The following is a 144,179-nucleotide window of genomic DNA, read 5'->3' as shown; positions in this document are numbered from 1 at the left end:
AGGTTTGAATGAGGAAAAAGGGGAAGATTTAAAAAAAATTTTATCAGAAGCTCTGGCTGAATTTATTGAACTTGATCCACAAGAGGTTGCTTATCAAATTGACAAAATTTATAGAGTTAATTCTTGGATTGCTAGGCAAAAGAAACTTCCTAGAGACATTGTGGTTTATTTTTTGAAAAGAACAGTGAGGAATCAAATTTTGCAAGTTGCTTTTCAGAAAAACTTGAAAATAGGGGAACAGGAGTTGAAGGTCTTGAAAGAGATTCCTCCCAAGATGTTAAGGGATAGAAAGAACTTTACATTTTTCACTCAAGAACTTAAGAAATACCAGATTCAATTTAGATGGGAGGTTCCAGTTGGCTTGACAGTGTATCATCAAGGAAGGAGACATCGTATTGACACAGTGCTTAAGGCCAAAGATTTTCTTTCTACAGTGTTGAAATTTGAAATAGAAATAATAGAAAAAAGAATTCAAGAGACCCAAATGGGTGTGGAAGCTGAGGTGATTCCAGTGATGTTACCATCAGAGGAACAACCACAAGAACAAAGACTGACGAGGGGAGCCCTTAAGCGTAAAGAAAAGGAGCAACAAACTCAAAGTAAAGTTCAGGACTCTGCTACAGAAGCGGTGGGAGGAGCACGGCCGAAGATACGGGAGGACGATCTTCAGTTGATTGCCCAAAGGCTTCAGCAGCCCAGTAATGGCAAATAAAATCTTGACTTGGAATGTCAATGGTTTGAACTCAGCTCAGAAGAGAAGAAAAATATTTCATTACTTGAAACAATTTAAAAATGATGTTATTTGCTTACAAGAAACGCATATTAATAATAATAATAATAATAATAATAATAATAATAATAATAATAATAATAATAATAATAATAATAATAATAATAATAATATTTTAATTTGTATACCACCCTTCTCCCGAAGGACTCAGGGCGGTGAACAGGCAGATAAAATATACATACATACAATAATTAAAAACATCCCTTAAAAAACTAATTTAAATGCCCAAAATATTAAAAAACGTACTTCCCCATAAAATCACAGAATTTTAAAAACCCATCCAATAAAAATAAGAATCAGGCTAGTCCAGCCATACGGAATAAATAAGTTTTAAGTTCATGCGAAAGGTCCTAAGGTCAGGTAATTGTCAAGTCCGAGGGGAAGTTCGTTCCACAGGGTCGAGCCCCACAGAGAAGGCCCTCCTGGGGCCGCCAGTCGACACTGTTTGGCTGACGGCACCCTGAGGAGTCTCTCTCTGTGGGAACGTACCGGACGATGGGAGATAGAAGCCGGCAGTAGACGGTCCCGTAGATAGCCCGGTCCTAAGCCATGGAGCGCTTTAAAGGTGGTAACCAATACCTTGAAGCGCACCCGGAAAACAACAGGTAGCCAGTGCAGTCTGCGCAGGATAGGTGTTATATGGGAGCTCCGAGACGCTCCCTCAATAACCCGCAGCCGCGTTCTGAACTAGCTGAAGTCTCCGGTGCTCTTCAAGGGGAGCCCCATGTAGAGAGCATTGCAGTAGTCCAGGCGAGAGGTAACGAGAGCATGAGTGACTGTGCATAAGGCATCCCGGTCCAGGAAGGGACGCAACTGGCGGATCAGGCGAACCTGGTAAAATGCTCTCCTGGAGACGGTTGCCAAATGGTCTTCAAAGGACAACCGACCATCCAGGAGCACGCCCAAGTTGCGTACCTTCTCCATCGGGCCCAATGATTCACCCCTGACAGACAGCCGCATCTGCAGCTGACTGTACCGAGGTGCCGGCATCCACAGCCACTCCGTCTTGGAGGATTAAGTTTGAGCCTGTTCCTCCCCATCCAGACCCGACGGCCTCCAGACACCGGGACAGCCGACAGCTTCACTGGGGTGGCCGGGGTGGAAAAGTACAGCTGGGTATCATCAGCGACAGTTGATATCTCACCCCAAAGCCACTGATGATCTCACCCAGCGGCTTCATATAGATGTTGAACAGGAGGGTGAGAGAATCGACCCCTGCACCCCACATGAGGCACCTTGAGCCGATCTCTGCCCCCTGTCAACACTGCCTGCGTCCGATCAGAGAGGTAGGAGGAGAACCACCGATAAACGGTGCCTCCCACTCCCAACCCTCCAACCGCGCAGCAGGATACCATGGTCGATGGTATCAAAAGCCGCTGAGAGATCTAATAGGACCAGGGCAGAGAATAACATCCCTGGCCCTCCAGAGATCATCCACCAGTGCGACCAAAGCTGTCTCCGATTGTATCCGGGCCGGAAGCCGGACTGAACGGGTCTAGATAGACAGCTTCATCCAGGTACTGGGGTAGCTGACATGCCACCACTCTCAACAACCTCCGTAGCAAGATTGAGACTGGCCGGTAGTTCCCTAAAACAGCTGGGTCCAGGAAGGCTTGAGGAGGGTCTCACCACTGCCTCTTTCAAGGCAGCGGAAAGACCCTCCGCAAAGAAGCATTTGTAATCCCTGAGCCAGCCTCGCCACCTCCTGAGTAGCCAGTACTAACCAGGAGGGACACGGATCCAGTAAACATGTGGTGGCGTTCAGCCTACCCAGCAACCTGTCCATGTCCTCGGGAGTCACAGGATCAAAGTCATCCCAAACCACCTCAACAAGACGGGCCTCAGAACCTCGCCTGGATCTACCCAATTTTGATCCAATTTAGCTGAACGATTTTGTCGTATAGATAAAGATCGGCACGCCTTGTAGTCCTCCGCCTCCTGTTGAAGGAGAGAGCGGTCAAAACAGGGCGGCCGGGCGGTTATCTGCCGACGCAATGAGGGAGGAAACGTAGGAACGCTTCGCAACCCTCATTGCCACTAGGTAGGTCCTACTATAGGACCTAACTAGTGTCCGGTCAGCCTCAGAGCGGCTGGATCTCCAGGCACTCTCTAGGCGTCTTCTCCCGCGCTTCATCTCCCTCAGCTCTGAGAACCAAGGAGCTGGTTGAGACCGACGCCGGGTCAGAGGCCGCAAAGGCACGACACGGTCCAAAGCTCCAGCCGCGGCCCGTTCCCAGGCCGCAACTAGCTCTTCAGTCGAGTCGTGGGCCAGGTGCTCGGGGAACGGCCCAAGCTCCGTCAGGAACCTCTCCGGGTCCATCAGGCGCCTGGGACGGAACCAGCGCATTGGTTCCGTCTCCCTGCGGTGGTGGGTAGCGGTCAGAAAGTCTAGACGAAGGAGAAAATGATCTGACCATGACAAAGGTTCAACAACTAAATCATTTAAAACCAGATCATTAGACCACTGGCCAGAGATAAAAATCAGATCTAGGGTACCTCCCCCGACGTATTTGATCTGATAATTAAATTATCAGATCAAAAGTACCTAATAAACTCAAAGTTAGGTAAACATTTTGTTGCTTCAGCTTTGGAGAAAAAACATGGTATAGTGGTTTATTTGAGAAAAGATATACCAGCCAAGTTAATAGAGGCAGATATTCATGGAAGATATATTGCTATTGAACTTACAATAGAAACAAAAAGGACTCTCTTGCTTGGTATATATGCACCCAACCAGCAACAAGAAAAATTTTATAGAATGTTATATGATAAGTTGATTCTATGGGATTATAAATCGTGTATTATATTGGGAGATTGGAATGGAGTAATAGATACACGAAAGGACAAGAGAATTTCTTCCAAGAAGATACCTGCACATGCAAAGCTGCCTAAATCCTTTTTTGATATGATAGAAGATTTTGAGTTAAGAGATGTATGGAGACTGCGGAATTTGGAGGAAAGAGACTATACTTTTTTCTCTGATAGGCATCAATCCTTCTCACGTATTGATTTTATTTTAATTTCTAATGATTTGCTTTTTAGGGTGAAGAAAACTAAGATATTTCCAAGATGTTTGTCTGATCATAGTCCTGTTTGGATGGAATTGCAATATGGAAAAGAGGGTAGAAGAACTTGGAGATTAAATGAAAATTTGTTTAGGACTGTATGATAAAGTGGGCACAAAATTTTCAGGAGCCAATATTATTGGAAACGTGGGAAAAAATTTGGGTTAGAAATGTTAAATTCACGCAGGCACAGAATTTGAGGGAAAATTTTTATAAAATGTTTTACAGATGGCATCTAGATCCTAAAAAATTATCGTGTATGTATCCAGAAATGCAAGCAAAATGTTGGAGATGTAATTGTGATGACGCTACATATTTTCACATTTGGTGGACTTGTAAGGACATAAAGGCCTTTTGGATAAAAATTTGGTGGATTTTACAAAATGTTCTGAAAAAGAAGATAAAGTTCCTGCCGCAATTTTTCTTGTTGGGAATTATTACGGATTGTACAGTAATTGAGACTAAATTGATTTTAAATCTAATAACTGCAGCAAGATTACTAATAGGACAATATTGGAAGAAAAAAGAAGTACCAACAATACAAGAATGGATATTGAAAGTTGCCAATTTGGCTGAGATGGCGAAGATATCAGCCTTTTGAAAGACAATACGCAAGAAAGATACTTAAAGGAATGGAAAAATGGATTGACTATATTCAACGTAGATATCAGACTAAGAGTTATCAGACTGTTTTGAATGATTATGATGTATTATGTTTGATTGCTTTGGGGAAGTTAGGAATTGATGATTGTAGGGTATAATTAAGTTGGGACGAAAATTTTTAGCATATGCTTGTTTTATTTTTAACTATACCTTGTGCTCGTTCCGGGAAGTCGGGGGTGGAGGGGTTGGAAGGAGGGGAGGAGGGGGGAAAGGGGGGGAAAAATGTTGTAAAACTTTTTGAATTAAAAAAAAAAAAATTCTTTCTGATCAAAACTTTCTGCCTTTTTGACCTGTTTTGAGTTTTGTTAAGATATATTAGTAGTAATATGCTTGCATTAAAATTAATATATAACTAATTGATGTGATTTTGCTTGGTTAAGATATATGGACATTACATTCATTCCTCCAGAAATAATTACCTTTCAAATATGAAGGATTTTCTTGGTGGCCTCTAGTTTTCATGATATGGTGTGATGGTGGTGCCATTAGTAGTGAAGAAAAATGTTATTGAAATATTAATTATATATTTAATATCAGTTATATATGTAATTTATAGAGCAACAAAACATTATTTAAGCTGCAATTACCTCAGGGACTGTCCTGCCTTAGATTTTCCATTTTCACATCTTGAGAAAGTCCTCTTCCTTGCAGAGGAAATTCAGTATCATGAAATAACTTTCCTTGCCAGTTCTTCAAACTGTCTTTCTAAATTGAGAAAGGCACACCCAGGCCACATCAGTCTGAGAGAGTCAACATCCTCATTGGTCATTTGACATATGAACCCAACCAGTTATGGTGCCAGAGTCTTCCAAGAAAAGCAATTGTATTGCTTTGTTCATTATCCCCTGAGGCCCCAAGTAATTTTCATGTGCCTAGCAAACAATAATAAGACTAATTAAAGGCATTTAAACTCCTGCCCTAGAGCACATCCTCAAAGGATCTTTTCTACGAAGGTTGGCTGGCAAAGTTTCCCTGCAGAAGCTTAATTTATTTTACTTAAAATGTCTCTTGCTGGATTACAGTGAGGGTTAAGGTACTAACAATTTGCTCTCATGCTCTAAAAATTTAGGAAATGAAAAGTAAAAACAAAAATACTGAAAGCTTTGTACAGTGTTATATATTACAATTATACATACACACACTAACAGTTATGCACATACACTAGATTTCACATACTCATATTTTCCCTTTGTCTTGCTGATGGTGGGAGTAATGTGACAACAAAAATTAATATTTTTAGAAAGTGACTTTTAATTCTTTTACTATATACATAGCCAGTAACTTTTTATCTGATATATAAACATGGAATATTGCTGTCCCAAAATGCTACTGCCACTATGTGGTGGCGCAGTGGTTAGAATGCAGTACTGCAGACTAATTCTGCTGATTGCCGACTGCCAGCAGTTCGGCAGTGCGATTCCCACCAGCTCAAGGTTGACTCAGCCTTCCATCCATCCGAAGTCTATTGTTGGGGGCAATATGGTGACTCTGTAAACCACTTAGAGAGAGCTGTAAATCACTGTGAAGTGGTATATAAGTCTAAGTGCTATTGCTACTTATTAGACTAATGCAGAAAGTATTTCGTGAAGATAGAAAATAAAATATACCATACATATACTACTGTAGACTTAACTACAATACATTCTTGTCCAGAATGGTTTTTTTAATTTCCACAAATCTGGCAGGCTCCAAAAGATGAAATTTCAGTTTTGCTTAAACTCCTCAAGAAGATAATTGAGACAAAAATGAATCTTTCAAATATGAAATTTAGTGGCGATGCTAATTTATCCAATGCATAATAGGAAGGCAGTTTTAAAGACAACAATTCACTATACTTCCAGGCAATGCTTTTGAAACTGAGCTGAGTTCAACATATCTAGACAATGTTTCACATTTGTTCTTGCTGTCATGGAACAGCATGGAGCTGTGTTTCTATATGTTCAGAGATCAATCTGAAATTGTAGACTAATAAAATTGAAAGGAACTTCAAACATAATCTAGCCTCACATCAGATGACACAGGAAATTAATTTCCACAGCATCTCTAAGAGGTTATTCTTTAGCTCTGCTTACAGTCATCTGAGGAAGGAGCATTCACCATCTTTTTTTTTTTTTAATAAAAAAAGTTTTATTTTTACAATCTTATCAAATAATTCATCCAATGTACAGTTATATACAATTAGTCGGGCCTGCCCAGTCACCACCCCCCTTTTTAACCTTCTTCCCTCTTCTACCTTCTTTTACTTTCCAAACCTTCCTCTCCTTCTCTTATCTTCCTCCTCCCTCCACCCTACACTCTTCTCCTCTTCACCCTCTTCCTTCCTCTCCTCTTCCTACCTCCTACTCTCTTTTCCCTCCAGAGGGGATAGTCATAGACAAACGGGCCCCAAATCTTATCTAGTGGAACTAGGCGATGGCAGAATCTGGGCGCCACATAGATCAATTAAGAAACAGATTGAGCGATAAGGCAGAATTAGGCGAGAACAGCCCTGACTATGATTTAATTAATCCCACAGCTGACCGGCGCCAAGAACAAACAGAAAGCGTAAGCAAAGAACCAAACAGAGACTTATCTGAGTCAGGCGAGGTCCAGCGACACCCTCCGGTCCCTCTAGAGGACAGCAGGTCCGAGCCGGCGAATAATCCAGGGCCGGATGGCCGGGAGGAGGAGCTCAGAGGAACGAAAAGTCCCTCCGGCAAGCTCGACTCAACTCCAGAAAGTGAACTGCGCAGGTCCGGGAGAGTCAGGAGACGCCCCACGTACCTGCAGGACTACGTAGAGAAGTAATATGCAAATATTGGCAAAGTGCCTTCTGGGAGGGAAGGAGTGTAATGTATTACTGTAAGTTTTGGCGGAGTTTTAGGCGGAAATATCTCGTTTCTGATTGGATGCAGCCTCAGGCTGAAGTGTATATAAGGAGAGGTTTTTCTCCAGAGTTTTGCTGGGTCACACTATATTAAAGAGCTGTTGTCACTAACCTGGTCTCCTGCCTCGTCAATACCCAAACCTAACAGTATTGCTTTGTTCATTATCCCCTGAGGCCCCAAGTAATTTTCATGTGCCTAGCAAACAATAATAAGACTAATTAAAGGCATTTAAACTCCTGCCCTAGAGCACATCCTCAAAGGATCTTTTCTACGAAGGTTGGCTGGCAAAGTTTCCCTGCAGAAGCTTAATTTATTTTACTTAAAATGTCTCTTGCTGGATTACAGTGAGGGTTAAGGTACTAACAATTTGCTCTCATGCTCTAAAAATTTAGGAAATGAAAAGTAAAAACAAAAATACTGAAAGCTTTGTACAGTGTTATATATTACAATTATACATACACACACTAACAGTTATGCACATACACTAGATTTCACATACTCATATTTTCCCTTTGTCTTGCTGATGGTGGGAGTAATGTGACAACAAAAATTAATATTTTTAGAAAGTGACTTTTAATTCTTTTACTATATACATAGCCAGTAACTTTTTATCTGATATATAAACATGGAATATTGCTGTCCCAAAATGCTACTGCCACTATGTGGTGGCGCAGTGGTTAGAATGCAGTACTGCAGACTAATTCTGCTGATTGCCGACTGCCAGCAGTTCGGCAGTGCGATTCCCACCAGCTCAAGGTTGACTCAGCCTTCCATCCATCCAAGTCTATTGTTGGGGCAATATGGTGACTCTGTAAACCACTTAGAGAGCTGTAAATCACTGTGAAGTGGTATATAAGTCTAAGTGCTATTGCTACTTATTAGACTAATGCAGAAAGTATTTCCTGAAGATAGAAAATAAAATATACCATACATATACTACTGTAGACTTAACTACAATACATTCTTGTCCAGAATGGTTTTTTTAATTTCCACAAATCTGGCAGGCTCCAAAAGATGAAATTTCAGTTTTGCTTAAACTCCTCAAGAAGATAATTGAGACAAAAATGAATCTTTCAAATATGAAATTTAGTGGCGATGCTAATTTATCCAATGCATAATAGGAAGGCAGTTTTAAAGACAACAATTCACTATACTTCCAGGCAATGCTTTTGAAACTGAGCTGAGTTCAACATATCTAGACAATGTTTCACATTTGTTCTTGCTGTCATGGAACAGCATGGAGCTGTGTTTCTATATGTTCAGAGATCAATCTGAAATTGTAGACTAATAAAATTGAAAGGAACTTCAAACATAATCTAGCCTCACATCAGATGACACAGGAAATTAATTTCCACAGCATCTCTAAGAGGTTATTCTTTAGCTCTGCTTACAGTCATCTGAGGAAGGAGCATTCACCATCTTTAGTACCAGTCTGCTCTATTGCTGAACAGCTTGCACAGGGAGGAAATGCTTCCTAACGTTTATCTGAAAAGTTTATCTGCATTCGGAATAATATCACTGGCTGACATTGACATTATCATGACATTAATTAGATAATGATACTGCAGCATGCTGGAATAAAGACAGATGCCCTTTGATGCTTCCACCCATATTATTGATGTGCTACTGCACTGCTTCTCTAAATTATTCTTTCACTGATGATAGAATAAAATGCCAGCAGAAGTCATCCTTGAAAAAGATACACTTTGGTTTAAAAGTGGTCAGCAACACTATCTATGCACCCATATACAGTACATTCTGAAGCACCTTTTAACCTTCTAACCTGTAAAAATGCATATACCTCAGGGCTAATTAGTTCAGCAAAGAGTAATGGAATAATTAAATCATGGTATGTATTGCCAAAAGATGTAGGTCACAGTCAGGTGCCCTAAAGTATTATTTGCCAGCTCTTGAGCTAGCAAAAAGGTATATGGGCATAAAATGTAGTCTCCTATTCTTGGGGTCTATTATACCTAATAATGAGGTAGCAAATGGTGTTTTAATGTGGAATTAATTTTTTAAAAAGCTGTTGATGGAGATTCCTCACTTAGTTTCCCTTCACCAAGGTCTTTCATCTCCTAAGGGGAAGCAGCCACTCATCACAGTACATGAGACTGAGTGAATGTAGATGGATGGCTGTAGTTACGTGGCCATTTGTCAAGTTACCTGGCTAATGGGTTGAGCAACAACACATTGTAACCTGTTGATGAAAGGTGGCATGGATTCTGTTTCAAAAGCTTTCGATTTTCCATGCTTTGACTTGTCCGTTGGATCATGTCTTTACACAAATCTACCAGCAATTGAATGGGGAGTGAGTGAGTTTGCAGAAGCCTAAACTAGCCAAAAGGAGGTGGAGAGATCAGAAACCTCTGACTGTACCATCAATCACCTTGTTGATCAAGCATACTAGATTGTCTTCACAAGAATTGTGTTGGGGGAAAATAGGAAGATCACTACTATGAAACTGGAATAGCTAGACTGTCACAACTGTGGACGGGTGATGGAGCAAAGCCAATGTCTTCAGGGCATGTTATAACAAAATGGCAACTGGGGTATGTTCTTGCTCTGCTTAGGGGGACCATGAGAATAAGAATAGCCATCTCTATTAATAATATGGAGAGCTGCCCTATGCTGAGTCAGTCCATCTGATTCCAAATCATCCCTGGTGAATGACAGCAAAGTCCCCAGGAGTTCAGCCTTTTTGGTCTATATACGAGGATACATTCAGTAGGCAGTGGTGGATATATTGACAGTTGCTACTGTCAATAAAGGAGATATAGAACTTTTAGTTTCACCCAGCAGTATTTGCTCTATACTCTAGTCCAGAGGTCTCCAACCTTGGCAACTTTAAGACTTGTGGACTTCAACTCCCAGAGTTCCTCAGCCAGCTTTGCTCTGGGAGTTGAAGTCCACAAGTCTTAAAGTTGCCAAGGTTGAAGACCCCTGCTCTAGTCCAATCTACCCTATTGGCTGCATAGTAGGGGGAGGGAGGAAAAAGAATAGGAAGCACTAATGAGTCCTTTGCCCACAAGCCTGGAACTCCCATTTTCCCCTCCCCTGCAAAAATTGCTCACACCTAAGCTTTCAATCTTGATGGACATTGATCTCAGCTTTATCAACCCTGTTTAAAAAGATATGTAAAAGTACTTTTTCAGAGCAGAATGATATTGTCAGCTTTGGACACCGTATTAGGCTGGAAGCTTCCATGCTGCCACCTTCTCATGTGTGGGAAAGTAGGAGGGGGGATTTAGTAGAAGGATTCTCTTTGGACATAATAGCATTCATCCTGTCGGTCAAGGGGATGGTTTGGGGTTTTTTGATTTACTGAGAGGAAACCCGGATCTCTCAGATTCGGGTTTTCCCAGATTTGCCAGTTTACCTATTCTAGTAAATAGAACTTTGAAAAATGATTGCTTCAGAGTTTTTACTTGGAGTTGGGGTTTTCTGGAATGCTGACAGATATTCTTACTCATCTTTCTTGACAGCACAGAGCCTTCCAGTGAGAAAACAGCTTTCCAATGTAATAAAAGAGGGACCAGGGAGGGTGCTTTAATCCATGAGAGGCCACAAGCCTATCCAGCCTGTATCCCTTCAGACAGCATTTACATTCTGAGCTACTGAGAGGAGGTGGGTGGGAAGGGGAGAACATGTTCTTAAGCAGCTGATAACCACTAGATGGTGAGACTAATCTTTTCCAAAAGCTTCAAGGAAGGATTTAAAGAGAGAGTTGGAAGTAGTACAAGTATGTTCTTCCCAGTGGAAAAGGACAGTGAAGATTCAAGTATCTGAGCTATGATTCTGTTTATGTCTGTCTCCAACCTTGGCAACTTTAAGACTTGTGGACTTCAACTCCCAGAGTTCCTCAGCCAGCTTTGCTCTGGGAGTTGAAGTCCGCAAGTCTTAAAGTTGCCAAGGTTGAGACCCTGCTCTAGTCCAATCTACCCTATTGGCTGCATAGTAGGGGGAGGGAGGAAAAAGAATAGGAAGCACTAATGAGTCCTTTGCCCACAAGCCTGGAACTCCCATTTTCCCCTCCCCTGCAAAAATTGCTCACACCTAAGCTTTCAATCTTGATGGACATTGATCTCAGCTTTATCAACCCTGTTTAAAAAGATATGTAAAAGTACTTTTTCAGAGCAGAATGATATTGTCAGCTTTGGACACCGTATTAGGCTGGAAGCTTCCATGCTGCCACCTTCTCATGTGTGGGAAAGTAGGAGGGGGGATTTAGTAGAAGGATTCTCTTTGGACATAATAGCATTCATCCTGTCGGTCAAGGGGATGGTTTGGGGTTTTTTGATTTACTGAGAGGAAACCCGGATCTCTCAGATTCGGGTTTTCCCAGATGTGCCAGTTTACCTATTCTAGTAAATAGAACTTTGAAAAATGATTGCTTCAGAGTTTTTAGTTGGAGTTGGGGTTTTCGGGAATGCTGACAGATATTCTTACTCGTCTTTCTTGACAGCACAGAGCCTTCCAGTGAGAAAACAGCTTTCCAATGTAATAAAAGAGGGACCAGGGAGGGTGCTTTAATCCATGAGAGGCCACAAGCCTATCCAGCCTGTATCCCTTCAGACAGCATTTACATTCTGAGCTACTGAGAGGAGGTGGGTGGGAAGGGGAGAACATGTTCTTAAGCAGCTGATAACCACTAGATGGTGAGACTAATCTTTTCCAAAAGCTTCAAGGAAGGATTTAAAGAGAGAGTTGGAAGTAGTACAAGTATGTTCTTCCCAGTGGAAAAGGACAGTGAAGATTCAAGTATCTGAGCTATGATTCTGTTTATGTCTGTCTCCAACCCTCCCAGCTGGAAATTTGCTTCTCTAGACAGAGAAAACAGTGCAGCAGAAGGATTCGGAAGTGGGACACTGGATCCAGTCACTCCTTTGGGGATTAGGCAGGGTGGGTCTCATTGCTTGGGTAAAAGAAAGAGACACTGAGTTCACTGAGCTCTTGAGTTCAAGAGTTTTCCAGATCCTTGTTGGCTGATGAGAGAGGTAGATCATGCTTCTTTTTTGGCCTACAAACTGCAAATCTGGCTAGACTTCCAAAGGCTGAGATAAATGGTTTCTGATAGCAGAATCATCTGAGCTGTATAGCATGTACATATAATTTCTTTATTTTTGGCAGCTCAGTTCCCCTCCTTGCTATTCCATTCTCAAGAATAGAGTGCTCTCTGGTGGCTACAGAAAGACCAAACAAACTTATATTTCACCATCTCCTGTTGAAAAGAAACTAAAGAAACATTTTCTTTAAAATGGTGTCTATGATAAAGGCACATACATATATTGCCTAAAAATCCCTGATTTCTTTTTCAAAACAATGATCATATCCTTCCTCATTCTTATAAAAAAGTGTGTAGTTTCCTGATTCAGTTGATTTAATTATTTAAATATATAATTATATACTTCCATCCAAACTCTTTTGAATACAATAGAAGTTACTTCTGAGGTACTATAGGATGGCACTGTAGTTAGGGTGCTGGAAGTATTCCAAATGAGAGTATTCAAAAGCAGATTGGAATGAAAGTGAGCAAAGCCCTTGCATAGATTGGCTATAAAGGTGATTGATCATCAAGAGGAGGAAATGTCGCATTCAAATAATGAGATAACATAGTTGTATATAAGTGTACAATAATTCACATGGAGTGGAAGACCAGCCTAAAAATAAGCACCTCTTCTTTTCTCTTTTCCAAATTCACTTAGTGCCTTTAAAATAAATAGGTATTTTTTGGCGTATAAGATGCACCCCTCCCCCTAAAAGAGGGTGAAAATTTGGGTGCACCTTTTACAACAAATGTAATCCCACCCACCCACCCACCCACTCCCCCCGGAAAATGGGGCGCGTGGCAATATAGAATATGGAAAATAGGCTATGGCAATCCCTGAAGCCTGAAACAGCTGATCTTTGGGAAGCTGATCCAACCGACAATCAGCTGCTTGTGCTAATCAGGCTGTGCTGTAGCTGAAGCTGAAGCTGAAATGGGCTGTTTGCTGCAAGGATGCAAATTGCTGGGAGGCAGAGGCAGATTTTTTTCCCTTGTTTTCCTCCGCAAAAAAGGCAGGGGTGTCTTATAGTTTGGAGTATCTTATACTCTGAAAAATACAGTTCTACATTACTAAGACTTAATCACAAACACTTAACACAATCATGTAACACTTAATCGTGAAAGTCATACTGATGTGCCAATGGCATCCATAGGAGGAATGCACTGCTTTTGTGAAAATGCTGAAATGAAATATATTGCAAAGTTGTGCTATACACTCTGCCTCTGTGATGACCCAGGACAAGGCACGAAGGTCACACAGCCAGTTGAGAGTTCAAACTCCCCTTTAATGCTCCAAATTTCCTCTCAAACACACACACACACACACAGAGCAGCCTCTGGCTGCGCCCAATCCAGCAAAACAAAGGAACAGGGAAAGGAGTCCATGAACCAAGGAACAAACAATGAGTCCACAAAGTTAGGAACAAGGTATTGAGTCCATGAAGTCAGGAAGAAGGCACTGAATCCACAAGTAAGAAAAAACAAGCAGTCCTGCAAGCTCCAACTGTCACACCTGCACACCAAACTCTACCAATTCAGCGTTTGTTCCTGACAAATGCTCCTCCCCACAGCGTCTCCTTAAATCTCAGTCCCCAGGTGTGCCTTGTGAAGAGAGGTGGGACGCTCTTCTCCTGAGTCATCATGTCAGCCTATGCTGTTCCCATCTTCTCTCCACTCTCCGTGCTTGGGGATCAGGAGGGGGAAGTCCTTACTCATCACCTGAGCTCTGTTGCTCCTCATGTCCACTGCTTGCCCTCTCTTGGTCATCCTGCCCCTATTCCTCCCTGCTAACAAGCCGTCCCAATCCTGAAGGGCCCTGGGCTGACTTGGCCTGCTCCTCTCCACATTCCTCCGAAGCCGATGAAGCCTCCCTCTTGATCTCCTTTGGCTCCAGCTCCGGCTCGTCTTCCTCCACAGATTCAGGCTCTGATGGGGGCATGACAGCCCCTTTGGGGCATGTGTGCAGTACTGAGAGATATAAAGAAAAGGGTTGGGGGCTTGGATCACGATGCCATGATACTGCTGACATCAGTTGGATCTCCCTTCTCCCCTTCTTCCTGCCAGTCACTCGAGTGTGCACAGGTAGCACTGACGGAAAATAATCTTGAACGGAAATCTGCCTTGTAATTTCTCAAGATCTTCTGTGAGAAAAGTTTTGATTCTAATATTTTACCAGAGAACCTGTGATCCGCAGGATCGTTATTTTAGAGATATTTTCTTACCAAATTCCTCAATGCATTCAACTGTGAGAGAGCTTTGAATGCAAATTAAGAAATTCTAATGTACTGCCTTCGCTGGAAAAGTTTGGATACCTTCAAGGTGTATCTGCCTTGAAAACAGCCAATGTTGAACTGTATAGCATGGTCAAACATCAGCATAAGAAACGTTTTATGACGTTTTGTGTTATGTCATAAATTTGCTTTATGATAATGTTGATGCCATAAAAATAATGTTGATGCCATAAAAATTTCAATTCCATGAGACTCATGGGTCCTGGATTTTGGACGCATTATATAAGCCCATTTGAGATACCTTGGTTCAAAAATTGTTGGCCTATGATGCCCTATTTCTCCCATTTAAAGGTCATGACAATTAGAATTTTCATAGTAGAGACAGAGAGACGACGAGACAAAAGGAAGGAAGGAAGGAGGGAGGGAGGGAAGGAAGAAAGGAAGGAAGGAAGGGAAGGGAAGGGAAGGGAAGGAAGGAAGGAAGGAAGGAAGGAAGGAAGGAAGGAAGGAAGGAAGGAAGGAAGGAAGGAAGGAAGGAAGATTATCAGGGTATTCAGCCATTTCTTTCAGACTTCTATTACTGGTGGAGAGATATTGTTTTTGCTGGTGTTTCTTCTTCCCGTTGTCGCATATTTCCATCACACTGAGGCCTTTCTGCTTCCCACAATTCACAATCTGAAAAAGCTCCCTGTGAGAGGAATTCCTTCAGAAGATCTTCTGCAATTTAATGGAAATGTGAGAAGCTGAGGAAACTGAAGACTATTGGAGATACAATAGTCTTTGTATTGTACAATACAATATAGACTTACACATTTTGGCTAAACAAGCACAAGCAAATCACACTCCACCCATAAAAACTTCATCCAAGCTTTATTTTTCTTTGAAAAAAATATTAAGAGCAAATCCTTTCATTAAATTGGATGATGGAGAAAAAAAAATTCAGGATGAGAAGCGAAACATCTTCAAAAGAAAAAATAAGAAAGTCCAGTTGCCTCCTGAAAAAGCACCTTTGGGACAACCATGACCTTGATGATTGAGAATCTCTACGGACATTCTGAAAAATATTTCACAGAAACCATAAACCAATGATAGGCTTTTCTTTCTTTCAGTACCAGAAGTTTACTTATGCTAACATTGCAGATTGCAAAAAGAAGTGTATAATTGCAAGACAGGGAGAAGTAAATTTGCCATAAATATAGTACGTATTCTTAGTAGGAATATCTAATGACTTGATCTCCTAAGCTATTGAGCACAACAATTGGGATGGGGCTGTGAACAAATGACTAAATCTTTGGTTTCAATGTCCAATTCATTTTTTGTTTAGAAAAGTTAAGAATCGGGGGAAACCATGCTATGATAATTGATATGCAGCAATGCTAACACCTGGAGGTACTATGGCCCCCTAAAATAACAAATGAATGTATGTGATTGCCACATGAATAGAACTATCAGACCATGCTCAGATACTACTGACCCAGAAAAATCAGAAGTGTGGTTCGTCGGACAGTGATTCAGCTGTCGAGATGCAAGCCAGGCTTGCACATTCAAAGCTGGGTCCATGCCCGATTGTCTGAATGCATTTCCAGAACCAAACCGATGGCCTTTGCGCTTGCAAGAATAGGTCTTGCAACAGCTTGCCTTGTTTCTGAATGCTATTTAAACCAATCCAGCCAGGATTGTGGTCTTCTTGCATGCTTACTCCCGGCAACCTGGCCACTTCCACACTTTCAGAACGATGATGCTTTCCAATGGGAGTCCAGTACACTCAGGATATTTGGAGTTGGCACACAGATTCACCACCAGAACTCATTTCTAGGGCCAGAGCAATCCTGGATAGTCATCGTGTTCACAGAAACAGTCCCTGATCACTCACCTAGGATTCAAATCAGAGGTGGGTTTCAGCTGGTTCTATCCGCTTCTGGAAAACCGGTAGCGGAAATTTTGAATAGTTCGGAGAACCGGTAGTAAAAATTCTGACTGGCCCCACCCCCATCTATTCTCTGCCTCCCAAGTCCCAGCTGATTGGGAGGAAATGGAGGTTTTGCAGCATCCTTTCCCTGGAGTGGGGAGGGAATGGAGATTTTACAGTATCCTTCTCCTGCCACATCCACTAAGCCACGCCCACCAAGCCATGCCACACCCACAGAACTGGTAGTAAAAAAAATTGAAACCCACCACTGATTCAAAGGCTTTCAAGACTGTCTCAGTTTTCCTCTTTGTTTCCTATTCAAAACAGATCCTGGCCCGGAGACCATGTCAGTGGTTCTCAACCTTTATAGTGCTGCGACCCCTTTAATACAATTCCCCACGTTGTGGGGACCCCAACTGTAAAATTATTTTTGTTTTGAATTTATCGTGCCTGAAGCTGTATTGACTAGCGATCTGAACTGCTTGCGATTGCCTTGAGGACGGAGGCATTAAAGCAGAGACTCCTCCCCTATTAAGTTTATCGCGCCTGAAGCCAGATTAGGCTAGCGATTGGGAGTGATTGCAGCTGGCTTGAGAGGGAAACATCAGAGCAAAGATTTCTCTCTTTTTTAATTCATTTATTTTATTTTATTTTATTTATTTTATTAAATTTTTATACCGCCCTTCTCCCGAAGGACTCAGGGTGGTGTACAGCCAGAATAAAAACAAAATATATACAATTTAAAACAACATTTAAAAAGAGCAAATTTTAAAGGCTGATTATTAAAATTTAGATTTAAAAATTTAAAAATATTAAGAATACCCAATTAAAATTCAACACTAATTATGCCAGTCCCGCTTTAATAAATAAATATGTTTTGAGCTCACGACGGAAGGTCCGAAGATCAGGCACTTGACGCAGGCCAGGGGGAAGTTCGTTCCAGAGCGTCACTGCCCCCACAGAGAAGGCCCTACTCCTGGGGGCCGCCAGCCGACTCTCTGTGCGAGCGTACGGGTTGGTGGGAGGCAAAGGGTAACAGCAGGCGGTCTCGTAAGTACCCGGGTCCTAAGCCATGGAGCGCTTTAAAGATAGTTACCAAAATCTTGAAGCGCACCCGAAAGACCACAGGAAGCCAGTGCAAGCTACGGAGCAGCGATGTCACGTGGGAGCCACGAGCGGCTCCCGTTACTACTCGCGCAGCCGCATTCTGGACTAACTGCAGCCTCCGGGTGCACCTCAAGGGCAGCCCCATGTAGAGAGCATTGCAATAATCCAGCCTAGGCGTAACCAGGCGTGGTGACCGTGCATAGGGCATCCCGGTCAAGGAGGGGCCGCAACTGGCAAACCAAGCGAACTTGGTAAAAGGCCCCCCGGGAGACGGCCGCGAGGTGTTCATCAAAAGACAGCCGTCCATCCAGGAGGACGCCCAAGTTGCGAACCACCTCCTTTGGGGCCACTAACTGCTTCAACAGTCAGCTGCAGCTGCAGCTGACTGTACCGGGATGACGGCATCCACAGCCACTCCGTCTTGGACGGATTGAGCTTGAGTCTGTTTATCCCCATCCAGACCCGTACAGCTTCCAGGCACGGGACAGCACTTGACCGCTTCGTTGGGGTGGTCCGGGTGGAAAAGTACAGCTGAGTATCATCAGCGTACAGATGATAACTCACCCGAAACCACTGATGACCTCACCCAGCGGCTTCATATAGATGTTGAACAGGGTAGGCGAGAGAATCGACCCTGAGGCACCCCACAAGTGAGGCGCCTCGAGGACAACCTCTGCCCCCTGTCAACACCGTCTGCGACCGGTCAGAGAGATAGGAGAACCACCGATAAACGGTGCCCCCCACTCCCAATCCCTCCAACCGGCGCAGCAGGATACCATGGTCGATGGTATCGAAGGCCGCTGAGAGATCTAATAGGACCAAGGCAGAGGAACAACCCCTGTCCCTGGCCCTCCAGAGGTCATCCACCAACGCGACCAAAGCCGTCTCCGTGCTATAACCGGGTCGGAAGCCGGACTGGAACGGGTCTAGATAGACAGTTTCCTCCAGGTGCCGGGGAGCTGCCATGCAACCACATTTCTACAACCTCCCCCACAAAGCGAAGGTTGGAGACTGGACGGTAATTACCCAAAATAGCTGGGTCCAGGGAAGGCTTCTTGAGGAGAGGTCTCACCACCGCCTCCTTCAAGGCGGCGGGGAAAACCCCTTCCATCAAAGAAGCATTTATAATTCCCTGCAGCCAGCCTCGTGTCACTTCCTGAGCAGCCAGCAGTAACCAGGAAGGGCACGGGTCCAGTAAACATGTAGTTGCATGTAACCTCCCCAGCAACCTGTCCATGTACTCGGGAGCCACAGAATCAAACTCATCCCAAATAACCTCAACAAGACGTGTCTCTGTCATCTCAGCTGGATCCTCGCAATCTTGGTCCAAACTATCCCGGAGCTGAACGATTTTATCGTATAGATAACCGTTAAACTCCTCAGCTCGTCCCTGTAAGGGGTCATCCCGTCCCTCTTGATGGAGGAGGGAACGGGTCACCCGAAACAGGGCGGCCGGGCGGTTATCTGCCGATGCAATAAGGGTGGAACGTAGAACGCCGCCTCCCTCATTGCCACCAGGTAGGTCCTAGTAAAGGACCTCACTAGTGTCCGATCAGCCTCGGAACAGCTAGACCTCCAAGTACTCTCTAGGCGTCTTCTCTGGCGTTTCATCTCTCTCAGCTCCTCGGAAAACCAGGGAGCCAATTGAGATCTACGCCGGGTCAGAGGCCGCAAAGGCACGACACGGTCCAAAGCCCCAGCCGCGGCCCGTTCCCAGGCCGCAACCAGTTCTTCAGTCGTGCCGTGGGTAAGATCCTCATCCTTCATCGTGCCTGAAGCCGAATTCGGCTAGCGATTTGAAGAGCCTGCAGCTGGCTTGTGGAGTCAACCATTGGACCGCGATTCTTCGACTCGCAAATATACTTCCCATATTTCCGATGGTCTTAGGTGACACCTGGCAAATAGTCATTCGACCCCCAACGGGGTTGCGACCCACAGGTTGAGAACCGCTGCCATATGTGCTCTCCAGGAGGCCCTGCCATGCTTGCTCCTCAGAGTGAGCTATCATCTTCCTGCAAGAAGGGGTCTAGGACTTGGGATTTCTGGAGTCCAGATTCAAGTTCAGTGCCAGGGCCCAGTATGACACCTTCTGAGATTAAGTCCAGGAAGAAACAATCCTTGGAAGAGGAACATCTGACTAGGAAATATTGCCTCAATCCCACTTGGCTTTCTGTGGGTGGTCCCCAGGAATGGTTTGCTGCTGCTGCTGCTGCTGCTGCTGCTGCTGCTGCTGCTGTTGCAGGAGCTGTTTTTCAAGACACAAAGATCAGTGGTGGGTTTCAAAAGTTTTTATTACTGGTTCTGTGGGTGTGGCTTAGTGGATGTGGCATGGCTTGGTGGGTGTAGCATGATGGGCATGGCAGGGGAAGGTTACTGCAAAATCTCCATTTCCTCCTGATCAGCTGGGACTTGGGAGGCAGAAAATAGATGCGGGTGGGACCAGTCAGAATTTTTTACTACCGGTTCTCCAAACTACTCAAAATTTCCGCTACCAGTTCTCCAGAACTGGTCAGAACCTGCTGAAACCCATCTCTGACAAAGATACTGAAGGAGACCCCTAACACCAGGATCATGCCAATGGCCTGATCATGGGTCAGTAGTTTAGTGAAGGCTAACTAGGAGCAAATGCAACACCTTTTAAATGTATTCATAGTCACTCAGGGTCATGATTCACTATTTAAGATTCCCTGTCCTAGTGAATATAAATCTATGTTCATAGGAAATGTAACATAACATAATAACAGAATTGGAAGGGACCTTGGAGGTCTTCTAGTCCAACCCCCTGCCCAGGCAGGAAACTCTACACCATTTCAGACAAATGGCTATCCAACATTTTCTTAAAAATTTTCAGTGTTGGAACATTCACAACTTCTGCAGGCAAGTTGTTCCAGTTATTGATTGTTCTGTCAGGAAATTTCTCCTTAGTTCTAAGTTGCTTCTCTCCTTGATTAGTTTCCACCCATTGCTTCTTGTTCTACCCTCAGGTGCTTTGGAGAACAGCCCGATTCCCTCTTCTTTGTGGCAACCCCTGAGATATTGGAACAGTGCTATCATGTCTCCCCTAGTCCTTCTTTTCCTCAAACTAGACATACCCAGTTCCTGCAACCTCTCTTCATATATTTTAGCTTCCAGTCCCCTAATTATCTTTGTTGCTCTTCTCTGCACTCTTTCTAGAGTCTCAACATCTTTTTTACATCGTGGCAACCAAAACTGAATGCAATATTCCAGGTGTGGCCTTACCAAGGCATTATAAAGTGGTATTAACACTTCACGTGATCTTGATTCTATCCCTCTGTTTATGCAGCCCAGAACTGTGTTGGCTTTTTTAACAGCTGCTGCACACTGCTGGCTCATATCTAAATGGTTGTCCACTAGGACTCCAAGATCCCTCTCATAGTTACTACTATTGAGCAAGGTACCACATATCCAGTACCTGTGCATTTTGTTTTTTGAAGCTACTGAGTTTGCAGTTTTTAAAGCTTGGGAAACACACAGTACATTTTTCAATAAATCGAAAATATTTTACAACATGGGAAACTGATTTGGCTAATAGAAATAAGACACAAAGAGCTGCAGTATGACAAATTCTACAACAAAGGATAAATTTAGTCAATTATAATGTATAACTACCATATATGAATAATGCTTACCCTCATCTGCATATCTCTTGTTTGGGGCAGAAATGTTGAATATAGATGTTTAGAATGTTTCTCCTCAAAATAACATACACAGAGAAAATCAATCTCTTGGTTTTGTTTTCAGTTACCGTATATACTCGAGTATAAGCCGATCCGAATATAAGCCGAGGCACCTATTTTTACCACAAAAACTGGGAAAAACTATTGACTCGAGTATAAGCCGAGGGTGGGAAATGAGGCAGCTACTGGTCAATGTAAAAAATAAAGATAGAGCCAAGTAAAATAACATGAATATTTATTTGAACGAAAAACAATAAAAGTGCAAAAGGGGGAAGGAGGATTCCCAGCTTTAGAAAATTTAGAACTACGCCGCCTTTGGTATGACCTGAGCATAGCTCATAAAATTATCTGCTACAATGTACTTCCTATCAATGACTACTTCAGCTTCAACCACAACAATACACGAGAACACAATAGATTCAAACTTAAAGTGAACCTCTCCAATCTAGATTGCAGAAAATGTGACTTCAGTAACAGAGTTGTTAATGCCTGAATGTGCTACCTGACTCTGTGGTCTCTTCCCAAAATCCCCAAAGCCTTAACCAAAGACTATCTAGTATTGACCTCACCCCATTCCTAAGAGGTCTGTAAGGGCGTGCATAAGAGCACCAGCGTGCTCACCGTCCCTGTCCTAATGTTCCCTTTAGTTGTATTCCTTTATGTATTCAATTCATGCTTATATTTATATAATTATTTAATATGTATTTGACAAAATAAAATGAATGAATGAATGAATGAATAGAATAGAATAGAATAGAATTTTTATTGGCTAAGTGTGATTGGACACACAAGGAATGAATGAATGAATGAATGAGTGAGTGAGTTACTTCAACAACATTGTCTCACAGAAATTGACAATACAACTGCAAGCATGAAAATGAGTCCTCCTTTAGCTTCCAAGGGACCAGGGTGCCTCTGAAGGTCAGTGCTCTAAGCACTAAGAACCCAGCACAAATCTAAGCCTGTATGCACACCAATAGTGAAAATACCCTGCACAGTGTCTCTTGGCAGAGAAGGTTAATTTTCATAGACGTTGGGGTGGCTTTTTTTTTTTTTTTGGCAGGGCAATAAGGGTCTCTAATATCATTAAACCCAAGTGTGAGGAAAAAGACAGCAGCTAAAATGTTAAGGCCAGTTGTGTGACCTTCTCCAATACAGTTGGCCTGGCAGTTTGCCAAAACTTAAAACACCCTCCCATCCCCTCCCTGCTAAAGCTTCTTTCTTAAAACAATTGTGGTCTTTGCCTTCATTGTGCCAATCGACTTTAGAAGTCTGTGTGTGTGTGTGTGTGTGTGTGTGTGTGTGAGAGAGAGAGAGAGAGAGAGAGAGGGAGGAGGAGTGCAAAGGGGAAGGAGGATTCCCAGCTCTAAACAAAGGGAAATCCCGGAATGCCAGCGAAAGGCGGTGCTCACGTTCCTCCTCCCTTGCTCAAAAGCCCCAACATGATATTGGAATTGGATGCCATTATATACCTGCTGAGGGGATAATTTGAATAACTTGAAAGATATAAAAGCTCTAAACATATTTGTTTAAAAATCTAAAATCTATACTTAAAATAAATGAATATAAAGTAATAAAGTTCTTTAAAGTTGTAATTCACTTTGCTGCTGAAAAAGAAAAGAAGCTTAACACCTTAAATGGTATTTATTAACTGAAATATCATCAAATCAAATATATAATGAGGTATATTATAATGACCTTTGTTTTCAGAAAGAAGCATGATGGAAGTTTTTCAATAAAGGGGGAAATATAGAAAAAACTTAGTGTCATGCTCATATATCATCTTTACAGATGTTGTTAACACTATACTATGGCAGCATATGATGGTACACTGTTTCAATCAATTTCAGGATGACAAACTCATCAATGAGGAGGAGGAGTATAATTTATTAACCTTGTATGATATCAGTTTCTCAAGGACTCTAGAAGGACCCGAGGAAGAAATCTCTGCCCCCTCCCCACTTTCCCTTTCCAACCCAGCCTTCCAAGGGGACCTTTGAGGGAGAAATCTCTGCCCCCTCCCCACTTTCCCTTTCCAAGGCAGCCTTCCAAGAGGACCTCTCGAAAAGAGCGAAAGCTTTCTCCTGGCCGTTTTACCACCACCACACCCTCCACGCCGGCCATGGCACGAGCTCAGATTGCCGGCTGGGGATGATGGGCGCTGCAGTGCGATCTCGGGAGAGACTAGGAGGGAAGAAAGAATGACTGTTTCCCCACACCCTAGGATTGGGGAAAACATTGACCCCCTTAGTTGCGGGAGAAGGGTTGCGCTCAAAGCGGTCGCCCATCCATCAATCCATCCTTCCTTCCTTACTTCCATCCATCCATCCATCCTTTTTTTTTCCCAGCGAGCGTGTGTGTGTGTGACATGCAAGCAAGACGCCTCACGAGGCGTGTGTGTGTGTGTTTGTGGTGGGGTCTCGTCCCAGCCACCCACCCACTCGCCTCCTTTCCTCTTCGGAGCGTGGGCTGTTCCGTCGCCTGGCCTCCGTCCTCCGATCTCCTGCGCTGGGAGCGAGCGAGTGAGCCAGCGAACGGCCGGGCACCGCGGACTTTGGCAAGGAGGAAGGTGGGAGGAAGCGGAGCTGCCGGCTGTGGGGGTTGAGGCGTGCAAGAGGAGTGAGCGTGGAAAGGCCTTTTTGTGTGTGTGTGCGTGTGTGTGCGCGCCTGTGTGCCCTAGGGAGGGAAGCGGGGCTGCCGGCTGTGTGGGGGTTGAGGCGTGCAAGAGGAGCGCCTCCTCCTCTTCCTCCACGCCGCTCCTCTTGCACGCCTCAACCCCACCATCCCCCACCCTCTCCGCGCGTGAAGGTCACCTCCTCCCTCTTCCAGGCGGCGGCGGCGGCGGCGGCTCCGGCGGCGGCTCCGAGCGGAGCGCCACAGCCGGCAGCTCCGCTTCCCTCCCACCGGTCCCAGTCCAGCCGAACGGTGAAAGCGACATGCCGAGCGCCGCCCGCCACCGCTCGCTGGATTGGGACCGGCTTGGTTGGGGGCCGGGCGGGGGGGCGGGGGAGCCGCCAGCCTTCTCGGCTGAGGGAGGGAGGGTTTCCCCTTGAAAGGGCTGCGGGTTGGAGGAGCTGCCGGGCCCCCAGCTGGCCCGTCCTGTCTCTCTTGCGAGCGAGTTCCTAAGAGCCGCAAGGATACCCAGTTCAAAGCAACCCGCGGGGCTCCTCCGTCCCGTGCTCGCCCCCGGGCTCGACGTGGGACGGCCGGGCTAACGCCTGGCTTTTGCCGGCTGGAAGCTTAACGCTGGGGATGATGAGCCCAAGAGCGGAGCGGCTTTGAATTGCAACCTTGGCTGGAGTTTCGCTTCACCTTCCTGCATCGGTTGGCCTGAGGGCTTCAAGCGAGCCGGGCTGCGTGGGGAAGGCTACCGGTCGACCCAACCAAACCCCTGGCTCTACACGGCTGGGCGGGCGGGAGAAAAGGGGTGGGTAGAAGGGGCTTGTAGGAAGGCTTCAGGCGCCCGAGCAGAGCTGGAGCTCCGCCAGGCGGCTTTTTGACGCGCTGAAGCTCCCCCACATCCCTTCCCGTGTGCCAGATGTGGAGCCCCTGGCAAGGGCCGCCTGTGGATGATGGGGCTTGGAACTCTGCGAGTCTGGAAGATCCAGCTTTCACCATTCGGGAAACCTCCTCCTCAGCCGAGAAGGCTGGCGGCTCCCCGCCCGCCGCCGCCAAGCCGGTCCCAATCCAGCCGAACGGTGAAAGCGAGCGCGCCGGCATGTCGCCACCGTTCGGCTGGATTGGGACCGGCTTGGCTTGGGTCCGCGCGGCGGGGCGGGGGAGCCGCCAGCCTTCTCGGCTGAGGGAGGGAGGGTTTCCCCTTGAAAGGGCTGCGGGTTGGAGGAGCTGCCGGGCCCCCAGCTGGCCCGTCCTGTCTCTCTTGCGAGCGAGTTCCTAAGAGCCGCAAGGATACCCAGTTCAAAGCAACCCGCGGGGCTCCTCCGTCCCGTGCTCGCCCCGGGTCTCGCACGTGGGGACGGCCGGGCTAACGCCTGGCGTTTTGCCGGCTGGAAGCTTAACGCTGGGATGATGAGCCCAAGAGCGGAGCGGCTTTGAATTGCAACCTTGGCTGGAGTTTCGGCTCCACCTTCCCTGCATCGGTTGGCCTGAGGGCTTCAAGCGTAGCCGGGCTGCGTGGGGAAGGCTACCGGGTCGACCCAACCAAACCCCTGGCTCTACACGGCTGGGCGGGCGGGGAGAAAAGGGGTGGGTAGAAGGGGGCTTGTAGGAAGGCTTCAGGCGCCCCCCGAGCAGAGCTGGAGCTCCGCCAGGCGGCTTTTTCGACGTGAAGCTCCCCCACATCCCTTCCCGTGTGCCAGATGTGGAGCCCCTGGCAAGGGCCGCCTGTGGATGATGGGGCTTGGAACTCTGCAGTCTGGAAGATCCAGCTTTCACCATTCGGGAAACCTCCTCCTCAGCCGAGAAGGCTGGCGGCTCCCGCCGCGGGACCTGCCAAGCCGGTCCCAATCCAGCCGAACGGTGAAAGCGGAGCGGCGCCGGCATGTCGCCACCGCTCGCTGGACTGGGACCGGTGGGAAGCGGAGCTGCCGGCTGTGGCGCCCGCTGAGCCGCCGCCGCCGCCGCCGCCGCCGCCGCCGCCTGGAAGAGGAGGAGGTGACCTTCACGCTGGAGAGGGTGGGGATGGTGGGGTTGAGGCGGCAAGAGGAGCGAGCGTGGAGGAAGAGGAGGAGGCGCGCTCCTCTTGCACGCCTCAACCCCCACACAGCCGGCAGCTCCGCCTCCCTAGGGCACACAGGCGCGCACACACACGCACACACACACAAAAGGCCTTTCCACGCCACTCCTCTTGCACGCCTCAACCCCCACAGCCGGCAGCTCCGCTTCCTCCCACCTTCCTCCTTGCCAAAGTCCGCGGTGCCCGGGTTGCCGCTGGCTCACTCGCCGCTCCCAGCGCAGGAGATCGGAGGACGGAGGCCAGGGCGAACGGGAACACTGCACCACCAGGGCTTCCCCGCGCCAATGCACAGCCCGCCAAGTTTGTGCCGTCCGCCCACCAGACACGGGAATAGGGGCCGGCCTGGGGGCGACAAATCCCGCGAGACCTCGGCGGGGCCGCTCCCCGCCCCTCCCATGGAGTCCGCTCGTACCCCTCCTGTGCGGGGTCCCCGAAGACGTAGACTCGAGTATAAGCCGAGGGGACGTTTTTCAGCACAAAAAACGTGCTGAAAAACTCGGCTTATACTCGAGTATATACGGTACTTTTTTCAACTGTGTATTAATGTTATTCCTATTAATATGGGTTTCCATAGACATTACTTTCAGAAAGTTTTTCCACATTTGTCTAAATTTTCCTTAACATACAAACTTATGGGAAAGTCTTAGGACAGTAGCCAGAAGACAAATGAGTCATCCCTAAGAGAAGACTTCTGATTTATTCACTATCAGAGATATTCATTAGAGCTTTGACCTTTTGTGCTGTCTTGTGAAGCACATTAGCATCAATAACTCAGCCCAAATACAGAGTAGTGCTGGAAAATATTCACGTTTGTCCTTGCAAACATTCTTTCTCTTTTAGTCCTTCAGTCTCTCAGAGGTTATGCTGATAAACTCAAGGTGCGATGTTCTATTTCAACAATGCCAAACATTTGTATGTTACTTGAATGCCGTATTGCCAGTGCTGTGATTGTTATGATAAGGGAATTGTCAGTTCACCTAGCATTGCCTACTGTATATCCGGAAAAGGCTGATGTCAATATTATCTGACTGTTAATTTTAAAAAGACTATTAGTATAATAGTCTTTTAAAATTCTGTGCCTCGGGAGGCTTTAAGTTGTTCATCAGTTTGATTGGCTTGAAATTTGTCATCTTTTTCTAATGAAGTAAGAAATTGAAATATTCTGGAATACTTTTATACAGGTCAAAAGAATGCTATAGGATTTGGAACTAGGGACGGGGGAGAACAATGCAATGCATAGATTTAGAATATGGGTCCATAAAAGAGGGGACCTTTGTCTATTACAGCTACAATTCAGCAAGTCTGATGCCTTGGGGAGCTGTAAAATTGAGTGAAAATGTCATATCATTTCAGTGGAAAATGCCCTCATTACAGGCAATGGAGCAGCTGAGCCTCCGCCCCCACCTCCGTAGTCTATTGGAAAATAACAGCAATAACAATGAGCAGGGTCATCAGTAAATCAAATGAATTGCTGGGGCTCCAAACTAGTTATGAAAAGGAATGAAAACGCAAAAGAGTGAATAATAAACTGAAATGAAATTTTAATGAAGACAATGAATGGAATAAATAAATAAATGTGGGGCGACTTTTAAAGCCTGGCTTGTCGTCTTTAGGGTTGGGGGGTTGTTTTTGCAAGAGTGGTTCCCCCTGTATGACATATGCAAGATGCATCTGTGGGAATACTGAAGTATGCAAGAGGCCCACGCTATCTGAAGATCAACACCTTAAATTTCACATATATGACATGACATTTCACACATGTATGTTCACAATGGTTCTGAACTTGGGCAACTTTAAGATGCCTGGACTTCTAGTAGTTGGTTGGAGAATTCGAGAAGTCCTAGTAGTTGGTTGGAGAATTCAAGAAATCCTAGTAGTTGGTTAGAGAATTCAAGAAGTCCGTGCATCTTGAAGCTGTCAAGATTGAGAAATGCTGCTTTAGAGTAAAATCAGAAGTAATGTGTTATTGTATATATTTTCTCCTCTTCCCTTCCCTCTAGGAGACAAGCAGCTGGAGAAAGAAGTGAGCTGGGAAAGTGTTCAGATAAAATAGGATCTATCTTCTCTTTTCTCTGTTTGAAGCTGGTTTATTGTAAGAAACAAGCAAAGCGTATTAAGGAAAAAGAATTGATACAGCTTGCATTAAACATAGCTGAAAGCTACCTTTTACAAGGAATAACTGGAAAATCTATTTTATTAATCTAAGTTATTAAGTGTCTATCTAAATTCTAAAACTAAGCAGAAAACGTAACAAAATAGGAGCACAATATCACAGAACTTGAAGGAGTCTCCAAGATTATATAGATCAAACTTCTGCTGATGCACGAAACTCACCTTTACAAAGATGGAAAAGATAGAAGACCTATTTTTGTTTTGGGAATAGGTCTTTTATCTTTACTGTAGAAGAAGAGGTCCTTTACTATAAGGTTCCTATCAGTTTCTGGTCTCCTAATATGTCAATTAAGAACTGGGTTGCTGCAGAAGGTATATTATGCATGCCGCTGTGATTTATTTGTTTGTTAGTTTTTGCCTTTGCTTGCAAACAACAAACCAGCTTGTCTCAAATTGATGTCCCTATGGCTTTTTTGATAGGTAGAGCAGCAGCTGTGGACCATCTAACCTTGGCTGACAAAAGGAGAATAAAGGAATAGAGGGAGGTGGGGGTCTAGTAATATAATTTCCAGAATTAAAGCAATGAGTTAGCCAAGATACTTTCAAATCAAACAAAATTAAGGGAATGAGGCATTACTTTCACGTTTATTTTATCTTCCCTGAGCTTGGGCCAATGAGATATTATGGGAGTCTTCTTAAGAATCTGCCACATCCCACTGCATTTAAATTTTAATCTCAGGAGACACAATGAGAATTTGCCAAACAATATATTCCATTGAAGAAAGACAGCTGTAGTTTCTTATTCAAAATTCCAAAATGTCTAAGATAGCATTTCCAGATGAGTAGCAAGCTGGAAAAGGTGCTCCCTTTTATATACAACTCTGTTGTCACTACCTACAGTACATGTGAAGAGAAAGCACTAAAGACACGATTTAGTTTTGCATGTATAAAGCTTTATAACAGATTCTTGGCATCTCTAGGGGAAGTTGGGAAAGACTCCTATCTGAAATCTTGGAAAGTTATGGTTAATCAGAACAACGATTAACAAGGAAAAACCCTTGAATATAATTCCACTGGCATGCTTTCCTAACAGAATTTGTTGCCATGCAACACGATCAGGGTTTGTTGGGAAAATATACTATCATAGGTTTTGCTCTGCAGCACTGTTCTGGCACTCTGGCAAAGAGAAACCACTTGAGGCTTCCAAGTACAGTTATTAATAGAATTTCAAAATCAATCTTTTTTTTCCCTCCTCATCATCCACATGACACCATCTCTCTCCTTCAGAAGGAATGTTTTGCAAGCTATCGGATAAATGTGTACAAACATGTGCGGACAAATGTATGGATTGTGTGGGAGGGGAGGGGAGGGGAAGGAAGAGGGGAATGCCAGAACTTCACTTGCTTCTCTTTTTGTGCTGGGAGGGAAGGATTATTTCTTAAGTACCCTGAAATTTCCAGGGGAAGAGTTCACAGAAATTGACCAATTTGAAATAGAAAAGATGAATGTTCATTGTTCAGGAATTACCAATTTGGAACACCCAACAGCTTTTGAAGTGGTTTTGAGAGGCCTTGCACTCACTTCCACTAAATGTTGAAAGCCTTTGCTAAGCTGCTGACATTGGATCAGACTATGTGTAGGATACAAATGTTGGGGCTCTCCATAGCAACAAATCCTGCAATAGTCCAAAGCAGGGGTCCAAAGCAGGGGTCCAAAGCAGGGGTTGTCAAGGTTGGAGACCCCTGGTCCAAAACACCACTGAGTGGCACTCCTGGCAATCTGATTCGGATCAAGGTACTCTGTTTCCAGTCCCCCAAGGGTGATTCTTGAAGTACCCTCGAGAAGGGACCCCATTGGGATCTAGTACTGAGTCTAACATTCAAGGCACCCTGAGTTCTATGCTGCTTTGACCTCTTGTAGGTGGATGTTATCTCATGATGGCCACATCTGTTACATTTCTTCACCTTATCTGTTTGAGTTTCTATCCAAGTAGATATAGAGTTACTTTCCAAGTAGATGTAGAGTTACTTTCCAGAATTAACAAGCCAATTGATGGCTAATACATAAATAAATGTTAACCCAACCATGAATTAAACACTGATGCCCCACAACTATCGTAACAAATCCACAGGCCTTTGGAACAAATGTGATCATTGCATGAATATAGCATAAACATTCAGATTATGTTACTCTAATTTTACATTTTAAAGCTTCCAATTTCTTCAGTGGAGCTGCACGAATGGACCTTATGCAAAAAGCCCAAATAAAATTTTGCTTTATGTACTATAAAGGTTGCTGGAGCACTGAAGCCGCTTTTTCTATAGATGAATCTATAGATCATTGCTGCCCTTCTCTGGGTATTCTCTATAGACCATGCCTTCAAGGATTATGTAATTTAGAAAGCCACTTTCAATTGTTTATATAATAATATTACTGGTTCCAGAAAAATGTTCATCCATTTGACAGATAGAGGGCTGTTTTTATTTTTGTTTTTTGCTTTATTTTAAAAATCAAAGAACTTTTCTTTTCTTTTTAAAGTTAGGGTTGGTTGTCCCAAAGGTGCTTTTTCAAGAGACAACTGGACTTTCTTGTTTTACTTTGAAGACATTTCACTTCTCATCCAAGAAGCTTCTTTAGCTCTTCTTCACAGCTGAAAAAGCTTCTTGGTTGAGAAGTGAAATGTCTTCAAAGAAAAAGAAAAAAAGTTTAGTTGCCTTTTGAAAAAGCACTTTTGGGAGAACCATGACCTGGATGACTCAGAATCTCCATAGATATTTAGGGTTGGCTACAAGAAAGGACAAGTTCCAGCAGAACTCTCCTCATTCTGACAAAAAATATTGGTAGCATACCTATGCCATCTGCCTGTAATAACACTCAGTGGGATTGTAAAGCAATATGAGCAATGAGGTTCAGATTAAAGATTCTTTAAAGCCAGTTATTTTCCAGAGAAATTAAATGGGAGGGGGGCATACACACACCTCTTTGTATTGGCAGGATCCTGACAAATGTTCCGGTATTACACTCCCTCAGATTGATGGGTGACACAATACATCTCATATAGTCACTGAGAAAGCAACTACCTATCAGGTGATGAGCATGAAGATACAAGTTTCTTCCAAATGTCCCTGGGAATGGTAATGAATTTAGATTGAAGAATTACAAAGATTATAATAAAGTGTGCCTCTGATAGACCTGGTATATCTACTGCCAAGGGGGTTGCAGTCAGGCATTAAGTTATTGTTTCTTGGATCGTCTAGAACAGAGGTCAGCAACCTGTGGCTCTGGAGCTGCATGTGGCTCCTTCATCCCTCTGCTGTGGCTCCCTGTTGCTAGTCAGCTCTACAATTGATAGGGCTTTTTGGTTAGGACAGGGTAGAGAAAAAAGGATGCTGCACTAGGAGGAGACTCTATGGTGGGGAAACTGACTTCCAGTCGCCAGAGGAAAAAGGATGCCATGCTAGGAGGAGATTCTATGGTGGGAAAACTGATTTCCAGTCAGCAGAGGAAAAAGGATGCCATGCTAGGAGGAGATTCTATGGTGAGGGAACCGGACTTCCGGTCAGCAGAGGAAAAAGGACGCCACGCTAGGAGAAGACTATGATGGGGGAACGAGACTCCCGGTCAGCTCCAGAATGGAACAGGGGCTTCTGATTAGGACCTTTATGGCTCTGAGTGTTTAAGGCAGTGGTGGGATTCAGCCAGTTCGCACCACTTCGGGAGAACCGGTTAACTTTCTGAGCAGTTTGGTGAACTGGTTGTTGGAAGAAATCATTAGGGCAGAGAACCAGTTGTTAAATTATTTGAATCCCACCACTGGTTTAAGGTTGCCGACCCCTGGTCTAGAATCCTGTCTGTTGGATACAGCACCCTTGCAGAAATCTAGGAAATTTCAATGAGGGTGTTTCTTATAAAGTTTGCTTAGGACATTCAGATTGTCCTGTAATTGACAGAATCAGCCCTCCCCCCCCCTTTGCTAAAAGACTATATTGATTGCACACCAATCTTGAGGTATATTTGTGTCAAAGAAAGCTGCACATATAGGATCCACCTTTGTATATTAGCTTCCAACAGTTCTGAGAGAATATAGTATCACCCTGGAGCTTTCCCTGGTTTTAGGAAAAATAAACCTAGCCTAAGTTCTTCTAAGCCTAGGGTCTTGATTCTAGAAATTAATTATAAAGAGGATTGATTCTAACATGAGCTAATGATTAGCAAGTGAAAAGACTGTTGGTGTAGCAATTTCAATGCTGAACTGCATAAACTAATTATTTGGCTCATTAAGATGCTGTTTTCTTTGTTATTATAACAGGAACAAATTCCTGGGCCTTACCCAAAATCAGATTTCATCTCTAGGCATCAGTGACCACTGAAAGTCATCATAATCGTAGCACTAGACTGTGATACTGATGACTTATTTGTAAGTAGCTGACTTTCCTGTGACACATTTCCTGTGATGGCTTTTCAATCAGATTCCTTCTTACTGCAGTATGAGAGCCAGGCCACATCTATTATTTGACATTATTCAGCCCAGTGATAAGATTAGCTTGTCTCATTCCAGTGACTGAATTAATGACCATTTCCATATGGTGAGCACATTGAAGGAATCCCCCCCACCAATATTTCACAAAAACATCAACCATTAACATCCAAGAATTACAGTAATGGATTCAATGTTTGATCCTTCTACCTTTTTATCGGATGTTATTTCAAAGAATGGAGCAATAAACATGCACTAAACAGATGATGGATAAACTGAGTCTTGCGTTCCAGATGTAGACACAATTGCAAACACATGGTCGTGCATTTGTACACAAACCAAACTAATTTCTCACACATACCAAGAATTTCTTGAAGCATTGGAGCTTTTTATCCTACCTCCCCCACCTCCCACCCCCATTTTCTCCCTCTGCCGAATCCATTTTGTAGGAATATGCCTGCAGCTTTGATTTCAATAACTAGCTATAAAATACTTTTTATGTAGATTGACATAGAACATTTTAATTTACTGGAGGGTACAGCAACAAGCAAGGAAGGCATTATAAGGAAATTGAGAGTGTGCTCGTGTTTGACCTATGATTTGATAAAGTGTAAGAAAGATTAATGAAAGCCGAGGTTATAAAGCTAAGGTGGTACTTGCCTGTTTATATGTGACTAGAAGCAGAAGGGAAAGGCACCAGGACTATGCACAGATTTGATCTGGAGTTTAAAATCGATAGTGATTTGACTGAATCTCTGAAAAAATTAAATTACTGAAGTGGATGTCTGAGTCAGTTTGGATGATTTAGTATTCCTGTGCATGCCCTAAATCTGTGATGGCGAACCTATGGCACATGTGCCAGAGGTAGCATGCAGTGCCCTCTCTGTGGGCACGCGAGTTGTCACTCCAGCTCAGCTGTGCTGGGTATGCGCATGCACCTCCCACCAGCCAGCTGGTCTTCGGGTCTCTGCCGCGCTTATGTGAGGAGATGCGAGGCGGGGCACATGGGGGGTGGGGCACACAGGGATGGGGCACATGCAGGGGGCATGCATCAGGGGTAGGTTCTACTTACCTTTACTACCGGTTCGTATCGTGCCCATGCGTGCTCTTCTGTGCATGCGCAGAAGAGTTTTGATGACGTTTGGGTCAGTGGGTGGAGCCTCCCGCTGGTTTTACTACCGGTTCTTATAGAACTGGTCTGAACCGGGGGCAACCCACCACTGGCATACATTTTATTTTGGGGGTTTGGGTGCGTGCACACGCATTCGCGCATATACACGTTTTGGGCAATCCATCCGAAAAAGGTTAGCCATCACTGCCCTAAATGGTCTTTTCCAAATTGATGAGGAAATCTATGCTGAATCAGCCTGATTCAGTGATTCTGTTCAAACCGTATCTCTGTTCAGCAAGCCCTACATCTTTAAAAATTACTCTGCATTTTCACAAATATCTTTCACCAAGTTTTTTTTTTTTTACAAGAATAGAAAGACTGCAGGATCCAGTCGGTCACCAGGATCAGAGCTTTTGTCTTCCAAGTTTTGGGACTCATGCCGGAGCCCAACTTTTTTTTTTTTTAATTTTGTCACAACAATATACACAAACAATTGTCATAGATAAAACAACATGTATTGAGGAAAATATATAAGTAAAAATATGCATCAATAATATTAATTTGATATAATGAAGGGAACAATAGGACAGGAACGGTAGGCACTATTGTGCTCTTATGCACGCCCCTTATAGTCCTCTTAGGAATGGGGTGAGGTCAATAGTAGACAGTTTTTGGTTGAAGATTTTGGGATTTTGAGTAGAGACTATGGAGTCAGGTAGTGAGTTTCAAGCATTAACAACTCTGTTACAGAAGTCATATTTTCTGCAATCAAGTTTGAAGTGGTTGACATTTAGCTTGAATCTATTTTTTGCTCTTGTAATATTGCGATTGAAGCTGAAGTAGTCTTTTATAGGAAGGATATTGCAATAGATGATTTTGTGTGTTAAACACAGGTCATGTTAGAGTCGACGGAGTTGTAAGTTTTCTAATCCCAGGATTTCAAGTCTGTTGGTATAAGGTATTTTGTTGTTTTCGGAGGAGTGAAGAACTCTTATAGTGAAATATTTCTGGACTCGTTCTATTGTATTTATGTCAGAGATGAGGTATGGGTTCCAGACGGATGAGCTGTATTCAAGAATAGGTCTGGCAAATGTTTTGTATGCTCTGGTTAGTAGTGTAGAGTTTTTAGAAAAGAAGCTGCGTAGAATTAGGTTTACAACTCTTAGGGCCTTTTTTGCTATGTAGTTGCAGTGGGCTTTGGCATTGAGGTCATTTGATATGAGAACTCCAAGATCTTTGACAGGGTGGGGGTCGTCAGTTAGGTAATGTCCATTAAGTTTGTACTTGATGTTAGGGTTCTTTTTTCCAATATGTAAGACTGAGCATTTGCTGGTTGAGATTTGGAGTTGCCAAGTTTTAGACCAATCTTCATAGAGATCCCTGCTCTATGTGGTAGCTGCACACACACTCTGCTAGACAGAGTGTGGCAGCACACACACTGCTAGAGACAAGTTCCCTGAAGATGGGAACTCCAGCACGACTCTGAAAACTCAAAAGACAAAACCTCTGGTCTTGGTGGCTGACCCAGATTGGATCCTACAGCATCATCCTGGGAGACATATATTCTCCTTCATTCATAATAGAAAGACTACTATAACTTAGCCAAGAAAAAAAAACAAAAAGTACGAGGTGCTTTTCATAAGTATTCAGAACAATTTCTAATTTGATCTATTAGACCTCAGAATTCACATGCATTTCTGAAGCCCATCCTGTCCACTCTGGCATGAAGATGTCCCACCAACCTTTCTAGAACAGGGGTCTCCAACCTTTCTAGAACAGGGGTCTCCAAGCAAAGCTGGCTGGGGGAATTCTGGGAGTTGAAGTCCACCAGGCTTAAAGTTGCCAAGGTTGGAGACCCCTGTTCTAGAAGACATAGCTTCATGATGTGGAACTTTGTTTATCCATAGCCCCCAAAAGAGGCAGTTTAACTTCATATTTAACTGCTTTCTTTTAAAGTAGTGTTTTCCCCCTATGGAGATTTGTCAGTGGCTTCAGAGCAGGATGTGGCTGATGACAAAGATCCAGGGCTGGGATCTGCTCCAACTGGATTCTCCAAATTGCTGCAGGTCGCAGGGCACAGCCCTCCAAGGCTATTTGGCTTGGCCACTATAGGAAACATTTGTGGATGCATCTGTCTGCAACTGTTTTCAGAAAACGCCAGTCAGGCATGACATGGGCTTCCTATATATATATATGCAGATTCTGTACTCTTCCTTAAAGAGTGCCAGACTTGTTTTAAACATGGGTTTACCATATGGAAGAGCCACTGAGAAAGTCCCCTCCCCCCCCAGCTTTCATCTCCATTTGGGGATAAATTCTGCTGCCTTTCATCTTCTTTCTTCATCTCCCACTCCCTTCCTTCTGTTGCTTTGGCAAAGCAACTTAAAAACTGTTCCTTCGCCGTGCTCTCTGTATGAATATATGCATTTCAAATTTCTCTGAAAACACCAACTGCGGGTGAAGAGGCAAGTTGCCCTCCGAGAAGTTTTTCTTCTTCCATCTGTGCAACTGGAGACTACATAAGTGCCATTCCTGTTTATGAGAACAACACAGAAAGCCACCTGACTCCTAATGTGCCCAGGAAGGAAGGGAGAACCTCTCCCCACAGCCCCATGTTGTAGTCATCCATGTTGTTTTGCTTACAGTTCATCATCTCTTTTCCACTTCACCAAATAAATACTTCCTTGAAATAAAAGGTATATCTTAACTACAGACTCTACCTCATATTCTCAATAACGTTTAGATCATGGGTGGGTTTCAGCAGGTTCTGACCAGTTCTGGAGAACCGGTAGTGGAAATTCTGACTAGTTCCGAGAACCGGTAGTAAAAATTCTGACTGGCCCTGCCCACATCTATTCTCTGCCTCCCAAGTCCCAGCTGATCAAGAGGAAATGGGGATTTTGCAGTAACCTTCCCCTGGATTGGGGAGGGCATGGAGATTTTACAGTATCCTTCCCCTGGAGTGGGATAGGAATGGAGATTTTACAGTATTCTTCCTCTGCCACGCCCACCAAGCCACACCCACAGAACCGGTAGTAAAAAAAATTGAAACTCTCCACTGGTTTGAATGGGTGATTTTTTTGTGTGCCTGGGTGGGAGGGTTTTTGTTTTTGTTTTGGAGTGCCTTCAAGTCACTGTTGACTTCTGTCAACTGGCTGGACAACTTCTTGACAGTTTTCTTAGTAAGATTTTGGAAGTGGTTTGCCATTGCCTTCTTCCAAGAGCCAAAAGAGGATGATTCCAGGATCTTTTGTTCCTGTGGCAAAAACTAAAACTGAGTCTCCAGTTTCTAACTTGGCACTTTAATCGCTACCCCAGCTTGGGTGGGTGACTGGCAGCTTCAAGTCTAGAATGGAATAAATACTCCTGCATCGGGCAGCAGGTTGGACTAAAACAGGTGTGTTGAAACTTGGCAACTTTAAGATTTGTGGACTTCAACTTCCAGAATTCCTCAGCCAGCACCCCAGACTAAAAGACCTCCAAGGTCACTTCCAGCTCTATGATTCTAGGATGATTCTATGGTTTTCAGAAGCTTAACTTACTTTTATTATGAAAGCAATTGCAATTCAAATGACAACATGCAGAGAGTGAAAGATGGACCAGCATACTATAATCAACTGTCCCCAGTAAGGAGAAGTTGTTTCAGTAGATTTTCACAGTAAATTATTTTTGGCTTTAGGGACAAATCTCTTTCTAGGAAGACAAGGTATGTAGAAGATAAACCAGATTTCTTTCAATCCTGGGGCTGCAGTGACATCTAGTGGTCATAACGCCAAACAGCTACTATTTTGAAAAATGCCAAATTTGTTTAAGAAGACCCTGAGGTACAAAGACTCCTCTGGATTTAAACAAAAAACATCCTTCAATTATTGTTAAAGATTGCAAATCCAGGTATTCCCCCTATTAAAATAGGTTATATCTCCCATTAATGTGGGCTCCCCCTCCCTTTCATAATCAGCATTGTGTGAAAGTAAGATAAATTAACAAACTTGTGCTAAAAGACTCAACTTAAATGGATTACAACGTAGCACAACAAGAAGCAGTGTAACTTCATATTTAGCTGTTTTCTTTTAAAGGAAGTATTTTTATCCAATGGAGATTTCTCAATGGCTTCAGAGCAGGATGTGGCAGCTCTACATTACTAGTATAGAACCTCTCTGCGTAATATAGTTATTCCCACCATGAGATCATTTGGCTGACTTTTCAGCTCTTGAATCTACCAACGTGCCGTGCATTTGTACAAAAGCTTAATTATACCTATGGTTTGAGTTATCTTGCACTGGATCCACCTTTCTTACAACTGCTACATATTTTGTGCAGGGATTTGCTAAGTTATTGATGCTTCCTGTAGGAAGCCACCCACCCCCTCGTAGAAGAATGAAATATTTGGGGGGGATATTAAAGAGGCAGAATATTATAAAGAAGAAATGGAGAAACATGTTCTTAGAGGCACAAAGCAGCCCTCAATCTTTCTTAATAGCCCACAGCAGATGCCAGCACTTAAGGAGATAAGGAGCTTATTGAAAGAGGAAGCCAGCTATCTAGATGGCTTCATTCATAAGCAAAGCAAACACTGCAGGCAGAAATCCATTCAAGACAGGATATTTCAAAACCCCTTACAGCAAAGTTTGACAGCTAACAACAGCCATGTCATAAGATTATAAGAAGCAGCCCCTCACCCAAAATCCAGCCAGGACATAAGCCATCAGCCACAATGGGAATTGCCCAACACCCTCTTTAGAAACACAAAGCTCATATTGCACAAATCCCAAACTTTAAAAACACAGAACCATATAAGAGCCCTTCCTCTCACTCAGCTAGTTGTTCGGCTGACCCAGAACTGCACATTGTCTTTGTGTGTGGTTCCCTTCATCAATAACCTTTCTCTCCAATCAGCCTCCATGTTGTTTCCAGCATCTTTCTCCCAGCTTGGAACTGAACCAGATGGATTTTTCTTCCAACATACCTTTTGTTATTTCTTCTTAATAAGTGTATGTTATGAGACTGAGTTCTGGTGATGACTTGCCTACTAGGAAACAGATGTAACATGAGCTTTATTTTTGGCTCCCTTTGGCTCCCTGGTGATGACTTGCCTACTAGGAAACAGATGTAACATGAGCTTTATTTTTGGCTCCCATTACTTTCATGTAATAGAAGGGAAACAGCTTGGAAATACTTAGCAGTTCTGCATGGTCACCCCATAAAACCCAAACTCTATGTCAGAAATTCACCTGGGCTACACAGCAGAAAAGGAGAGACTTCCTGGGATGAAGCAGTGAAATGGAAAATTCTTCATCTGTCATTGGAAAAATCTGTTCTCCTTTACTAAGAATCTGCCCCAAACTTAAAATAATTTTAAAAATGGTTTCATATTAGTTCAAGGGTTTTTCCCACATGGACTCTAATCACAACAAATCTTGGCTATGTGAATCATAATTAAGAACATAGGATAGTTTAGATTTCCTTGACTGCTTTTATTCTCCATCTGTTCAGCACTCCTCTTCATATGTTTATTCCAAAGTCCTCTCCATGGTGTGGCACTCTCTGAGCAATGGCTGGGTGTTTTGTCAAGAATCATTCTGGTTTAGCAGCTTTTTGAAAAGTATTGTTTATAATCTGACTCAATTCAACCCACACACTGATGGAGTCAAAACTTGCAGCGGCCAAATACAAAATGTCTTTTGAGCTGTTGGTATATCCCAGTTGGAGTTCTGGCATAAAATAGAGTTTAGGATTTATGTGGTTGGTCATGCAGGGCTGCTATCTGTTTCCAAGATACCCTTTCTATTATATGCAAAGGTGTCTTCTTGTTTTACAGGGAGCTGAATTGTTGTGTCTTGTCCGCTCTCACCGCAGCCGGGGTCTGCTTATCTGCTCCCGAACACGGAGGAATGTATGCCTCCCGGCCCCAGTTCTGGCTCCATGCCCAGACAAGCTGCAGAGGAGGGGGCACCTCCCGGTCCCAGCCCTGGCTCCATGCCCAAGCAGGCTGCAGAGGAGGGAGCATCCCCCGGCCCCAGCCCTGGCTCCATGCCCAGGCAAACGGAGCAGCTAGACCCCTCCCCCTCCTCCACAGCATGTGAGCCTGAGGAAAGTTTACTTCCAACAACAGCTGATTGGAGTGACCCTCGCATCAGAAGATTGGATAGGCGGAGGCAACAGAAGGAAGGGAGGGGCAGGCCTTAATGAGTGCTGAGTCATGGAGCCACACCCCATGGCCTATATAAAGGATCTGCTTTCTGGCAGTCTCTGAGTCAGGCAAAGTCGAACTTATCTTGCTGAAGTCACTTACTGGTCTCCTGCCTGCTCTGAGGACTTTGCTAGGACTTTGGGCAGAGCTGCAGAGGCAAGCCTGATTCGGATTTCCCTGACCCGGCCGTCAGCGGAGGAGTGGGACACAACATGAATATAAAACTCATATTTCATGCATTTTGTACTTTGCAAGTTATTATAAGAGCTAAGTTGCATAACATAATTAAAGTAAAGGTAAAGGTTCCCCTCGCACATACGTGCTAGTCGTTGCCGACTCTAGGGGGCCAGTGCTCATCTCCATTTCAAAGCCGAAGAGCCAGCGCTGTCCGAAGACGTCTCCGTGGTCATGTGGCTGGCATGACTCAACGCCAAAGGCGCACGGAACGCTGTTACCTTCCCACCAAAGGTGGTCCCTATTTTTTCTACTTGCATTTTTACGTGCTTTCAAAACTGCTAGGTTGGCAGAAGCTGGGACAAGTAACGGGAGCTCACCCCGTTACACGGCAGCACTAGGGATTCGAACCGCTGAGCTGCGGCCGACCTTTCGATTGACAAGCTCAACGTCCTAGCCCCTGAGCCACCGCGTCCCTTAATTAACATAATTAATTAACATAATTAGTTTAATAATTAATTAACATAATTAATTAACATAATTAGGAATGAATAATACAAGGTATTTCATGGTATAGTACAGTGATGGCTAACCTTTTCCAGACCGAGTGCCCAAAGTGCAAGCGTGCGCCCCAAAATGTAATGCGTGCATGGGCCCCCCAACCCCTCACATGTGCATGCGGGCTCCCGCAGGCGCCCTGCACATGCGTGTGCACCCCCTGCATGCACCCCACCCCTGCACATGCGCAGCAGCGACCCAATGACCAGCTGGCTGGCAGGAGGTGCGTGCACATGCGTGGCAAAGCTGAACTGGGGCGACGGCTCGCGCGCCCACAGAGAGGGTGCTGCGTGCCACCTCTGGCATGCGTGCCATAGGTTCCCCCTCACGGGTATAGTATTTCAGATCATTCCTACCTGCTCCTTCTGCAGTAAAAGCTTCATTATTTTAAATGGGATTTATTTCTAAGTTTTCATTCATAGGGATGAACATAGGGATGAACTTACAACACTAAGTTGTTCATTGAAACCTAGACTTTTTCCTTCTGTTCCGAGAAATATTTGTTTTGATTTCCAATACCACTTGAATTTATTTCTGTGGAAATCTATTTTTCACCTACGGTCCTCATTCATGTTGTTGGAATTGGTGTGCCACAAAGGAGGTTCTTATATTAAATGTGTAGCAAATTATAACATCACATCCCAACAGATGAATCACATCATTTTTCATTGAAGGAAGATTATACAAAGCTGCCTTGATACTGACCGTTCTTTCTAGGATGCACTTCAAATACCATATAGGTCTTTTGCTGGCAGAAATTCTTGGATTGAATTTTTCCACAGTGCTTCTAATAGAGTCCACATCTGACCAGCATGCTAAATTTCAAGCTGCTAGGTGAAGACTATTTTCCTTGTTATTATTTTGGTGTGTGTTCTGAAGTGACACTTGATTCCTGGGCCACCACTCGCACAAATGGAGCTTCACGTGTGCCTGCTGCCCCTTGTGAAAATGGTGCTGTGCATGTACACCCACTGCTTGCGTGACCCTGTTCTGAACATGCCACAGCCCAGTATCAGGCCACACCTGGGGGCTGGGGACCTTATATTAGACTGCATCTTGGGATTTTAGATTGAGGAAGGCTGGTTGATTTCCTATTGGAATCATTGGAATCAATGATTGGATTGGATCATTGGAATCAATGATCAAAATCATTGCAAATGCATTTAATGACAGTGATGGCCTCAGTGAATTCATTTTAAGGTTTAAGCCAAATATTTGTGCACACTAAAAAATATAATGCATTTTAAGCACGTCTACTACACTAGAATATTTTACAAGGTGTCTTGATTTTGCAGTATATTTTGTTAAATATACAAACCTATAGCTGAATAATATATGGAAAGATTCTGTCCAGAGGCTCTTAAACTTTCCTAAACAGCATGATCAGGATTATTCACTGGTCACAACTGCTAAAAAGCTCTATGTGTGGAGTGTACATAACACCAATAATATATATTTCTACCTCGGCTGTTTATTCCTATAAAGTAGTCCTTCCTTGACATTGGAGCCAATTGATGATGATACCAGCTTTCCATTCATCTCTAGCCAGTATGGCCTAAATTTCCAGGTGTTGAAATCTCAAGCAAGCATAGGATGTAACTTTGACAACAGTTGCCTAAATGTAACGTCAATACAGTCTGGAATCAGCTTATGCAGTCTACGCTGAGCATAAATCCAAAGGGAGAAACTTCACTGCAGAAAGCACATGCTTTAGATGGTAAATGAATAGCTATTCTAACAGAGGAGCACAATGAGGTCTGACATAGAAGAAAATGTAAGAGACCTGTCAATGTTTTGGCAAGAGATTTCCAACGGTAATTACATTACTTTGTCCGTTTCCCTTGATAACCAAAACCCAGAAGCTTTTGAAATTGAAAGAGGCACAGTATTCCCTTTCCATAAAAAAATGAATTATTGGCAATCAATCAATCATCATCAGTGCCATTTATTTCAGCAACCAGTTTTCTACCATGGCTTAACCAGCAATACTGGAAAACCTGTCTGCTTTGGTTTCTCACAGCAATTCAGTTAACAAACTAATATAAAATAAGAAAAAGAAAAGAAAAAGAAAGAAATCAAAGAGAAAGCTAAACATGGAAGAAAGCAATAAAAAAAGTATAAGAAAAATACAAAAGAAAGAAAAAAATACAGAGAAATGGCTTCTGATCTTTTTTGCAGCAGTTATAAGTACAATTATTCATTTACTTCTTAGTCTATGGTTATAACATGACTCTCGTCTTTCGATAATCGATCCTATCTAATCATCCAAACCATAAATCAAAAGTTTATTTGTTTTGTGATTTACCAGAAAGTCCATAAGAGGTTTCTAGTCAGCAATAATCATAGATATTAACCTTTCTCTGATGAAAGAAGTCAATTTTTCCATCTCAGCAAATTCCACCATCTTCACCATATTGCTAAAATGCTAGTAGCTTTTAATACACTATTGCTGCCAACGGCCAGTATCAAAATATACAGGAAGGCTTCTGTAAAATATCTAACTTTTTCTGAAAAATATGCTATGTTTTAGCCATGGTTATAATCTTACTATTAGAAACTATCCCTGATTTTAAAAAAAGCTCTTCTTTCTGTTTGAGGATCATGCCTTTATTTTCTTGAGATGATCTTTTTCCTCGGTTGGATCTAAGTTTCCCCACACTCTTTGCCTAATTATGTTTACATACAATGTAATTATTGGCTGCCATATGATTTTCTACCTAGGAATTATTAGGTCCATATCAGGGGTGAAATCCAGCAGGTTCTGACAGGTTCTGGAGAACCAGTAGCGGAAATTTTGAGCAGTTCGGAGAACCAGCAAATACCACCTCTGGCTGGCCCCAGGAGTGGGGAGGGAATGGGGATTTTGCAGTATCCTTCCCCTGCCAACCCACCAAGCCATGCCCACAAGCCAAACCACACCACGCCCACTAAGCCCACAGAACCGGTAGTAAAAAAAAATTGGATTTCACCACTGGTTCACACTATTATTGCATGCTATCTTGATGGAACCATAGAAGTATTTAGATAAGACAAATCGTTAGATAACTGAGACTATGAATTCATCTATTTAGATGATTTCTGTATATTATAACATTTGGAAAGCTTCAATGTATTTTACCGCTATATTTCATGGGTAGCTACAATAGTAAAACATTCTTTATCTCTCATTTGAGCTTAACTATTGCCTCACAATATTTTTTTCAAAAGAGAGCACAGCACTATACAAATGAAACAACCCTACCTCAATGTTTCATAGTAGGCTTTAAAAAGGTGTTCTGGGATACTAATTGTTGAATTAATCATATTTTCTTTCTGCCATTTTGCTTTAAAACCTGGCAAACCCAAACCTGATCGGATCATCATCTGGGAAAACCAAAAGATAATTCAATTGTCTGAAATAAGTACAAAAGATAGACCTTTTGGGCTTTCTTTGTACTTTGTAATCAGCCATTCTGCCAATGGAATAACAATTTATTCTGTAACAATGCAAACTTACTATGTAACCATGACAAAATATTTTCTGCTTCTACGTTGGAATTATTGTTAAGTTGACATGCTATTTTTGCTGTGTATTTTCCTAAACATATTTTCCTGTTATTGAAGTTGTTCGTCTTGTACTAAGTTCCTTGAAGAATCTTCATTCTCAACACACCATGTCTTGATAGCAAACAATATTAATGAAGAGGGGAAACAATGAAACTGAAAACAATATCCTGAAGCATAATTTGTAATTAAATACACATTAGCTTAGCATAACATGGAAATCCAGTAAATCTGTATTAAGAAAATTATGACTACCTAGTTTTCATATATGTACTCCTTCCTTCCTTCCTTCCTTCCTCCCTTCCTCCCTTCCTCCCTCCCTCCCTCTCTCCTTTTCATTATCCCCATTATATTCTTTAGACATTCTTCCAAGATTTAAATTATTCTAAACCTGGATCTCTACATAAAAGACATTTGGCTTCACAAAAATAGCAATTCAGTCTATTATTAAAATTCCTGATTCCAAGATATCCAAGATATCTCTTTTCTGTTAGACTCTTGACAACACAGCATAGGGATGTGCTTTTTTTTTCTTTTTTCTTTTTTGCAAAATTTCCTGAATTTTGCATTGTCCCTCATTTCCTTTTCAAGCATATTAGCCTTTGGCATTAATGAAGCAGTGAGAATGTCGAGAGATTTTTTCTGAGCTGCTTTGTGAAATCTGACAAACATCTCTACCCTATCCCTCCAGGCACTGCGCCAATGACAAGGCAGATAATTTGCTGTACAGAATATGAATTATTGAAGTAGGTAATTCTCATTATCAATCCACTAAAATTCACTCTTAAAAATAAGGCTTTGAAAGGCTAGTGCTGGGCCACCTGAAAACCATCACAGATCCATTAGACCCCTTGCAATTTGCCTACCGAGCATAGATCGATAGATGATGCTGTTAATATGACTCTGCACTACATCCTACAACATCTTGAATCTCCAAGGACCTATGCAAGGGTCCTGTAGATTTCAGCTCAACATTCAATACCATCATTCCAGATATTCTTCTAACTAAACTAAATCAGCTAGCTGTACCTAACCACATTTGTAAATGGATCATGAGCTTCCTAACAGACAGGAAGTAGCACGTGAAGCTAAACAAAATCACATCAGATACCTGTACAATTAGCACAGCCCCCCCACCCACCCACCCCTGGCCTGTGTGCTTTCTCCACTTCTCTTCTCTCTATACACCAATGACTGCATCTCAAAAGATCCCTCTGTTTAAGTATTGATGTTTGCAGATGATACAACAATGATTGGTCTCATTCGAGACAATGATGAATTTGCATACAGACAGGATTTTGAACAACTAGCCTTATAGTGCAACCAGAACAATCTTGAACTAAACACACTCAAAACAGTAGAAATAGTGGTAGATTTTAGGAGAAACCCTCCTATACTATCACATCTTACAATACTAGACAACACAGTATCAACAGTAAAGACCTTCAAGTTTCTAGGTTCTATCATATCTCAAGATTTAAAATGGACACCTAACATCAAAAAGGTGATCAAAAAAGCACAGCAAAGAATTCTCTTTCTGCATGCTATTCAGAAAGCTGAAACTGCCCAAGGAGCTGCTGATTCAGTTCTACAGAGGAATTATTGAGTCTGCCATCTGCACCTCTATAACTGTCTGGTTTGGCTCTGCAACCAAATAAGACAGACACAGACTTCAACGGATAATTAGAACTGCAGAAAAAACAACTGCTACCAAACTGCCTTCCATTGAGGACCTGTATATCTATATCTACAGATCCCTAACATCCTGGACATAAAAGGTTTCAACTTCTACCCTCAAAACAACACTATAGAGCACTGCACACCAGAACAACTAGACACAAGGACAGTTTTTCCCCGAACGCCATCACTCTGCTAAACAACTGATTCCCTCAACACTGTCAAATTATTTACTAAGACTGTATTACTACTACTACTATTATTATTATTTTCATCCTTCCTATTACCTATCTCCTCCCACCTATGACTATAACCTTGTTGCTACGATTTATATTGTTTTATTTGTTCCCTAGTATGATTTGATTGCTTATTAGTAACCGATGACTAACACTAAGTGTTGTATCTTATGGTTCTTGTATTATTCAAAGACAAATTCCTTGTGTGTCCAATCACACTTGACCAATAAAGAATTCTATTATTCTATTTCTGTAAAGGAATTCAGTGTCCTCCTTTATCGGTGTCTCCTGTGTCTCTAGTGTTCTCCAGCAATCTAGTGGGAGCCTAGCAAACTAATAATTTTTATTCCACCTCTCTCCCCCCCACCTTTTTTTTTTTTTGAAACATGATGGCAACATAAAATATTTGGCTGCTGTAGCATTTTCTGTATGCAAGTGTTTAGAAACCTAGGTACATAAGAAACAGTGCTTTTCTAGTTTGTCCCCATACGTAAGACATATCTATTGCTTTGAGCAACAATTCCTCTCCAGGATTCCCAAAGCACCTCTTTCCCATCACCTGGAAATTTCACAGAATTAACCTCTGGTTTGCATGCCAAGCATGTATCCTGCTCCTGAGTCACCCACCCTTGCTTTTAGTATCCACTTTGGTACTTCATTATTCAAGGTCAGAAATTCAGGAAGAGATTCCATTATTGCAAACTACAAACAACCTGTATTTTTCACTAAGAAAAAAAAATAGTATGCAAAAACCTAGGTAAATGAAGGTACCCCAATATTCCATCTTCCTGAATCCATTAGAACTAAGTGGAGGGCTGTGTGAGAAAGTATATATGTTCACATTTGGAGGAATGTTTGTGATGCTGTTCCCTATCTTTAATACCATAAACTTTATAATGTGAAACATCCTTCTCCTTGGTCCACAATATCCTCCTGGCAAGGCCATGTCTGGGCGTTACAGGAATTGAAACCCAACATATCTTAACTTCACCACTCTGAGAAAGAAAAGAAAAGTCTTTTTCCAGTAAAGTTCACCACCCGTTGACTTGATAGAGACATCCTTGTTATTTTCTTGGCAACAAAAAGGAATGGGGTGCCAAGGATTTTTCTACTTCTCAGTCGAGCCATGTTGGTCTCCCATCTAATTATTGCAGCTCTGAGCCTGCTTCACATTCTGAAATTAGATGAGATTGACTGGCATCTCTAGATGGGTTGGCCAACATTTTCTAAGACTTGACTACGGCCTGCTTCCGCCCTCTTGCCTTTGTGACTGCCCTTCACAAATACTATTCATTATATCTTCCTCTTGGATGTAAAGAAATCAGCTTCTATTACAATACATTTTATTGTCTAAACTTAAGGTCTGTGGATATTCAATTGCCTCTCCACCTCCAGCACTTATTATTCAACCCAAAGCACATTTCTTAGCTTCCTGCCAGCACTCATTTTTTTAGGACCATCTTTCAAGCAGCATCATTCTCCTCCTCCTCCTCTTCATCCTCATTTTCCTTGGGTTTCTTGACTGGCTCCTCAACTCTATAGTGACTAATTTGAAAATGAAGAAAAAAAACAGTAAGGTTAATAATAAATTAATTTTGCTGAACATTTCTCCCTTTTCTTTTACTTTTCCCAGTTCCATAGGATACTGAAAAGAACTAACTGTCCAGAACAGGGGTGAAATCTAAAAATTTTCCCTACCGGTTCTGTGGGCGTGGCTTAATTGGTGGGTGTGGCTTGGTGGTCAGCTGACTGGGTGGGTGTGACCAATAACAATAAATAATAAAAATAATAAACAAAGTATAAAAAACAATAAGAGGTATCAAAAACCAACTTTCACACTTTACACACACACAACACAATACAACACAACTGACTCACACACAATGTAAAAGCAGCTGCACTTCACACTTCACACAGCCACAAAAAGCTCAAAAACCAACTTTCACACTTTACACACACACAACTGACACACACACACACACACACACACACACACACACAAAATGCCACATACAGCTTTCTGAGGTTTTGTGTGTTTGTGTAGTTAGAGTGAAACACTACAGAAACACACCAAATTCAGAAAGCTGCACAAATATTTTATTTTATTATTTTATTTTATTTTATTTTATTTTATTGTGGACTTCAAATCCCAGAGTTCCTCAGCTAGCAAAGCAGGAAATAAAAGCAAGCTTTTCTTTTTCCTTCAGTAGCTGATAAAGCATGGCGTTGCCAGCCTGAAAGAGCAGTAATTATAGGTAAGTGAGGAGGGGGAATTGGCTGGGCATGGGTGGGGGCTCTTGTAAGTGGGGGGCTGTTAAAAAGTGAGTTTAAAAGCCTGTGAGGATCAGGAAACTCCTCTGGGACTGCCAGAGGAGGCTTTTTTTTTTTTTGAAAAAGTTTTACAAAAACAAATGAATTTTCTCCCCTCCCCCCTTCCCCCTCCCTCCCCCCCTCCAAAACCACCCCCCCCAGACTTCCCGGAGCAAACACAAGGTATAGTTCAATAAGCAAACATTCATACATTAAATTTTTGAAATCTAACACCAATATAATCCTTCTCTTTCGCATATCCTGACTTCCTCCATTACAATCAAGAATTACATCCATACATGCAGCAGACTGACACCCACCATGAAGATGTAGCACGACCACGAACACGAAGCCAAACAACAGCAATGCAGCTCACCAACTCAAATCCCCCTGCGGTTCAGACCGGCCAGAGACAACCAAGCCCCGCCCCCCAACACAACACACACCCAGCCAATCAAAGCACAGCCAACCCCACCATCCAATCAGAGCACAGCCAAAACCCCCAACCAACCTCCACCCAATCAGAACACAGCCAAGCTCCAACCAATCAGTTCAAACCCCCACTAGCAGTTAAATGGAAGAAACAGCTGCTATCACACATTTCTCCTAGAAGCACGAAGCAGTAAACACCCAGCCTGAAGATGACAAATAGGATTTTGTCAAAACGTTGCCAAGACACTTCTAATTTTACGTGGGAGAAAACCCGAATAACCAAAGACCTACACACACACACACACACACACACACACATATATGTTTAATGTAATAGCATATAGCAATCACCTGTAGTCCACGTATCCTGTTCTGTTGGGGTCCAATTTCCGTACCAGGTCTACAACTTGCAGCCGTTTCAGGGGGATCTTTGATTGCTTAAGACACAAGAATATAATTATTGCATAGATCATGGTTATCATTACAATGGGCAGCAGCCCTTGGATGACCTTGAGTGGTCTACAAACTGAAGCAGGATCAGATCTAGCTATGATGGGAACTATCATGAAAAACTACAATTGTAGGCTAGACTGGGAAGTTGAAAATACAACCTGGAAAAAAAACAACGATTAACTAATTCCATTTCACTGCTAAAATTTTGTAGCCATTAGGAACAGAGTTCCATTTGAGAGGTCTCAAAATGTGGAAACACCTAGCCAATTTTGGTTGACTTAAGTAAAATAAAGTGAAGGTTGAAGTAAATATGGCCAGATCTGAATAGATCTGCATTTCCTTACCAATATCCATAATTGAATTGGACATTCCATTTTAGCTCCCAATCTTACTAAGTAATACGTTAGCTGTTAGCACATTCCTCTTTGAGCTGTAGCTCTATTTCGATCAGACTTTTTAAAAGTTCTCATAAATCCACCATGTTTGTAATGAAATTGTTGGAACAGATTCATCTTTACAGACTTCTTTCCTCAATGCATTTTTTCTTTCCCATGTAAGCCACAAAGACTCCCTTAGCAAGCTGGGCAGCCATAGAAACTGAATGAATGAATGTTTTTCTGTGTCATCAGCATAAAGGAGAAAAGTCTATATCGATACTACATATTGTGAAGACAGTTTGAAAATCTTAAATGTACCATACATGTAGGAAGGTAAGGTTCACCGTACCATGTGAAGTTGAAAATGTTTGTTTATTGAAGGTATTTTGCTTTGAGACTTTTTGGTAAATACCAATATTTACTGAGTTTCACATTTATTTTGGCACACTGTAGTGAGTGAGGAAGGTTTTCTTGACAGAGATATGCAAATTTTGTTGTCAAGGCAACAAGAAGTAAAATATTTGTTGAGCCCAGGATGTCCTGACAACATCTGGACTTGCAAGAGTTTGTTATAATAGCTAAAGTAGTTTTAGCCTTTCGGTGGAGTTGATTTACTGGTCTAGTCTACCTAATGCAGCCGACACAAACTTTTTCTTTGAGACATATTTGGTCAACAGGGGCTACTCAATTAATGTACTGCTGAGAATCTTGGTATTCATATTCCCATCAAAGATGGGCAACACAAGGCAACTAAGTCCTATATTTCCTTGAGACTTTTGGGGTCCCTCAAAGTCTTTAAAATTCATGCCACCAATATCTCACCAGTATTAAATAAAAATGATGTAATTTTCCTCTTTCTCTTGGGGAAAAAAACATAGCTATGATAGAACTAAGGTAAGAGGCTTTTCTTAATTATTTTCCTTTTTTAAAAATCTTTTTTTAAAAAAACAACAACACCTTCCACATTCCTCTAATGGAGAAAAGGACCCTCATTCCAGCCCTCTCCACAGTCATGCCATCTGTGGCCTTTGGCTCTTGGCTGACAAAAAATTTGGAGACAGGGAAAGGAGTGCAGATTCCAACCACAAAACAATAAAACTGCCTTTTCTGATCATCAGTATAATTTTATGTCTATTTGTTTATTTATTTAACTTGTATCCCACCTTTATTATTATTTCTGCAATTGTGAGGTGGGTTGGGCTGAGAGAGAGTGACTGGCGCAAAATCACTCACCTGGCTTTCATGGATAAGGCAGGATTTGAACTCATCATAGTCTCTCACTTTCTAGCCTGGTGCCTTAACCACTAGACCAAGCTGGCTCTCTGCTTCGTGCTTTTTTACCTGTCTTGGTTTTCAGATGCAGATGCATTGGGAGTTGTAGTGGTAAAAAGCTGGAACACTCTAATGAATTTAAAATCTTCAGGGATCTTTTGTGGTAACCATAAAAGTTAAAAGAATTTTATGTTTTGAAACATTACCAGCATCATGGCTTTCCGAAACTCTGCCACAGGAATTTTCATGTCACCATATTTATCCATACTCTTAAAAAAGTCCCAAGGCTTTAGCTTGTTGGTATCTAAATAGATCTGGGATAAAAGAAAAAAAAGAAGTGAATGAGACCGCAAGTTCAGTATTTTAAACCACTTCCCTCAGGGTGGCATCAAATGTCTTTGGATAAATCTGTCACAACATCTGTTTCTGCAGTTTCTAACATAAAGGCAAAGTTTTCTCTTGCTGAAACTCAACCTGCATCCACTCTCTGATGAGACTGTTGTGAATTTTTCTGCTTTCTAACAATTAATGCTTAAGCGGTCATTAAACCTTGTGCACTTTTCATTTCAGAAGATATAACATTACTTTTGCCAAAACTATAATTTCCTCTTTACAATTGAATCACTTCCCTTAAGCCAAGGGTCAACAATCTTAAACACTCAAAGAGCCATGTGGACCCATTTCCCACAGAAAAGAAAATACCAGGAGCCACAAAACCCTTCCATGCCTGACTATTTCCTGAGCGGCCATAAAACTAGCATATGTACTTGAATTAAACGTTCTGTTTCCTTCTGAAACTTTTATTTTCTTGGATTTATCCATGGTTGGCCTACCGGGATCAAAAAGCTAAATAAATTGCGTGCTGGCGGGTGTCGCACATTGGCGGTTGTGATGCATATTTTGAGCGACAGGGAACCACAGCAGAGGGATAAAAGAGCCACATGTGGCTCCAGAGCCGCAGGTTCCTGACCCCTGCCTTAAGCCAAACCCATGGTTTCCAAGCTTTCTCTTAGTTTTAATGCTTCTTAGCTCTAATCCTGCCATTCTGGAACTGCCAGCTGCAGGCTCAGAAACCTCATTAGGCTGCTTAAGAAATGGTTCTCCTGAGGGACTCCTTCAAATGGATCTCTCTCTTTTTGGTAGCACATTCATCAAATTTCTACTTTCATTGCAAATCTCTTTCTTTATATCACAACGGGCAATAAGTGGCCAAGGATTACTGGACTGTAACTTCCACCGTCCATCAAAAGAAGCTATTTGGCTTGGATTAATGAGAACTGAAAGTCAACCACAGCTGGAGAGTCATGCTGGTAATCCTTGCTTAGCGACCATAATTTGGACAGCAGCTCAGTCATTTATCAAAGCTTTTGCTAAGCGAAACATCTCAACTTTACAATCTTACTTCAGCTTCCCTTTGCTTTACATACTTGTGAAGACTAAGTTCAAAGATCGGTTGCAATTTCTTTTTCATCATCGTTATAACCATAATTGATTGTATGAGGCAGACACTAAATGAGGAGCACCTGCACATCTATGTGCTATACAGTCGATTATTTACAGTACAAAGTGGATAACACGATGCTGTGTCATTGTGGTTTGGCAGAATACAATGGAAAGGCTTTCCTTCTACTATCTTCCTAGGTGCAAATGTAATTATTAGTTGATTGGAATAGTTATTTAAAGCTAAATAAGTTTAACCTTCATAGTGCTGGCACTATGGTACATAATGCTTTTTTCAGAGAATTCTATCTGGGAGGTCCCTGGTGTTCTCTGAGTTTGATTGTTTTCTTGCAAATGTTTCGTTACCCCAAACTAGTTAACATCATTGATGCACTGATGATGTTACCTAGTTTGGGTAATGAAATGTTTGCAAGAAAACAATCAAGCTCAGAGAACACCAGGGACCTCTCAATTCAACCCAGAGCTACAAATATTCCCCTTTATTGGTAATACTATCTGGCCCTTTCCTGTTTTACGTGTAGCTTTAAAATATGTTACTTCAGCAGGCAACTGGGGAGCACATCAGAGGGCAAATAATGAAAGCAGTGTTACAACATCATGACATAAGTTTTGCCTCTTTCACTTGTACATTGTGACATTCCACATCCTTGTGGAAAGGGCAGAGCCTGCATCATAACAGCAATGCTGCTTTTAAATAAATAAAAGATTCAGATCCTGCAGATACTTCTGGGGCATATCCTGGTTACTGCTCCGTCAGGGGCTGTTTCCAGCTGTTCCATTTAATATAATATGTTTTGATTTTAATACAATACGGTTTAGTTTGCTGACTTGGGTAATATAATTATGATGGGCTTTATTAATGCTGTAATGTCTATGGGTGAGGCTGGCAACCAGCCAACAAGACTATCTAGTCTCTATAGATTGGCTATCAAAGCAATAGGAAGAGGTTTCTCCAATCTGTAAAAAACATATTGGAATGGACCGCAAAAATTTAGAATAGGGTAGACCCTTTCATTTCAGCTATTGATCCATATGCCACAAAGGAATTAGGCCCAGACAAAAGCATTTGGCCTTCACTAATTTGGAGAGAGCTTCACTAATTTGGAGAAAGCTGAAGTACTTACGAAAAAGTGTTCAGAAAGTTTGAGATAAAGCTTAATATTCTCAGAAACCTGGCAAATTCTAATATAATTCTGAGGGCATATCTGTTTCTATGAATGTATCTGTGTGTGCATGGAAGTTAGTGTGGTATAATGATTAAGGTTCTTAATGGTGGTTAGGAGTGAGGAAATTCAGGTTCATGTCTTCCCTTAAGCATGGAAGACAGATGAGTGACTTTGGGCCAGTCACTCAACCTGGGAAATTGCAAGACAACTGTCTACCAACCCATACTGAACCCTCATGAATTATTACCATCCATAACCTTCAAGGAAGAGCCCTTATCCTGCGGTAGTTGATTCAGGTTGTACTCAAGCACAAAATATCCGCTGATTAATAAAGAGTAAACAGATTTTAAAAACTATGCATTTATTTTTAACACTTGATTTCAAACCTAGAGCAATTTGATTCAGTGGTACAAGATAAATTACTTCTAAAACTAAAGTCCTATGGCATTTCTGGACTCCTACATAAATGGGTAGCTGCCTTCCTGTCAAACAGACAAGTGGTCAAAATAGGAAGCGCTCTATCAAATCCTGTACCTGTTAATAGTGGTGCTCCCCAAGGCAGTGTTTTAGGTCCAATATCTTCATACATTACATAAATGACCTTGCGATCATATTAAAAGCAACTGCGTTCTCTTCACTGATGATGTAAAACTATTCAACACCACCGACAATGCAACTACCCTTCAAAAAGACCTTGACTAAGATTGGTCTAACAAGTGGCAACTTCAAATCTCAACCAACAAATGCTCTGTCTTGCACATTGCAAAAAAAATCAGAACACAAAATACAAATTAGATGGACATGACCTTTTAGATGACCCTCACTCTGTTAAGGACTTTGGAGTACTCATTTCTAAAGATCTACGTGCCAGAGACCATTGTAACAACATTGCCCAAAAGGCACTAAGAGTTGTTAACCTAATCTTGCGTAGCTTCTTCTCCGGTAATACTACACTACTAACTAGAGCATACAAAACATTTGCTAGACCAATTCTCAAATACAGCTCATCTGTCTGGAACCGGCACTGCATATCGAACATTAATACAATTGAGAAAGTCCAGAGATATTTCACGAGAAAAGTCCTCCATTCCTCTACCTGCAATAAAATACCTTATGCCACCAGACTTGAAATTTTGGGCTTAGACAACTTAGAACTATGCCAACTTTGGTCTGACCTAAGTGTAGTACATAAAATTATCTGCCACAATATCCTACGTGTCAATGACTACTTCAGCTTCAATCACAACAATACACAAGCAAACAATAGATACAAACTCTAGGTAAACCGCTCCAAACTCAATTGCTCAAAATATGACTTCAGCAACAGAGTAGTCAATGCCTGGAATGCAATACCTGATTCTGTTGTTACATCCTCAAACCCCTATAACTTTAACCTTCAACTGTCTACTGTTGACCTCACCCCATTCCTAAGAAGTCTGTAAGGGACGTGCATAAGCACACCAGTGTGCCTTCAGTTCCTGTTCTAATGTCCCTTTTTACTCATATCCTTTTCATGTATTCAAATTATGTTTATACTTTTTTTATCGGTAAGCTTATATATGCTTGACAATAAATAAATAATAAATAAATAAATAATTTACTACTCTGCCTTTCATTAATGCAAGTTTTGAATGATAAAGCATTAACCCAGACACATTGCAGGCAGAAAGGTGAATTGGCCATAGCATCTTCTAAGCTTTGCATTATTAGAAAGCATGAGAGCTCAACAAAGACCCAATATTGTGAGTAGAAGCCTAAAATATCTCAGGGGCTGACTATTACACTTACACTTACCTGAATCAGCTTCATAGCATCTGGCTGATGCTCAATCTTCTTCACAATGTGGCCTCCAATTCCTCCATAGACGATATCTAGTTCAGGCCGTATTTCACAGACATGATCTAACAACCTGATGAAGCCTTCATTTACAAGCACATTCTAAAATAGAGCCAAGAGCAGGATAACAGGGTTTTGGGGTTAGAAATAAAGGATCCCCTCCCCCACTTATAGGTCCATTTACTGAATTAGTTCCCATAAGGAATTAGCCCCTGAAACCATTTCAATGAGACATTCTAGGTACAGTTGGATGGCTTTGTCGCTATGCTGTCTCCAGTTTTTGAGTCAGAAGAAAAGTATTCTGGCCACACACATACACACACACTCAAATTCTGCCCAGGAATGAGGCCAGCAAATGGTGATATGCTTAAAGTAGCACTTGAACAAAACAAAACAAAACAAAAGATTCCCCAGTTTCATTTTTCCCCACCATTCTCTGTCAGGAAAAACAAGCAGCGACCACTTCCTTTAAGATGTGGCCAGACAGGGTCATATAAGCATAAGCAGGAACCTGCTGCTTTGGGGTAGCCACTTTTGAAGCTGCTCAAGAGACAGTTTGTATGTGCAGAAGAAATGCTCTGAACACCAGTCTAACACTCTTTTGGAAGAGCTCTAAATTTATATCTTAAAATAGTCTGACTCACCATCCACAAATATGGAATACAATAGGATTGAATGAGCTGGAAGGGTCCTTGGAGGTCTTCTAGTCCAGCCCTCTGTTCAAGCAGGAGAACCTGTACCATTTTAGATAGTAACTGTCTAGACTCTTCTTAAAAACAGTTTTGGAGTGCCCATGATTTCTGGAGGCAAGTTTTTCCACTGAAGAGAGGGCAGGAAGAGAACAAAAGGCACCCTCACCTCAACTTGTGTCCCTCTGCCATACCTCTGACCCACGGATTGGCTTCTTTTTGGACACAGGTTTTGGACACTAATAGGCAAAATGGCACTGCCTGCATCCCTTCATAATCAAAGCAATGAACATTAAAGGTAAAAGTTCCCCTCGCATATATGTGCTAATCATTCCCGACTCTAGGGGGCGGTGCTCATCTCCGTTTCAAGAGCCAGCGCTGTCTGAAGATGTCTCCGTGGTCATGACTAAATGCCAAAGGCACACGGAACGTGTTACCAAAGATGGTCCCTATTTTTCTACTTGCATTTTTTTACGTGCTTTCAAACTGCTAGGTTGGCAAAAGCTGGAACAAGTAACGGGAGCTCACCCCTTTATGTGGCACTAGGGATTCGAACGCTGAACTGCTGACCTTTTGACTGACAAGCTCAGAATCTTAGCCACTGAGCCACTGAGTCCCTAATGAATGTTAGGGCTACCCAAATCCCTTTGTTGGCATATACCAATGAAAACCTACAATGCCACATGGCCACGAGAACCAGCAGCACAGATAGTAGAACTGCCTTCTCTTCAGAGAATACTAATTCTGTTTTCTAAATAACAATATCTAATGCTCTTTCAAAAAAACATTCTACGCATGCACTCATGCAGCCTGGGTAAGATCTGACAGGTGTTTCAGAAAGAGGCAGTAGAAGCCAGTGGTCTGGTTGATCCTGCAGTGAAACCCAAAATGGCACCAATGGTCACAGGGGAAAAGAGCATGTCCACAACAGAGGCCAATACAGATAGTGAAGATCCTATTCCTAAGCATATTGTCAGTCAATAATCTATGAATCATCCTCAATCAAGTAGATGGCATAAACTCTTGTCAGAATAGGGCACGTCCTTCTTTAAAAGCAGAAGTCAATTTAGAGCTTAAAGATGCTTAGGGTAATATCAGAAGAATCAAGCTTATAAAAACAGTTACCAGAAAGGGTTCTTGGTACTGACAGGGAAACTTCAAGATGAGCTTCTGACAGAGCTCTAATTATTCTCTACTTTTCAAACTGTGCAGCCAAAACTCAAGAGTTTTGTAATTTGCACAAATCTACATATATACCATCACTTTTCATAATTGATTCAGCCTCTTTTTCCTGTTTTGCACAAAGTATACCGCTTTGCCAATCACTGGTAGCTTTGCTGGGTCTTTCATACAAATGTGCTCGCTAGCATATTCTTTGGAACAAAATGGCATGCATTTCCAAACAAATATGCCTGAGATCATTACTCTCAAAATAATGTTTTATGTCTCTCTTTTTGAAGTTCACTTGGTGTGTATGCAGTGAATTGCTCTTTTACCATACGATCCATTTCAAGGTGCGCTTCAGATTTCTTCATTTAACTCAGAAAGTTCAAAAGCCATCAAGCTAATATTCCTCTGGTTATTCATACATGGGCTGTATTGGAAACGGAGCTAAAATTGTTCATGAAAGGCTTTAAGAAGATTTCAATATTATTAAATGTTAGGGCTCTATTAGGGTGAAGGTGCAATTTGATTGGCATGCATGATGCTTTTCAACTATGTTCTTAATAATTGGGGGAGGGGGAGAGAAAGAAAACTTTTTGACAAAGTTTGTTAGCCCTATGGGTTCCCCTAAAAATCTAACAAGACAGAGGAATCTAATGAGATGCTAATGCTGTGAAGTATCCTACCTAATATTTAACTTGCACAGAGTATACAATATACTATAAATATGCTATAAGATATAATTCTGTAAATCTTTATTCCTGTTAGCAAAGTCCAGGGTATGTGGCAACCTTTCATTTTACTAATAATTGATTTTGTGCACATAGCAATATACATTTCTTAACTTTCCGTCTCTTAATTCGTTCTTACTGAGATGTTGATTTCTTCCATTCTGGATTTTGGATTCTTCCTGATTGACATGAGAAGAGCAATTGCGCCTTCTACTGTGAGCAGATTCTGGGACAACTGTGAGGAAAATAAACTATAATTTGGATCCTGAAATAATGCATAAGAAATTATTTTGGTCCTGGAGCTTAAAAAAAAAAGCCTGCACCTAGATCTAGAGACCCGATTCTGTACTAATTTTAATATAGATTTGTTGCATGATTTTATACAACGCATGAACTCATGAGCAACATTCTTGACCTGTAAAATGAAAATGACAGTGATCAGTAGCTTTTAAGGAAGTACAATGCATGTCTCGGACATTGCCATGGATTGATGATCCAATTAGAGAAATTGATTATTAGGAAGGATTGTCTGGGAGGCTAGAGAAGAAGGGACAGAGTACAGCTGCCTGGAAGAACTGTTGATTTTGTTCAGCACAGTCAAATAATATCATTGTTCATTGTTTGTAACTCTGAACAGATTTCTACGATGCTGCATCAAAAAATAGCAATGGTTTCCTCTGCACTCATTTCCTTTTTGATAACTTTTTATTGGCAGTAACCACTTCTTGATAACAATTTAGAATTAGGACAAGATATTGAAGCACTTTACATTTTTTAAATTAAATGTGCTAAATATATTACTATCTTATCGTATGGCAGCAGCTGATCAAATTTAGCTGGGCTAGGAAGGTGACACAGGTCAAGGGGGTGGTGGTAGTACAAGCACTGTAATACACCTTATGCCATAGTCTATGCCAGGGGTGTCAAACCCAATCGCATCAAAGGCCATGTCGTGATGCATTGGGATGTTTTTTGCTTTTGAGGAGCAAGGGTGGGCGTGGCCCATGCGGGCTGTATCTGGCCCACGAGCCATTAGTTTGATAGGCCTGGCCTATGCTTACTTATGGGGGGAAAACCCTATCCTCCAGACCAAAGGAAAATGTTGATGGTGGTAGATGGATGCAACTGTGTTTATTATATTTCTACTGCTTATATTGCTGACATAATTCTCAAACAAGGAATAGACAAATACTACAGACAGTCCTCATTTAGTGACCACAACTGGGACCAGCAACTTAGTCACTAAATGATACAGCTGTTAATTAGGAAATCATTGGACTGCTACTATGCTTACAATTTTACTTCGGCTTTTCTCTTCCCTTGCCACTCCCCTGCCCTTTGGAATGCTCACCCTGCCACTGCATAATAAGCAAGAGGGGTGTAATATTTGTATCTATATTCATAGGATAAGAAGGGATTACAAGAGAGTAAACACAATGGGGAATACAAATCGAAAGAAAGGCATGCATTCCTTTTGATGTGTATTCTCCATTGTATACTTGCTTACTCTCTTGTTATCCCTTTCTCTCCAATCTCTCTGCTCTGCAGGGGAAAAATTGGTTAGGCACAGGAGAGGTTGCTTAAAGTGATCACTTGTTGGAGTGAAGGAAAAAAGAGAGTAAAAAACAAGTCAGCATCACACACACAATGTGTACTAGTTCACTGTAATGGCAAATATGTGACAGAAAGAGATACTGCAATGATCGTAAATGCCCACCATGGTCACAAAGTTATTTTGTCAGCAGCATCATAACTTTGAATGGTTGCTGCACAAGGCAGTCAATAAGCAAGTCAGGGCTTTCTTTGTTTGTGTGATCAGTTGCAAACTAATCTCAAATAAAAGATGTAAGAATGACCACTTTCAGCCCCTAAATTTATCAGCAACATGGTATGGGAATGCCCTGGTCACTCAAACATTTTCCTCTGACAGATCTTTCTTGCAGCTCTCCATTTCTTATCCCCTTTGTTACTTCAACTGATTTGAAGTCAATCTCTGCAGCGCTGAAGTCTAGAAACAGGAAAACATAAGAACAAAACTTGGGAACTTTTCTCAGATTCTACAGTGAAGGGCATAATTTTATCAGCGCTGTAGACAGCTCACCCAGGGCCATAAAACTGGCAGCCCAAAAGGACATCTGACTGGTAGACCAGCTCAGAATATGGCACCCACCTTTAGGATTCTAAGGCTCCCATTCATTTCTAATCCTTTGCTTAGCTTTATTGCCCCGTCATTGCTGACATGGTTGTTGCTGATATCCAGTTCAGCAAGCATAGTGTTGACTTTGAGAGCTTCTCCAAGAGCAAAGGCTCCTTCATTCCCAAAGCCATTCCAGGAAAGGTTCAGTACCTTCAATGTTCCATTAGCCTTCAGGGAAAAAAAGAGACAATAGAACCAACTTTTATCTGCGACTATGTAAATCTTTAAAAACCATTTTAATCTTCAGCTCTGAAATCAGAAATGAAATCAGTTTGAAGAGAACTCTGACCATGTTTTACATCAATACATATACAACGTGAAGGCCTTACTTTCCCAACATTTTTTTCTTCCACACAGAGACCAACTAGATTACTTTGGGAATCACAGTTGGACTAAGATTTGTAGAATCTGCTGCTAGTATTCCAGCTGATATTGAGAAACTGCATGGTAACTGCAGCGATTCAAGGCTGATTCTGCCTCTTGAATTTTCCACAATGCTACTAAGTTCTTGAGACAGTTTTTTAATTCACAGCTAATGAAAATGTAACTTTAAAAATAGTGGCTTATAAAGCCAGTGATACAACATGGAAACCTGGAACTCTGAAGGCTCTGAAGATTTGGAGAATTTTAGGAAGGTGACACTGGCCACGTGGAAGTGCACTGTGAAAAAGCCAAAGGCACTCTCCAGGCAGGAGCTTTGTTTGAATTCCTTACCTTCCCATTATTTATTTTTTACATCAAGGAATTCTTTGAAATCAGATGGGGCAGACGGTCTGGCAGGTCACAGAGTTGGTACATTGATGCCACTGGCTCCATGCCAAAGACACCAGCATTTCCACCAGCTGGCAAGAAACAGCTGTGTTATCTGATCTACACAATCTGAAAGTATACTGAGGTATGGAAATTAAATTTAGAGTAGACATAATCATGTAGTTAGAGTGCTGCTTTACATTTAAAAAAAGGCCAATTCAGGGCTTTCTTTGTTTGTGTGATCAGTTGCAAACTAATCTCAAATAAAAGATGTAAGAATGACCACTTTCAGCCCCTAAATTTATAAGCAACATGGTATGGGAATGCCCTGGTCACTCAAACATTTTCCTCTGACAGATCTTTCTTGCAGCTCTCCATTTCTTATCCCCTTTGTTACTTCAACTGATTTGAAGTCAATCTCTGCAGCGCTGAAGTCTAGAAACAGGAAAACATAAGAACAAAACTTGGGAACTTTTCTCAGATTCTACAGTGAAGGGCATAATTTTATCAGTGCTGTAGACAGCTCACCCAGGGCCATAAAACTGGCAGCCCAAAAGGACATCTGACTGGTAGACCAGCTCAGAATATGGCACCCCACCTTTAGGATTCTAAGGCTCCCATTCATTTCTAATCCTTTGCTTAGCTTTATTGCCCCGTCATTGCTGACATGGTTGTTGCTGATATCCAGTTCAGCAAGCATAGTGTTGACTTTGAGAGCTTCTCCAAGAGCAAAGGCTCCTTCATTCCCAAAGCCATTCCAGGAAAGGTTCAGTACCTTCAATGTTCCATTAGCCTTCAGGAAAAAAAAGAGACAATAGAACCAACTTTTATCTGCGACTATGTAAATCTTTAAAAACCATTTTAATCTTCAGCTCTGAAATCAGAAATGAAATCAGTTTGAAGAGAACTCTGACCATGTTTTACATCAATACATATACAATGTGAAGGCCTTACTTTCCCAACATTTTTTTCTTCCACACAGAGACCAACTAGATTACTTTGGGAATCACAGTTGGACTAAGATTTGTAGAATCTGCTGCTAGTATTCCAGCTGATATTGAGAAACTGCATAGTAACTGCAGCGATTCAAGGCTGATTCTGCCTCTTGAATTTTCCACAATGCCACTAAGTTCTTGAGACAGTTTTTTAATTCACAGCTAATGAAAATGTAACTTTAAAAATAGTGGCTTATAAAGCCAGTGATACAACATGGAAACCTGGAACTCTGAAGGCTCTGAAGATTTGGAGAATTTTAGGAAGGTCACGTGGAAGTGCACTGTGAAAGAGCCAAAGGCATTCTCCAGGCAGGAGCTTTGTTTGAATTCCTTACCTTCCCATTATTTATTTTTTACATCAAGGAATTCTTTGAAATCAGATGGGGCAGAGGGTCTGGCAGGTCACAGAGTTGGTACATTGATGCCACTGGCTCCATGCCAAAGACACCAGCATTTCCACCAGCTGGCAAGAAACAGCTGTGTTATCTGATCTACACAATCTGAAAGTATACTGAGGTATGGAAATTAAATTTAGAGTAGACATAATCATGTAGTTAGAGTGCTGCTTTACATTTTAAAAAAGGCCAATTCAGAGTGAATAACTGTTTCACTGCTATCTTCCAAAACATCTCCTGCTTTGAAATATTTTGAAATGTTTAAGATTCTTTGTGAATAAGGGTCTCTGCTTGCTGCCATCTTGCCATAGGCTTTCATCCTTGTTGCTTTGGTATCATACTCAGCCTTGCCTTGCTCAAGGCCTTCAACTCAAGACATCTAAAGCAGATTGTCCAGCAGATTCTCACCTTGAGACCAGTACTCAGGGCCGTAGCACCCTTCAGCCGCAGATGATTCCAGCTCAGATTCAGAATCTCCAGTGATTCGTTGTTGGCTGAATAAAAGATGCACAAACACATATATGCCATATGGGCACTTTTGCAAGATGTATTTATTAAATGTATATGTTGCCCACGTCACTATCTAAAGTAACTGTGGGTTTTGGATTGTTTCTGGATGTGAAATATGAATACTACTCTGGAGTCCTTGATTGACTCAGTAATATTACTATCTGGCACATCTCCTCCCTTACGTTGGGAAACAAAACTTACCCAGTACCTGTCCAAATAGCTCTCCAGCTTTCTCAGAAAACTCATTGTAACTGAGGTCCAGCTCTATCACTCTGTAATTAGCCTGTAGAAAGATCAGTGCAGAGACCTATAGACTCAGTTGTTGTCTTCCATTAAGTACTTGCCTTAAAACAAGGGTTGCCTTGCTCGCAAATGTTTGTTTGTGATAGGTGACACTCTACTTTTTCAAAGTGTCAACAATAATGTTTCCAAGGTTGTATATGCATCCATCTACCTTAAAACATATATATGGAATACCATGGTGACCTAATACCATCTCAGATATGCTATTTTTGTATTTCCTCTGCATCTGTACTGGTGGAGGGCCAGCGTGTAACTAGTTATCCAATCTTGAGTTAGCATTTTAGTGTCTTGAAAATAAAAGCATTCTGGTTCATTTTTAGGAGACTTGATTGATAGGAAACTACAGTATGCTGAGAACTACATTCTAGGTTGTAGGCTATGGTTCAAACTGGCAGTCAATTTCAGTGAATACCGCATCCTTATTTCTGATTCTGATTATGGCTTCCCTCAGAGAAGGTAAAGAGATGTTCAAAGTTATTAAAGAATGATTAAAGAACATTAATGATTAATCAGTGGAACAACTTGCCTCCAGAAGTTGTAAATGCTCTAACACTGGAAGTTTTTAAGAAGACATTGGATAACCATTTATCTGAAATGGTATAGGGCAGGGGTCTGCAAACTTAGCTCTTTTAAGACTTGTGGGCTTCAACTCCCAGAGTTCCTCAGCCAGCAAAGCTCTGGGAGTTGAAGTCCACAAGTCTTAAAAGAGCCAAGTTTGCAGACCCCAGGTATAGGCTTTCCTGCCTAAGCAGGGGGTTGGACTAGAAGACCTTCAAGATCCCTTCTAACTCTGTTGTTCTATTTATTATTCAAAGAAGTTTTATTAAAGAGGCATGCATTCTTCTGTGGATATCTCAAATAGAGACTTTAAGAAACTACGGTCCTTCTACCGAAGAGGCCAAGTCTGATCACAATTTGAGAGAAAAAGATCTATTTATATGTTTCTTATTTTACAGTATTTAAAAGCTTCTTCAGTCCCAAGACTCTGAGTGTCATGTTTAAATGAAAATAAATATTAACCAAAATTATAATAATAAAAAAGTAAACCTGAACAATATCCAAAATGCATCACATCAAACCCCAGATTGTAATTTATAGTCATTCAGCTAGGACCAAAACCTTGATGAAATAAAAAGATTTAAATCTATTTCCAGCACCCAGCAGGGTGGAGGCTATGTGTATGTCTGGAGGAGCAGTAATCCATAAAGTGATGACAGTTACCAAGAAGGCTTGCCATCGCACCCATGCCTTAGGAATCTCACAAAGGGAGAAAACTTCCCTGGACTGGAAGTGAATTGGACAGACAGATTCAGTTCTACCAAAATATTGCCTGGTGTACTCAAATGCTGCACTGTTTAGAGCTTTAAAGTTAATAACCAGCACTTTAAGTTGTCTGCAATAATCAGTGCAGATGATTTTGTTCTCTTTAATGCTTACTATGAGCTCTTTATTGCCAGAAGTTATTCACTACAATGCTATTGCTTCAGAATTAGTCCTTCCTGTACTGAATGAGTAATTGAGGGTGTTGCATGCAAAAGTTATTGTACTTGTGGACAAGAGGTATTTTCCAAATATGGCCTTGTGCCATGATTGGGGATGACTGGAGTTGTAATTCACCACATCTAAAGCTTGAGAAGCTTGCTTTAAAAGTTCCAACTAGTTTGGGGATTTTTATTGTTTTCCTATTTTTACACTTAAATGCTTCCTTCTTTATTCCAAATGCCCAGTTGTCCCCTTTAGCAAGATACTCACAATTAAGGATTCAGAAAAATAAGGCGCTGCCTCATCTCTAAAATCATTTCCTAAAGACAAAGAAAAAGTTGCTAAAATGTTGGAGGGCTGTTTTACGTAAGACAATTGCTCAGTCAGTTTCTGCCATTTGCAAAGTCTACTTGTACAATTCATTCATTCATTTATTTATTTATTTAATCGCATTTTTATACCGCCCTATCTCCCAAGGGACTCAGGGCGGTTTACAGCCTAATCAAAATACATATAAATACAAAATAAAACACCAATTTAAAAAACTTATTAAATAAGGCCGAATATTAAAACTACAATAAGATAATAAAACCCCGTTAAAACCAAATTTAAAATTTGAAATTCTAGTCCAGTTCTGCGCAGATATAGATGTGTCTTAAGCTCGCGGCGAAAGGTTCGAAGGTCAGGAAGTTGGCGAAATCCTGGGGGAAGTTCGTTCCAGAGGGTGGGAGCCCCCACAGAAAAGGCCCTTCCCCTGGGCGTCGCCAGCCGGCACTGCCTGGCTGATGGCACCCTGAGGAGTCCCTCCCTGTGAGAGTGCACGGGTCGGTGGGAGGCAATCGGTGGCAGCAGATGGTCCCGTAAGTAACCCGGCCCTATGCCATGGAGCGCTTTGAAGATAGTTACCAAAACCTTGAAGCGCACCCGAAAGGCCACAGGTAGCCAGTGCAGTCTGTGCAGGAGAGGTGTCACATGGGAGCCACGAGGGGCTCCCTCTATCACCTGCGCAGCCGCATTCTGGATCAACTGGAGCCTCTGGGTGCTCTTCAAGGGGAGCCCCATGTAGAGAGCATTGCAGTAATCCAGATGAGATGTCACGAGAGCATGAGTGACCGTGCATAGGGCATCCCGGTCTAGAAAGGGGCGCAACTGGCAAACCAGGCGAACCTGGTAAAAAGCTCTCCTGGAGACGGCCATCAAATGGTCTTCAAAAGACAGCTGTCCATCCAGGAGAATGCCCAAATTGCGAACCCTCTCCATTGGGACCAATGACTCGCCCCCAACAGTCAGCCGCGGCTGCAGCTGACTGTACCAGGATGCCAGCATCCACAGCCACTCTGTCTTGGAGGGATTGAGCCTGAGCCTGTTTCTCCCCATCCAGACCCGTATGGCCTCCAGACACCGGGACAGCACTTCGATAGCTTCGTTGGGGTGGCCCGGTGTGGAAAAGTACAGCTGAGTGTCATCAGCGTACAGTTGGTACCTCACACCGAAACCACTGATGAACAACAAGAAAACAGGTTATCAATATCGGAATTTTGAGATACTATAAAATTTCAGGTAAGACTTTTTTCAACCTCTTGATAACATACAAAGTGACTCGTAGTTGGATTTGTATGCCCAGGGAGGGGATTATGATCCTAAACTACAGTTGGAGTTCAACTTGTATGCTCAGACAGGTGGTATGCAGCAACATCTGAAGCAACATATGAAGAATCACAAATTTCTCATCTGTGATTTACAGGCCCCAAAGGTACAGGTATAGGGTAAATCATTATTCTGTAGATTGTCCCATTCCTGCCAGCTAAAATCCTTGGAGTTATCAAAAGATCTTTCTGAGAGCAAATGCCATATTCTGTAAAGCCGATACCTGAATATTGCTCTGTTGCATCATTCTGCCTTTCTTGAATAAACCTACCTGCAAGTCGAATGGACCGGATGTTAGAAATATTGTGGTAAAACATTCTGCAGATAGCTTCAGCTCCATCTTTGTTGAGGTGATTATGGGAAATATTCTGAAAAGAAGAAAAACTTATAGAGAAGAGTTGAAAGATGAAATCGATGCACTTTGCACTGTTTGAGCAAATAGATATTCGTGAATTCCTAGAGTCCATGTTATCCAGACCGGTATGTCAGTCAGAATTTAACTAGCAAGACTTTACTCTTCTCCAAATGTTTTCATTTTCAAATGACTTTGTTTATGTTTATACACAGTTTGATGTACCTGCATTTAGCCAAATGCCATGTCATTGCTGTCTAAAACTTTGAGTGAAGGCTACCAAAAGACAGATTTAAAAAAAGAGGAATCAGCCACAAAAATGCAAGTTTCTCAAGTTTCCCCCATCAATATAGAACAAAAGGGTTGGAGAGACATCTTGATATTCATGTGTCAATGAACACTTTAAGAAGAATAAACCTTTCTGAAACCTAATCACCCAGGTTTCAACTAAATGGCTTCAAACTCAGTTGATCAAATTTCCATAACTTGCTCATATTTATAGCTCATGCTGGCTAGGGAATTCTGGGAGTTGAAGTCCACCACTCTTCAAGGGGCCAAGTTTGGACACCCCTGATGTAGACTTAATAGTTGATTGTACCCAAAGTAGCCTAGGCAGAGGTGGTATTCAGCAGGTTCTGACAAGTTCTGGAGAACCGGTAAGCAGAAATTTTGAGTAGTTCAGAGAATCGACAACTGCCCACTCCCCTCATCTATTCTCTGCCTCCCAAGTCCCAGCTGATCTGCTGGGTCTTCTTTTGTTGCCCTGCACAGAAGAATGGAGCTGGAAAGGAGGTTAGTGGGGTGGGGACGGAATGGAGATTTTACAGTATCCTTCCCCTGCCACACCCACCAAGTCATGCCCACCAAGTCATGCCACCCCCACCAAACTGGTAGTAAAAATGTTTGAATCCCATCACTGAGTCCAGGCAATTAAATTTACATTTACTTTGAACTATTTAAATCTTTTATGTAATGATATTTATTTATTTATTTATTTTAATAATTAAATTTCTATACCGCCCTTCTCCCGAAGGACTCAGGGCAGTGTACAGCCTTATTTAAAACACATAAAATACACAGTATAAATCCCAGATTTAAAATGCTTTTAAAACGAAATATTTAACAGGCCTAATTAACTAAAACGGTCATAGACCGATATAAAACCCTTAAAATTTAAAATTATAAATAAATTAATACGTTAATAAATTAAGTTAAAAACACTTAGGCTAGTCCCGCCCGATTGAATAATAGGGTCTTCAGTTCCCGCTTGAAGGTTCGGAGGTCGGGGAGTTGGCATAACCCCGGAGGTAACTCATTCCTTAGGGTCGGTGCTGCCACAGAGAAGGCTCTCCCCCTGGGGGCTACCAACCGACATTGTTTGGCTGATGGCACCCGGAGCAGGCCCATTCTGTGGGAGCACACAGGTCGTTGGGAGGCTATCGGTGGCAGAAGGCGGTCTCGTAGATAGCCCGGTCCTAAGCCATGGAGCGCTATGAAGGTGAGCACTAACACCTTGAATTGCACCCGGAAGACTGCCAGTGCAGGCCACGCAGGATAGGTGTTATATGGGAGCAACATGGTGCTCCCACTATTACCTGCGCAGCCGCATTCTGGACTAGCTGGAGCCTCCTGGTGCTCTTCAAGGGGAGCCCCATGTAGAGAGCATTTCAATAGTCCAAGTGAGAGGTAACGAGGGCGTGAGTGACCGTGTGTAAGGAGTCCCGGTCAAGAAAGGGGCGCAACTGGCGCATCAGGAGAACCTGATAAAATGCTCCCCTGGCGACGGTCATCAGGTGTTCTTCTAGGGACAGCCGATCGTCCAGGAGAACGCCCAAGTTGCGCACCCTTCCCCTGGGGGTCAGAACTTAATCCCCCACAGTCAGCGAAGGCGTAAGCTGACTGTACCAGGACGCCGGAACCCACAGCCACTCTGTCTTGGTGGGGTTGAGCTGGAGCCTGTTCCTCCTCATCCAGACCCGCACGGCCTCAAGACACTGGTCCATCACCTCGACAGCTTCGCTAGGGTGGTTTGGGGTGGAAATGTACAGCTGAGTATCATCAGCGTACAGATGATAATCCACCCCGAAACCACGGATAACCTCACCCAGCAGCTTCATATAGATGTTGAACAGGAGAGGCGAGAGAAACGACCCCTGAGGCACCCCACAAGTGAGGCACCTAGAGGCCGATCTCTGCCCCCCTGCCAACACTGTCTGCGAACGGTCAGAGAGATAGGATGAGAACCACCGATAAACGCTGCCTCCCACCCCCAATCCCTCCAACCGCCGCAGCAGGATACCATGGTCGATGGTATCAAAAGCCGCTGAGAGATCTAATAGGACCAGGACAGAGGAACATCCCCTGTCCCGAGCCCTCCAGAGGTCATCCACCAACGCGACCAAAGCCGTCTCGGTGCTGTAGCCAGGTCTGAAGCCGGACTGGAACGAGTCTAGAAAGACAGTTTCCTCCAGGTATTGGGGAAGCTGATATGCCACACACTCTCAACAACCTTCGCCAGAAAGTGAAGGTTGGAGACTGGACGATAGTTCGCCAATACAGCTGGGTCCAAGGATGGCTTCTTGAGGAGGGGCCTCACCACCGCCTCTTTCAAGGCAATGGGAAAAATGCCCTCCAACAAGGAAGCGTTGGTAATTCCCAGGAGCCAGCCTCGTGTCACCTCCCATGTGGCCAGTACCAACCAAGAGGGACATGGGTCCAATAAACATGTGTGGGATTCAGCCTAGCCAACAACCTGTCCATGTCATCAGGGGTCACAGGATCAAACTCAGCCCAGGTAATATCCACAAGACTCATCCCCGTCCTCTCGCCTGAATCTATCCAATCAATGTCCAGTCCATCCCAGATCCGAGCGATTTTATCGGACAGATACTGTACAAAATCCTCAGCATGCCCCTGCAAGGGGTCTTCCCAAGCCTCCTGCAAAAGCAGGGAGCGGGTCACCCTAAACAGGGTAACTGGGCGGTTATCTGCTGATGCAATAAGAGTGGAGAAATAGTTATGTTTCGCCATTCTTATCGCCACTAGATAGGTCTGAATATGAGACCTAACTAGTGTTCAGTCAGATTCGGTGTGGCTGGACCTCCAGGCACTCTCTAGGCGTCTTTTCCGGCGCTTCATCTCCCTCAGCTCCTCGTTATACCAAGGAGCTGGGCGAGTTCGGCGCCGGGTCAGAGGCCGCAAAAGCACGACGCGGTCCAAAGCCCCGGTGGCTGCCCCCTCCCAGGCGGCCACCAGTTCTTCGACCGAGTTGTGGGCTAATTCCCCAGGAAACGGCCCAAGCTCCGTCAGGAACCTCTCAGGGACCATCAGGCACCTGGGACGGAACCATTGAACTGGCTCCATCTCCCTGCGGTGGGGTGCGGCGGTTCGAAAGTCTAGCTGAAGGAGTAAATGATCTGACCATGACAAGGGTTTAACAATTAATTCCCCTTAATCTAGATCATTAAGCCACTGTCCCAAGATGAAAATCAAGTCCAGAGTGTTACCCCCAGTGTGGGTGGGACCATTAACTACCTGGGTCAGGTCCAAGGCCACCATGGAAGCCATGAACTCCTGAACTGCCGTTGATGATTCGCCCACCGACGGCAAGTTGAAATCCCCCATAACCATAAGTCTGGGGGTCTCAACCGCTGTCCCGGCTATCATCTCCGACAACTCGGGCAGGGCTGCTGCCACACAGCAAGGAGCCAGGTACGTAACCAGCATGCCCACCTGTACCCCACGGCCCCACTTTACCAGAAGGGTTTCACAACCGGCTATCTGCGGGACAGTGACCTCCCTCGGTTTTAGACCCTCGTGGATAACAACCGCTACCCCCCCACCCCTACCCTGGGCTCTCGGTTGATGAAATGCCTGGAAACCTGGTGGGCACATCTAGATAAGGGGAACCCCCCCTTCTGCGCCCAACCAGGTCTCCGAAATGCCCATCAGGTCCGCCCCCCCCCTCTTGAATAAGATCGGCTATGAGGGGGGCTTTATTCACGACGGACCTGGCATTGCATAGCATCAACCGAAGGTCCAGGTTCCTGGAGGCATAGCCACTCGGGGAACGAGGCAAGCTTGGAGGCCCGGAGCACGCAATCGCTCGCAAACAGTGAGAGCGTACTCCCCGCACATGATATGAGCCCCCGCTTCCACCACGTCTGCCCCTCCCTCTTACCGTGCCGATGGACATGCCCATGATACACAAATGGCAAAATGGCATGATTGCTGCAAGTGATGTCACTTGCAATTTAATAAATAATCAGGGATAAAAAAAAATTCCCAATTATACTGATGTTTCTTTGTGCATTCACAAACACATAGACACACTTAATTTTGGTAAATAATATATTCATTTGCAGATAAATATTCATATTTAGCAATGAATACTTTTTTCAGTTAATAGATTATTGGAATCTTTAATATATTTTAGAGTGAAATACAGTCGTTCAAGATTCCATTAGTTCCTACTGTCCCATTAAACATTCAAGTTGAATAGCAATTTTTGCATTTTCATGAGGACAACACTCAGGTTTTGGGAACTCCATGGGACACTAGGATGTGCACCTTTGATAAAGATATAGTAGGGTCAAATAAGTAAAGACTGTGAAACTCATATCACATCCAGAAAATCATGAAATAGCCTAGCACAGGGGTCTACAAACTTGACCCTTTTAAGACTTGTGGACTTCAACTCCCAGAGTTCTGGAACTCTGGGAGTTGAAGTCCACAAGTCTTAAAAGATCCAAGTTTGCAGACCCCTGGCCTAGCATATTAGCCAAGCATAATTCTACAGAGCAGTACAAGAGTTTCCTTTGTTGTCCTTTGAGGGAAATACAAAATACCATCTCTTGAATGTAGCAGTTCTCTCGCAACATCTGTACTAAGTATGTAGTTCCTTCAGCCAGAATCCAGTTATCCTCTAGCTCCAGGTGAGTGATGGTTGTGTTGGACTACAGAATGAAGAATTCAAAAAGGAAAAAAAATGCAGAGATTTAGTAACATTAATTTACATGATTGATAATGTACAAAACAAAAAGTGCTCATAACAATTCAAGCTGCTATATTCTGGAACCATAAGCAGTTTCTGGATAACCAGACGGGCAGTCTCATCACATTCGATATATTCATAGTGAGAGGCTGTAGCTAATAATGTTAATAATCTAAACCATTAAAACATTTCTTTAGCTCAGACTTTTTTTCATTGTCTATGTACCAGACATTAAGGCTAATATGTCAATTGTTTGCATCTCTTGCACATCGTCATCTCTATACCACCAGTTAGTGTTTTAATGGCTTCACGTAAAAAGGTCTGGTATTCTAGTTTGTCAATGTTAAACTCAATTACAGTTAAAAAGCTTAAAAGGTGGAAGGAAGGAAGGAAGGGAGAAGGTTCATGGAAATTGCCAGTTTTACTATGTATTTAAATTACTCTATCAGTATTATAGGGTGACCCTTTAATCCTTTTTCCCCAAACTGGGAAAAGTGTGTTGAAATGCAACAGCATCAGGTCAAAATACTTACAACCAGAGCGATAGCAATGGCTTTGGTTCCCTTTGGTCCAAGACCATGATGGTTGAGATTCATAACAGGCTCTTCCATATTCCGGATGAAGTATGAGACAGGAATCACTCCCACCAGCTTGCATGCTTCTCTATACAGGTCTGCACCCTTTACAGTTGAAAATGAGCGCTCAGCATCTGCAAAGGATACAGTATATAGATGATAATGCATACTTTAGTTCAATACAGAGAAAATAAATTAAGTCCTGTCAAAGGCCTCACAGAATAATTATCAAAGAGAAGTGAATTGGTGACCCTTGACATATCTGTACATGCAAATACATTAAAAACTCCTTGTACACACCTTCCACCTCCTATTTTCCCCACATCAACAATCCTGTGAGGTGAGGTGAGCTGGCCCAAGGTCACCCAGCTGGCTTTCATGGCTAAGGTAGGACTGGAACTCATAGTCTCCTGTTTTTTAGTCTACCACCTTAATTACTAGGACAAACTGGCTCTCTAATTATGTGTAATGAAGTGCTATTAGAGTTGCATTGTTTCAAATCAATTTCAGATTTATGAATTCTTTTTGATTAAAGGTAAAGTGCTAGTCATTCCCAACTCTAGGGGGCAGTTCTCATCTCCATTTCAAAGCCGAAGAGCCAGCGCTGTCCGAAGATGTCTCCGTGGTCATGTGACTACACACCAAAGGTTGGTGTGGAACGCTGTTATCTTCCCACCAAAGGTGTCCCTATTTTTCTATTTGCCTTTTTTACATGCTTTCGAACTGCTAGGTTGGCAAAAGCTGGGACAAGTAACGGGAGCTCACTCTGTTACGCGGCACTAGGGATTCGAACCGCTGAACTGCCGACCTTTTGATCAACAAGCTCAGCATTTTAGCCACTGAGCCACCCTGTCCCTCTTCATTTTGATTAGGTTGATCCTATCTAATGAAGTTGACAAGACTACTTTACAACCTATCTATATCTTCTTTTGGGCTGGGGAACTGCAATACAAACAATCTCTTTAAGTAAGCAACAGAGACCTTATGTTAAGGTGACTATGTTAAGGTGAGCATTTTGTAGAACTCTCACAAGATGGGAGGTGGGGAATATTCGTATGAAAGACAGAAGAAAATTATTCACCTTCAATCGAAAGGTCTGTGTCAGAACTGTCTTCCCTCTTCTCTTCTGCTGCCTCAGAGGCATTAGCAGCTGACAATGTCTCCTCATATGTGCTGTTTTCTGATATCACACTACCTGCAATCAGATTAATTACTTTCTGTATAAATGGAAGTTTCTTGAGATATTGAATATGCAGCATTTCTTTCCAGCAAGTCCACAATGTTCATCAGTGAATCTATTAATGAACTTCAGAGACCCTTCGACAATTGTTCCTTTTTTCCTTTTCCTTTTGAGTTTCTTTGCCCAGCTGTACATAACAATCATGAAAAGTATATTACAATGGGTGTTGTCTATGGTCAGAGTCAGAAGAGATAACCACAGATAGTCATTTGAAGTTTTCCCCCCACAATACCTGCAGTGCTAGTTCAAAAGGATACCATTCCTAGTTTCAAAGGACGCCATGCTAATGTAGGAAGTTAGTACCCATCCCTCTCCTAGAAGAATGAAATATTTTAGGAAATATTAAAAAGGCAGAATATTATGTTTCCCTGGATGAGAAATGGAGAAACATGTTTTTTAGGGAGGAAGCAGACTCACTCTTAATAGCTCCCACCCTCCTCAATAGCCCACAGCAGATGTCAGCACTTAAGAGATGAAGAGATAGCTTGGTCTATCCATAAGCAAATGCCCTAACCCAAGATCCAACAAATGTAGGATTAGCCCTCAGCCATAATAGAAATTGCCCAAAACCCTCTTTTTTTTTTTTATTCAAAAAGTTTTACAAAAAAATTTTTCCCCCTTTCCCCCCAACCCCCCTCCCTTCACTAATACCCTCCCCCCTCCCCCCTGGCTTCCTGGAAGAAGCACAAGGTATAGTTAAAAATAAAACAAACATATGCTAAGAAAATTTTCTCCCAAAACTATTATACCAATGTTCCCTCTATAACTCTGACTTCCTCCTAAGATAACCAAAATCCTTCAAAAAAATAAAAAATAAAAATAAAAATTAAGAATTAACAATAGTAAAATATATAAATCAATAGAACAAATTAATCCTAAAGTATTTAAAACCAGCTAAAGCATAAAAATCCAATCCAATTCAAAAAATATGTCCCTTATAACTTCTATAACCATATAATTTTCCCCCCATGTCTTTCTTACATAAGATCTTTTGAGAATATTCTATTTAAAATTTAGTGCAACACCTTCTATTCAACTTTAGTCCTTCCTCATCAAAATCCAGTATAGATCCAAATATCTAGTCTTTTATGATAGATATAAAACATATAATCAACCCATTTCTTCCAGATCTTCCTCACAAATTGTCTTTCCGGGACACTAATATTTTTGTCTGTTAATATTGTAAAAAAACCTTGTTTCAAAGATACTTTTGTCTCTTGCCATTTTTTTTGATGCATTAATCTCTGTCTTTCCTTCATTACTCCTTTTAAAAAGTCAATCACAATATTTCCTAGTAATTCCTTATGTCCAAGAATCCAAAAATTACTACCTTATATTCCATCAGTCCAAAAAGAGAACTCTTGGGAAACATTAAACTTGTGAGTCTTTTCCGTTCGAGGGACAATCTCCTGTAGCACAAATTCAGGCATTTCATCCAAACTATTTAAAGAAAACTTCTTTACATCAACTTGTTTCTTCACGATCAAATCTTCATATTTATCCACTTTTATTTGTATCTCCTCCATTCCATTTTCCGAATGATTGCACTGGTTAATTTGCTCCAAGCTCTCATCCAAAACGTCCCCATTTTTTATCAATTCGTATTTTTGAATAATTAAATACATACTTTCTGTGTAGTCCTGTATAAGTCATGAATCCATTCTTCTGAAAGAACCTCCATGACAAAGTTCCTGCTGAGAATCCCCTTGTAAAATACTTAAACAACGTAATATAATCCAACAGTCCACAGTCAAACACAATAAGATAAAATCTCCATTCAGTTCCGATTCAACAGCAAGGCTCCCTTTGATGTATCGCTCTGCTTTCAGTTTCTCTAAAACGAAACTGAAGGGGGGAATTTCTCTTTTAAAAAAGGTAGAAGTCAGAAAATCAAAAATACTTGCAAACCAATAATTGTTCACTCACGCTTCTTCCGTCTGCTTTTAGTAACCACAAAAAGAAATCAGTTGTTAGCAGAAGTGGACACCTTCCTCTTTTCCTGCTTTTTCAGGAGCGCAGTGAATACTGGAGGTTGGGGGAGGGTTCAAGGGGATTCGACCTTTCAGGACTTTGCATTACAAAAACAAAGCCCCTAGGGGAATCTACCACAATTTCCCCCCCCTTGCTCTTTCTCTCTCTTTCAACCAGAGAGAGAAATTAAGCCGGGATCAGCTGTTATCACCGGCTTTTACCATATTCAATGCGGAGTGCCATAAATTAGCACCCAGCGAGAAAGGTGGCGCCACCCAGAAGCCCCGCCCAAAACCCTCTTCATTACATCATGGCTCGGCGTTGCTTTGGGAGGAGCTCTGGAGCTCTCTCTCCCCAGTGGCAGTATCATCGGCGGCGGCGGCGGCCTGGCTTGACCGGTCTGGCATGGCTTGGCCTGATAGTGGGCGTCTGGGCCCAGCGAACTGGCTTGGTGGTTGGAGCCGGTAGCATGGTCCAGCAGGCCCAGCGGGCGAGTGGCCTATTCCAGCGGCCTCTTCCAGCGGCCTAGTGGCCTTGGCCGGTTGGGTGGCCTGGCTTAGAGGCCGCAAATTAGCCCGATGGACGCCCTTTTGTGTGATCTTGAAGGCTGTCCACGGGTCCAGTGGACGCTCCCCTCTTTATCATCTTTATCATCCAGAGGACGTCTATGGGCCACCTATGGGGGGACCTTTTTAAGACCTTTTAAGACCTTTTTGAGACCTTTGTTCCCCCCCCGGACTTTGGGAGAGAGATGGCTTGGCGGTTGAGCGGCTTGACCTAGTGGGTGCCCGTGGCCCAGCGGTGTGATGGCCTCCCCTTCCTCCTTAATCCACCCCTCGAGTCTGTATATGAGGGGCTGGTGAACTGACTGAATCATGGCGGTTTTATTCATCTACCGCCTAAGAACTATTCCTCACTGTGGCTCACCCGGATTAGCTGGCGTTGTCAGTTACCACCTTGACTGGTCCAGGATGGGCCTGTTTGGCGGACTCCTACTATGCGGACATTCACAGCGGCTGACCTTCTTGCCCTGCGAGATTCCCCTCTCTCGCGGGTTTGGCCCCCCACACTATCGAGGGCCCATCTTGAGGACGGGTTTTGGAACCCCGAGAGGTGGCATGCCAAAAATAGGAGACTCAGGGGATTTTTAATTAATTGTTTTAATCGTCTTTTTAAGGGGAATTTTAATGGGAATTTTAAGGGGAGGGTGGAAATTGACGGGTTTGGGTTGGGAGAGAGGGCGGGTGTTGGGGGAAACCCGTCGGGGAGGGTATGTCCAGTCCCAGCGCGCGCTCACGACACCATTTTAGTTGGTCCGAAGACGGGGGGGAAGGGATTGTACAGAGCAGAGAGTGTTATTCCATCTGTACGGTAAGTGGGAGGGGCAGATATGGCGGAGGCAGGGGGCCGTATCGTCCTTTGGGAGCATGTGTTTGATGTTTAAAAGCGATCACGTGCTCCGGCCCCTCAGTCCTCACTCGTTCCCCGGATGGTCAAGACCCTCAGAGCTTGGGTCTTCGGTTGATGCTTTGCAATGCCTGGTCCATGGTTAATAAAGCTCCCCTGATTTGTGACCTTATTCAGAGGGAGTCCGCTGACTTTATGGGCATTACGGAGACCTGGTTGGGCACAGAAGGGGGTGTACCCCTGGTTGAACTGTGCCCTCCGGGTTTCCATGCATTCCATCAGCCGAGGGCCCAAGGTAGGGGTGGGGGGGGGTGGCGGTCGTGATTAAAGAAAGTCTGGAGCCGAGGGAGTCCACTGTTCCTCAGATAGCTGGCTGTGAATCCCTCCTTGTGAAGTGGGGCCATTGGAATCAGATGGGGCTGTTGATCACGTACCTGGCTCCTTGCTGCGTGTCTACAGCCCTACCTGAGCTACTAGAGGTGCTTGCCGGCGTGGCGGTTGAGATTCCCAGACTTTTGGTCTTGGGGGATTTCAACCTGCCATCGGCCGGCTTGTCATCGACGGTGGTTCAGGAGTTCCAGGCCTCCATGACGGCCTTGGACCTGATTCAAGTAACTGATGGCCCTACACACATTGGGGGAGGCGTGCTAGACCTGATTTTTATCTCTGGTCAGTGGGTTAATGATCTGGATTTAGGAGATATAGTGAAAGAACCAGTGTCATGGTCAGATCATTTTCTTCTTCGCCTAGACTTTCGGACCGCTGCTCACCACCGCAGGGAGACAGAGCCAATGCGTTGGTTCCGTCCCAGGCGCCTGATGGACCCGGAGAGGTTCCAGACAGAGCTTGGGCCGTTCCCTGAGGATCTTACCCATGGCATGACTGAAGAACTGGTTGCGGCTTGGGAACGGGCCGCGACTGGCGCTTTGGACCATGTCGTGCCTTTGCGGCCTCTGACCCGGCGTAGATCTCAATTAGCTCCCTGGTTCTCTGAGGAGCTGAGGGGGATGAAACGCCGGAGAAGACGCCTAGAGAGTACCTGGAGGTCCAGCCGTTCCGAGGCTGATCGGACACTAGTGAGGTCTTTTACTAAGACCTACCTAGTGGCAATGAGGGAGGCGAAACGTTCCTACGTTTCCACCCTCATTGCATCGGCAGATAACCGCCCGGCCGCTCTGTTTCGGGTGACCCGTTCCCTCCTTCAACAGGAGGGACGGGATGACCCCCTGCAGGGTTGAGCTGAGGAGTTTAACGGTTATCTATACGATAAAATCGTTCAGCTTCGGGACGGTTTGGACCAAGATTGCGATGATCCAACCGAGATGGTGGAGACACGTCTTGTTGAGGTCATTTGGGATGAGTTTGATTCTGTGGCTCTCGAGGACGTGGACAGGTTGCTGGGGAGGTTGCATGCAACTACATGTTTACTGGACCCGTGTCCTTCCTGGCTAGTGCTGGCTGCTCAGGAAGTGACACGAGGCTGGCTCCAGGGGATTATAAATGCTTCTTTGGTTGAAGGGGTTTTCCCCGCCGCCTTGAAAGAGGCGGTGGTGAGACCTCTCCTGAAGAAGCCTTCCCTGGACCCAGCTATTTTGGGAAACTACCGTCCAGTCTCCAACCTTCGCTTTGTGGCGAAGGTTGTAGAGAGTGTGGTTGCGTGGCAGCTCCCCCGGCACCTGGAGGAAGCTGTCTATCTAGACCCGTTCCAGTCCGGCTTCCGACCCGGTTACAGCACGGAGACGGCTTTGGTCGCGTTGGTGGATGACCTCTGGAGGGCCAGGGACAGGGGTTGTTCCTCTGCCTTGGTCCTATTAGATCTCTCAGCGGCTTTTGATACCATCGACCATGGTATCTTGCTGCACCGGTTGGAGGATTGGGAGTGGGAGGCACCGTTTATCGGTGGTTCTCCTCCTATCTCTCTGACCGGTCGCAGACGGTGTTGACAGGGGGCAGAGGTCGTCCAGGCGCCTCACTTGTGGGGTGCCTCAGGGTCGATTCTCGCCTACCCTGTCCAACATCAATATGAAGCCGCTGGATGAGGTCATCAGTGGTTTCGGGGTGAGTTATCATCTGTACGCTGATGATACTCAGCTGTACTTTTCCACCCCGGACCACCCCAACGAAGCGGTCGAAGTGCTGTCCCGGTGCCTGGAAGCTGTACGGGTCTGGATGGGGAGAAACAGACTCAAGCTCAATCCCTCCAAGACGGAGTGGCTGTGGATGTTGGCACCCCGGTACAGTCAGCTGCATCCACAGCTGACTGTTGGGGGCGAGTTAGTGGCCCCAAAGGAGGTGGTTTGCAACTTGGGCGTCCTCCTGGATGGACGGCTGTCCTTTGATGAACATCTGGCGGCCATCTCCAGGAGGGCCTTTTACCAAGTTCGCTTGGTCTGCCAGTTGCGTCCCTTCCTTGACCGGGATGCCTTATGCACAGTCACTCATGCTCTGGTTACATCTCGGTTGGATTACTGCAATGCTCTCTACATGGGGCTGCCCTTGAGGTGTACCCGGAGGCTGCAGTTAGTCCAGAATGCGGCTGCGCGAGTAGTAATGGGAGCCGCGCGTGGCTCCCACGTAACACCACTGCTCCGTAGTCTGCACTGGCTTCCTGTGGTCTTTCGGGTGCGCTTCAAGATTTTGGTTACCATCTTTAAAGCGCTCCATGGCTTAGGACCCGGGTACTTACGATACCGCCTGCTGTTACCCTCTGCCTCCCACCGACCCGTACGCTCTCATAGAGAGGGTCTCCTCAGGGTGCCGTCCGCCAAACAATGTCGGCTGGTGGCCCCCAGGAGTAGGGCCTTCTCTGTGGGAGCATCGACGCTCTGGAATGAACTCCCCCCTGGCCTACGTCAAGTGCCTGATCTTCGGACCTTCCGTCGTGAGCTAAAAACATACTTATTTATTCAAGCGGGACTGGCATAATAGTTTGATTTTAAATTGGGGTTTTATTAATATTTTAAATATTTTAAATTTTAATTTTAATTATCAGCCATTTTCGTAATTTTGCTATGTTTTAATTCGTTTTTAACTGTACATATCTTGTATTTTATTTCTGGCTGTACACCGCCCTGAGTCCTTCGGGAGAAGGGCGGTATAAAAATTTAATCAATAATAAATAATAAATAAAATAATAATAATGTTATTAAATCTGATAATATCAAATTTAATCTGATATTTGTGTTCAACACTTATTGAGAACACTTAATATTTGTGTTCTGATTTTTCAGTTATTTTTGTGGGATGGGTATGCAGGAAATTTGTCTCTTCCTTCCACTCACTGGATTACTGATTTCCACCTTTGGGGCCTCTCTAAATGTTACTTAATATTCAAAATAGACATGACATCCCCGGCACCTGGAGGAAGCTGTCTATCTAGACCTGCTCCAGTCCGGCTTCCGACCTGGTTACAGCACAGAGACGGCTTTGGTCGCGTTGGTGGATGACCTCTGGAGGGCCAGGGACAGGGGTTGTTCCTCTGCCTTGGTCCTATTAGATCTCTCAGCGGCTTTTGATACCATCGATCATGGTATCTTGCTGCGCCGGTTGAAGGGATTGGGAGTGGGAGGCACCGTTTATCGGTGGTTCTCCTCCTATCTCTCCGACCGGTCGCAGACGGTGTTGACAGGGGGGCAGAGGTCGTCCACGAGCGCCTCACTTGTGGGGTACCTCAGGGGTCGATTCTCTCGCCCACCCTGTTCAACATCTATATGAAGCCGCTGGATGAGGTCATCAGTGGTTTCGGGGTGAGTTATCATCTGTACGCTGATGATACTCAGCTGTACTTTTCCACCCCGGACCACCCCAACGAAGCGGTCGAAATGCTGTCCCGGTGCCTGGAAGCTGTACGGGTCTGGATGGGGAGAAACAGACTCAAGCTCAATCCCTCCAAGACGGAGTGGCTGTGGATGCCGGCACCCTGGTACAGTCAGCTGCATCCGCAGCTGACTGTTGGGGGCGAGTTAGTGGCCCCAAAGGAGGTGGTTCGCAACTTGGGCGTCCTCCTGGATAGACGGCTGTCCTTTGATGAACATCTGGCGGCCATCTTCAGGAGGGCCTTTTACCAAGTTCGCTTGGTCTGCCAGTTGCGTCCCTTCCTTGACCGGGATGCCTTATGCACAGTCACTCATGCTCTGGTTACGTCTCGGTTGGATTACTGCAATGCTCTCTACATGGGGCTGCCCTTGAGGTGTACCCGGAGGCTGCAGTTAGTCCAGAATGCGGCTGCGCGAGTAGTAATGGGAGCTGCGCGTGGCTCTCACGTAACACCACTGCTCCGTAGTCTGCACTGGCTTCCTGTGGTCTTTCGGGTGCGCTTCAAGATTTTGGTTACCACCTTTAAAGCGCTCCATGGCTTAGGACCCGGGTACTTACGAGACCGCCTGCTGTTACCCTCTGCCTCCCACCGACCCGTACGCTCTCATAGAGAGGGTCTCCTCAGGGTGCCGTCCGCCAAACAATGTCGGCTGGCGGTCCCCAGGAGTAGGGCCTTCTCTGTGGGAGCATCGACGCTCTGGAATGAACTCCCCCCTGGCCTACGTCAAGTGCCTGATCTTCGGACCTTCCGTCGTGAGCTAAAAACATACTTATTTATTCAAGCAGGACTGGCATAATAGTTTGATTTTAAATTGGGGTTTTATTAATATTTTAAATATTTTAAATTTTAATTTTAATTATCAGCCATTTTTGTAATTTTGCTATGTTTTAATTCGTTTTTAACTGTACATATCTTGTATTTTATTTCTGGCTGTACACCGCCCTAAGTCCTTCGGGAGAAGGGTGGTATAAAAATTTAATAAATAATAAATAATAAATAAAATAATAATAATGTTATTAAATCTGATAATATCAAATTTAATCTGATATTTGTGTTCAACACTTATTGAGAACACTTAATATTTGTGTTCTGATTTTTTAGTTATTTTTGTGGGATGGGTATGCAGGAAATTTGTCTCTTCCTTCCACTCACTGGATTACTGATTTGCACCTTTGGGGCCTCTCTAAATGTTACTTAATATTCAAAATAGACATGACATCCACGCTCTAGATATATGTGAAAAAAAGAAAGCTGGCCATAGCCATTGACAGAACTCTCGTTTCCCTGGATGAGTTGTCAATGTTGAACAGGATGTCAGGGTTCAAAGTAATACCCTCAACCAATGAAGACTCCAAGGCCAGCAATTCCTCAATGTTCCAAAAAAAAACCCTCCCAGTTTTCCACAGACTAAGTATGGCAGCCCTGAAGATCCAAAAGGAAAGATGGCCTCCAGGGCTGACACAGGAAACCCTCCAACACCTCTTGTCTTTGCTTGTCATGGCATGACAATTTGTGAATAACTAACATTATTAGTACTATTCAAGCCATGGTCAAGATTTCCAATTGATACATAAAACTGCAACTCTTTCTTGATATCTAATGGTTATCCAGATTTTTGTAATGAAGATCTGAAAGGCTTTAGATCAGAGGTGGGTTTCAGCAGGTTCTGACCAGTTCTGGAGAACCGGTAGCGGAAATTTTGAGTAGTTCGGAGAACCCGTAGTAAAAATTCTGACTGGCCCCACCCCCATCTATTCTCTGCCTCCCAAGTCCCAGCTAATTGGGAGGAAATGGGGATTTTGCAGTAACCTTCCCATGGATTGGAGAGGGAATGGAGATTTTACAGTATCTGTCCCGTGCCACACCCACCAAGCCACGCCCATCAAGCCATGCCATGCCCACCAAGCCACACCCACAGAACCGGTAATAAAAAATTTGAAACTCACCACTGCTTTAAATCAGGGGTATCAAACTCATGTCGTCACAGTGGTGTCACGTGACATATCGGGACTTTTTTTTCCCCCTCGCTAAACTGGGCGTGGCCAGAGTTTGATGCATCTGGCTCACGGGCCGAGAGTTTGACAGCCCTGCTTTAGATCTTAGATAAACTTTGAAGACTTTGGCAATATTTGTTACACATGCTATTTCTTAAAGCCCCTGGATTCAGGATACACAAACCTTTTGTTAATTCAGGAAGAAGCTAATGTTTTGCAGCCAGAAACTACATTTTTCTTATAGGAGATAAAATTGCCGGGGAAGGAAAGGATTAAGTAAATACTGTAAGAAGGTTCACAGGAAGAATACTATATATATTTTGCTTATCAGTTAGTTTTTAAAACAAATACTAATTATTGTGTAGCTGAATTCCAGCAGTGCAACCTGTAAGGAGCTCACACGCAGTGAGTAAGCCTCTGATATCCCATTCCTGCAAAAGGTATCATTCCATTTATAATAAATATTGTTATATTCTTTGGGGCCTGGGGATAGGCTTTTTATTATCAGCTGCTCAATCAAGATGCAATTATTCACTTTTTTTAAAACTATAGTAAATGTAAACTAAATAAATAAATGTAAACTAAATAAATCTAAATGTAAAGTAAATGAAAACTCCGTCGACTTCGACATGACCTGTGTTTAACACACAAAATCATCTATTGCAATATCCTTCCTATAAAAGACTACTTCAGCTTCAATCGCAATATTACAAGAGCAAAAAATAGATTCAAGCTAAATGTCAACCGCTTCAAACTTGATTGCAGAAAACATGACTTCTGTAACAGAGTTGTTAATGCTTGGAACTCATTACCTGACTCCATAGTCTCTACTCAAAATCCCAAAATCTTCAGCCAACAACTGTCTACTATTGACCTCACCCCATTCCTAAGAGGACTATAAGGGGCATGCATAAGAGCACAAAAGTGCCTACCGTTCCTGTCCTATTGTTCCCTTTATCTTATCAATTTGATATAGTTGATGCATATTTTTTACATATATGTATATATTTTCTTCAAAATATGTTGTTCTATCTATGACAATTGTTTGTGCATACTGTTGTGACAAAAAGAAATAAAAAAAATTAATCTAATTAGTTTTCTCTTTCTTGCTAAAAATAAACACATTGGCAGTTTTCTTCATTTCTGCATTTATACAGATTGGCTACTGGCCCATTTTACACTCATACAAAGACATCAGTGTCCATCTCCCCCTTTTGAATCTCATTTATATACAGAGTCAACATTGCCTAATTACATTTGCTAAAAGTTGAATAGCATTCTTTGGGGCATGTTTTTTTGTTTAAAAAAAATTGAATACCACATTTACTACAATCTTACCTTCCCCCTCCTCCTCCTCCAAAAAATGTAAAAAGTCCATGTTGCTGAGAGCAGATAATCTGTTAATTCTTCTTTACTGTATTTTTGTTATAGTTTCCTTTCCTTCAGGCCCTTCTAAAGCAGAGCTTTACAGGACCCATCCAACAACTATTACGAATCACAGAAACGTTCATGTCTTAAAATGTCAGCTGGCAATGGAGAATCCCACGTTATATTATTTCTTATTATAATGAACACATTTCCATATCACTATGATTGCCTGTATGTTATGCATGTTTATTGCCTCAAGTTTAGGTCACTTTAATTTCAAGTCTTCCATGACCTCACCTAGACATTGTGACCTAGGATATATAGTATCTCTATAGTCACATAGCTGAGGCTTGAGTCAAGTCTTCTTTGGCGAGCCGGATCAAAATGGATCAGAATGCAGGTCAGAGATCTTGTTTCAGAAACTGGTGCTGTTGGTAATTTAAGGGGCAGTGATGGGAAGCCACATTAGATTGTGTACATTAATTTTTTCTAACATTCATGAAAATCTCCTGTTTTGTAGTTGTCACACAACCTGGCTAGGATATTCTTTCAATAGGCACGGCCAAATTACTAGCAGCATTAGGTTCAGACAACCTATTAACATCAAAATGTGGGTCTGATGTAAGCTGAATCACTGGCGACAACTGATGCACAGATATATTCATGCCCTATTTTCTTTGGTTATTTTCTACCCACAATCAATTCCCTGAACTGCCTCCCCATTTGATTTTTTTTAACAAGTAACCAAGATTGAAGATATTTTATTTGTATTTTTTATTATTATTATTTACACGAGGCTTCAAATATTTCAGAACCCTAGACCTGAGGCTACTGTATTTACGTAACAGCAAACAAGTTTTTATACTAGCCAGAGGTTGGATGAGCTAGTTTGGTGTAGTGGTTAAGGCACCAGGCTATAAAGCAGATCATGAGTTCTAGTCTTGAAGCACAAAGCCAGCTGAGTGACCTTGGGTCAGTCATTCTCTGACAGCCCTAGGAAGGAGGCAATAGCAAACCACTTCTGAAAATCTTTCCCAGAAAATTGCAGGGGTTTGTAGGCAGTGGCCAGAAGTAAAAAAATTACTCAAAGGCACTAAAAAGGAGGTAGTGTATATACATGTAAGAAAATAGCCCATTTTCCATGCTACACACAGATGAGAATTAAGCTGTATGCTGCTTCTATTATCCCCTTACAATCATAGTTATTTTAAAAATGGGTTATGTGAACCCTAAGCCTGGTCATCTCAAGATGAGTTGTTTGCCACATTATGTACTCCTGGTAGTTATTTTGAGTAACAGTAGAATATGAGCTGCCTATGATTCAAACTGGCTGAGGATATTCTGGCATTTACTAATAAAGGCCATACTGGATATAACCAGCAGGTAAGTGTTTCCAGTTTTTCATCTAATTTGATCTTTGATTTACATTAAAAGCATGTAAATCAACGCCATAGAGCCAATGATAGGCAGGAGCAATTATAGTATGTAAACAATTCAAAGAGTAATTCTGGAAGAAGCAATCACAGGGGTAAATTTAGTGAAACCATTCCCTGTAGATCAAGTGTATGTGTTTATGAATGTTCATATGTAAAAAATAAAACCAAAGGCGAACTGGACCAACATGTTAGGTTTTAAAGCTTAAGGCTAGATAGTTTACCGTATTAGTGCTAACAAAAAAGTACTGACTTATTCTGACTGATGGAAGAAGAAAAATAATAAACGGGTGACATTAATATATGTAACAGCAGCTAGTAGGGAAACAAAAATATCTTTATTTGGAAACAATGATATTCAGTGTTCAGGGCATCCATGCACTTCAGCGTTTAAGAAATCTTCTCGGGTATTAACTTAAAACCCTTATCAATGTATTGAGATGATGAAATAATGGGTAACATCCCCCCCCATTTGCACTGCTACAGCCAAACCGAGAAGCAAAGTGGCTCAGCTACCAGTGCTTAAGAGTGGGATTATCCTCCCACCTCAGGTTTTTTCCCCGCTATATGTAACAAATTAACAAGGGTGCCAGCTGCCGATGTAAACACTTTTTTAAAGAAGTATAAATTGCGAGTTGAATTGGTCCCTTGATTCTGTCACCCTATAACAGTGAAGCAGATACGTTTGCTGTCAATCTCTTCCATCAAACTTTGGGAAGTCCACCCATCTCGGGTTTTCTTCCCCCTTCAATCAACTCAAGGAGGGGAGGGGCGGCAGTCGGAGTTGACGTGTGTGTCCCCCCCCCCTCCATCTCCGTCGCCCGCGGGACAGTTCTGCGAGGCAGAATAAAACCCCGCAGCCCCCTTTTAAATCCAGGCGCTCTCCGCTCTTCTGCCAAAGTGACCCCCCAAGTCCAGCCCCGCAGGACGACTGTACCCAGCAGGCGCCGAATATCTGGGACTCCCAAGCACCGCGTAGGAAAGGGGTGCGGTTTGGGGGTTTGGCTTTCCGCAGGCTGCTTCTCGCTGCAAGTCGGCGTGAGAGCCGAAGAGAAAGGCGGCAGCGGGCGGGGGCTGCGCAAACTTCCACTCCGCTTAAGCTCCGGGGAAGGGCCTCCGATATAGCCTCGGGAGAGAAAGCGCGGAGCCAGCCAGCCGCCCTGTCGCAGCACCCCGTCGACCTCCGGGAGTTTGGGCGAGGCGGAGCCAAGTCTTCCGCGTGGCTGGCTAGCGGCCGGGAAGGGAGGGGAAGGAGGAGCGGGCTGGCGGGATGATCGGGACGGTCCTCTGTTACGTCCTGCTGCCCCTGTCGCGGCTCCTGCAGGCTTTCCAAGGTAACCGCCTCCCTTCTTCGGGCTAGTGTATCGTCGTCGCCCCCCCCCCCCACCTCGCCTCTTCTCCCCGCTCGGGTGAAGCAGGCTGGCTGTCAGCTCCCCTGTCAGGGCGGGATGATGGGACAGAGCGTCCAATCAGGCAAGGGCAGGGCTACTTGGTTGCCGCCGCCAGCGAGGCCTCTCGCTCTTAGATCTGCCAGACTCCTCCGGCCTAAGCCGGGCGGCTGGCCCAACGGTGGCAGGGCGCCCGCCGAGGGTATCCCGCTTGCGCCGCTCGTCTCCGCCCAGCTCTGGGAGCCGGGCTTTCATTGGGCCTTCCCGCCCTCCTCCCCGTCCCGCCTTCCGGCGTGCTGGTGAAGTTTCTCCTCTCGGAGGATCAAAACAGCGGCCGTGACGTTGCTTGTTAACTGAGATCTGCAACTGAAACGGGTGCTGGAAATCACACTGCGGTTTTAAAATCTATAAGAAAAAGCTAATAATGGTCGGAGCAAGAGGAGGATGGGCGCGTGTGAGGGGAAAAATTAATACGGCAGTTGGCCATGTGGGGGGGGGGAATCAAGTTTGTTTGGTTAATGATTAACTTTTACATGAGGCTTTACTTTATTATTTTCTTGCAACCTTGTGAGGTAGATCAGTTTTGTTTTCCCCTGCTACGCAATTGGAAGGGAGAGAATATAAGAGCAGGAGTAGCCAATGTTTTTATTTCACAATTGTTCATTCAGTTAGGTGTTTTTTTTTCTCCCTACCAAAAAGGATTATCAGAATGCCTTGGACTTCATGTGTCACATTTCAATTTTCTGGATGGCCCTAAAAAACATTTTCTTTTTGTGGCCTCATTGCCCTGTTTTGAGATGTAGAAATGGCCCATTGGTTTTAAAGTCACTTACTTTCTAATAATAATCAGGATGGTTTGAGACTGCGCTATATCACATTTCAGACCCTCAATCCTGGATAGCATGGCTTAAAAATTTTTGTGTATGTTTTTTCTGTCTCTTTTCTTTTAGTCATGTTTACAAAGTAAAATCTTAATTACTTTGTAATTTGGGTTTTTGGTACTACAGTACATGGTGCCCAGTCAACCAATTTTTGAAATTAATGTCAATTAATTTGCTTTTATTTGAATGGAACAGTTAGGTTTTTCAGTAAGCGCTTCTTGTTTGCTGACTGATTTCAAATTCAGCTAAATGATAAAATGTTGATGTTGCTACACCCAAATAGTCAAAGTCCTACGTGAGAGTTACATACTGTAGTGCAAAATTGTTTTTTTTAAAAAAATAATATTTATTGAATTTCCAAAAGTTAAAATACACAATACACAAAAAAAACACAATACACAAAAACAAAAAAAATATATAAACCACACAAAGACAAACACATCAAAATTACATTACTCATAACAGCTTTTGCTACATCGGTATCTCTTATCCTATTTAACCTCTATATACAGATTCTACTTCTAAGCATCTTTATAAACCAACATTCTTATTTACATTATCTTAACCTCTTCAGAATTCAGTCTCATGACAAAAATCTCCCTTAAGTTTTATGCTTACTCTCCAGCCAGGAATACCATCTATTCCATATTCAATAGTACTCAGGATCTTCCTCTCCTTCATTTCCATTGATAATCTATTTCTGCACATTCATATATTTTTTATTATAATTTGATCTGGTGGGATAGCCGGATGTTTCCAATTCTGTGCTATCACAATTCTACATGCCATCAATTAGTGCAAAATTGTTATAGATCCTGGCTCCCTACTTTGATTTCAAAAGCAACAACATATTCACCAACACATTTCTTTGTGCTTTTCAAACTTCTTGCCCTACTCAAACATAACCTGTCTTTGCTAAAATGCCTCTGGACTCCATATAGATCCCAGATACTTCTTTTAGAAACTAATAATAAACATAATCTTGTATGAAATAAAATGATAAGTGCAATCCAGGGGCTTCCCATAATGGGTATTTGGCCCTTAGCACTAGTCAACCACATTGTGAATGTACCCAAAATGGACTCTCAAAATCTGAATCTTTCTCACTCTCCCAGAGAGGTTGGAAATCCCCGATTTAGAAAAACAGTGATTTGCTCTGTGCCAGTATTTGTTGGTGTTTGTGAATTGTTAAAAGCATTATTGCAGTTAATTTTACTACACTTAAGCGAGTTGTTTCTAAAGTGAACATATGCTCATATTTTTGACAGATGCTTTCTTTACCTGTCGAAAGAACGTGGTTCTGCCAAAGAGCACATCTATAGACGGCCTTTCTGCTCCAATCGGTGGGAAGCCGAACTTGGAGGAGAAGCAAGCCCTGCTGCAGCAGTGGCTGGAGAAGGCGGCTGGGGGGGTTTGCACTAATGAGAGGGCTTCAGAACTGGACCAAGTAGCAGCCATTTCGGCTGTGGAGTGGCAAGAAGGCCCAAAGCTACTGATGACAAGCTTAAGCAACTTGATTGTCTCACCACAGTCTAATGGCCAAGGGGAGAAAGAGGAACAGCAGCAGGAGCTGCTGCAAGGGGTCCCCGCTGAGGGATCTTCTGAGCTACAGGAATTTGTAGAACCTACTCTGCCAAGCTCACCAACAGAGGGAAAAGAGGATGTGGAAGTCACTGCTCCATGGGCAGCAATACGGACAGAGGGTGATCCTCCAGATGTGGATGCTTCTGTGTCGTCCACAGACGTGTGGATTGAAGATCCTGCTGTGTTAGCCTGGAGTCCTGCCCAGGAGAATGATGTGATATCAGCTGAGGCAGTAATGTGGCCTTTTGCAGATGCAGGTCAATTTCAGCCACTCCCCCTAGAGATACCTTATCATGGTGAGTACTAAGGCGTTTCATTGTGTGACTTTGACCTTACTGGATAAGAGCAGAGTTACTGTTACAATATGATTTGATGCTTTCTATAATGTATGAATATTAGTTATGTTAGATAGTGTGGAAACACCTCTCAGTCTTACCTTTCTTTGAAATCCTTCAAAGTATCTGCTGAATGTTCTAAATTCCTTCGATGGTTACAGAATTTAGAACTGTGAGTGCATTAAGGACAAAAATATGTAAATATTTTTACTAATACAAATATACAAATAATGCATACTAATTTAATCTACTGCATTACTTATGTTCAGGAAGAATACTGACTTACAATGTATAGGCAGGAACTTTTCAAATACTGGCCTTCAGATTGGAATAGCAAAAATAACATTTTTGGAGAGTACAAGTCACCCTTATAGAATCAATTTCCAGAATCCATTTCAGAGGCTACTTTGGTATTTCTGAATATATTGCCCAAATGCTCGCTTCTGAATATTTTTAATTTTGGAATAAAAGCTGGTAATCTGTCATGCTAAAAATGTGGTTGTGAATTATAACATATTTGTTTGCAGAGTGTTGTTGTGTTAGTAAAGGAAAACTCTCTTATCCTCTGGAAGAAACAGAATTACTCAGTTGTACAGCAAACGTTTATTTAGGCTAAATAAGTAGCCTTAATGTTATGTCTAGTTTTGCTCTGTAGGTCAAATTACATCAGAACATTGTACTGCATTTAACTTTAAAAAAAACCTTTTTAAATGAAATAGTTATAAGAGATTGACACTGTTGCCTTGAAAAATCAAAGTTTATACCTCTTCCCTCAAGTTTTCGGTGGCTCATGGCACATGAGCTAGGACATCATGTGTAGCTTTACAAATGCAGTATACAGGCTACTTATGGCTGGAACAAACAAAAAATATAGCCATAAATACATTCAGTGAAAATCCTAGCTCTAATTTTGTTTATTTTATAAATGTATTTTATCAATTTTTTGCCCGTTCCCCATTTGACAACAACTCTCTATGGCTAACAGAATTGTAGTCTTTATCATGCATTCAGGTGATATTTTAACTCAAAACAAGTCAGAGGCACATGAGTTGCTCAGGATGAAAAATCAAAGAGAGCATTTGTATTAAATTAGCCTTTATGGCTTAGTAATTTATCTTATAGCACAGGCTCAGATTCTGGTTAAAGTTAATCCTCCCTCAAATTGCTTTTTGCTCTGAAGGACAACAGGGTTTCAACCACAAACAGACATTTCCAGCATAGAGCCAAACTATGTCTTGCACTTTTTGCTCTTGTACAGAGATTTTGTGGAGAGACTGGGAAGATATCTCTGCCAGCAACCCAGAGCTGAACCCAGAGACTGGGTCTTTGTTTGAATTCAGAGTAATGTCTTACAACATTCTGGCCCAGGACCTGATTGAGCAATGCCCACATCTTTACATGCATTGCCATCCGGATACCCTAAACTGGAGCTATCGTCTTGCAAATCTCTTACAGGAGATCCAACACTGGGATCCTGATGTGAGTATAACTTGGTGGCTTTGCTGTATTTAGGTATACAGGTAGTCCTCAGGTTATTAACAACTATTGGAATCAGGATTGCTGTCACTAAGTGATGCGGTCATAAAGCATGACATCACATCATTACATTACTTAGCAATAACAATCCCAGCAGTGCCAGTTGCTGTTGCAATCCCATGGCACAGGTCATTAAGCAGGAGACACAAGAGTCCCAGGTAAAGAGTGCATGGGTACCACAGGGAGATCAGATAGGCCTTGGGACACACAGTGCAGGCTGTGTACAAGTGCAAGAAGGCCGGAGGGGATGGACGGTGTGGCTCAATGTGAGGCAAGATTGCCAGGGGATGGATGGCGTGACAAGTTGCGAGTGCAGGAAGACTGCAATGGCACAGCAAGAGACAAATGGAGGAAGGCCAGGGGATGAAGGATGCAGCAGGGCACAAGTATAGGAATGCTGATACGACTTACCAGAGTGACTTGCAACCTTCCTTGCAGGCTTCCCCATTGACTTTACTTGTGGGAAGCTGGCAGAGATGATCACAAATGGCAATCACATGATCGCAGGACACTGCAACTATCGTAAGTGCAAGCTGTTTGCCAAATTCTCAAATTGTGATGACATGACCACAGGGACACTACAATGGCTGGAACTTGGAGGACCAACCATTCAGCGCTGCCTACACTTTGAACGGTCACAGAATGAGTGTCGGCATGTGAGGACTACCTGTATTTATTTACATTGGTTCTAAGAGGAAGCAGAGGAAACGCAAGGCCCGTTATGCCTTGCCTTATAATGAAGCTTCAGATTATTCCTCACTCACAGTCTGTGTTTCACCTGTCTTTAAGCCTATCTTTTCTGAATAATTAGGAGTCAGCTTTTGAGGGGGAGAGAACTATTTAGCCTTTGAGCTAATACCATTCTGTCAGCCTTACCAGGCAGATGGAAAACACAACTAGATAAACTAATCCTACTATATTGTAAAATTACAATAATAGAATCATAAAAGTCTGAAAGTAAATTTCTCCCACTGTCATCTTTATAGCCTGATATCTTAGGGGTCCCTTCTAAGCCTCCTGCTCCATCCACTATGCACCTCTGGACTTGGCTGTGTCTTATCTGACAGTTTCCTAGCCAGCATCTCTTCACCATGCCACCCATTCCCACATACCATTACATATACATAACTGTGGCCATGTCTGTTGAATCTCGTGCTTCTTTAATACTTTCTCTTTTTGTCTCTTGTCTTTCACTTCAGTATACAATTGTGTACAATTTCAAAATCTGCTAGGCAGGTGGTCCTCCCTTAACAACCCCTTGTTTAACTACCATTCAAATTTGTGACAGTGCCGAACAAGTTGGTAGTTACGACTGGTCCTTGAAGTTCTGGCCATCCTGTGATTGCCATTTGCGACCTCCTTACTGGCTTCTGACATACAAAGTCAGCGGGGAAGCTAATAATAAATTGCAAATGGTGATCCCATGACATCTTTACTTAAAGTCAGTATGGGATTCGCTCAACAACAGCAACCAGAAGGATTTCCAGTATGAAGTGGTGCAGTCAAGTGGCATCTTGCTTTTCAACCTCAACGCTTTCCATCAATTCCAGTCCCAATTCTCATAGTTAACCAAGGAATATCTGTATTTTTCCTTCCATGGCAAATGTAATTAGTGAAGATAATAAATTTGGGAGAAGTGAAATTTATGTAGTGTAAAATAATTTATTTCTTCTGCCTTAGAAAGCTATGACATAACTTATTATAGTTATTTTCTTCTAGATTCTGTGCCTCCAAGAAGTTCAAGAGAATCATTATTGGGAGCAGTTGGAGCCAACACTGATGATGATGGGTAAAACTTCCTTCTGATAGTGAGCTTAGCTTAAGAATATGCTTCAGGATCAGTAAAAATGCCTCTTACTTAATATTAAACAGCCATCGATGTTTTGGGATTATTGATAGCAGACATGGTTTGGGGAAGCTTGGAGCTTCATAGATGCCTTTGAAGCTCCAATGTGCATATCAGGCTTTGGATGGGAGGGTGTACTGAGCTTTGTTTGGCTTCTCCTTTCCCATGCATTACTTTCTGAATTGAGTTGAGCCAAGATGAGCAGTGGCTTCTTCATCTCAAAGATCAAACTAGACATAAGAGGCATATGTAACAAGAAGCTTTTGTCATTTGGCCAGGCTTCACCTGTATCTACAAGCGGCGGACAGGAAGAAAGACAGATGGTTGTGCAATCTGTTACAAGCAGAATAAGTTCCAGCTGATCAGTGCTAGCCCCGTTGAATACTTCCGGCCCGGTTTGGATATCCTCAGCAGGGACAATGTAGGCCTGGTGCTACTACTGCAGCCCTTATTAACAGAAAACCTGGGAGACAAGGCAATCAGCCCTTTGTGTGTGGCAAACACTCATGTATTGTACAGTCCCCGTCGGGGAGACATCAAACTGGCCCAGATGGCTCTGCTCTTGGCAGAGATTGACAAAACCGCAAAACTGGCTGATGGCAGTTACTGCCCTGTCATCTTATGTGGGGACCTGAACTCTGTGCCTGACTCCCCACTATATAAGTTCATCCGGAATGGCCAGTTGTACTATCATGGAATGCCAGCCTGGAAGGTAAGCAAAAGAAAGAGACCAGATAGTCTTGGTTTAGCTCTTAGTTTTATGGTTTCCAGATGGCTCCTGAGAATCTTGCTTGCTTTTCTCTCCATCACAGCACTTTTTCAGGCTTAGTTCATTTATTTAGAATTTTAGAATTATCAGAGTTGGAAAGGAGCTTGGAGGTCTTCTAGTCCAACCCCCTGCTTAGGCAGGAAACCCTACACCACTTCAGACAAATGGTTCTCCAACATCTTCTTAAAAACTTCCACTGTTAGAGCTAGGTCATTTAAACTGTAGAGGCCATTGGTAATCATGTTGTGACAGAAAGTGCTATTTTCAGTTAATAGCCAGCCAGATATTAAAATATTGGGATGCTGCTGTGGCAGAAATTGACTTTAAGTCCTATGCAGCCTCCCTCTCCCTTTTGTCGGTCCTCTTACGCCTACCAAGCTACTGCTGGGAAGTGGGGTAGAAGTGCAGTTCTTCTCTGCAGGGTAAAAGAGAAATCTGTTGCTTGAGAGAACTTATGGCCGTGATTTGACATGTGTTCCTCATGGCTGAAAGGTTGTCTTTTACAAAATAATAAGTAATTAAACTAGAATATACATATTCTTTCTCTGATCTTTCTCTGTAATAGTTACTAATTTGCTTGTTAATGCAAATGCATCCCTAGTATTCTTGCATTTATATTGTAGATCAGTATTTCTCAACTTTGACAACTTTAAGATGTATGGACTTCAACCCCCAGAATTCCCCAGTCAGCCTGGGAGTTGAAATCCACACAGTTTTATGGTTGACAGACTATTTCAGATTATAGGTTCTTGCTTTCTGATTTTCATGTGGTTATTCTAGATTTTTGGAATTTTGGATTATCTTCCTCAAAATATTTGGTAGGTATTTGTGTTCTGTTCTTTTCTTCTTCTTCTTTTCTTTGGCCTGCACAGGTGTCTGGACAGGAGGAATTCTGTCAGAACCCACACCAGCGGAAATTGCTGTTTCCTCTGTGGCCTGGCTGCCTGGGTATAACAGATGACTGCCAGTATATCACTCTTTGTCAAAGCAAGAAGTCAGGTGAATATCATGATAAAATTGAAATTGTAGGTCTTGTGCTTTTCAGTATTGTATGTTCAGAAAGGGATCTCTTCTTCTCAGTGTGAGTCCTCAGAATGACAGCTTTTTAGTCTCTGGGGTTCCTCAATTTGTTTAATGCACACACACTATTCAATGAAGTTGTAAATTCACTGAGTAAACAGGCTCATTGGTGATGTGGGAATGAACAATTAATGACTTTGTAGGGTTAAAGAAAGAGTTCAATTTTTTGTTTGTTGTATGAGTTCTTACTATTTGAAATTGTACCTGCATGGATGCACGGGGGCATTGAAGCTTCACTTTAACAACTATCAGCTGGAAATTAGATTATAAATGAGAAATTTGAATATACCGTAGCCATTCTAATTTTTTTGGGTGGCGGTTCTGATTTTTATCTGCAGACAGACTTAAATATAGTCGTGACTTCCTGCTTCAGTTCCGTTACTGTGATGTTGCCTGTGAGCGACCTGCAGACTTGATCCTCTTGGAAGGTGTGACAGATGCCGTGCCAGGTATCCAAGATTCTTCCTCTTTCAGCAATAATATACCTCACTGCAGAAATTTTTTAAGGTTAACAAGATGCTGCAGAAGGGCTTTGTAAGTGGGGTTAAAGTCGCCTTTCCCAAAGTAGTGGTGGGAGTATTGGATTTTATACTCCATAATTCCTGGGCATTGTATTATTGCCTCTGCTTGGTGGTGTGAATAGTGTGAGAATCCATATTGGGAGACCCCCAGTAGGGAAATATATCCTGCATGGTCTTGCTAGATTTTCATAGTAATCAGAAGACCACCAATGAGTTCTGCAGACTGTGGGTTGTTTTGGAATATTGAGGTAATAAATTGACCCTTCATGTTTTATGATTAAATCTGTGGTTATGCCCCATGAAGTTGAAACTGGGAAGAAATTACTGTATAAAAAGGAATCAGAATGCTGTTCTCCAATGAGATAACTTTCTGAAAACTGAACACAGCAGGATCAAATTTGATTTGAATGGAGAAACTGGCAGGATTCAAAAATGTGCTGCAACTGGCCAGGGATTATGGGGAGAAAAAAAATCTCCAATTGCATCCACATGGGAAAAAGAGTTGGCCATTGGTTTGGAATGCTGCGATTCTTCCATTCTAAGCATTCTTGATCACAGGACTTAGTGTGCTGCCTGCCCTGTGGGTCTCAGTGCCCATAAACACAATATTAGAAGAGGGCAGAAAAACACACCCAGAGAGGATGAATAGCCCCCTTGCCCTGATTAGATCTTTACAGAGACATACATGCAGGCAATATGCATGCATGCAACTTGATTAATGCCTGGGGGGGGAAAGTGCAAGTGTTCACACATGCACCTCTCACAGATGCAACATGCTACTTCATTACACAGAAGAAAATGCAGGCACTTTCTGGGGCCATATCTAATGGTTGGGAAGAATTCCTGAAGCCATCGCTGGTCACTCCCAATGTTTTGTTTTCGGTTCTGAATCATATCTCTTATTTTAAAAATGCTGATGTTATTTCTGTCTTGGGCCTTAATTTTTGTGTTCTGTTTTATGCCTGCACAAATGTTGTTAGAATGCAGCCACTGCAGAATCAAAGTGGGCAAACCCATTTTTAACTTGATACACGTTGATGCTTGGATTTATTCAGAAAGTTGTGGAAATTTTTCCAGACTCTTGTGCAAAAAGATGGTAGTTTTCATAGAATATTGAAACTAAGCTCTAGCATTTGGTGTATAGCAGGGATCTCCAACCTTGAATTGAATTGAAGTCCACAAGTCTTAAAGGGACCAAGGTTGGAGACCCCTGGTGTATAGGATTTTAGGGCAGCTGGTTTTGTTATGTCTGTTGGAGTCAAATATTTTAAACTGGCTGGTGTGTTTGATCAAGTGTTTTGTTTTTGTTTTGCTGCATTGCAGACCGTCCTGCCTATTGGCCTAAAGATCTCATTGTAGAGAACAACTCTGATCCAGAAATGGTTTGTTCAAGGTAATATGTGTGCTGGGTTGGGATTTTGAGAGTCCCAACATACCTGGGGCTATCAGATTGGGGAAGGCTGCAATAAAAAAAATGAAAGAGTGAGGTTGGCAGACATTTTGTCGACAGTCTCTGATTATATAACTAGAGGAAGGCTAAGAAAGTAAAGAATCTCTTGATCACATGATTCAGAGCAGAGTATGTATATTGAAACTACAGGTAGTCCTCCACTTCCAACCACAATTGAGCCTAGAATTTATGTTGCTAAGTGAGAAATTCGTTAAATGAGTTTTGCCCATTTTACAAATTTTCTTTGCTAATCACTGCGGTTGTTAAACTAGTAAGCCAGTTGTTAAGTGAATCTGGTTTCTCCATTGACTTTGCTCCTCAAAGGTGACCATATGACTCCGGGACACTGCAACCATCATAAATGTGAACCAGTTGTCAAGCATCCAAATGTAAACCGCATGACCATGGGGATGCTGCAATGATCAAAATGTGAAAAATGGTCATAAGACAGTTTTTTCAGTGCTGTTGTAACTTTGGTCATTAAACAAACTGTTGTAAGTCAACCTGTTACGAGATTTTCTAGAACAAGGTTCTTCATGTTGCTTTTGAATGTGATATTAAGGTTCCAGATATTTTTTTAGTTTGAGGATTGTTATAAATATTCTCAAATTCCCTTTTGACATTCGTTATTTTTGAACAGTTAGCAACATTTGGCATTATGGCTAAGCCTATGGAAATGTGCCCTTCATCTTCAAAGCATTTTCCATCACAATCTAATCCTGGGGCAAAGTTCATAGAGTTGCTTTGGTTGATAATGCCATATTAGAGTCCTTCCCCAAAATGCTTCCCTGGAACAGTCTGCAACTTTGCATTTGTGGATGGAAATGCAATATATTATATTTGTCCTTTGCACAGTTTCTTAGACTGTAATTAGCCTGAAAACAACATGAGCATTCAACAACGGTTAAAAAAAGCGACTGGAAATGGGGATGTTGCCTGAATATCACTGGCATTTTCTTGTCACAAAGCTTCAAATAATTAATTTTGTTGGGAGTGCAGAAAGAGAGAAAAAAGATAGACCTCTTTTTCATAAGCTGTGTCCCAGATAATTATCAGTTCTTAGCATACAATTTTTATTTGAGTAAATTTATGAAGCATGGTAATAGTAAATGCTGGCTTAGTTTGCTTTTTTTTTGCTTCCAGTCCTTTTGTTAAATATCATCTGCCCCCTCTTCTATTTTGGGGGTGGAATTTCTTTCCTGGGTACAGGTATCCAGGCAGTATTCATCATAGCCTCAACCTGACCTCAGCTTACAACCATTTCCTGCCCGAGAGAGGTTGCCAAGAGATTACAACCATGCCAATGGGAGTGGGCGCCACTGTGGATTATATCTTTTACTCAGCAATGCCAATCAAGAATGATCAGGAAGAATGTGAGTAGGCATCTATCTTTCAGCAAGCACATGTATTTTCTGATAATTTTTGTTAATTCAGTGGGCCATTGAATGCATCCGTTTATGTAGGCAACACGTTCTGTAATTTCAACTTTAAAACAATGGTTCGGATTCTGTATCTTTTTTTGCTTCTTATGGCTTTTCTTTAATGATTGTCAGACATGGGGGTGTTCAAAATTATATGAACCTCTATTTATGCACTGGAGCTTTCTCCTTCTCTCTTGTGTTCTTTTCCCAAATCCATAAAAGATGAAGAGTTTACTGGTGCAAATGCTGTGAGACAAAGTGAGAGAACTTCATGAGGAAAGGGAAATTGTCCAGCATTCTGAACAGAAACTAATCTTCCTACAGAAATGGATATTTGTTTCCATGTCAAATACTAATTCCAGCTTTTCCTTAATTTATTCTGGGAAGAAATATTGATGATTATTTCTCAGCAAGGAGTTGCTCATTCTTCCATTCATTTGGGATTTAACTTGACGAGTGAGTTGAAACAGAGTTTAAATTTAGCAGCATGGAAGCCAAGAAATTGACACACATATTTGACACACAATTGAAACACATATACAGAAGCAAGACTGGAAAGAGATTCTTATTGTGTAACTTCCTTCATTTGTTTCACTGTTCATATTCTGAATGCTGAAAATGAATTATATGGACATTTGAGAACTTGTCACTGACATATGATCATGTCATATTTTAAAAATATATAGAAAAGGATATCAAGGGGCCTGGTAAATGTCTGGACTTAGAAATGTATCTATTGTAAACATATCTTACATTGATGTGACTGTTATTTGTATCTCTATCTGCATTTTGTTTACCTTCTGATTGCCTCGTTACAGCTTTACTTTGTGGGGCCCTGTTCATAGTTCCCATCCTGTTTTGTATTTAGATCGCAGGATGTACCAAGATGGAGCCCTAAAGCTGCTTGGCCGCCTCTCCCTTCTTTCTGAAGACATCCTTTGGTCTGCAAATGGCTTGCCAAATCCTTTCTGTTCATCTGATCATCTTTGTCTGCTGGCCAGTTTTGGGCTAGAGATTTCTGACTTCTAATCATGTGCCAGATCTTCAAGACTCTCTTAGAGTTGGCCTGAATGGGAAAATCATGCCACTGAAGTTTGCATCAGCGAGCGAAAAGAAAAAAAGGATCTTCCCCACCCTCCCCCCTTCCCTATTTTTGAGATGTCCTTGTTCTTTTCTCCCTTTTTACATGAGGAAATAACGATTTGGTTTACTCTAGAATTCTGCAATCCTAGTCTGAGCTTCACTGCCACTTTATATCCGCCTATAGTCTGGCTATTGTACCATTTTAAAGGGCATCCTGCCATCCAATTGGCAGCTTTCTCTGTTTAGTCTTCCTCTGGTTTGAAAGTATGCTTACTCACCATGTTACAGGGCATGTCGTGGAACATCACAAAAATCTGAACGGAGTCTTCATGTAATGTGGGCTACACACAAACACATATACACACACATACACTTGCTTTGTGCTGCAGGCAGCAAGGGATCTCTATACTGGTCACTGTTGCACTCAAACCAGAGTGACAGTGGTAGAGTGATTTTAATTTTTTGAGAGCTGGTGAGCTATTGCTTCCAATGAACCTGTTTTCACAGGTAAATGCTTGTTGATTGGCGTGTTCCTCTTGTCTGTTTGGTAATGGAATTAATTCAGCTGGCATCCCCTGACTACACAGTTACTTTTCCATAAAGATTTTCCTGGCAATTTAATTTGTTTGCATGTCAACAAAGCTTCTTGAAAACTCCACTTTAGATTAAAAATTAATTTTATTCTCTGTTCTGAGAACATTGCATTTTATTATCAGGTTCTTCAAGAAGCTTTTTACACACTGATTCACTACTTCGGGATGCCTTTTGCTGTCTCTGGTGACAACTAGAGTTGCAAATAAGGACTGCCAAAACTAACAGAAAATGACAGATACTTTAAAAAAAATTGGAAGCCACATTGTTGGGAACTTGAAGTGGACCTGACAATTGCTGCTCATTTTTTAAAAAAACATATTAACAATGTTAAATGAGTATGTGATTCAGAGTAATGGTTGGTCTGTAAATAATTCCCATTCTTGATATATAGAAAATTTATTACGGTATGTGCAGGCTGTGCGCCACATTGTATTGGAAAAAATGCATTGGGAGCTTTCAGTATTTTAAATGTTTTCTTAAATTTGAAAGAAAAATAAATACTTTTTTCTAATTTCAGAAAAGTTGTAAATTCAGTCGGATGAGTCTAGAAAAAGAGTGAACTGAAGCCCTTTTTGTGCGAGGCTTGGTAATGCCCTCTGGTGGATATTGTGGGCTACACTCAGAAGTGGTTGGGGGAAAGATTTTATGAAAAGAGTGTGAAGAACTAGGAAAATGTCTTGGATCAGGGGTGAAATGCTCTCGGTTCGGACCGGCTCGCCCGATCTGGTAGTGATGGCAGCGGGTGATTCGGAGAACTGGTAGCAAAAATCCCTGGCCCCGCCCCCTGCCCCTGTTGAGCCGCACCATCATCAGAGGGTGTTTTTTTTTTTACTTTTAAAAGCAGTTTTTCTTCAGCCGAAAACACGCCTTTAAAAGTAAAAAAAAAAAGGCTTTGAGGATCTCGCAGCTCAGCTGAGATTGTCAGAACTCTTTAAAGGTTGTTTTTTTTAACCTCTGGCTGAAGAGGTTGTAAAAAAAAAGTTTTAAAAGGCTCCTCTGACGATCCCAGCTGAGTTCCTCCTCACCAGAACCTTAAAAAACATGTTTTCTATAAGCTCTTCAGCCGAAGAGCTTGTAGAAAACCTCCTTTTAAGAGATTCTGGGCTGTGATGAAGCACTTACCTTATACTGCTCCTTTTCGGCTGGGAAAGCCATGCTTTACATCAGTTGCATCAGCTAGCAACTGAAGTTGCCTGCCTGAAATCCATCTCAGTCAGCAACTCAATTTGCCTGCTTTGCTGGCTGAGGAACTCTGGGAATTGAAGTCTACAAACCTTAAAGTTACTAAGGTTGGAGACCCCTGATCTAAAAAATATAAATAAAATAAAATATTTGTGCAGCTTTCTGAGATTTGGTGTGTTTCTGTAGTATTTTACTCTAACTACACAAACACAAAATCTCAAAGCTGTATGTGGCATTTTATGTGTGAGAGAGAGAGTCAGTTGTATTGTGTTGTGTGTGTGTGTAAAGTATGAAAGTTGGTTTTTGAGCTTTTTGTGGCTGTGTGAGGTTCCTGCTTGTTGCAGGGGCCATTTTGGCTGAAGTGCAGCTGCTTTTAGATTGTGTGTGAGTCAGTTGTGTTGTGTTGTGTGTGTGTAAAGTGTGAAAGTTGGTTTCTGGTACCTCTTATTGTTTTGTATACTTTATTATTTTTATTATATATTATTGGCCATATCCACCCAATCATCTGACCACCAAGCCACGCCCACCAATTAAGTCACGCCTACAGAACTGGTAGGGAAAATTTTTAGATTTCACCCCTGTCTTGGATGTAATAATGTGTCGTGTCCCACTCCGCTGACGGCCGGGTCGGGGAAGTCCGTATCAAACGTGCCTCTGCAGCTCTGCCAAAGTCCTATCAGAGTTCTCAAGGCAAGCAGGAGACCAGGAAGTGACTTCAGCAATCCAAGTTAGACTTTGCCTGACTCAGAGAATGCCAGAAAGCAGATCCTTTATATAGGCCATGGGGTGTGGCTCCATGACTCAGCACTTATCCAGGCCTGCCCCTCCCTTCCTTTTGCTGACGTCGCCTCTCAACTCTCTGGCAGCGAGGATCCCTCCAGCTGTTGGCAATCCTAGCTCATGACTGGCCTCACATTCTTCAGGCTCACATGCTGTGGGGGAGGGGTTTAGTTGCTCCGTTTGCCTGGGCATGGTGCCAGGACTGGGGGCTGAAGGCACGTCAAGCCCTTCATCTTGCTCGGCCTGTTCGAGCATGGTGCCAGGGCTGGGGCCTGGAGGCATGCCAGGACATTCTTCTGAACTATCAGCGTCAAGAGATAAGAGGGGCCCGGCTGCGGCAGGGGGAGCGGGCGAGACGCAACATAATGGAAGGGCCATAATCTGACAAATCTCAATATATTTCAATTGTAGAAACTAATATAGTAATCTTCTCTTCATGAAGGACTGTAGTAATCCTGAGTATAACTGTGATTGTCCGTGCTTAAGTATTGTCATTTAGAGCATGCTAGAAAGGTAACAGAATATATGCCAGCTCTTTACTGGAAATCTGTCTTGGAATATTGTTAGGAGCCTTTCTCTGCTTAAAAACAAGTCATTGCAGCTTTGGCAGTACAGAATAATCATTGTAGAAGTGTTGGTTGCAGTATTACAGATAAGTATACTCCCTGAACAGGCCATTCCTGGAAGTCTGATGTCACAATGCACCCAAAGATGCTACTTTTTATTTGGGGAGAAGAAGTCTTACTCATTAATGACAACATCAATAAACACTTGTTTTATGACTCACAAGATTAAAAAATATGCAGAAACAAATTTTAATTCTGGACAAGAATTGGGATAAGGAATACAAAATTGAAGGGTAACAAGAACTAAATCTATACAGGTTCAGTATCAGTGGTATAAAAAACAGAACCAGGAGGTGGGGGGTAGTTCACAAAAGATACACAAACATGATCATCCATAAAGAAACAAAACTGTACTTTGCTGTCATGACAACATACCTGAAAACAAAATATAACAGCTAAAATGTGATAAATACTGATTGTCTTAAAAGCAATGCCCTCATTTCCCTTGGAACCATCTGACAAAATTAGAGGATCTATACTACAAGCAATCAGAATTGTTTTGAGGCAGGTGGTTAGCATATCGTGCCAAGAGTGGTTTGTAGATAAGACATCTGTTGCTGAGATCATTCAGATTTCCCTAAGGAACCCAGCTAAGCTCACTTTCTGGCCAATTAACAGGATAGGTCCAGCAGTCTATGACAAAAGAACTGCACTGAAAATTCCTTGCACACATTTTTAAGATAAAGTATATTTCTGCACAGAGCCCTAAAGCTAACTGTTGATTTGTTTTATGGCCAATCTGTCCTTAACATAAGGCAGGCATGAACTATGTTCTAGGACCTCTTCAGTGACTAGAAGTCTATTACTAAGAAATCAGTAATGGCACACACAATCACAACTGTACATTTCTTTTGTATTCACCAGCCTGTGAGAACTGCTGGATTGTTCATCAAAAGCAGCTCCCCCATTACCCAGAATATGCACATATCGACATGTATGCAAAAACTGCTTTCAAGAGAGCAGGAACCAGGGCTTTAAGAATTAGTGATGTAGAATTAGTGGGTGATCACATTAGATTTTATCATATCTATTGATTTGTGATACAAAAGTAACAGCCAGGCTAATTGGAGGCTGAAGAATAAAGACACTGATGCTTTGTACATTATCCAGTGTATATAAACATTGAAAATGGATATCACAACACAGAGACATATAACCAACCAGTCACAAGATTTGGAAGTGCAGAACTTCAGCTAAGGCTTTCAGCAAATATTGTTGCTATGTGATCATAAAACAGATCTAATACTGACAAGTATTGTGCAAACTAATTTAAATACTATATGTTGGGTCTGGATAGCAGCAATTATGCATAAATTAAAAATACCAGTGCATATGAGAAGAGAAATAACATCATTCTGCTGTAGCATTTCCCATAAATTGTTCTATATGTTTTTAGTTCTGCCCTGCTACAGCAAACATGACCTCTTCCGTTCAGGGCTTAGGGAGAAGTTTTCAATTCTTCTCAAGTCTCAGTCCCACCTCAGGATTGTATTTTTTCTCACAACACTGTACAGTTGCTTTCATCACTTCTACAACTGATGATTCCAAACACAGATAGTCCGCAACTTAGTACCATAATTGGGACCAGTACTTCCACTGTTAATTGTGCTGGTCATTAAGTGATTATGCCTGGTTTTATGCCATTTTTTTGCTACGGTCATCAAGTGTATAACCCATTAATTAAGCAAATCTGCCTTCCCACAATGACTACACTTATCAGAAGCTGGCTGGGAAGGTGACATGATGATCCTATGATAACTGCAACCATATGTAAATAACGTACAATGCCAGTTGCCAAGCACCAGAATTTTGATGACATGATCATGGAGCTCTATGACGGTCATGTAAGGATTGGTCATAAGTCAATTTTTTTGGTGATTTTGAAGTGAATGGTTGTTAAGTTGAGGACTACCCGTAAGCACACAAATTCACACAGCTAAATAGAGTGTATCAGTGACAAACCCACAATTTTATAGGGTGAAGCCTTAGTGGGGGATATGTCAAATAATTGATTCACCCTAGCACCGGTCTTAAAGCTGCATCTTCAGGCTGAAAGTGGTGGAGAGGAATAGAGGTTGCTGCGTACTGTCCAGGATAAGATTAGGCAACATTTACCTTAGTAAGCTCATTTATAAAGGCAAAGCATTCTGTGGGAGTTCAGCACCACTCTAATCACTATAAAGCAGCTACAACGCAGAATCTTTTAATCTTTACTGCTTAGTGCTTTACGGGAAGTCACCTAGCAGTAACAAAATGCAACTACCTATAAACCCCTTCACGATCATATTTTAATATGTTTAGTCGTACCTATTCGAGATACTTTGGTTGTAGCTTAGTTCTGTTTACTTGCATTGATGGATCATGAATTGAAGATGTTTAGTCCATCACTGTTGCCAGTTTTGTGAGACATATTTGTTATTAGTCAGGCAAAAGGAACCCCCAACAGAAGACATAGAACAGTACAGAACTTTAGTCCCCCAGCTACTGTTGAACTATTTAAAAACATTAACACTATTTTAATAGGACAAAGCCCTTCCATGATGGCATACAAGATACACATCTACTACATAAACATAATAAAATACCACTGATTACAGATTAAATCACCAGGCCTCAAAAGTGAAAGCCAGCAAAATAAATTATTTTCAGCACTATCTTGAATTTATGCAATTAAAAGGCCTGAGGATTCCCTAATGGAAACTCATTGGAAAGGCCAAGACCACTCTTTTAAAGGCCCTGCCCTATGTGGATGTACTGAGAGTGTGATGAGTTGATATGCATGGAGGCAGGCTTTCAAGTAATTTGAGGCCAAGCCATATAAGGCTTTAATGGTTATATTCAGACCTAAAACTGGTCTCAGAAACATACTGACAAATGTACTGTTAACCATTCAACTCCCAGGACAGCTGAATGGCCATAACCTGCATGTTTTCAATATACATAGGCAGCCCCAGAGACAGAAGATGGCAAGAAGGTGACAGCAGGGAGAAAGTAGAACTTCTTAATTCCTTTTTTGCATCTGCCATGCAATGAGAAAAAAATGATCCAACCTACCAAAAACAGCACTGTGGGAGACAGAACAGGAATGCAGGTCAAAATTTGCATGAAATTGGTAAGAAAACTATAAGAAAGAAAGACTATAAGGTTTATATCCCAGGATTGTAAAGGAGCTGGAAGATGTGATCCTGGAACTACAAAGCAGAATCTTTCACAGCTCCTGGAGTACATGGGAACTACCCAGAGAAGGGGGGGGGAAGCTGATGTGGTTCCAATCTACAAAAGAGGGGGGTGGGAATGGATCCAGAAAAGTACAGACCAATCAGCTTGACATCAATGCCTGGGAAAATCCTGGAAAAGATAATCAAGCAGTAGATTTGAGAGCATCTAGAAATAAACAAGCCATTACCAGAAGCCAGCATAAGTCAATAAGTTAGTGTTTCATGGAAACGCTATATAGTAATCTTAGACCTCAGTAAAGCATTTGACACAGTAGACCATAATCTACTTCTTAGAATAGTTCTAAGATAGAACAATGTGGGATAGACAGTACTACCACCAGATGAACTCACAGTTGGCTGATCAACTGCCCTCAGTATGTAGTCCTCAACACAACTACATCTACATGGAGGGAAGCATGCTGTGTCGGTACCTCAGGGTTCTATCTGGGTTCAGTGCTCTTCAACATTTTCATAAATGATCTAGATGAGGGGATAGAGAGAGAGCTCATCTAATTTGCAGATGATATCAAGCTGGGACGAATTGCTAACACTCTGGAAGATAGCAATTGTCAGAAGGATCTTCACAGACTTGAGCATTGGGCCTTATCCAACAAGATGTTGTTCAGTGGTGAGAAAACTAAGGTCCTGCACCTAGGCAGGAAATATCAATGCACAAATATAGAATACACAATACCTAGCTATTCTATATCATTAACCATGAGAGGGATCTAGGTGTCCTAGTGAATCACCACTTAAGTATGTTTCAGTCGTGTGCTGCAGCTGCCAAAAAAGCCAATGCAGTTCTAGGCTGCATTAACATCAAGATCATGAGAAGTGAAAGTATTGCTTGATATGCGCTAGTGAGGCCACACTTGGAAAACTTAATCCAGTTCTGGTCATTGTGATACAAAAATAATGTTGAGACCCTAGAAAGAGTGCAGACAATAGCAACTAAGATGAGAAGGGGTCTATAGGATAAATTGCACGAGGAACTGTTAAGGGAACTGTAAAGGATATGACTAGTTTAACCAAAATAAGAAATAGGGATGACATGAGGAGCTGCCACAGAGAGGTGGGGGGTCAATTTATTGTCTAAAGCTTCATAGGATAGGCCAAAAAGCAATGGCTGGAAGCTTGCTAAAGAGAGAGCCTATTTGGGACTATAGAGAAACTTCTGGACAGTAAGAACAATTAGCCAATGAAACAGCTTGCCTCCCAGAGTTATGGGTACACCATCACTGAAATTTTCAAGAAAGGATTGGACAACTATTTGTATAGCATGATATAAGTTTTCTTGGCATGGGCAGAAGGACTGGAAGACCTTCAAGAGTCCTTCCAGCCCTATGATTCTAAGTGTCACTAATATATGAACTGTCAAGCTAAGATTCATTTCTTTCAGAAAGTATCACAACTGGCATAGCACTTTCAGCTCATACAAATTATTCCCAGGCATAGAAGCCACCTTAAGTTCATCACTTAGCTACAATTCCCAAAGTGCTCATTTCAACCTGTCTGGAAAAGCAGCCTCATCTAACACTAAACATAATGATCTAACCAAGCTGGCCAGCTAACTACTCTTCATCCCCAGCAACCTCTAATCTTGCCTTGTCCAGATTAAGTTTCATCTTCTAAACTCTCACCCATCCCAAAGGGTCTCGAGACATCTGTTCAAGCAGTCTAGTGTCTCTCTAGAGGAAAATAATAATTGGATCTTATAAACTTCAGCTCAAATACTGAATGACTCCTTGGTGGACTTATCTGTGAAATGTTGACTTCCACCCCCTCCTCTTCAGTTCTGCAGTTAATACAAATAAGGTCAGCAAGCTCTTTTAGAATTTGACAGGAGATAAAAGAAACCTTTCCTATTCTTTGGCTTTCACCAGAAGCTCCAAAGACTGTAGGCAAATACGCAGAATTACTGAGGCTGGGAGGCAAACCAGAAGGGAAAACATTATTCAGTTAAATTTTTCACTGTCATAGCATCCTCAGAAAATAATGTTCCGTTTTCTCATCTTTAAAATTTGTAATGCTCAAAACTGGATTTTCAGGATGAACCTAGATTTTCTGGACAGTAAACTGGCAGAAGTCAATATTACATCCTGTTACATCAGACCCTAACTTACTAGGTAGAGGTTTATCATGTCAAAAGATTCTAACAGTTCTTAACTTCCTACCTTCTTCATTCTAAGAAGAACTAGAAAGATAAATAATTGCCAACCACTAGCAATGCTGATTGTGGCTGATAGGCACTGGAGTCCATCAGTGGAGACTCAAGGCTTCTCAGCCTAAAGCACCTCGAGGCTCTTCTGCATGCATGGATTGCTTTGATCTGAGCTCACTACCTCTCCTCCATACTGCTGTGGGGTTTGTATAAGGCATTACAAGTCAAACCAGAAGTTGTTCTAAAAGTTTGGCCTCACGTTACAGAGGCCAGCCTCCCATGATGAAATTTCCCCCCTCCTACTACTCAAAGGCCAATTTGTTGGCTGGGAATTCTAAGAGACGAAGTCCACACATTTTAAAGTGATAGAGGTTGAGAAACATTGCACTGAGTATATGCAATTAAGTTATCCATCAAAATTTGTAGTTCTGCTTTGAATCCCTCAAATTTCTCAACTAAATTCCTCTCTCTCAGATCCAACTCAGAGACACATCCAGTCACAGACTGGTCAAAGGATGTAAGTTCAGTTGTATGTTTTATTTATTTTCACCTTCCTATTATTACTTACAACTGAAATATTTTGAATGCTTTCAGAATGGAGCCTTTCTTCAGAGAGAACTAATGGCAGCTATCATTTCATACAAGGCCTCAACTAAATGTTGAATGTCAAAGATGCAATGCTTTCTTCCCATTTCGTCTTGGAATTTGGCTCAACTTTTTCAATAAATCAAGCTTAACGTTGATTTCAATCACCACCATATCAAGGCTTTCTCTGCTGTTGCCATTTATTTTTTAGAAGGCTTAACAGCTGCAAAATATATAATAATGGTGACCAAATACAAAGTGAATACAACCCTGATGAGTGACTTTTAAAAAAGGAGGATGTTTAAGTATTTTGCACAGGCAACTGCTGATAGATTAATATACAATTTCATTAGAATCTCACTATATATTACCTAAAAACTAGACTCGATGTTTAAAAAAAACCACAATAAAATATTAAAGATAAATATTGTCCAATTCCTATATTTTCTCCCTTACTTTTATAAAAATGAAAGGATTCAGACAACACTTTTCTAAATACATCTTTGTGACATGCTTGTTCTGGGCAGGAATACTTGTATATATTCTGTAGTATTATGCCACATATAATAAGATCACTAAAGTGGTCCCCATGAGAATTAATGTGATAGATGTAGAGAGTAAGGAATATGATTTTGACAGAGATATCCAAGTTCTGGTACCAAAGCAGTAGTGAAACATATCTTAAGTCCATAACCAACAAAAAATATTTAGAAGTGGCTGAAGCAGACACTTCATTAATTCACAGGAATACAATAGGCCGGGAGGAAGTACAGCACAATGAGACTTGTAAGATTCTGTAATTATAGCCAATCTCAAGAAAAGTAGTTTTAGCCCTCCTGGCCTGATCTATATGGTAGGGCTAATCGGATACTTCCACCTAGTCTTAATTACAACAAATATATGGAAGCTGGCCTGCTCTAAGTCAATGGTCTATAACAAGGGTGTCAAACTCACATCGTCATGGCGGTGTTATATGACGTATCAGGACTTTTTTCCCCTTCACTAAACCAGGCGAGGGCGTGGCCAGCATGTGACACATCCAGTCCACAGGATGGGAATTTGACAGCCCTGGTCTATAACATCCTTATTTCGAAGAAGGCCACTGGAACCCACACAACTCCATAAGATATTTCATAAATAGTAATGATAGGTTAAATATTTTTCTGAAAATGTTCCCCTTTAATTAGGAAAAAAGTCTAGAGTAAAACAAAACAATTTGCTTAGGCTAGAGCAGTGGTTCTCAACCTTTATAGTGCTGTGACCCCTTTAATACAATTCCCCACGATGTGGCGACCCCTTTAATACAATTCCCCACGATGTGGCGACCCCCAACCGTAAAATTATTTTCGTTTTGAATTTATCGCGCCTGAAGCCATATTGGCTAGCGATCTGAACTGCTTGCGATTGCCTTGAGGACAAAGGCATTAAAGTGGAGACTCCTCCCCTGTTAAGTTTATCGCGCCTGAAGCCAGATTAGGCTAGCGATTTGAAGAGCCTGCAGCTGGCTTGTGGAGTCAACCATTGGAGTGCGATTCTTCGACTCGCAAGTATACTTCCCATATTTCCGATGGTCTTAGGCGACCCCTGGCAAATCGTCATTCGACCCCCAAAGGGGTCTCAACCCACAGGTTGAGAATCGCTGGGCTAGAGGAAATGACAGGGAATATTATCCCAGGCTCTTTTCTAGTAAATAGGAATTTTATGCTTGGCCGTATCCATATTGTAGCCATGTTATAAATATGTATATCCAGTGGTGGGATTCAGCCATTTGGCACCTATTCGGGAGAACCGGTTGTTAACTTTCTAAGCAGTTCGAAGAACCGGATGTTGGAAGAAATCTTATTTTGTTTTCTTACACTTTACAGGGCTAATTCTGTAAGGAAGGCAGGAAGGAAACTTTCTGGTGGTGTTTCTAGCCTAATCTTTATTGCCCTGCTTACAGAAACTGCCTCTCTGATTAACCCTTATTACATTGTAACAGTTAAGGTGAAGCGCCCTTCGATCTGAGTGATATTGAGTTGGCCATGCCCACACGGTCACATGACCACTGAGCCATGCCTACCCAGCCGGTCATTAGGGCAGAGAACCGGTTGTTAAATTATTTGAATCCCACCACTGTGTATATCCTACATTGGTAGTCATTCTATGAGATCACACATGGCATGATCTCAAAATGTTATATGTACCCAAAAGTTAAAAAACAGTGTGGGAATATTTCATGTATGCTTCCTTGTCACTGCCTCTAAACTACCTAATGTATTGTAGATCTCTTCCCCATTCTTGAGCCCATATCATCCCCTTTTCCCGCTTTTCCCACTCAATATATATAAAATTCACCAGAAATGCTCTCTGCTTCTATAGGTAGAGACATGCAAGGCACATCAGAATCTTAAGTGTTTAATTCATAGCAGGTCTATTCTGCTACAAAAACATGTTTTTAAAAACCCTGAAAGATAATAAATATGTGTGACAAAGATGGTAGGGAACAATAACAATAAAATCTATTTTTCTTGCACGTATAGGAAAGCTACATCCTAAATTGGAGAACAGAGTTGGTCAAGTGTTTTAAGATCTCTCTGGGTTTCTCTCCTTACATTATAAATCATCACATCTTTCAACAATTTGCATGTACTAGCTGTACAGTGTATGAGACACTTAGCTAATAAACTATGGTTAAGTGAAGACTTAGGATCAGATTCCTTAGAGGATTCACAAATTACTGTCGTCTAAAGAGGCCTATCACATTCCTTTTCGCATAACTTATTAAATACTAAATCTCCAGGTTTTCCTGCTTTTTGAGTGTCCACACATTTTTTAACAATGCCCACTATAGAGTTTTCTATTCGTGCCTCTAAAGCCTACCAACCTGTTTCCAGTTTGCCAGTTCAGTGTCAAAAGGATACGGATTGAACTATGGAGCAGGTTCGTAACTAAGTTTGGCTTCTGCTAATATTAGTGACCATATTTACTTAATAAAACATCCAAGAGAAAAAGATGCACTACTAAAATAATGCAAATTCACCCTAAAAATATAGTCTTAAGAAAAGACAATAAAATACTGCTTCCACAGAAAAACTCTGTGTTTCTACCCACTTTGCACAAGTCAAGAAGGGAGGAGAAAGAATCAGAAACGAGAATACAGAAAGAGACGTATCCCAGGATCTGATCCCCATGTTAATATCTAAATACACTGCTACTACTTGACACACTCTAGGAACCCTCAGTATACAATTTCATACAGCAAGAATGAATTCACATCTTGTCAGGGAGAAAGAGCAAGGGTCATGTTACTATAAATGAGTAAGACACACTTTTCCAAGAAATGGGAGATGTGCTTACCCAGCAGCTTTCTCTCAACAAGACACCCTCCAGATGGTGAGACTGCAATTGCACACATAAGGGGAATATCAGGTTGGGACTTTCTGCTGCCACCCGAAAGCTTCTATTACTCTTAACAACAGTCAAATCTAGAATAGCACCAGAAAGTGAGGAAAATGGAAACCTGGTCTCCAATTAATCTCTAGAATGCATCACAATCAGGTACTGCCATGACAAGCCAATTAAGCTATAACATTCATCTGACATCCATGCCCCAAAACACAGGCAGTTCCTAAACTATCTTCTATTTACAAAACGTGTATCTTGGGGATCCAGTTAGCCAGTTTGCAGTGGGAGTTGCATGATGTGCATTTTCATCCTAGGCAATCCATTATTTGAGACAAAAACACTAGGATCACACTGATGATTTTGGAGCATATGCAACAATATGGTACGCTTTCCCCACTCCCCAAGTTATTAAAAATATTAAAATTCTCAGAAAATACAAATTAAGAAATTCTTCCATAGGAGTCAGTATTTTTTTATTTTTATTTTTGCTTCTAGCCCCTGTCTATCTCCTGAGATCTCCTGCTAACTTGGTTCCTTCAAAAACAGAGAGGAGACATATAGCTTACTATGGGGCTTTTTGAAGTCAAAAGCATTCTCTACTTCTGTGTGAGCTGAGAAACAGCACCGAAAGGGCTTTTACTGTTACTTTCCAAATGTATCTTCTCTTGCCACTATGTAGAACAACGAATAACAGGTGGAAGATCTGTTTGTTTGTTTGTTTGTTTAGTTGGTGTATTTAGTTCCTGATATAATGCAAAGAAATGGCTATCCTCTAATATATAGGATATCATCCCGAGTAAATAAATACCTTGGAAAATATGCACTTTGTACCCTCTGCAGTCCCTCCCACACTGCACATCTTATAGGTAGTGTTGGTTCAAATGCTTTCCAACAAGTGGTCCACAAATGAGAAGATCTTTATACTCTGATTTGGTAACCATTAAGGTCGGGCATGGCTTTGGGTTCGGTAGGTTTCTTGTCTCCAGAAGGTCTGCACAATGGAGAGAAGAAGAAGAAAAGCAAATGAGCGAATGAAAAGAGTCTGCACCTTCTAACAAGAAAAAGTCTTCAACTATTTTTGTATCTTAAATTGTTACCATAATCTGCAGAGCTTAGCTAGGTAATCATCCCACATATTCCTCAAGGATACATTCTGGACATAATTAAAGGCAGAGTTCTCAAAGCCTTGACTTGGCAAAAGGCTAAGTTTCAATCAACATCAGTATCTCCTCTCCTTCTGTGAGTCATGCAATAAGTCAAGAAGAGGGAGGCTTGTCATCCTTTTGTTGCTTGAATGGGGGCATGAGACAGAGACTGTTAATGAGCTTCTGTTAATGAGCTTTTGTTATGACAATGATCTTACAATACAATGCAATGGGCGAAGGCAACTTCTTGCAGATGGCATCAGCTCTTTTTCTATGATGAGTATTCACAGAAGGGAGGAGTCTGTGCAATGCTTTCCAAGGATATCCGTATCTATTCTAATTCAGATTTCTAAGAAGCACCCTTGTTGGGAACAACACAATTCAGCAAAGAACATAATTGCATGTAAGGTAAAGGTGAAGGTAAAGGTGAAGGTAAAGGTTTCCCTGTCCAGTCATTTCCAACTCTAGGGCTTGGTGCTCCATTACTTAGCTGAGGAAGTCAGCATTGTCCGAAGACATTTCGGTGGTCATTTGGCCAGCATGACTATATGCCAAGGCTGTTACTTTCCCACCGAAGTGGTATCTATTAATCTACTCGCATTTGCATGCTTTCTAACTGCTAGGTGGCCAGGAGCTGAGGCAAGTAATGGCAGCTCACCCCATCAAGCAGCAATCAGGTCTCGAACCCAGACAGTCAGCTTTCCAGCTGACAAGCTCAGCGTCTTTAACTGCTGAGCCATTGTGTCCCCTAGAATTGCATGTAAATATGCAAAATATCGCTCTGTTAGAAAATAAGTTATAATTCAGTTAATGGTCATTCTCTAAAATCACGAGACTGATCATTCAATCCAACATTTAATTTCAAAATGTCACTGGGAGCAATAACCAAACAGGTTGCTTAAAAGCAGAGCGGGGAAAGCAGGTGCGAAGTGTATATACTGAGACAAGAAGAATTATGTAAAATATGTCTCTACTCATGTAGGAGAAAAAGTTATGTGCACTTAAATTATAGCAAAATCAAGGAAACCAAAAACCACATATAAGGCAAAGCAAAGTATTGCAGGCTTACCGCCTTTCTGTCCGGCTATTGCGACGATGTGGACTAGACTGGCTACGTTGTGGGGATGGTACATCCTTTTTCCTATCCTTGGTGGGTGATGGTGGTCCAGTAGCTTTGCTGATCTAGGGAAAGAGAAACTTCATACCCTTAGGCTTTTCTCTTGATACAAAAAATAGGAAGGACCTTGCCGTTATTTTTAGCACTGCTTAGGTCTTTTGAATGTTCAAAACACTTCACCAAAATTTTGTGTATAAAAGCCCACCTAAATATATCTACAGAAAGAGCAATTTGCTGTTAATTATCATGCTGATAGGAAGAGAAAATTTGCCAAAGGAACACTTCCAAGATTTAGCCTTAAGAAACATCTAAGAACAATTACTCCTTCCTTCCAGTAGTAAAAAAATGACATTGTCTATAACAGGTTTCATTTTCAAGCATGCAAATAAGAGCAAATCAACCAAGTAATGTTTAACTAAGGCAGGGGTGAGCAATCTGAACTATACATAAATTCTCCCCACCCCATATTTTGTAGATCCCAGATGCTCTTCAACTCTGATATCCAAGAATGGATGAAACAGCATTGACCCAAACACCTTTCTTTCTATTCTACCCTCTGAAATCCCATCCATTTCAAGATGGGAACTAGACAAATATGACAGCGTAAGTCCAAAACAGGCTTAACTGTTGTAAAATAAATAACATCCTCCAAGACTCATGTGTGTATGACATTGTCCCACCAGTTCTAAATCGTCAACCCAATCAGTGTGGTTCCAAAATCATCCCCAGGCACTCACTTAAGGACACTTGCCCATACTTTATAAGGGTATAAACAACCAGCTCTTCTTTTCCCCCTTCCCCTCACCTTTAGCCTCATGTCACGGGAATGTCTCTCAAGCTCCTTGCGGAAGTCCTCGTGGCTCAGCTTCTCCACATCCAAGACGGAATGCTTCCATTCGATCTGTTCCACACTGTGTGGGTCATGGGACACACATTGGCCAAGCTTCACCTTTTTGAGGGTATGCCAGCAGCACCGATATGCCTCTTCATAGTCAAAAATAAGCTCACTCAGTGTGCGGAAGGTGGGAGCTTTGTACATGAGATCCTCGCGTCGACTTATGCCAAGCGCCCCGTAGCGGCCCCCAGTGTTCACTCCCAGCACAATATGGTGGAAGTAGTTCCCTGAGAAGTAAGTTTTGAAACTGATGGGGAAGCGGTCCAGTGTTGGCATGTGGTTGGTGAGGTAACTTTTGATGATGAAATATTCAGGAAATAGATGGTATAACAAAGAAGAGTAATGAACCAACACTCTATTTTTTTTTAACCTATATTAGGCTTAATTCTCATCTCTTATCAGGTTAAACTAGTACAGGTAGTCCTTGACTTATGACCACAGTTGAGCCCAAAATTTCTGTTGTTAAGTGAAACATTTAAGTGGGTTTTGCCCCATTTTACTACTTTTCTTGCCACAGTTGTTAAGTGAATCGCTGCAGTTGATAAGTTAGCAACCCAGTTGTTAAGTGAATCCCCACTGACTTGACTTGTCAGAAGGTCGCAATGACCTTGAGACACAGCAACAGTCATAAATACGAACCAGCTGCCAAGCATCTGAATTTTGATCACATGATCATGGGGATGCTGCAAATGGTCGTAACTGTGGAAAATGGTCATAAGTCACATTTTTCAGTGCCGTTGTAACTTTGAAAGGTCACTAAATGAACTGTTGAAACTCGAGGACTATGTTTTTTTCTATATGACAAAATATCAAGGCTATTTTCTCTTATCTGTAGATAAATCTCAACTGAGTGATCTCCAGAACCATCCATGCATTCGGATCTGGTTTTGATCCATCAGATTTCTTTGTATTAGTCTTCAGGTCTATGAGCTTGGGCAGATCATCTAGCATCATACAGACAATTCATACAGATCCCATAGTGCCTCCTGACACTAATTCTAATACTAATTCAAACCTGGAGTGCAGTGAAAATCTTATTCCAACTGCACAAATGGTGTTACAACAAAAACAAAGGAAAACCTATAATTAAAAGACATACTGGGACATAAGACACAATTCTCTCAAAAGAGAATGTGATTCCTAGATTATTAGTACAATAAAAAAGGAATCAACCAGTCATCTAAAAATATTCCTAGTTAGAAAATGAGGGCGTCCCTTGTTTTCGCTATTATGCTTCTTGTCTAAAGCAAGAAGAAAATTAAACAGATAGTTTGCATATCAGAGCATAAGTACAGGAGGATTCAGGTGTTATCTCTGGAAACTGTGTATGTCCATTTAGTCTTCTAAAATAAAAGGATACATTCCTAGGATCACAGCCTCCAAACACTTGATTGGTAGGGCTTCCTTTGTCATTTCTTTGGCCAGATCCATCAGCCTGTGAGACAAGTCAAAGGAACAAGCAAGAATATTAATATTTTAAAAGTTTTGTCAGATAATATATAGATGGAGAACAGCCTAAAGAGAAAATATGATGGGAAATAACTGCTTAGTCATTCAAGAACAGAAAAGAAGTCGTGATGGGTAGTTCCTCTTCACTTCATACTTATCTTTTACTACCAATACTGAATTCAATATTCAGTAAAAAATTGCCTTCCAAACCAGATTAAAGGTTTGGTGTATATTTAGAATAATTTGAGTATAACCATATAACGTTATAGGTTTAATCTCTATCATTAAATGTCTCAAGTTAAGAGGCCCAAGTGTGCCATGCAGTGGAGGCTTAAACTACATGAATGGCATTGCAATCAGGGATAATAAGCACCTCCACCCATATTTATCACATCATCTAGACACCAATTATGGCTACATTGCAAGAGTTCAGAAATGCTGAACTGTACTGAAGGAGATGGAAGGCCTGGGAATCAAGCGTAAGTTGCTTCTTTAGCAGATTATATAATATTTTTGCTGTGGCCGTTTCATGGATCTGTAACTAGAAAAAATTGTGCTCTTTTAGGGTAAGTGTAGGGGTAGGGGTAAGAAAAAGAACAATTCTCAAAATATGTCTGGAAGGACAATACTTACCCAGTCAAAGGCCTGCTTTTCTTGATTTCAAAGAACTGTGTCCCAGTGTGATTGTATCTGGGAATAAGAAGTTAAGGGATGCTTGACTTGGAAGAGCTGCTGGAGGGTGGGGGGGGGAGAAGAGACAGCATAAGCAAATTATTAAAAATATTGATAGATATGTGTTTGTGTGTTGTTTAGAGGGACTACAATACGTGCAGCAGAAGTTTATTTTTCTTTCACCAATAATGACTCCGACAAAACCCACTCCAGCTTTCCACCCCAAAATACAGCTAGCAGTCCTAGTGACTCTAGCTGCAGCAATGTGCACTCAAAGCACCCCCCATTTGTTCTACAGCCCCAGGTTTTCCTCCATGCACTTGGAAAGGAATCAAGTCAAACGCCTTTTGAATGCTACATTTCTGGTGTAGCAAAGCAACCTTTGAAACAGGTTAACTTTGGCTTGCTTACAACAATGATGACCAAATGCCTAGGGAATAAGCTAAAGGAAATGAATAAAGCAGTAAAGCCACTGGCTCTAATAAACATCAGCCTCCTGAAAGAGAGAGAGAGAGAGAGAGAGAGAAGGTTCTTTTTCCAGTAGAGCTGAAATGTTAATGAGTTATTTCCTTTTGTGGTCAAGCAAGGAAGTTGCCTTGCTTCTCTTTTCACTTCTTGGGGATTCAGATACAGCTGAAAGGATACTGAAGTTCCCTGATATAGCGCTGTATAGCTTCCAGGCGCTCAGGGATGAGAGTGGTTGACTGTAGAGAAGGCACACTTGGTATGGGGTTCTGCAGATAAGAAGGGAGGGAGAGAATGAGATTCAAGATCACCAAGTCAAAGATGAAATTCCATTTATATTTTAGTTGAAAGGAAGGAAACCTGTGGTACTCCAGAGGCAAATCATGCTGCAACTTCCAGCATCTTTCATCATAATTGCACTGTCTGGAGCTACTAGAAGATGTCATTCATTAATATTAAGATTGTCACAAGGCTGCCTGCCTCAGCCTATTATAGTAGTCCTCCCTTTACTGATTCCCTCGTGCAGCAACTGTTTGAAATTACAATGCTGTAAAAAAATTAACCTTGTGTTATGATAATCACAATGTCCTATGGATCACCATTCCTGTGTTTCACAACTAGTGCGCATTTATGGCCACTGCAGCATCCCTCAGTCAAGCTGCACACTCAGCTTGTGACAAGCAGAGTTAATAGAGAAGGCATAAGTAAAACCATAAGTTGTGGTCATGTGATATTTTTCACTTAGTGACCACAGCATTTTGCTTAATGACTGACAGGGAAGCAAAGTCATTTTCTACTTAGCAACGGAATTGCCAGTTCCAAATGTAGCCGCTGAGCAAGGATTACTTGTATTGCAGTAGGTTAATGATAATAACCATCTAATATCTAATGATAATGACCAGTTAGTAAGCAAAAAAGTCTAATGATGATTCTGTCTATATACTCCTTTGTCTAAGCCAGAACAATGCATTGTAGAAGTGCTATATTACAATTTCATTAATTCTAAGAGACTTTGGAATTGTGGGAGTTGTAATTAAACTCATCGGGGTAGAGGAACTAAGGATGGCTATGATATTTTAACAATATACAAGCAGAAGAGCGAGAATTTGGCAGGGCTCATCTTTTCTGACAAACATTTAATGTAATGTGTATAGTGTCAGAAAACAAGGTGGAAAGCTTTAAAATATCTGAACATGAGATAGCGGCATTGAGACATGTATTTATTCTTCAGAACAAAATACATTAAGCCAGGGGTCTCCAACCTTGGCAACTTTAAGACTTGTGGACTTCAACTCCTAGAGTTCCACAGCCAGCAAAGCAAAGCTGGCTGAACAACTCTAGGAGTTGAAGTCCACAAGACTTAAAGTTGCCAAGGTTGGAGACCCCTGCATTAGGCAATTTCTGATGAATGGGAAAATATTCTTCAGTTCCAGTAAGAAACAGTAAAGAGTCTTTCCCAGCAGGGCCGGTCCCAGATATTTGATTTCTTTAAGTTGCCTTCTTCCAATATCCCACAGCCAAGTTATTTCAGCATTTGAAGCAGAAAACCCCTTGAGCACCTCCATCTTCTAAGCAGGAAAAACATATGACAGTCAATTGGTGAGACATCAGCTGCTGCTGTCTATTTTATAGCCCCCCAAATTGGCTGCCACTCAACTCTGCCTAAAGGTAGAACTATCCAGGTAGCAAAGTTACAACCTTCTTTGCAGAAGGTATTTAGAGAAGCAGATCTTGGTTGCACTTAGACTAGCCACTCTTTTTACTGCTCCTTTTTTAAATGGAAGGAAAATTGTCACTGCTTCTCCCCATCTTCTTTAGCACAGTAGGACACATGTAATCCTATATAATATAATGGAAACTGCTTAAAATATGCAGGTCCTATGGTTATAATTAGCTTCTCATTTAAACAACTAAGAGTGATGAGGAATTCACTATACCAGTAATGGCGAACCTTTTGGGCACTGAGTGCCCAAACTGGAACGCATATATATGTGCGTGCGCTGGAGCACTGGAAACCCGAAGACCAGCTGGCCAACAAATGCATGCCTGTTTTTTTGGCCATTTTTTGAGCCATTTTCAGGTTGCTTTAGGCCCCAAAACAGCCTGAAAAATGGTCTGAAAACAGCCTGAAAAATGGCCTTATAATGGCCTGCAAAATGGCCCCAAAAAACGACCTGAAAATATGGCCCAAAAAGGGCCCGAAAACCAGCCTGGTTTTTGGCCATTTTCAGGTGCTCCAGCACCCGCGAAGATCAGCTGGCGGAAACCAGAAAAGCAGCTGGCGACAGCACGCGTGCCCACAGAGAGGGCTCTGCATGCCACCTCTGGCACGCATGCCATAGGTTCGCCATCACAGCACTACACTTTATACAGACCTGGGCCTTGAACCCAGAACCCAGACTAAGTTAAAAATTCCATCGTATCAAGAACTTCAATTCTGTTCCTAAGAGACAGAGAGGACAGAGTGAAAGACAGTAACTTTAACTCCCAGCTAATTGAGATGCTACAGTAACACTTTCTTGTGATACATATTTCCTTGCTACAATTTCTCCCATCAAAATGTATTAATATACAGATAGTAATTTCGGAGAAAAGCTATTATTTTGTTTTAAAGACGGTGTGATTGATTATAGCGACACAGCATTAACAATACAATAAAGATGTTCTGCATTCAGTCAACTGCTGAACTCCTACCTATGCCCTTTCCATATTGTCCTGAAAGCAACTTTCAAAATTATGAGATGCTACAAACAGATTGCCTTACCTTAGCATAGTCTGTGCATTTGTAGATTCCAAGCCTAATATTTAAAGAAAGGAACGCAAATTTGCAAAGGATAAAGTGGTTAAGCTAGTCTTTTCAGGTATTATACTTGAATGACATTAAGTGTACATAAAGCCCATTTAGGAAAATGTAATTCTATTGTATTAGTCTTCTGCAAAAGGTGATCTGGGATGTGTGTGTGTGTGTTCTGCTCATGCTTAAACATGTAAAGATGTTCTTGAGAAAAACCTACTTGCATCTATGTGATTCTCTTGGTTACATTAGAGAAAACATTTGTTTAAAGCAACTGGAGTCTTCTGTCCATAAAACTGGAAGCCCTGTTAAATCAGCCTCCCTGATAACAAAAGAGAATTCTATTCAAAATCCAATGAATCTGAATCCATCCAATGTCCTACCAGATCTTGGCATACAATCTGGAAAATGTGGGAGCAAGGAATGTGTGACTGGGATAATAGGGCAGAACCAGCATATTTGGAAAGTTGAGACCATGTAATGAATAGAAATGTGACCAATTGTTAAACTGTTTTGCATAAGAAGCCATGCTGGTGAGGTTGCTTTCTGCCACCTGTTGTAGTTCTCCTATCTATTACTCCACTGATCTTAATCTTTTTTTTTTTTGATTCAGTGGGGATCAGAAAGGCATATTTTCAGACAAAGTATCAGTAACCATTTTTAAAATAATGCTTGTTCTTAGCTATGTGACACCTGGAAACATAGTTATAAAGAAAATGATATTTCCATCTTCTGCATGAGCATATCAGAAAGCAGCTACCACAGACAACAGCAAGATTTACAACAGTTACGTACTTGAAAATGTCCAACAAAAAGACAAAGTTTCCCTGAAATAATTACAATTTGGAACATTCTTGCAGCAAAGATGGAAGGAGTAAACTGAAATTCTGTACAGCATTCAAGATACCACAGAAGTCATTCCCTATTTATAAGAACTATTTATAAGAAAATGAAGTTAGATTGGTGCTCTAATCATTACCAAGTGGAAGGCTAGTGCAATATCCTGAATTTCACATGCTAGAAAAATAATGCTGTGCATCATCCAAAACAGATTAGATTTATGTGGAAAGGGAGATGACAGATGTTAATGTTGTGGTCTGCCAGCAGCCTGCAGACCTGGCAGTGGAGTCAGACAGTGAGGAGGCTGGGGAGGATAATGGGCCAGTCCTGGAGTCAGGGGAAGGCCCAGACAAGGGCTCTGCGTCAGAGGCAGAGATGGGGCCAGGGCCATCTGGGAGCGATGTGCGGACTTCGGAGCCTCCAGAGGCAGATAGCACCGAGGCAGAAGAACAGGAGGAGCCTGTTCCTAGTGCACGCATGAGAAGGGCTGCCAGAAGGCAAGAGCAGCTAAAGCAAAAAGGACAACTCGGGAGTAAGGCCAGAAGATGATTGGCCACTCCCATAAGGAGCAGCAACGAGCCATTGGGTTCTTTGTGGAAAAGCAATGATGATTCCATTGCTTCTTGTCAGCATCTCTTGAACTTTGTGGGGGTTTTGCCAAGAAAAGCCTTTGGCAGGTTGTTAAAGTTGGTGATAAGGCTGAAGAATAGAATAGAATAGAATAGAATAGAATAGAATAGAATAGAATAGAATAGAATAGAACAGAACAGAATTTTTATTGGCCAAGTGTGATTGGATACACAATGAATTTGTCTTGGTGCATATGCTCTCAGTGTACATTAAAAAAAAGGGCTGTTTAGAAAGACTTTGTTTTGGACTAAGCTGAGAATGAATTAATTCTCAGCTGTTTTAATAAAATAATTTTGTTCAGGACTGAATTGTGTTTGGTAATCACTACTTGGGCCTCGGTCACAACAGTTAAGGCCAAGGAACACAAACCATTGCTGATACATACTGGATAATATACTGGAACTGAACACACTCAAAACCGTAGAAATGGTGGTAGATTTTAGGAAAAACCCTTCCATACTTCCACCTCTCACAATACTTGACAACACAGTATCAACAGTAGAAACCTTCAAATTTCTGGGTTCTATCATATCGCAAGATCTCAAATGGACAGCTAACATCAAAAACATCATTAAAAAAGGACAACAAAGAATGTTCTTTCTGCGCCAACTCAGTAAGCTCAAACTGCCCAAGGAGCTGCTGATCCAGTTCTACAGAGGAATTATTGAGTCTGTCATTTGCACCTCTATAACTGTCTGGTTCGGTTCTGCAACCCAACAAGAAAAACACAGACTTCAGAGGATAATTAGAACTGCAGAAAAATAATTGCTACCAACTTGCCTTCCATTGAGGACCTGTATACTGCACGAATCAAGAAGAGGGCCGTGAAAATATTTGCAGATCCCTCGCATCCTGGACATAAACTGTTTCAACTCCTACCCTCAAAACGACGCTATAGAGCACTGCACACCAGAACAACTAGACACAAGAACAGTTTTTCCCAAGGCCATCACTCTGCTAAACAAATAATTCCCTCAACACTGTCAGACTATTTACTGAATCTGCACTACTATTAATCGTTTCATAGTTCCCATCACCAATCTCTTTCCACTTATGACTGTATGACTATAACTTGTTGCTGGCAATCCTTATGATTTATATTGATATATTGATCATCAATTGTGTTGTAAATGTTGTACCTTGATGAACATATCTTTTCTTTTATGTACACTGAGAGCATATGCACCAAGACAAATTCCTTGTGTGTCCAATCACACTTGGCCAATAAAATTCTATTCTATTCTATTCTATTCTATTCTATAATTGAGGAAGTCCAAGAATAACAAAATAAGCCAATATATGTTTCTCTGATTATACAAACATCTTTGATGTATGTCAATCATATCTTGCTCTGGAATCTCTTTAGGAAGATGGGAATGCCTGGACATCTCATTGTCCTCATGCGAAACCAATTCAAGTAATCCTCAACTTACAACAGTTCATTTAATGATCGTTGAAAGTTACAACATCACTGACAAAAATTAACTTAGGACAGTTTTTCACTTACAACCGTTGCAGTGTTCCCCATGGTCATGTGATCAAAATTTAGATGCGTGGCAACTGACTCATATTTATGATGATTTCAATGTCCTGGGGTCATTTGATCACCTTTTGCAATCTTCAGACAAGCAAAGTCAATGGCAAAACCTGTTTCACTTAACAACCTGTTACTAACTTCACAACTGCTGTGATTCATTTAACAACCGTGGCAAGAAAGGTTGTAAAATGGAGCAAAATTCACTTAACAACTGTCTGGCTTAGCAGCAGAAATTTTGGGATCAATGGTAGTTGTAAGTCAAGGACTATCTGTACACAAGTTAGGAAGTCATAGTCTGGACAGAACATAGTGAAAAACGCTGGCTCTAGGTCAGCAAAAAAATGAGATTAGGCTGTATATTCTCCCATTATTTATTTACCCTATGTGCAAAATATATAACTGGGTGAAGAAATGTCAATGTTACACTGTGCTTATGACAATACTCCAGCTAGAGTATGGCTAAAAATGCAAATAACCCAAGAGTTCTAGTCATGAAGGTCAAAGGTGGATGAATTCAGTGACAGCAGCTCTAGTGGTGCTGTTGAGACACCTAAAGATACAGAGATTGGGACAGATTATTCTGTGAAGATCTGTCCATGCAGTTGTAACAGATGACACCAATCTGATGTCACATAATTGATCAAGCTGCAGCACTGCTGTAGTGTAAAGGCTTTCCTAAAGACAGCATAGTGAGTATACTGTTAATATTCAAACTCCCCCATTTATCTCTTGTAATGCTGACAAAACCACAGTTCGTAATCTATATGTGAATTCCTGTCACTGAGTCAGTAGGCCTGCCAGACACCCATATTTGACTCAGAGTTTCGGGCTGGAACTTATCCAGATGCAAAATGCCTGCAGAACAAAGGCTCCTTCCTAGACTTTGGAAATGTGAAAAGCTCATGTTCTGAGCATCCAGACAGCACAGCTAGTATTACATTTCAAGATATCAAGGAAAGACAAAGCTTGGCAATAATGCACAGGAATAAAACAAACCAAGTTCTGGAGCTGCTTTCCTGACTCTGCAATATGGTCTTAAGCAGCAGAAGATACAGACTATATTTTAGCACTGCTATAGCTCTGAAACGCAGCTCTGTTCATTCCAACACTCACTCTCGTTATTTAAAAGGAATCTTTCTGCATTCACCGCAACCTTTCTGGATGAACAAGTGATAACACAGGCCAGTACTGGGGGTGGGGAGCCATGTGCAACATGTTCACCCCTTTCTGCAGCAAGCAGCTCATTTGGGCACTGCTGCATGACAGGAAAATTGTTACCAAGTCAGCTACTATAGGCAGAGGCTGCCTTTGGCTCATGGTGTTCAGAAACCATGACTTTAGTGGCTATGGGAAACCTGCTTTAAGTTAATAATACTTAAGCTTTGCCACAAGTCTGTTTGCCTTTATCCAGTTCAGATCATGGAGCCAATAGTGATGATAACAACAATGTAAAATTTATATATTGTCTGAACAACTTTGTGAAGCTTGTTGGGCTGGCCAACCTAGCAAGGGCACTACAATCCTCAAGTTTCGTCTTTCGAGGACACAGAGTACTGAGCCAGAAGACTGGCCCCTAGGCTAAACACATATTTAAGAACAGTTATTTGAATGAATATCTAACTGGCAGGGCTGCACAATTATCTGCACAATTCAAAACGGAAGAAGTGATCTGGTGTGTACATGGGCAAGTGTCCCATGTGTGCTTGCACGCACAATAAAGCCCCATCTTTTCCTCCTCAAATCCAAAGTAATTCATAGTCCAATGTCCTGTAAGTGAAGTCTCTATTAATTGAACAGCTTTCTTCCGTTCTGTTTAAAAAAGCATGACTAAAAATGTAATTGCATGAAGACCAAGAGGTAGATACACAGGTGAAATGCTCCTGATTCGGACTGGGTCAGCCGATCCTGTAGCGATGGCGGTGGCTGGTTCGGAGAACAAATAGCAAAAATCTCTGACACACACACACACACCCGCCCATGCCCACCCAATCGCCCGCTTGCCGCTTCTTTTAAAAAATGCTTTTAAAAGGTAAAAAAAAAGGCTCTGACAATCACAGCTGAACCACGCAATCATCAGAGCCTTTTTTTACTATTAAAAGCATTTTTTAACAACCTATTTGGCCGAATAGGTTGTTAAAAAAATGCTTTTAAAAGTAAAAAAAAAGATAGATTGCGCACCACAGCTGATCACTCCGCCCCCATGCTGTTCTACTTACCCCATGCCTCCTTTTGGTATGCGCTGCGCTTGTGTGCACCTCGCATTTGGTGGGTGGTGCACACTGCGCATGCGTGCACGAAGCGTGCATGCGCAGCCAGTGAACCGGTAGTAAACCAGTTCAGATTTCACCACTGGGTAGATAGATTTACCTGTTCTCAGTTTCTGCTATCATTTTCAAGGCTAAACAGATTATCACATCAATGCATTTTCAAAAAAAGTTCCTTGCTGAAAGCCACTGACATCAACAGGCCTTTGCTATACTTCTCTTTGCAGCAAGTAGACTACATTTCTTTCCAGTGTAAAACAGTTAGTAAAAGCTAACCCAATCCTTATAAAGTGAATTGCACTCTATTTCCAGTTTTAGTAATATACCGCTTTTCATCCACCTTTTCTAAGCTGCTGCTTGCCTTTACTCATTTAACCTAGTCATCTGGGATTACTGCTCATCATGCACTTTCATAAAAATAAAGTTTGAATCACATACAACAACAGTCTTCTCCTCCTGATAGCTTGATCTCAACATGGATAAGTAGAGTCTGGGATTCCCTGAACTGCCAAGAAGCATAGTCAAAAGGCAAAGCTGAAAAGGTTACACTATAGTATTTAATGGAAATAACCCAGATGTTCTTAACTGGTTTCCTATGCATTTGTTCCTCTTAGCTTTGGCAGTGGGTACAATCTCCACAACACAGTTATATGGGTCGTTAGTTTTTAGTTAGAAGAATTAAATAAGAACTAATTCTTATTTAGAATTCAGATAAAGTCAATTAGTTCAAATTATACAGTCAACTTCCAGAAGTAAAACCCGCCCTTTTGTGTGCTCTGTATAACAAGTTTAGATCATCTCTTCCAGGCTGGAAAGACAAAAGCGACACTTTTCAAAATAACAGGAAACTGTCCAAAGAATTGCGATATCCACCTATTATTGACTCAAAACATATCTGGCATGACCTCATAACATGTAAGCATCTCCCAAACACTGTAGGTTTAACATGACAATAACATTAATATACTGTACAACATAGACCAATAGTCAAAAGTATCATGTTGTCCAATTTTAAAACTACTTTTTTTCTAAGCTGCTTTCTTTCCTCAGAGCTTCAGATTCTTAAAGCTAGTTATACTGTTTCATACAACTCTTATGGGCATAAATCTTAATGCAGTCTGTATTTAGATAGCTGTGAATGATCATGTGAACTCAAGTTCTTTTCCCAGCTCAAGTATAAAAAACTGTTCAATATGGGACAGTGTCAATAAACTTAAATCAACCCAGCTCAGGTGGATCACTGCTAAAGCCAATGTAGGCACGCACCCATCAAAAAAGAAAGCATACCCAAATGAAATGTTTGCAGGAAGCAGAAGTGGGGAGAATCCATGGTATGTACCTCGTGGCATCATGACTTACATCCTTGTGTCAGGCATCATGACACAAGTGCTAAGTTGACTTTTGCACGATGTTGTCAGGGGGAGTCATTATCTTATGTCATTGTGGCTTGTTAGAGCCACAGTCCCAACTGTGTACCCTTGTAAAGTATAATTTATATGGATTATTTTGTATAATCTGTTTATATAACTACTTTTAATTAAAAGCACTGCAAGTATACTGTATTCTGTTGAGCTGTGTCTAAAAATGTGGATTCCTTTAATAGATTTGAACAATCTGGCTATTCTTTGTTTCATCTATTAATGAATGAATCCAGCTCAGATACTAACACCTAGCTGAACCTTTTCTAATCTTGAAAAAAAGCTAAGCAGTAACCCATGTTGATTTTAGATAGTACTTGGGATGGGAAACCAGCAGAAAATCCCATGGCAATAGGCTACTCAAAATCATCTTGGAAAAAGATAATGGTAAATACTTTCAAATTTATGCAAATAAATCTACTTGGATATGTGCACTTAAGCAAAAACTAAGCTTAATTTAGTGGCACCTTTGCGAGCTAAACAGATACATTAGATTATGTTTATGTGACGACGGATCTCTCCCACTTGCAACCTTAATCTGTCATTGTCAGACTCAACTTAGAAAAGCCCTGGTATTGATTTCCATTCCCCCCCTCCCTATTTCCTTTTGTTGACTGCTGTCAAGGAAGGAGTTTCTTCCAACATTCTTTTTCGGAGTCCTCTCACCTTGGGTAGATCAGTGGCTCCCCGGATCCTCAGAGCTACTAATTCTCCTTCAGGATGGATCTTGGCCACATGTTTCCACATTCTTTCCCAGGTGGCCTCATTGATGGGAAGCCCTCCACGGTTCACAAAGAAAGGGACTCCTCCATCTCGGAGGTCTTCATCTCCATCTTCTTCTTGCTCTTCTTCTCGCTGGGCCACCCCTTCCCTGGCCTGGGACCTCCGCAGAACAGCAACACCGCCGCCACTGCCATCCACTTTGCCACCTGACATCCCGGCATCCATCAAGCTTGACCTCCTTCAGCTTCTTCAGACCCCAAAAGCTTTGGGCCCCTTCTTCAGATTGTTCGAGACAGAAGAGCTGCTGCTGCTGCTGAAGACATAGTAGTTAGAGAGTGGAGGCCCTTTAAGACAGACAGACAGACAGACAAAAGGGTGGGGCTCATTCATAAAGGAGGGAGGGAGGGGGGAGTGCAACAGCAACGCTGGGTTTTTGAAATTCTCCAGCCAGGAAAGAATTGCGGCTATAAACGCTTTGGGAACTTCAGAATTTCTGCTCAGAAAGAGACCCCTCTAGCTATCTCTCAAGGCTGCAGAGATAAAACACCATCATCCGGAGGGGTAAAAAAAGGAGGGAAGGTGAGGATCTGGGAACACAGGACTCACTCACCTAGCTGGACATCATTAGCTGGTGGCCACCAGGTCCGGGAAAGCATCCCAAGAACAAGAGGGAGATTTGCTAGAAGAGCCGGAGAAAAGACGGTCTCTTTACCCACCCACCCACCCCACGCAGCGGAGAAAAGGGAGGCAGACAAAAGATGAAGCAGGAGGCTACACGCAGGCAGGAGGGCGGGGAGGGGGGCGCGAAGGAGGCGACTTTCCTCGCGTTTCTGGGCGGGGAGGGGGGGGAGTCTCTTCATGCAGCCAAAGCCCGCCCGCTGCAAGGCAGGTGAACTCAGCGCGGGTCACAATGCCGCCGGGGAAGGGAGTGCGACGGAAGCCAAGGCTGTTGCTGCTGCCGTCGCCGCCTCCTCTCTGGAAATAAGGGGAAGCCCGCGGGGCTCCTTTTCCCCCTGGCAAGCCCAACAACTGCGCGGGCGAGCTGGAGGGACAAAGGTCGGCTGGCCCCGAGGGAGGGGAGTGTAGAACCTGCCGCTGCAGCTCTTCTTGCCGCTTGTGCGAAGAGAAGGGGCTGCTGGGCAGCTGCGGATGCCAGCGAGCAGAAAAGCCGCTGCAGCTGCGCCAGGGTCGCTGCCTTGGAATTCTCCAGGCGGCGCCTCAGGCCTGAGCTGAAGGAAGCGGGCTCGGCGCTGCGGGGGGGGTTAGCCTCGCACAGGGTAGCCTCGCTGGGTCTCCCCCTGCCTTTCTCTCTCCCCCCTCCCCACTGCCTCCCGGCGACAGGAATCGAACAGTCCCTGCGCATGCGTGTCTTCCTAGCGGAGGGATAGTTAAAGTGACAGGCCAGAGGGAGCGGGCTGTTGGGCTGGTACCAGTTTGGATGGGACCAGGATCGCAGCCTGGATGGTTTGGAAGAAGAGTCTGAGCCCCGCTCGTCGCCATAGCGCCCTTGCAGGTCACTTATCCTCCCACGCGACCTTAATGGGTGGGTTTGCGGCGAATCGTGAGCTAGGACTATAGAAAACACTTTGGGGATTTACAGTTCTAAAAAAAAAAAATCTACTTTGAAAACCAGTTAAAACTTGTAAATAAAAAAAAAAAAGGAAAACCCACAATCTCCCATGGAGATTCTCGGTCATCCAGGTCATGATTGTCCCAAAAGTGTTTTTTCAAGAGGCAACTAGACTTCTTGATTTTTCTTTGAAGACCTTTCGCTTCTCATCCAAGAAGCTTCTTCAGCTCTTTCAGTCCAGTTGCCTCTTGAAAAACAACCTCCTAAAATTAACAGTATATAAAAGATACAAATGAAAGCAAATGAAGAATGAAGAATAAAATTCAAATATGCACATTGAAATAAATATCTCTCTCTATATATATAAAACAAAAACTTGGGTCTTACAGAACAAACTAAAACTTGATCACATCATGGAATAATATTAGATCATCCAGTGTCAAAGGCCTAATTTCTTTGTAGAAAGTCAACTCACGTTTTCTAACCTGGTTCTTCAGTTGTGTACTAGTGTCATTGGAATAAACAACTATATGTAGCCCATAGATCTATTTTTCTTTGATTCCAAATTATTGGAATATAATATAACATCACATTTACATCCTATTTTAATCAAAGCATATCAAAGGCTTTCTGCATATCTAACAAAATGACCACTTCCAAATGCAATTAATCTGACATTATCCTAAATATATCAGCTATAACAGAATAACAGTGTTAGAAAGGACCTTGGGGTCAATTCTGCATAGTTTGGGTTTGGCTAGTCTTATTAGGAAAGACACATTGAAACCAAAGCAGTTATCTTAGTATTGATTAAAACTAAGCCTCATAGCTTTAAATAAGTTTACTCTTAAGTCTGGATATGTTTACAATAAGTGCAAAGGGAGTCCTTTCCAGTTTTAAGTTCCTGGCTTTTTAATTACAAAATAAAATCCTTTATTCGTGTTTGTGTATACGACCTTTCTTTTTCTCCCCGCCTTTTTTTTAACAAACCCTCATGTTTAAAAAGTAAAAAAATGCAGTCTAGGTTTCGTGGTCTCCCATTACCTGTCCTTCAATAATTCTATCTGTTGATTGCCTTCTCATATAGATGCCTCCTCACATGTCATATAAACGCTGTTTTCCTTTAAACTCACTACTGCTATCACAAGCCATTAATTAGCACGTTTTAGTGTACTCTGCCATACTTCTCCACAAGTACATTCATTGCCAGATATTGCCAGTCAGCATTAAATAAATCAAGAGTATCACCTCTTATATGTTTCTCACCTTTTCAAAAACATTACTGGATTTCATAAATGCTTACTACTGGATTTAATTTAATCAGTTGCCAAAAGATTGCCAGCCTCAATCCAATCTTTATAATAAATCACCTCGTTACCCTATTGGAAATATATATGAGCAACAAGAGCTTCAGTAATCTTGCTGAATCCTTCTACCATTTCTTGCTACTGCACTGGACAGTTGCAAGCCTGCCATTTGGATTCGTGTTTATATAAGCCATGAGAATGGTCTTTTTTCTAGTAGTCACACGTATTCTGTTTAACAATGATAAGGGGTTACAAGCCCTCCAAAATAACTTTCCAAAACACTTTTAATATTTTCCTTTTCTGAAGGGAGAAGCTATGGGAAATGAAGCACTCAAAAACAAGGGCTCATTCAGCTCATTCCTTGGCCTTTTTTATTTATTTCTAGAACCTTCATTTTGCAGTGATAAATTGCTTGCTCTGGTGGTTTTCCTTTTTTATGTTATCTTCTTATAAATCTTAATACATTGTGTTGTTTCCATACATTGGTGTCTGTTTATGTTCAAAATTACTAACATTCTATTATTTAAATAAAATAATAGATAATATAAAGAGAAAAAATATTCTATCAATGGTCTGATAGTTTTCTTAACACTTATTATAAAAGGCTAGGCAGGAGGTTGGTGATTATATCCTCTTGCAGTAAGTTTTAAGTTACATATGCTTTTCATTGATATTAGATTTCTGAAAGTTAAATATTCTTGAAAACTATACTCTGAACTGAAGATCAAAAATGTTAATTTCCTTTCTAGAAATCATGATGTCCATGTGTACTTCATTGCTAATGACACATACAAAATTCGGCACAATGAATTAGTTTACTTTTTTGTCATTGCACCTGGTACAACGAAATTAAATGCCATCTTCAGTGTACATTATAACTATAAAAATAAGACACAAACACACATCCTTCACATTCTATATAATTGAATTGAAAACTGATATTGCATTAATATTGCACTATACAGTAGAATTCAATATAGTTACTGCCCTGGGATAGAAGCTGTTTTTCAGCCTATTTGTCCTTGTTTTTATTATCCTGTACCGTCTGCCAGATGGTAATAGTTCAAAAAAAGGGTGCCCAGGATGAGATGGATCTTTAAGCATTTAAGAATGTTTTGAACTTCTTTAACTTCTTTAAGAATGTTTTAAACTTCTTTATAGCTCCCGCTTTATAGCAGCGGGAGCTATAAAGCTCTTCCAAAGAGGGGAGAGGGCAACCAATGATCCTCTGGGCAATGATGTTAACCCTCTGGAGTGCTGTCCTATCTGCCACTGTTGCAATTGGCAAACCATACACAGGTGCAGTAAGTTAAAATACTCTCTATGGTACAGCGGTAGAAGGTCACCAGCAGTCAGTTTTAATAATTGTAAAATATAATCCTTACAGATAATAGAGATCACAAAAGTCTTACCAAACCAGGGTTGATCATCCCTATCATCTCCAATCAAGAAAGATTGGATAATATAATTGGTGCGCCATTATTAAAATAAAGTGTAATATTGTTTATTTGTCATATTTTATATGGCCACTCATCTTAAGAAAGCAACTCTGGGCAGTGTATAACATTGCAATAAAGCACCACACATATAAAACAATCAGTATTAAAAAACAAGAACCAATGTTAAAAGATAACTTATTATACAAATAAATATACAAACCCTAGACAAAGAGAGAATAAGAATAGCCAGCTCAGCAATGGAGCCATCTAAGCCAGTGATGGTTAACCTTTTCCGGACTGAGTGCCAAAGCACACGCATGCACATGTGAATGCACAAGCGTGCACCCAAACCCCCAAATGCAATGCGCATGAGGGCCCATGCATACACCTTACCCCCCACCCCCACCCCCTGCACATGCACACACTCCCCCATGTGTGCCCTGCGCATGCGCACATCCCCCCTTCCACAGCGCATGTGCATGTAGGCCCCGGCGCATGTGCAGCAGGGACCCGAAGACCAGCTGGTCAGCAGGAGGTGCATGCACATGCTCAGTGGAGCTGAACGTGCCCACAGGTTCGCCATCACGGATCTAAGCATATCTCCAATTCCCTGGAAGTTCTAGGCCTAGTGGCATAACCAGGTCCTGAGGGACTTCAGGCCATCAAAAGGGATGAAGCTTATCTAATTTCTTATAGAAGAATGTTCCATAGGGTGGTGCCATGACACAGATGGCCTGTTGCCTGGATCCCACTAAATGTACAGCCCTAGCTGATGGGATCTGCAGCATGCCTTCTCTGGCAGATCTTCTGGGGTGGACTGATGTAATTGGGGAGGTGCAGTCCTTCAGATCAGGGGTCTCCAACCTTGGCAACTTTAAGACTTGTGGACTTCAACTCTCAGAATTCTGGAGTTGAAGTCCACAAGTCTTAAAGTTGCCAAAGTTGGAGACCCCTGCCTCAGATAACTCAATATTGTGCCATGAATGGCTTTAAAGGTTAAAACCAGCACATTCAACTGGACTTGGAAGCAAACTGGCAACCAACGTAGCTCACAGAGCAGAGGTGTCACATGCACTGTTCTAGACGCGCATATAACTGCCGACACTGCTGCATTCTATACCAACAGCATCAACAATATTATTAATAGCAAGGCAGTTGAGAAAATGAATGGTGAGATGTTCCAAGAAAGCTAAGTAATGATCATACAAAATAACTTTCCAGGTTTTTTCCCCCATTCAGCAGTAGAACGAGACAATATTTCTTTGTAAAGACTTTTTATGGAAATGTTCTGTAACTTTTCAGTGTTACATTTTATTCTTCTTATTGTAGTTTTAAGAAAAAACTTTTCAGTTTCTCTTGCTCCACATATGGTCATTAGAAAAGGACCTTACTAAGTGCATATTTTCTTCTTTCCTGTTCTTCTGCACTTGAATTTCCATCCTTGTTTTTCTATTATTATTCTAGTGCAACCTCAATTTTACTGGATCTTTTCCACCCCTGAAAAAGTGTAATCTCCCAGATGGAGCTCAACCAAGATTGTTTCCTGATTGCTTATTTGTACCCCAGGACTATCATTAAGTGTTGTAATGTTGTACCTTGATGATTGTATCTTTTCTTTTATGTACACTGAGAGCATATGCACCAAGACAAATTCCTTGTGTGTCCAATCACACTTGGCCAATAAAAATTTCTATTCTTTTCTATTCTTTACCTGAACACTCAAAGCCATCACATTCATCCACCATTTACACCTCTCAAAAATTCCAAGCCCCTCACAACAATACCTGAGACTGTCTACCCCATCCCTGGGCATACCTTCTCTTGAGGATTCAGCAGCCCATGAGTGGCTGGATCTCTGGAAGGTCTCCTGAGCACCTGGGTCATGTCACAACTTTCCCTGTTTAACTGGAGTCAGACAAAGATTTAAAAAATATATAATAAATGTTCCAATTCTTCAGTCCAGAGGGGAAAACAAATAGGTAAGTGTCCAGACCTACCACAGAGCGCAGCTTTTAGATGCTAAAAGGATCCCACAGTGGACAAAACAGATTCATAGGTGTCTCTTCCCAGGCTGACACTGTTCCCACAACATTGGAATACCTGTTTGCATATACATTTCTGATCAAGTCATTCCACATCATCATCATCATCATCATCATCATCATCATCATCATCATTTACTTTATTCATTAAACATGAAACTCAGTCAACATTCAAAAATGCATCACAAATACCATTGACTGGTGCTAATGGTTGATACGGGTTGCTGCCAGCATCCTAGGTATCAACCAAGTACCTTCTTAAGATGTACGAAGTTCCAAGTAGCGCAGTTTTTTGCAGTTCTGCTGGTGTTATTGCAGGAAGGTGCCATTCGTTGATGTATCTTATAAAATTCTTGGACATGGTACCAAGTGCCCCAATGACAATGGGTATCACTGTTACATGTTTCATCCATAGCCGTGTAGTTTCTACAACTGTTTTCGACAACTGTGATATCTGGTGTGTTGTATTCCAAGTGACGATCCGTCTCTTCTTCTTCTTCTTCTTCTTCTTCTTCTTCTTCTTCTTCTTCTTCTTCTTCTTCTTCTTCTTCTTGTTATTGTTATTGTTATTGTTATTATTGAAATTGTAAGATGTTCAGAATCTTTGGGAGACAAGCAGCCTCTACACTGTATAAATAAGAAACAATAATGCTATTGTTTCTATAATTTTCTTTCCTTTGTTTGTATGGTTCCATTGTTTCTATGGCCTGTCTATACAAAAAATATATACAGTAAAATACTGTGGCAGGGATAAAAATGGGGCAAGGTAAAGAGAGAGAGATGACTGGGTTATACGTTCCCCAATCCCAATTTAAAGTAAAGCATATCATTGCCATTCATCCTATCTGCAAATGCTGATTTTCTTAACATACCTAGAAGAACTTTGTAAGTAAATTATAGGATCTGAGACATTTCCTTCTTCCTTCCTTGTTTTCATTTTATGTCATGTCTTCTGACAACACTCAGGAAGGGGATTGTCTGATTACTGATCTTCATAAACCACCCTCAACTTCTTTTTCAGATGTAAAAAAAGGCAAATGCTTTTCATAAATAAGCAATAATAGGCTGCAGTCTGAGGAAGACTTGGAAAAATGATGTCTGTTCATGTATTGTCCTATTTTTTTCTATAATTGTCATTTGAACAAGCCTTGGCAACTAAGTACATATATTATACTAAATCAAACAATCAAACCACAGTGGCTGAGTGCAAGATGGGAATACAATCAATGAGATTTGGGCTTTTGTATAAATCTATTCTCTTACTTACTTAATATTACTTGGCATTGTTTTTCAGACACTTTTTCAAATTCCCAATGTAAAATACAGTTTTGGACTTCCCAATGGTCCTCTATTTCAGTACTAACCAAGGCTGACAAAACTTAATTTTCTAGATCAGAGGTGTCAAACTAGCAGCCTGTGCAGGCCACGCCCACCCCAGCTCCTTGAATGGGAAAAGATTGTGAAATGTCACGTGATGGCAATGTGATGCCACGAGATTGACGCCCATGTTCTAGGTCAACCCAGTTTGGTAGAGTTCTGTCACTGATATCTGGCAGACTCTCTGAAGATCTGATGGGGGGGGAAATAGATTTGTTGGCTATTAATTGGAATGTTCACATTATAGTGTCTGTATCATGTTCACCTTATGCATGAATAAATAAAAGTAATTGCAAAACATTAATTATGTGTCAGTGGATTCCTTCCAAAGGAAATAAAATCTTGATAAAGGCTGTACCCTGAAACTTCTCACTGCATGTAGAGCTTAAAGATCTGACTCTGCCAGTTGGCTTGGGGCCCCAAAGAGGTGGTTTCACATTGGGGGTGATTGATAGATTAACAATAGATCTCACTCACTCCACTTCTCATCATACTCCCTCCCTCCCCGTCTTTTTAGCTAGGTTGATTTTTATAGTATTGTATTTAAATTATTGAGTTTTATATAGTTCTACCTTTTAATATTATTAAGCTGACCAGAGTTACCAAATGGTAAGATGGGTTTCTAATAAATTTTATGAGCAAATAAATAAAAATGAGATGATGTAACAGATTTATACCATGGATTCCATGTTCCGAGATAGGCTTTAAAATTAAAATGTTTTGGGTTTTTCAGGAAAAGCAAAAGAAGTTTCCTTGCAATGGTACCAATTGTCTACTATTTGACCTTAGGATATGTTAAAGTGATTAAGAATCATTCATAATGTGAAACTGAGGAAAATATTTCTGACCTAATATCCCAAAGATCAGTCACAGTTTTGCATAAGCAGAGTCAGCTACTGCTCACATACTTTTCTTCTTGTTATTGCTTATGCACAAGCCACAAGAATCTCAGAGAAGAAATACTTCTCTGTTATTTAATCAATGGAATTTTTTTTTCTGGTCTCAGAAAATTGAGGATGAAACTAAAGCGGCAGTTCTTATACTCAAAGTCAACAAATCAATATTTGATGACTTTTCAGAACTGGAGCATAAAAGCTGGGCTAACAAATTGGCAGGAATAGCCAACACTCCAGAAGATAGGCTCAAGTTACAGAAGGATCTTGACAGACTTGAACATTGGGCACTATCTAACAAAATGAAATTCAACTGTGAAAAAAGTAAGGTTCTACATTTAGGCAAAAACAAAACAAAATGCACAGGTACCAGATATGTGATACCTTGCTCAATAGTAGTACCTGTGAGAGGGATCTTGGAGTCCTAGTGGATAACCATTTAGATATGAGCCAGCAGTGTGCAGCAGCTGCTAAAAAAGCCAACACAGTTCTGGGCTGCATAAACAGAGGGATAGAATCAAGATCACGTGAAGTGTTAGTGCCACTTTATAATGCCTTGGTAAGGCCACACTTGGAATATTGCATCCAGTTTTGGTCGCCACGATGTAAAAAAGATGTTGAGACTCTAGAAAGAGTGCAGAGAAGAGCAACAAAGATGATTAGGGGACTGGAGGCTAAAACATATGAAGAACGCTTGCAGGACCTGGGTATGTCTAGTTTAATAAAAAGAAGGACTAGGGGAGACATGATAGCAGTGTTCCAATATCTCAGGGGTTGCCACAAAGAAGAGGGAGTCGGGCTGTTCTCCAAAGCACCTGAGGGTAGAACAAGAAGCAATGGGTGGAAACTGATCAAGGAAAGAAGCAACTTAGAATTAAGGAGAAATTTCCTGATAGTTAGAACAATTAATAAGTGGAACGACTTGCCTGCAGAAGTTGTGAATGCTCCAACACTGGAAATTTTTAAGAAAATGTTGGATAACCATCTGACTGAGATGGTGTAGGGTTTCCTGCCTGGGCAGGGGGTTGGACTAGAAGGCCTCCAAGGTCCCTTCCAACTCTGTTGTTATATTATTATATTAAATCTGAAGCTAGAACTTTGCATCTAACCCTGTTGCAAATATGGTCTGCTAACCTACTATCTCCACGAGATGGCCTTCATGTAGTTTGCATCCCATATTCTATACCCGTTACTCTGAGCTGTCCATGTGTTAGTATCAATTTTTCCTATGAAGTCTCCACAAGCAGGAACAACTTTACTGAGTACAATATGATATCCTTTGCCAACCATTTTATCAGTAATGCTATCAGGTGACCCTTGCAGTATAGGATCAATTTAACATCTATTGACCACTTGGAGGTGATGGAGGGATGATGATGATGATGATGATGATGATGATTATTATTATTATTTATTACATTTGTATACCGCCCTTCTCCCAAAGGACTCAGGGCGGTTTACAGCCAATTTAAAAGATACAATAAATACACATTAAAACAGACTAAAATTTATATAAATAATGGCCAAAATATTTAAAAACTAATTAATACAAAGAACTAAAACCCCATTTAAAATTACTTAGTCAGGCTAGCCCAGCTCGATGGAATAAAAGAGTCTTCAACTCACGGCGGAAGGTCGGAAGGTCGGGGAGTTGGCGAAGCCCCTGAGGCAGCTCATTCCAGAGGGCAGGAGCCCCCACAGAGAAGGCCCTATCCCTGGGGGTCGCCAGTCGACATTGTTTCACCGACGGCACCCCAAGGAGGCCCTCCCTGTGGGAGCGCACAGGTCGATGGGAGGCTGTTTGTGGCAGTAGGCGGTCCCGTAAATAGCCCGGTCCTAAGCCATGGAGTGCTTTAAAGATGGTAACCAACACCTTGAATTGCACCCGAAAGACCATCGGAAGCCAGTGCAGCCCGCGCAGGAGCGGTGTTATATGGGAGCCACGAGGTCCTCTAGTCCCTGCACATTGTCCTGAGATTACTCTGCTTTGGGTGGAGGGAGGGTACATCTCTATCAAACTGGGATGCCTCCTATACATGCCAGGTCTCCAAGCTAGAGGGAGGGCAAATAGGTTGGCAGTGAGGACAGCCAAATCCATGCCTAGTTTTCTGCTGGCTCAGATATAGGAGGAGAGCACTTTAACTAAGCCATTGTTGTGTCTTGTCCGCTCTCACCGCAGCCGGGGTCTGCTTATCTGCTCCCGAACACGGAGGAATGTATGCCTCCCGGCCCCAGTTCTGGCTCCATGCCCAGACAAGCTGCAATTGAGTCATTAGCTAGGGCTTACAGCCCTGGCTCCATGCGCAAGCAGGCTGCAGAGGAGGGAGCATCCCCCGGCCCCAGCCCTAGCTCCATGCCCAGGCAAACGGAGCAGCTAGACCCCTCCCCCTCCTCCACAGCATGTGAGCCTGAGGAAAGTTTACTTCCAACAACAGCTGATTGGAGTGACCCTCGCATCAGAAGATTGGATAGGCGGAGGCAACAGAAGGAAGGGAGGGGCAGGCCTTAATGAGTGCTGAGTCATGGAGCCACACCCCATGGCCTATATAAAGGATCTGCTTTCTGGCAGTCTCTGAGTCAGGCAAAGTCGAACTTATCTTGCTGAAGTCACTTACTGGTCTCCTGCCTGCTCTGAGGACTTTGCTAGGACTTTGGGCAGAGCTGCAGAGGCAAGCCTGATTTGGATTTCCTTGACCCGGCCGTCAGCGGAGGAGTGGGACACGACAGCCATTGATTCCATGTGGAAACCGCTTCGGGACTTTGTGCTTGAGGTGGAAAAAAAATTAAAACTTTTATGTTGTGTTTTGATAATTAGATAGGATTGTTGTTACAGAAATGGGTAGTATGTATTATAATGTAAAAGTAAAAAGTTGAGGCTATATATTATTTTTTCTAAAAAACCTTTTTATTGTTTTATTGTGATACACAATCTGACAAACACACAACATTCAACATATAAATATCACCTATTTTTAAACATCATTTCTTATATATTCTTATATATTATTATCTTATTCTACTGTGATAAAAATAGTCAGAAGTCAATGTTTTTCTTTCTCCCCCCCTTTCCCCTACACTTCTGTTTTTCCTTTCTTTCTTTCCCACTATTTTCATTTTTCTTTGTATTTTATATTTTGATAAAGTAATACAAATTTGGACCTTAACTAAGCTATGGGGATGAGCCCTAAGTCTCTCTGCTGGATGTTGTAATATAGGTCTTATCATTCTTGGCAAAATAGATAGACCATGTAGATTTGGGAAGATGGGAATTTTAGTCCAATATATTTGGAGTAGGAAAGAGAGTTATTGGTTGTTCGCTTGAAGATGTTTCATTATCCAACTGCTAGTGAGTGTGAAGTTTGCTTCTTTTATTGCTCCTTATAAAGCTTGCCCTGCCTGTTTTGGTGGGGATGTGGTTTTCACATCGGTAGTTCCTTTTTTTTTTAATTTGCATTTATATCCCGCCCTTCTCCGAAGACTCAGGGCGGCTTGCACTATGTTAAGCAATAGTCTTCATCCATTTGTATATTATATACAAAGTCAACTTATTGCCCCCAACAATCTAGGTCCTCATTTTACCTACCTTATAAAGGATGGAAGGCTGAGTCAACCTTGGGCCTGGTGGGACTTGAACCTGCAGTAATTGCAAGCAGCTGTGTTAATAACAGACTGTCTTACCAGTCTGAGCCACCAGAGGCCCTTGATTAGGTTATTGTTTTCTGCTAAATTATTTGTTAAACCCTTCTTTTCGGATGTTGGCCACTGGAGAGGATGTACCAGATCTTTTTGTCTTCTTTTTAATTTTTTTTTAAATCCTCTTTCTTGAATGGTGTAGAAATGTGATTTCTGTGTGTCTACTGATGGCTGATTTGTCTAGGAATACCAAGCTTCCCGGGATTCCCTAGTATTTTTGGATTCAGCTTAGTGTAAAATGGTCATTTCAACCATTCAAACTATAGTTAATTTTGTCCCAGGCTTGTGAAATTAAGGAGTTTTTAACGTATCTTCTGAATGCTGGTTGGTGTTCATGGATGTGCTTTGATAGTCTTCTACTTGGCTGTCCTGCAGAGTGGCTTTTACAGTTCTTATACTGTATGAGGTAGGTAACTCCTGTTTTTTCTTCTTGAGCTATTGGGTCCTTTGGTTTATTTAAGATGCTTTGGAAGATTTGTTTCATATGCTACCATGATGCTGTATAGTTGTTAAAGTCTTGGTTGTTTCTCAGATGTTTTTGATGTATGACAGTGTTAGCCTTTTCATAGCTTGTATTGGTTGTACTTTCTTGGGGTGAGTTGTCAAACACTTTTAGATACAGTTTTCCATTTAGTTGGAAGATATTGAACGATATCATTAATTATGTGGACTAGAACAAACTTTAAATCCATTACTTTTGAAGCACAAGTGGTTTAGAAAAGTAATGATGGAAATACTTTAAAAGTCTTCCTAATTCACTGATATTCATTTACAATTGTCTTTTGAGCCCCCTAGTGACGAGTAGATAATATTGAAAAGGAGAAATGAACAACGGTTTGGATCAGTGTTTCTCAGTCTCAGAGCTTTTAAGATGTGTGGACTTCAATTCCCAGAGTTCCCCAGGCAACATACAGGCGTGCAATCCCAAAACAAGTGGAGCAACACTTGACAAATTCATTGGCATTGACAAATTCACTGCGGTATCAGTCAATTGTAAAAAGGAGGCTTTACTGGAACAGCTTCCATCCTGTGATGATATCTGTAACACCATCAAACATCTGCCTATCCCAGCTCCTTGGTAAGGACTCGATAGGTAAACAAAAATGCCAAATCCAGAATAACAACAACAACAACAACAACAATAATATAAAAATAATGAGCAACCTGTATCAACCATTAGCACCAGTCAATCGTATTTGTGACACATTTTTAAATGATCAGTTGACTTTCATGTTTAATGAATAAAAGAGTTAATGATGATGATGATGATGATAAAACAGTTCTTAGGTCGTTGGCTAGGACTTGAACTGTCAAATTTTTATCAGACTGTGAATCAAATTGAAGATTAAATCTTAAATAACAACAACAATAATAATGTGCTTTTGAAAAAAACCTGTTAAAATGGATCTTTGTGGCAATATTGTTTATTTATTATTAAAGAATGCAAACAATTAGTGAAATTTACAAAACCAAAGCTAACAGCAATCATAAAAGGCCCTTAATTCCACACCCCTGGTCTAGGTCATAACCTAGACCAGGGGTGTGGAATTAAGGGCCTTTTATGATTTGTGAACTTCAACTGCCAGAATTCCTGAGCCAGCCAGCCATGCTGGCTCAGAAAATCCAGGAGTTGAAGTCCACAAGTCATAAAGGGGCCATGGTTCCCTACCTCTGATCCTAGACCAGAGGTCTTCAAACTTGGCAGCTTTAAGACTTGCTGGCTGGAGAATTCTGGGAGTTGAAGTCCACAAGTCTTAAAGCTGCCAAGTTTGAAGACCTCTGTCCTATATTATGGTGCTGACTATAACTATTGAAGTGCCAATTGAGGTATTATTATAGTAAGGGACACTTTCAGTTTTGGATTGCAATATTAGAATTGCAACCATGAGAAAAGCCTTTCCCATTTTATTCAGAATAAGCTTTCATATATTTAGGCTTTCAATCAATCTAAATTATTTTTTAAAATTTTATTAATTCCTTCGTCCTTCCTTTCCTCCTCCTCCTCCTCCTCCTCTCTAAAAATTGTTCTCCTATTTTTAGTTTCCTCTGCATACACATTCTCCTGGATAAAACTATAGCCATAATTGAGCATATTTAAATCAGCTAAAAACAATACTGAATAACTATAAAGTGGCTTCCTAGAAAACTAGGCCACTTTACAATCTGCTTCATATCTTGTGGGTGAAACAGGGTGTACATTTAAATAATCCAGATAGAAACACCTGAACCTTTAAGACACAATGATAAATGCAAAATCCTGTTCCAATCCCCGATTGGAATACAAACAACTGCATTCTTGTATTCTTGGTTTCAGCATCAAGGGTACTAAAATACACAATGCACCATATTGCTTTTTTAAAAAATGGTTATCTTTGCTGGAGTCTTGTGGAAACAGCTGGCACACATAGGCATATCCTCTCTTTTCATGTCTTAAGATCCCTGTGAAATAAATTGTGGCAAGAAGTGTTTGTCCAAAATTATTTAGTGAGTGATGAAAACGAATGAAAAATGAGTTCAGTTTTACTTAAACCGCTATCGGGTCCTGAATTTGATGCCATTGGACTCCTAAGACATGGTCGTATTATAACACTCCTTTTCTTTCCAAAACAGTTAGAAGAGGACTCTAGTCTCCTCCTCCAAATTCAACTAGAGTTTAATGGGCATAGGTTTGACTGCTTTTTCTGCTTCGCTAATTGGTCCTCAAATTAAAGCCAGGTGTGTGTGTGAGGGGCAGGGGGGCGGGGGAGAGAATAGATCTTGGTGGAATATCAGCACAAAGTATTCAGCATCTCTACTCCATCCTAACTCTCCTTGTGTTGTGCAACAATGATGTGATTTTCTGGAGACTAGGAGATAATGTCTACTATCCTTTGGAGTGATCAGCCATCTAAAAGTCCAATTACCATTGAAAGTTTAACAGGAAATTTATTTTCTGCATCCTCCTCCCCCGCCCCCCGCCTATCTCTGCTATAAATAACATCAGGCATAGACTGTAGTAAAGTGTTTCAATTTAATTAAATGGTGTTCCAATTTATAAAACAGCTTTCTGTTTCTTGCTTTGATGGGTCTATGAAGCTATTGGTGGCGCCAGAGTTCAACTTCTTCCGCAGTGTATTCGGTCATTGATTAGAACAGATTGAATAATATTAACTTGACCCATCATTTTAATGAATATGAGTGGAATTTATTCCCATCAATTATTTAATAAGTCTTATTTCATATTGGGCAGTTCTAAGAGCTGGCTGGAATGATATTAATCTTGGACTTCATAACATTTGTACTTAAACAGCAATGTCAGCCATGGCGATGCTTTGTACGTGTTATAGACACTGAACAAAATAAAGAAGTTTGGTATGACAAAATCTTCCTTCAAAGACAAAAATCTGTCTGCATAAAGTTGGACTTTTACAGTAAATCTGAAGACAGATGAAGATAATACAGTAAAGTCCTTGCTGCTGAATCTAGGGCTATGAAATGTACCTTGCTTGAATAGGGATTGATTTCGGAAATACAGCTTTTAAGTTTGTAGTATTTCTGGACTCAGTATTGCCCTTGTATGGCCAGCTCCTAAGACTGGGAATATTTTGCTCAGTTAGACTATCAGAGAGAGGTCAGAACACAATATAAGGAACTTGAAGAAAATCTAGGTTCAAATCTCCATTCAGGCATGTTACTTCCTAATAATTTTAAGTCAGTCATTATTTATCATCATAACCTGTTTACAACTTGCTGTGAGGATTAAATCTAGATCTAGTCTCTATTTTGGGTTTCAGGAAAGCAGAAATGTAACTGTAATAAACACCATACCAACTGCATCTTTTTGGGAATAAAAATAGAGTAGAGTGGAGTGGAGTGGAGTGGAGTGGAGTGGAGTGGAATGGAATGGAATAGAACACTTTATTTGGCTAAATGTGATTAGACACACAACAAATTGGTCTCTGGTGCATAAGCTGTACAAACAAAATAATATTCATAATAATGATATCAATAAGAGAAGGTAGTGGAACAGAA

General features: G+C 41.9%; 3 protein-coding genes across 4 annotated transcripts; 1 reads left to right on the top strand and 2 right to left on the bottom strand.

The window, feature by feature from the left end:
* Window positions 1-47,614: 47,614 nt before the first annotated feature.
* LRRC74A (leucine rich repeat containing 74A) lies at window positions 47,615-84,144 on the bottom strand. Its single transcript, XM_058162436.1, has 14 exons — window positions 84,009-84,144; window positions 73,323-73,436; window positions 72,200-72,375; window positions 71,521-71,628; window positions 66,593-66,689; window positions 64,945-64,994; window positions 63,091-63,172; window positions 62,788-62,873; window positions 61,588-61,782; window positions 58,182-58,277; window positions 55,417-55,560; window positions 51,202-51,309; window positions 49,245-49,330; window positions 47,615-47,696 (listed from the first exon to the last, which is right to left on the bottom strand). The coding sequence occupies exons 1-14, from the start codon at window positions 84,046-84,048 to the stop codon at window positions 47,615-47,617; spliced, it is 1,464 nt and encodes a 487-aa protein (XP_058018419.1). The 5' UTR covers window positions 84,049-84,144.
* Window positions 84,145-85,858: 1,714 nt separating this feature from the next.
* ANGEL1 (angel homolog 1) lies at window positions 85,859-100,480 on the top strand. Its single transcript, XM_058162420.1, has 10 exons — window positions 85,859-86,805; window positions 89,009-89,620; window positions 90,918-91,138; window positions 92,915-92,984; window positions 93,320-93,753; window positions 94,683-94,809; window positions 95,229-95,339; window positions 96,735-96,804; window positions 98,071-98,234; window positions 99,151-100,480. Exons 1-10 carry the CDS (start codon window positions 86,742-86,744, stop codon window positions 99,309-99,311), a joined length of 2,034 nt encoding a protein of 677 aa, XP_058018403.1. The 5' UTR covers window positions 85,859-86,741; the 3' UTR covers window positions 99,312-100,480.
* Window positions 100,481-102,746: 2,266 nt separating this feature from the next.
* VASH1 (vasohibin 1) lies at window positions 102,747-128,548 on the bottom strand. Of its 2 annotated transcripts, none has more exons than XM_058162422.1 (8): window positions 128,458-128,548; window positions 127,791-128,160; window positions 117,822-117,910; window positions 117,138-117,194; window positions 116,416-116,490; window positions 114,966-115,347; window positions 114,113-114,225; window positions 102,747-112,889 (listed from the first exon to the last, which is right to left on the bottom strand). In XM_058162422.1, the coding sequence occupies exons 2-8, from the start codon at window positions 128,070-128,072 to the stop codon at window positions 112,817-112,819; spliced, it is 1,071 nt and encodes a 356-aa protein (XP_058018405.1). In that variant the 5' UTR covers window positions 128,073-128,160; window positions 128,458-128,548; the 3' UTR covers window positions 102,747-112,816. The 2 variants fall into 2 exon arrangements, with proteins under 2 accessions (XP_058018405.1, XP_058018404.1); XM_058162421.1 differs by having other exon boundaries at window positions 127,791-128,157; window positions 128,458-128,546.
* Window positions 128,549-144,179: the final 15,631 nt, after the last annotated feature.

This window comes from Ahaetulla prasina, chromosome 1 (genome assembly GCF_028640845.1).
Source record: "Ahaetulla prasina isolate Xishuangbanna chromosome 1, ASM2864084v1, whole genome shotgun sequence".
Lineage (NCBI taxonomy): Eukaryota > Metazoa > Chordata > Lepidosauria > Squamata > Colubridae > Ahaetulla > Ahaetulla prasina.
Note: the sequence above shows the minus strand (reverse complement) of the source record. Positions and strands in the feature narration are given on the sequence as shown.

Bases quoted from the DNA above. Each gene is read 5' to 3' on its own strand.
- VASH1 (XM_058162422.1), bottom strand. From the start codon at position 128,072: ATGGATGCCGGGATGTCAGGTGGCAAAGTGGATGGCAGTGGCGGCGGT. The intron at 117,195-117,821 runs GTATCCTTTCAG...TCTTATTCCCAG, and splicing joins CGCTATATCAGGGAACTTCA to ATACAATCACACTGGGACAC. The intron at 116,491-117,137 runs GTAAGTATTGTC...CTTGTCTCACAG, and splicing joins AAAAGCAGGCCTTTGACTGG to GCTGATGGATCTGGCCAAAG.
- ANGEL1 (XM_058162420.1), top strand. From the start codon at position 86,742: ATGATCGGGACGGTCCTCTGTTACGTCCTGCTGCCCCTGTCGCGGCTC. The intron at 92,985-93,319 runs GTAAAACTTCCT...TCATTTGGCCAG, and splicing joins GCCAACACTGATGATGATGG to GCTTCACCTGTATCTACAAG. The intron at 93,754-94,682 runs GTAAGCAAAAGA...TGGCCTGCACAG, and splicing joins ATGGAATGCCAGCCTGGAAG to GTGTCTGGACAGGAGGAATT.
- LRRC74A (XM_058162436.1), bottom strand. From the start codon at position 84,048: ATGGACTTTTTACATTTTTTGGAGGAGGAGGAGGGGGAAG. The intron at 62,874-63,090 runs GTAAGTTTTGTT...TCTTTTATTCAG, and splicing joins GCTATTTGGACAGGTACTGG to CCAACAACGAATCACTGGAG. The intron at 47,697-49,244 runs GTGATTGCTATA...TTTTCAAATTAG, and splicing joins ACAGGATACGTGGACTACAG to TCACTATAGAGTTGAGGAGC.